This window comes from Chrysemys picta, chromosome 2 (assembly GCF_011386835.1).
Source record: "Chrysemys picta bellii isolate R12L10 chromosome 2, ASM1138683v2, whole genome shotgun sequence".
Taxonomy (NCBI): domain Eukaryota; kingdom Metazoa; phylum Chordata; order Testudines; family Emydidae; genus Chrysemys; species Chrysemys picta.
Window position 1 is genome coordinate 5,388,610 of NC_088792.1, and position 144,179 is coordinate 5,532,788.

A 144,179-nucleotide genomic window follows, 5' to 3' on the forward strand; every position below is an offset into this window, starting at 1 on the left:
CTTCTGCTCAAAGGATTAACACTCAGGGAGTAATTTATTTGAAAACAAATGAACCTTTATTTAACACACACATTCCTTAATGCAATGAGTCTAATACATATACTAAAAGAATAAACCATAACCTTATAATAGGCATATATTAGAATACAAACAACATATTTGCATATTCAAATATCCAATACTGAAAGACTATATAATTAACACAGTTTTAAGTGTTCAGTATTGCATTCAGCATGCAATAGCCAGTCACAACCAGAATGCTGACAGGAAGGCATTAAAACATTAAACATATAGTCACTCACACACACAGACATCCAGCTTTATTAACTCAGTCATACCCAGACACATTTCAATGGGAGTCTTCTATTAAAATCATCATGCTTACTTTCTCCAACGTCTTCTCTTCCCTCTGAGCAGTTCTTTTGCTCTGTCTCCTGATGTTGCTCCAAGCTCTGCTCCTTTCTTCTGCGATTTCAGCTCTTATGATGTTCTCCTTCTTGGTCTTGATCTTCTTAATAGTTCTGCTGCTGCTCCCACTCACGGTGGTGCCGCCTTCTCAGGCCGACAAACTCTCACATACGTTCGAACATGGGATGACTGAGGCCTGTCAGCTCTCTGCCTTAGGCCTTTCAGCTCTTTGCCTTATATGCAGTTAAGTTCCAACACAGCTTGCCAATGTAGAATTTCTGAATTTAGTAGATATTGCTGTACCGCATTGATTGTTGTACCGGAACGTAATCTGTTTGACAGCTCAATCCAATTTGTCAACGAGTGTAAATGATTTTTTGATGTTTCATGTTCTTTCAAATGCTGATGCAAATTTCGCCAGTTATTAAAACCTGCAGTTACCAGAAGAATGTCCAAGTTACAGAACGGTTTGCAGCAAAAACAAAAAACCCTACATCTTTGGTCTGTGAATACACTAACCACGATCTATTAATTTATTCCCCATTTTTCATTTTTTTTCTTCATAGTGGATGGCATAAATCGACGATTCAACTCATTAAATGAATATTTCAAATGTAGGATCTAGTTTTGAAGGACTTTTTTTCACAATAATCATTAGCTTTGCATCAGTAATTATTGTCGGCCATGTACTTAGATCCGATTCTATGTCAGTCTCTCCACCTTCCAATAATTGTTCTTCAGTTTTCGATTTGGATAACAGTTCTTCGTTTCTGGACACTTTTTAGCTGAAGAAGTAAATCTTTGGATGGATTGTGATTGTCCGTCTTTATCAGTTAGCGAAGATAATCTTTGGTCGGATTGTTTATCTTTATCAACTGATAAAGATAATCTTTGGTTCGATTGGTCTTCATCAGTTGATGAATAATCACTTTCAATGCATTGCTTAGAGCTTTCTCCTTGATTGTCGACTTTTTAAAAATACTTATTTGAAGTACAAGAGAGTTTTTCTTCTTGCCATTTCTCTTTGTTGCCGGTAGGCAGCACCGGAAAGTCATTTTTGTTTTTGTCCTGGCATTTTAGCTCTATAACCACTGACACTGACGTGACACGGAAATTGGCGTGAATGGCGACGATAGAGTGGCACAGTTACACACAAATAATCGCGATTCCTGATTTATTTAATCAACGGTTAACGTTTACACATTTACGCACGTTCACATTATGAGTGACCGTGTCATGACGTGACATGATATTTTTCACGTCACGTTCCTATCGCACGACTGGAGGTTTTTTTTGATCTTCATGTATTTTTTTTCGTACATTGGTGGATATTTCCGAAAAAAAAGGATGACCACAATGCCGCCTCTGGAAATGTGCCGTCCCAAGCACATGCTTGCTTTGCTGGTGCCTAGAGCACCTGGTGGGGGGATGCGGTGGGGAGGTCCTTTTGTTCTGTCAAATGCTCCTCCATCTGCGCTTCTGCTGCTCCTTTGCTCTGATGGTTTGCTCTTCTTCTCCTGCTCTGCTCACACACCCACACCCAAGCCTGTTAGCTCTCTGCCTTATGTACGATTTTTGATCCTTTCTGATTAGTTGCTTTCTCAATATTATCAATTAGTGTATGTTAGGGGGCTTATTTCTTCACCCTCTCACTTTTCTGGTTCTTTTTGCATGAACAGAGAGCAACAATACCCAAAGTCCGAAGGTGCAAACAATTCGATGTTTATTGGGGTGATCTTTCAGCAAGCATGATTCCAGTTTCCTTCCTTAGTGTCTCCCTTCCCAGCTCTGACACCACAGGGCCTTGCCTGTCTCCCTGTTCCCATTTCCCCCCCTTAGCGAAACATGATCCCAATTCCCCCACCCCCAGTCCCTGTTCCCATTCCCCCCTTACTTCCTGATTTACTGCAGACTATATAGTAAAACTTGAGTTCTCCCTATGTGATACCTATTCAGGATATCATTTGAGCCGGACCTGGCTGAGAACCTTCTCCTCATGTAACTGACTGCTTCCTTCAGGTATTTTGGAGTGAAGTTAGCCTCACCCTTTTGAACTTCATTTCACTCCAGGTACCTGTCTGCTATTGGTCAATTCAGCCTGAGTCCTCCATTTTAATTTTTCTAATATAAAATCATTGTGGCTGCCATTTTGGAAAACCTGCTCTACACTATCACTATTTATTACTTATCAAAAGCCTTAAAACTGCATGGTTAGGCATTATGATACTGTCACCACTTTTGTTATGCTAACTGGGGAGGTGAATTTTATGATGATTTCTGTCCCTCTCTGTGTGCTTTCAGTTGTGTGCTGTTCTTGGTGCTGCTTTTCTTACACAGCATAGAGCAGCTAAACGCCTCTTGTATCAACAAGGGCCTTGAAGTTTGGAGAGTTCAGTCAAGACAAGACAGAGGCAATTGTATAGATGATTATCAGTCAAAACGGAGTGATTATGCGATGTGTAAGGGAAAATCCAGTATTATCCAAAACCTTGTAGGCCCAGGCCTCATGTCAAGCTGCCAAGGTCGGCCAGACAAGATAAGCAAAGGAAGGGGGGCAGGCATGGAGAAGACTAGTGGAAAGTACCTAATAGTCCCTCAGCAGAAAAACAATTTTGCAGTATCCCCTACTGTCAACATCTAACTGCAAAGAACAGACAGACAATAACAGGAAGGGCCTAATATGGAAGAAATTTACTTTTGCTCCAATGGGCATTAACCTTGCAATATTTTAATAAGAAATAATAAGGAAATGATGTATGTAACTTGTGTATTAAGTTTGTGATTTTAAGCTTGTCTGTAACCAGCTTTGGGGAGGCCGTTTCGATAACAGTCCTCCCCTGCGCGCTTGTAATCAATAAAAGGCCTCAGGCTGATCTGATTGAAAACACAGCGCGTGGATCGATTTTTCCACCACAGATGTAATGTTCATGTCTGAGAATGCTGACTCACACCTTTCTTCGAGCCAAACCTACTCAAGATGTTAAATGCCACCTTCCTCAAGTGTGACTACTTGGAGTCCAGCACAAGGGCTGTCAAGAAAGTTTCAGATGTAGCTTCAGTGTGTCGCATCCTAAGCCCTTCATCCACTTGTAAATCAGTAAGCTCCAGTATTTTCAGCATCGGGAAAGGATGCTTTTGCTTGATTGCACCAAGTGCCATTTGGTTGTACCATTAATGGGTTCCTTACAAACAGGAAGATGTCTTTAACACTTTTAAATTTTTGGATCCTCTGCTGGAAGTTTTGAAGAAGCCTGTTCAGAGATGATGCTATCTGATTCATGTCTGCAGTGTCCCGACAGCTTAGCAGTATCAGGAAATGGATGGACGATAGCTTTCAACAGTGTAAATGAGCCTATGAGCATACAGTGGAAAAAAGACGGTTACTCACTGTTGTAACTGTTGTTCTTCGAGATGTGTTGCTCATATCCATTCCATTAGGTGTGCGCGCGCCGCGTGCACGATCGTCGGAAAATTTTCTACCCTAGCAACACCGGCGGGTCGGCTGTGGAGCCCCCTAGAGTGGCGCCTTCATGGCGCTGAATATATACCCCAGCCAACCCGGCGCCCCCTCAGTTCCTTCTTGCCGGCTACTCCGACAGTGGGGAAGGGGGGCGGGTTTGGAATGGATATGAGCAACACATCTCGAAGAACAACAGTTACAACGGTGAGTAACCGTCTTTTCTTCTTCGAGTGCTTGCTCATATCCATTCCATTAGGTGACTCCCAAGCCCAACTTAGGTGGTGGGGTCGGAGTGAGACATTGCTGTGTGCAAAACCGCTGATCCGAAGGCAGCATCGTCCCTGGACTGCTGCACTAGTGCATAGTGAGCTGTAAACGTGTGGACTGATGACCAAACCGCAGCTCTACAAATGTCCTGGATCGGAACTTGCGCCAGGAAAGCAGCCGAGGAAGCTTGGGCCCTCGTGGAGTGAGCGGTGAGGTGCGGTGCTGAGACACCTGCCAGGTCATAGCAAGTCCGGATGCAAGACGTAATCCAGGAGGATAGGCGTTGTGAGGAGACCGGTGAGCCTTTCATTCGGTCGGCCACTGCAACGAAGAGTTGCGTCGTCTTTCTAAAGTGCCTTGTGCGGTCAATATAGAAAGCCAGGGCCCTGCGTACGTCCAGAGAATGCAAACGTTGATCCTGGCGAGTAGCATGTGGTTTAGGATGAAAGACCGGGAGAAATATATCCTGGTTGATATGAAAAGGAGAAACCACCTTAGGGAGAAAGGCAGGATGTGGACGAAGCTGCACTTTATCCTTATGGAAAACTGTGTAAGGGGGCTCGGATGTAAGCGCCCTGAGTTCAGAAACGCGCCTTGCTGAGGTGATGGCTACTAGGAAGGCTGTCTTCCAGGATAGGTACAAAAGTGAACAGGTGGCCAGTGGCTCGAATGGAGGACCTGTGAGCTTGGAGAGAACCAGGTTGAGGTCCCACGTCGGAACGGGCTGACGTTGTTGTGGGTACATCCGGTCTAAGCCCTTGAGGAATCTAACGACCATCGGGTTAGAGAATACCGAGGACGCGAGTTCCCCTGGGTGAAAGGCCGATATAGCGGCCAGGTGAACTCTAATTGAAGATATCGCCAACCCCTGCTGTTTTAGGGAGAGGAGATATTCCAAAATGAGAGGAATAGGTGCCTGTAACGGGGACGTGGCTCGTTGTTCGCACCAACAGGAGAACCGTTTCCACTTGGCCAAGTATGTGGTCCGTGTTGAAGGCTTCCTACTGCTCAGCAGAATCTGTTGGACCGAGAGTGAGCATTGTTGCTCTGCATGGGTGAACCATGGAGCAGCCACGCCGTGAGGTGAAGAGATTGCAGGTCGGGGTGACGCAGCCGGCCGTGGTCCTGAGAGGTGAGATCCGGACATAATGGAAGCGGGATCGGTGTCTGAACCGAGAGTTCCAACAGTGTGGTGTACCAATGTTGTCTCGGCCACGCTGGAGCGACCAGAATTACCTGTGCCTGGTCTCTGCGCAATTTGAGCAGTACCTTGTGGACCAGAGGAAACGGAGGGAAGGCATACAACAGGTGGTCTTTCCAGGGAAGGAGAAACGCATCTGAGAGGGAGCCCGGAGCTCGACCTTGCAGGGAGCAGAACACGTGGCACTTCCTGTTGTCTCGAGATGCAAACAGGTCTATCTGGGGAAATCCCCACTTCTGGAAGACGGAATGTATGATGTCCGGACGGATAGACCACTCGTGCGTCTGAAAGGACCTGCTGAGTCGGTCCGCTAAAGTAGGGTTACCATATTTGAACATTGAAAAAAGAGGACACTCCACGGGGCCCCGGCCCCGCCCCAACTCCGCCCCTTCCCCTCCCCCGCCCCACCCCTTTCCCCGGCCCCGGCCCCGCCCAACTCCGCCCCTTCCCTGCCCCCATTCCAACCCCTTCCCCAAAGTCTCCGCCCCTTCCCCTGAGCACCCCACATTCCCCCTCCTCCCTCCGAGCCACACGAAACAACTGCACCAATTCTAAAGTCAGGCACTCCACTAGTATAGACTCCCATGACTTTAATGAAGCTGCTCAGTGGAGGATCTGCCCCAGCGCTCAGTTTTTGGGAGCGGTCAGGACACGCAGCTCACACTGTTCTGTTTCCCAGCTCCCCAGATGCCTTGGAGCACCCAGTTCTCCTCCCTGCCGGGTAAAATCCCGGACATTTTGAGCTATTTAATTCTTTAATTCTAAAACGTAATTCTTTATATGTAGTGAGTCCTTTCCTTTCACCAGTTCTTCAGTTTTCTTTCTCCTCATGTGCCCACGCATACTTCTCTGCAGATCGCATTTTTCTCAGCAGTGGTTGATTGCTCTTTAAGAAGGCATGAAAGTCTTTACAAGAAGTTTGTCTGAAGTTGTACTGTACAAGTAGAATTACTTTCAACGACTCAACATTCAAGTTGGTCCTTTCCTTTGTCCACTGGCTTTGCATCAGTGAAAAAATTCGCTCTACATTTGCATTGTGAGAAGGAATAGCAAAGAAAAACTGTGCAATCTTTAACAGTTCTGAATGACACTCAATGTTTTTGGATTTCTCAAAATATTTGGTCCACTTCTGGTGTGCTAGCAAATTACTGAACTCTTCATCACTGTTGCAACTTTCTGTAAACTTCTTCAGGTTGCTGAACTGATCAAAACACTTCACGTCATCAATTTGCATCCCCTTATCGGTCAGGTACTTGATACAAGGTTCCACATCACTCCAATTCGGTGTCTCACTCAGGGTAATCCACCTGAAACAAGAGAAGTCTTCAAGGGGTCTAAGCCACATCTCCAAATATTCTAAGCATCTGCTGTACATATTATTCACTTCAGCACAGAATTTGTCACACTCTTCATCAATTCCTTCCATGCGCTTTTGTGCCAGTAGTCCCTTAACTTTCAGGGACATAAAGTTGTGAGTCTTGCGTTCAAGAAGGATAGTCTGAACCGAGTTCAAACTGTTCAGCACTTCCACAACAGAATTGCTTTCCCTTTCGATTTCTTGGATGTAAGTTTGGAATACACTCATGAGTGAATGCATGTGCCAGAGGTAAATCTCACTTAATTCATACTCAAAAAATGTCTTAAGCACTATGGGTGGTTTGTCCTGTGACAGAAAGAATGACTTCAAGGCTGGAAACATCTGTATCAGCCTTGTAATGCCCGGAAATAATGACAGCCATCGTGTCTTGCTATGAGAAAGCAGCTTTCTGTATTCAACATCAACAAACTCACAGTACTCCTTCAGTCGCTCAGTTCGGACAGTGTAGATATGAAAGTACTGGTAAATTTTAAAAATAATGTTCTCAATGTCAATGTTCATTCTTTCTGCTGCATGGTGAACACAGTTGTTCAAAATGTGTGCTGGGCAACCCACACCAATTAATGTTCTCTTCTGCAACAACTTCTTTAAGTTTGCAAACACGTTCTTTCCATCTTCATCACGCCGGAGTCCTCCAAACATTGTATTGCAGTTGTCACCTGTAAATGCAATACACTTCTCGAACAAACCATTTTTTTCAAGCGTTTCTTTTACGTAATGAGCAATTGTGTCGGCAGTCTCATTAGGTGTGTTCTGGACCTCAATCAAACTTGACTGCAAACCGCCATTCTTCCAGTTGAAATACTGAATAATTACTGGAAATATTTTCACTGAACCGTGATTGCTTCCATCTGTAGCAACTCCACAGTAAGCTATGTCATTTTCTTCAAATGTTTTCAGAACAACATCAACAGAATGTGGTGCAAGCACGGAGATAACAATTGCTTCTGTCTTGGTTCTAGCACTTGAAAATTTCCGTGCCACTTCAGAATCAGGGAATGTCTTCTTCAACAAGACAGATGTGCAATCCATTGACTTAAAGCTATTATGATGCTTAACAGTGTGAAATGCAAACGCACCCTCTGCTGCAGTAACAGCATCCTCTGATTCGCTGCCTGGTTTTACAAAATAATCTGTCAATTTTGTTGATGAGCTCTCTCCTTGAACTGCTTTTTTGTGCTTGTCTGAGTCCACATGAGTTTGTAAATCATTAGCACCGTTATTTTTCAGAGAGATGTAAGTACCAGGTCTACATACCATGCACTCAGCTTCCCATTCATCTCTACCACTTCGAAAACATGGGAACTTTGTCTTTAGTTCTGCAGTGAATTTACACTTTCGTTTTGGCATTGTGTTTGCTCCTAGGACCAGGGGCAGCCAGGGTCTCCACGTGCTGGGCCCGCCACAAGGCAAGCTCAGTGGCTCCCATTGGCTGGGAAAAGCTCCAATGGGAGCTGTCGGAGCCAGCCCCTGCAAGTCCTGCCCCCACAGCTCTGATTGGGCAGGTATTTCGCAGTGATCCACCACACTGCTGTGTCTCATCACAAATGGGGAGCTGAGTGCCATACAGCACACCCCAGCCCCAGGAGCTCTGATCCACTTGCAGGCAAGGCAGCCCGATGCCCATCGCAGCCAGAGCTCTGATCCCTCTGCACACTCCTGCCTTTTTCACACTGCCCTCCCCTCCTCCCCCACCAGTTAGTGCTTTTTGGCGACTCCCCGGAGCAGCTCCCCCAGCGCTGCCCCCCACCTGTGCAATCAGCGGCGCATGGTACTCCCAGCTTTGCTGGCATCCCTGGCTTACCTTAGAGCAGGCTCTGGCGACTGCTGCTGCTCCCTGACTCTTCGGCTCTGTTTAAGAGCCAAGCTGCCCTAGTGCTACCGGCTTCAAGCACTTCTCCTACCTGGGCTCCAGCTGAGCTGCTCCTCCCAGCTCAGACTGTAAGAGCTGAGCTGCTGGCTTCGGGCAGCCCTCCCCTACCTCAGGACCCAGAGCTGGCTGGACACGTCCCTTCCCCGGCTCCAACTGAGCTGCTCGGCTCCGCCCCCTCAGACTTACAGAGCAGAGCTGCAGGAGCCAGCGTTACCGGCTTCAGGCAGCCTCCCCCCTGCCTCCGGACCCTGCACCGTGGGAGCAGCTCAGCTGGAGCCGGGTAGGAGAAGTGCCTGGCTGGGGGCTCGGGGTCCGGAGGCGGGGGGCGGGGGGGGCTGCCCGAAGCCAGTAGCGCTTGCTCGGGCAGCTTGGCTCTGTAAATCTGAGAGAGGAGGAGTGGAGCAGAGCCACAGGGGGAGAGGAAGTGCCGGCCATTTTCCCGGACATGTGTGGCTTTTCAGCAATTCCCCCCGGATGGGGGTTTGATTGCTGAAAAGCCGGACATGTCCGGGAAAAAGAGGACGTATGGTAACCCTAGCTAAAGTGTTCTGGACTCCAGGGAGGAACGATGCCGTGAGATGGATTGAGTGGGCGATGCAGAAGTCCCACAGGCGAATGGCCTCTTGGCATAGAATTGACGAACGTGCTCCTCCTTGCTTGTTGATGTAAAACATGGCCGTGGTGTTGTCGATGAGAACTAACACACAGTTGCCACGTAGGAGATTGAGAAATGCCTGGCACGCCAGGCGCACCGCCATCAGTTCCCGAACATTGATGTGCAGGGCTAGCTGAGGTGCAGTCCACAGGCCCTGGGTATGGTGTTCGTTGAGATGGGCGCCCCAACCCAGAGATGAAGCGTCTGTGACCAGGTGCAGAGAGGGTTGTGGGGCGTGAAACGGCATCCCCTCGCAAACCACATTGTGATCTAGCCACCAGGTGAGGGAGGTCAGGACCGAGTTCGGGACCGTGACCACCATGTTCAGGCTGTCCCGATGTGGGCGGTATATCGACGACACCCAGGTTTGGAGTGGGCGAAGCCGAAGTCTGGCATGCCTGGTTACGTACGTGCAGGAAGCCATGTGACCCAGCAGGGTGAGGCACGACCTCACAGTGGTAGTTGGGAAGGCCTTGAGCCCTTGAATGAGGCCCGTGATGGTACAAAAGCGGTTGTCTGGCAGGATGGCTTGTGCACGTCTGGAGTCTAGGACTGCGCCGATGAATTCTATTCTCTGGGTAGGTTCTAGAGTGGATTTGTCCTTGTTGAGTAGGATGCCCAACTCGTTGAATGTGTGCACTATTATGTGGATGTGAGCTCGAAATTGCTCTTTGGTGCGACCGCGTACCAGCCAGTCGTCTAGGTACGGGAACACCTGTATCCCTTGCCGACGAAGGTACGCTGCCACGACAGCCATACATTTCGTGAACACTCTTGGGGCCGAGGATAGGCCGAAGGGAAGGACTGCAAATTGATAGTGCACTTTGCTTACTACGAATCGCAGGAAGCGTCTGTGAGGCGGGTAAATTGCGATGTGAAAGTATGCGTCTTTCATGTCGAGGGCGGCGAACCAGTCTCCAGGATCGAGGGAAGGGATAATGGCCCCCAGAGAGACCATGCGGAACTTCAACTTTACTACGAATTTGTTGAGTCCGCGCAAGTCCAAGATGGGTCGCAGACCTCCTTTGGACTTGGGAATGAGGAAGTAACGGGAATAAAATCCCTTGCCCCTTAACTCTACTGGAACCTCCTCTATGGCCCCCATAGCAAGGAGCGTGGAAACCTCCTGTATAAGAAGTTGCTCGTGAGAAGGGTCCCTGAAGAGGGACGGGGAAGGGGGGTGGGGGGGGGATTGAAGAAAACTGGATAGCATATCCCCTCTCCACCGTGCGAAGGACCCAACGGTCCGAAGTTATAAGGGACCAAACACGGTGGAAGTGGGAGAGGCGATCCCGAAAGGAGGGGGCTGGATCCTGGGGGATGACTGGGGCGCCGTCCTCGACCGCACCTTCAAAAGTTCTGCCTGGGGCCTGCGGGTGGCCTTGGTGGCCCTTGGTTCTGACCGGGTTGAGGGCCGGTCCACCTTCGTCTACCACCTCGCCCACGCCTCCGGGCCGAGTCCTGTCTCTGACGAGGTGGGGGGGGGGTAGAAGCGCTGAGGCTGAGGCCTAAATGGCCTGCGCTGAGGACCCGCAACATGCATCCCCAGGGAGCGCATGATTGTCCTGGAGTCCTTGAGGCTCTGCAGGCAAGAGTCCGTCTTCTCCGAGAACAACCCCTGTCCTTCGAAGGGCAAATCCTGCAGGGTTTGTTGCAATTCCGGGGGCAAACCCGAAACTTGGAGCCAGGAGGTTCTTCGCATAGCGATGCCCGAAGCCAGGGTTCTCGCAGCCGAGTCCGCTATGTCCAAGGAGGCCTGTAAGGAGGTCCGAGCCACCTTCTTACCCTCCTCTACCAAGGCCCCAAACTCCTCCCTGGACTCTTGGGGAACCAATTCCTTGAACTTCCCCATAGAGTTCCAGGAGTTAAAGTTGTAGCGGCTCAGGAGCGCCTGCTGGTTAGCCACTCTAAGTTGCAGCCCTCCGGCTGAATAAACTTTACGGCCAAACAAATCGAGGCACTTAGCCTCCTTCGATTTGGGCGCTGCGGCCTGTTGACCTGTTGACCGTGCTCCCTTGCATTCACTGATGACACCACCAGTGAACACGGCTGGGGATGGGTATACAAGTACTCGTAGTCTTTGGAGGGGACAAAGTACTTTCTTTCCACCCCTCTCGCTGTGGGTGGGATAGAGGCAGGAGTTTGCCATATCGTATTTGCATTAGCCTGGATCGTGCGGATCAGGGGTAACGCCACTCTTGATGGGACATCCGCCGTGAGGATATTTACAATGGGGTCCTGCACCTCCACTATCTCCTCCGCCTGCAGGTCCATATTACGGGCCACCCTACGTAGGAGGTCCTGATGAGCCCGAAGATCTATTGGGGCTGGACCTGTGCACGACGTGCCCGCCACTGCCTCATCCGGAGAGGAAGAGGAAGATGCCTCCGGTGGTAAAGGATCCAAGGGAGGTTCCTGGTCTCCCTGCTCCTGGGCCGGAGCATCACCTGCCCTTGGGTCCAGGACGTCAGGTGGTGCGGACACGGAAGCCTCCATGCCCCCTGATAGTGGACTCTGGGGCCCTTCTGTCGGAGTGACCCGAGCGAGAGGTCGAAGTTATTGGAGCCCCTTGCGCCTGATGGTACGCCCACGGGGTCCAGAACGACCAGTGAGATGGGCCATGAGCAGGGTCCTCTGCTACCTCCTGCCAATGGCCTATGTCCTGCTCCTCGGCTTGCCCCTGAGGGGGGTATGCCGATCTCGATAAGTCCTCAGAGGAGCGAGACACTGATCTTGATGGCCATGGCGGTGCCGAGTGCGCCGAGACGAATCCCGCGGGATGCGGTGCCGCACGGTGCCGGTCCGGAGATGTTCTATCTCTACGCGGTGCCGGCGATCGGTGCCGGGATCGCGATCGGTGCCGATGACCTCGCCGGTGCCGGGAGTCGGATCTGGACCTCGACGATGACCTGGAGTAGGCCCGGTGCCGGGAGCGGCCTCTCGACGTCGAGCGTCGATCGTAGCGGTGCCGAGAACTACGTCTCGATGTTGATCGGTGCCGACGATCATAGCGGTGCCGAGACGTAGAGCGGTGCCGCGACGAAGATCTTGGCCGCGAGTACGACCGGTGCCGAGGTGATATCCGGCGCCGGGACTGCGAGCGGCGTGGGGACCTGCTTCGGGACCTGGACCGGTGCCGTGGTTCCAGCCCCTGCGATGGAGGGCGCATCAAGGCAGGTTTCCCCCTAGATTGGACCGGACGAGTCAACAGTGCCGGCGGTGCCGGTGGTTGGGGCGGTGCCGGCTCCGTGAGAGCGATCAAGTCTCTCGCCGTCGCGAAGGTCTCTGGGGTCGACGGGAGGCACTGTATCACCGCCGGTCTCGGTGGTGACCCTGTCTGCACCGGACTCAACGGCCTCGGAGCCGGAGTCGACGGTGCTGGAGGCACCTGTTTCCGGTGCTCCACAGGCGGACGCGGCTCTACCCCTGGCACTGGGGGAGCCGGCGTCTTCGGCACGGAGGTCCCCGTCTTATGGGCTTTTTTATGTCCCGGGGATAATGAACGGCGCCGAGGCACTTGCTGTGATTGCGGTGCCGACGAGGTCCGGTGCCGTGGAGGCTTGTCCGACGCCACTCGCGTGGTCGGAATGGTCGGTGCCGCCGGGGCACTGTGCACCCAGGTGCCAGGTGCCGGGGCCTGACGCGCTGATGGAGCGTCCGGGCTAAGTGCCGCCTCCATAAGGAGTTGCCGGAGCCGAAAGTCCCGCTCCTTCTTGGTCCTCGGTCTGAAGGCCTTACAGATCTTGCACTTATCTGTTTGATGGGACTCTCCCAGGCACTTCAGACACGAGTCGTGCGGGTCGCTCGTTGGCATAGGCTTAGCGCAGGAGGCGCACTGCTTGAAGCCGGGAGCCTTGGGCATGAGCCCAGCCACGTGGCCGGGGGAAAAAGGGGGAGACAACCCCCTTAATCCCCTTGAACTATATAACAACTATTAACAAGTGAAAAAACCAACTATTTAACTATAAACAACTAGAACTATAACTATAACTGTGAATGACTGAATAAGCTAGGGAGAGTGGAGAACAGCTACGCCGCGCTCCACAGTTCCAACGACCGTCAGGGGCGGTAAGAAGGAACTGAGGGGGCGCCGGGTCGGCTGGGGTATATATTCAGCGCCATGAAGGCGCCACTCTAGGGGGCTCCACAGCTGACCCGCCGGTGTTGCTAGGGTAGAAAATTTTCCGACGATCGTGCACGCGGCGCGCGCACACCTAATGGAATGGATATGAGCAAGCACTCGAAGAAGAATGTAATTTTTTTAAAAAAGGAACATACTCTGTTTTTTTTTTAATTGGCAGAAACTGATGCTAGTTCAAATTAAGTGCTTGCTCCTTGACAACCTCTGCAAATCCCTTTTGAAGAGACTCATATAATGTCAATGGTGATTAAATGTGTCAACTTCCTTTGGTCCAACTGAGCACTGTAACACAAAGTTCAAAAGCTTTCTTTCAGAAGTATCTGCCGATTATGATGACCTGTGGGTTCATAATGGCATCGGTTGGCTGAGCAGAGGGCAGGTACTAATAAGGCTGTGGGAAATTTGAGTTCATTTGGAAGAATATCTACATAAAATTCCAGGGAAAAAGGCAGAAGCGCTACACGCTTTTATGAGAGATGCAGCATGCATGAGCATCCCGGCCTTCCTTGTTGATTTGACAGGCCACTTAAAGCTACAGGGGTGAAATGTCAATGTAGTGGATCTCCACAGCAGTGTCACTTCATTTCAAAACAAACTGAGTCTCTTCAAAAGTGGATTAAATGCTAATAAGTGTCATGCAACCAGTGGAACACAGATTATGGGCCATAAAACAAACCTCTGTATGGTGCGGCCATTGGATGGGTAAGGGAGGATCTCACTCAAACCACTGGCATCCAGCTTTATTTACAGGTGAAACCCACACATTCCTTAATAATAGATGGAGACTTATACTTACTTCTGTTATTCTTAACTACCTCTGAACTGGCAAAGGTCCTTCTGTTCTGTCTAGAAATGGAGATGTTATCAGGGATGGTGTCTTCCCTCAGGAAGCTGTGAGAGCTGGTTCTGACGAGCAGCTGAGGCAACAGTGGTTGCCCTCCAGCGGCAGTTACAGAGCCGCTGCTGGCAAAGACTGCTGGCTTGGTTGCAATAGCAGCTGTTGTCAGGGCAACCTTAGGATTCTCTTGCTGCTGCTGCTTGAGGCTTCTTGCAGGCAGTGGCTCTTCAGAACCCCAAAGCAACCCCCACCCTAAGCCTCACAAGACTCCACCCAAAGCCTGGCGAAAACCCTTTTCATTTCAGATGGCTTCTTTTCTTCAGAGGAGTCTTGCAGCTTCTGTTGTTAGGCTGATAAAAATACACAGGTACTTTTCAGGGCACAAGGCAATATGCCACGTTTATTATGAGAACACAATTTGATTTATAACCAATAGCTAATACCTACATACACATACAGCCAATATTCTGCAGCTGCTGTATAGTTACCAGTCCTGGACGTAGCTTGAGTCCGTAGCTTGGGTTCGTAGCTCGTGGCGGCTAACTGGCCAGGAAAGCCGGGCACGAGGAAGAGCCGGGTCTCTGTCGGGCGCGCACCGCTGCCCTTCAATATTGTCAGCAGAACGTTAACCAAAATCTTCCACCTCACTCCTCCTTTTTATAGGCTTTAGTTTGAACAAGCGTCTATGGGTCTTGCTGTGTCACGCTGCCTCTGGGTACTGTGTGATGGATCACCCGTCAATTGCAGACGTGACTTTCAGCCTGGGACCTGACTTTGATCTTGTTTCAATTGCACCTTTGTTCTTTTCTTTTAGGGTGGACTCTTCTCACTTTGTCGGGGCTGTTGTCTGTATCTTCAGCCCTTGGTGTTTGCACTGCACTTTATCAGGACAGGCTGGGGCTGGAGGTTGATTCCATTCTCCATGCATCCCTCATTCAGACATCTGAACTAATTTAATAAGGTTACAGCCGGGTTTTGCAAAATGGAGTAAACATTTCAAAATGGAATTTTAGTTATAATATGAAGTCTTATTAAAACAAGTGTAATGAACAATTTACAATGTTGGGAGGTAAACAGGAGTTACAATGGTAAAACAAAAGGAGTACCTGTGGCACCTTAGAGACTAACACATTTATTTGAGCATAAGCTTTGGTAGGCTACAGCCCACTTCTTCGGATGCATAGACCCAACCAGCAAGGATCAGTGATCCAAGTGGCAATTGGACTGAAACTGCAAGAGCAGCCGGCCAAACAGCTACGGCTCTAACAAGCGGACGGTAATTGAACCGAACAGCTGCGGACTTTTTCAATAAGCGCGAAATGCGGGGACTTAATGAGCAGCTTTATTGCCATTTAGCCGGTTATTGCGATAACTGGTTTTATGAATGAACGCTGTTTCATTCCTAAAACTTTACTCATGATGTCATATTAATAAAGTCTTAATAGTATTAAATAAAAAAAAATCTCATTCTTCAGATTTACAGTTGTGTGCACCAGTCGTCCTCACTGCACATGTGCAAGTGAGTGACAACCAATCACACCCTCTGGCGGGAAATTCTAAAAAACAAAACAAAAAAACAGACACCCCCCCTTACACCTCCCAAACCCTGCAACCCGCTACTATAACACATTAAAGGTAACTTTTAAAAAACCCAACCCAAATCCACTTATTGTAAGCGGACTGGGCAACGTCCTCTTGCAGGTTTTGCAAGTGGACCAATATAATCAACCTGCAAGGACCTTCTGTTCTTTGATGTCCCAAGGGTCCCTTTACTATTTTGGTATGGCACTTGTTTATATATTGCTCCACATACTTGGCCACCATCCTGTCATCTGTAGCCTACTAAGACTTTTATCTATTCCTAAATGTCCATTATTAAGAACTAAGGCAGTGGTTTCCAACCTTTTTAAGCACAAGATCACTTGTTGAATTTAAGTGCAACCCAGGATCTACCTCAAAGAAAATGTAGAAATAACAGTTTGTTATATAAAGCTGAGGTCAATTGCTTAATACTGTATATATAATTATACGTTTCCTTACTTACTGAGTCTGTGTGACACTTGTGACTGCACATTATCTGTCAGTGTCTTGAAATTTGGGTTGTAATTTGAAATAGCTAGTCGGATGCAGTTCTGGTGGAATACTTGGGCTTGATCATCTTCTTTTGTGAGAACGCTGTCTCTCACAGATAGGTGGAACCAAAGTAAACTTTCACTTTTAGGACAATAGAAGGGGATACTTTTCTCGGTTTAGGAGCCCCCCCCCAAATTGCTGTCCCTTGATCTGGCTTTCAGCTCAGTGTCACTTTGCATAGTAATTATCTCCATATCAATTCCACTACTTTGTAAATCAAACACCTGATGGAATGTCGCAGCCAGTCCACCAATGTCTGCTGGAAGGAACGGATTTGAGATCACATGACGATTGGCTCCATCACGTCTAATTCTTGAAATCACCTATTGAGTTCCTCTGCTAATTTGGCCAGCTGTGCACAGAACTTTTCTGGGTGGAACCATTTTTCTTTGTCTTCAATTTTTTCTAGTATTTTCTCCAGACTCGGGAAGTGCTGCAGCATTTTATCCTTTAACTGAGAGGACCACAGACCCAGTTTCAAGTTGAGTGCATTCACCGCACTGATCATATGTCATCAGTCTCTTCCTTTCCCTGCAGTTTGCAGTTCAGCTTGTTCAATCTGGACGTTATGTCAGCAAGGAACCCGAAGTCTAGCAGCCATGCATTGTCTGACAGCTCATTGCACACTTCATTCCTTGATTTTAGAAAAGTGGTGATTTCGGGCATTGGATCCAAAAATCTTTGCAGGGCTTTCCCGCTGCTTAACCACCTCACATCTGCATGGAGGAGCAGCTCACCATAAGCAGCATCCACTTCAAGTAAAGTTTTAAACAGGTGGTGCCGGAGGGCTCTTGCTCAAATCAAGTTTCCAATTCTGACAATGATTTTCATTACATGTGAGACGTCCATAACTTTACTCGCTAGTGTTTGCTGGTGGATTATACAGTGGGAATTCACAAATGAAGGAAAATCTGGATCATTTCTACAAAATCCAACAAAGCCTGCATGTGCGCTAAGCATGGCGGGTGCACCATCCGTTGTGATCAAAACAAGTTTCTTGATTGGAATGATTTTCTCAAGCATGTACTTTTTGAATTCATTGTAGATATCTTCACCTCTTGTTTTCTCTTTAAGGGGCAAAATAGTCAGAAGGTCCTCTTTAGTTGTCGCATCCTTAAAAACCATTCAAACAAAAACAACTACCTAGGCTGTGTCAGTCATGTCGACCGATTCATCGAAGTGCAGTGAAAAGCATTCACAGTCACTCAAATCCTGCTGTAGTTGCTGAAAGACATCTTCAGACAAAGATTCCACCTGTCTTGCTACTGTGGAAGCACCAAGAGATATGTTCGAGATTACCGTCATTATTTCCTCTTTGTTTTTAAGGTCTTTAAATAAGGAGTCCGTTGCCACAGTCATTGCCTCTTTAAATACTTCTCCATCCGCAAATGATTTCTTGTGTTTGCCAGCAGATGGCAAACACGAAACGATGCTTCAGTAGAGGCCTTCTCTTTTGCTGCTGGTTTAGTAAAACATGACTGTTGAGCTTTCAAAACGGCCTTCAATTCATTAACTCTCTGTACAGAGCGTGCTATTCAAGCGGAAACTGTCCTTGAATTTGCTATGCCTTGTTTTGTGGTGCCTTTCTAAATTCCCCTTTTAACTTATTGATATACTTGTGTGACATAGAAGACATACACACTTACCTTTCACTGTTGCAAACAGAAATTCACTTTCCAATTCCGAAGGGAAGTTGTAGGTTTTCAGTTTCTTTTTAGATGGCCCGGGTTCGTCACTCATTGTCAACACTAGCTAGCTAGGCATGGTTTTTTATTATAAAAAGAGAATACTAGATACTAGCTACCACTGTAATCTATAGGAAACACTTCTGAGTGGTAGATATGCGCACCATGCACAATAAGCTTTTTTTCTCTCTTTTTTTTTTTTTTCCAATTCTGCACTTGCAACCAATAATAAGTGCCATTTTAAATGTAATTACGAAGCTGTTTCAAATGTATAACCTGTCACGTTGAGGGGGTCAACTCATCAGGCCTCGCTAGCAACATGATTGGTTTGAACGGGTCTGGTCTGATGCGCTCATGCATGCCACTTTATTTGATTTCTAACTTTAGCTTGAAAAAAAAAAAACAAGATGGGGGAGTGAAATCGACTGTCAGCGGCTCCACGATCGACCAGTCGGTGACCACTGCTCTACTGCAAGTGTCACACAATTTCTCTTTCATGCCCAATAACTCATAATGCAGAAACTGGTCCTTAAGTGCCACTGGATTCTAAAGACCCTACCTACGTACAACTGTTTGTCAGAAAGACATGTTCAATTCAGACTTCAGACCAAAATCCTGCCATGTGAGCTTCTCTAGCCAAATTGTGCAGATCTCACAATTATACAGTTTCATACCTTGAATGCAATTCTGACACTCCCAACATCAAATCACAAGAATTATGGTCAATGGAAAATAAAACACAGGGGGAAGATTCCAGGATTTTGACAAGTATATAACTTTTTGTCCTATCACAGTTTAAAGCTATTATCAAATTCAATTAAAAAAGACAAAATAGAAATATTCCAGTAGCCATTTTCTAAGAACAATCTCTGACCCACAGCTGGATTTCAATGCACTATTCCATAAGCATAACATCTGTTAAAAGTTTCAATAATGAATCTCTCTAAAAATCAGGCTTGCCAAAGAAAATCCTATACAAAGCACGTCGACTTTACTTATGTTACGTTTTTAAACATGTTTGATGGCTAACTGGCTGTGACATTCCCTTGGTGTTATCTGAATCGGTGATCTGCTAGGTCACTCCTATCCTTGACTCTGGGAGCCAGCCTTACCCTGCTCTGCTGTGAGAACGCCCACTCCTGGGTTGTTCATGCACAGCCTCTGGCATGTAAGCTGCTCCTTGGATTGTGCAACCGAATGACACTAGCCAATATCTCCGGTCCCAGACACAACCCAAGGAACCTCTGTCTTACAGTGTCCAGTTATGCCTGCTGGATGCTGCAAGCTTATATGAGTTCGTCAATTTAAGAAAGAAATTGATATGTCCCAGGCTTGTTATCCCAAGGGGAATCTCTGACATGCTTCAAACCAAACGCACTGCTTCAGGTAGAATAAACAAACAGATTTATTAACTATAAAGACAGATTTTAAATGATTATAAGTCAAAGCATAACAAGTCGGATTTGGTCAAATAAAATAAAAGCAAAACGTATTCTACTGATCTTAACACTTATAATGCCCTTACAAACGAAGATGCTTCTCACCACAGGCTGGCTGGTTGCCCTTCAGCCAGGCTCTCCTCTTTGATCAGTGCTTCAGTTGCTTGGTGGTGTCTGTAGATGGAGGTGGAAGAGAGAGAGGAAGAGCCTGGCAAACATGTCTCCCTTTTACCGTGTCCTTTCTTCCCTCTTGGCTTTGCCCCCCCTCTTCAGAGTCAGGTGAATATTACCTCATCACAGTCCCAAACTGACCAAGGGAAGGGGGGTGACTCACTCGAGTGTCCAACAGATCCTTTGTTGTTGCCTAGGCCAGTGTCCTTTGTTCCTGTGAGGCTGGGCTGGGTTTGTCCCATATGTGCCCCGATGAGGTGTGAACTGCCCCTCTGCTCCTGGAGAGTTTTTGCTAGGGCTTGCTTTAAGTCATGAGGACATTTTCAGCCTCATAATTATATATATGAAATTACAACCTATAACATTACTATAACATTACCATAACAACAATGCTCAGTACATCATGAGCCTTCCAAAGACACCGGACATGACAAACTTTGCATTAGATCCCACACAATCCTATTATAAGGATGAACATGGGGGTGTCGGGTGTTCCCACGAGATACAGAACGTCACACTGGGTCTTTATGAAGTCATGTTGTTTTGTTAAAATACTGTCTTACCTTGGTGTGCAAACTGGAAGAAATGTTTGTAACCCCCCTTTCCTCCCTGGGTTACTCGGGAGCAGGCAACACTCACCTTTTTCCTGGGCTCCTGATGATGTTGACATTAAAGAAGATCCTGAGTATCCCAGTGGTGCTGTTGGATAGGTGGGAATCCTCTAGTCACCCCTCTGCTGCGGTCCCTTTACTCCTAAAGGAATTTAAAATTGGAGGTGTCTCCACCTGGCTGGCCCCTGTACACACTCAATGGCCTGCCTTGGGAACCTCCAGGAAAAGACGGTTACTCACCGTTGTAACTGTTGTTCTTCGAGATGTGTTGCTCATATCCATTCCATTAGGTGTGTGCGCGCCGCGTGCACGATCGTCGGAAGATTTTCTACCCTAGCAACACCGGCGGGTCGGCTGTGGAGCCCCCTAGAGTGGCGCCTTCATGGCGCTGAATATATACCCCAGCCGACCCGGCGCCCCCTCAGTTCCTTCTTGCCGGCTACTCCGACAGTGGGGACGGGGGGCGGGTTTGGAATGGATATGAGCAACACATCTCGAAGAACAACAGTTACAACGGTGAGTAACCGTCTTTTCTTCTTCGAGTGCTTGCTCATATCCATTCCATTAGGTGACTCCCAAGCCCAACTTAGGTGGTGGGGTAGGAGTGAGACATTGCTGTGTGCAAAACCGCTGATCCGAAAGCAGCATCGTCTCTGGACTGCTGCACTAGCGCATAGTGAGCTGTAAATGTGTGGACTGATGACCAAACCGCTGCTCTACAAATGTCCTGGATCGGAACTTGCGCCAGGAAAGCCGTCGAGGAAGCTTGGGCCCTCGTGGAGTGAGCGGTGAGGTGCGGTGCTGAGACACCTGCCAGGTCATAGCAAGTCCGGATGCAAGTCGTAATCCAGGAGGATAGGCGTTGTGAGGAGACCGGTGAGCCTTTCATTCGGTCGGCCACTGCAACGAAGAGTTGCGTCGTCTTTCTAAAGTGCCTTGTGCGGTCAATATAGAAGGCCAGGGCCCTGCGTACGTCCAGAGAATGCAAACGTTGATCCTGGCGAGTAGCATGTGGTTTAGGATGAAAGACCGGGAGAAATATGTCCTGGTTGATATGAAATGGAGAGACCACCTTAGGGAGAAAGGCAGGATGTGGGCGAAGCTGCACTTTATCCTTATGAAAAACTGTGTAAGGGGGCTCAGATGTAAGCGCCCTGAGTTCAGAAACGCGCCTTGCTGAGGTGATGGCTACGAGGAAGGCTGTCTTCCAGGATAGGTACAGAAATGAACAGGTGGCCAGTGGCTCGAATGGAGGACCTGTGAGCTTGGAGAGAACCAGGTTGAGGTCCCACGTCGGAACGGGCTGACGTTGTTGTGGGTACATCCGGTCTAAGCCCTTGAGGAATCTAACGACCATCGGGTTAGAGAATACCGAGGGCGTGAGTTCCCCTGGGTGAAAAGCCGATATAGCGGCCAGATGAACTCTAATTGAAGATATCGCCAACCCTTGCTGTTTTAGGGAGAGGAGATATTCCAATATGAGAGGAATAGGTGCCTGTAATGGGGACGTGGCTCTTTGTTCGCACCAACAGGAGAACCGCTTCCACTTGGCCAAGTATGTGGTCCGTGTTGAGGGCTTCCTACTGCTCAGCAGAATCTGTTGGACAGAGTGCGAGCACTGCTGCTCTGCCTGGGTGAACCATGGAGCAGCCACGCCGTGAGGTGGAGTGATTGCAGGTCGGGGTGACGCAGCCGGCCGTGGTCCTGAGAGATGAGATCCGGACATAAGGGAAGCGGGATCGGTGTCTGAACCGAGAGCTCCAACAGCGTGGTGTACCAATGTTGTCTCGGCCACGCTGGGGCGATCAGAATCACCTGTGCCTGGTCTCTGCGCAATTTGAGCAGTACCTTGTGGACCAGAGGAAACGGAGGGAAGGCATAAAACAGGTGGTCTTTCCAGGGAAGGAGAAACGCATCCGAGAGGGAGCCCGGAGCTCGACCTTGTAGGGAGCAGAATACGTGGCACTTCCTGTTGTCTCGAGATGCAAACAGGTCTATCTGGGGAAACCCCCACTTCTGGAAGACGGAATGTATGATGTCCGGACGGATAGACCACTCGTGCGTTTGAAAGGACCTGCTGAGTCGGTCCGCTAAAGTGTTCTGGACTCCAGGGAGGAACGATGCCGTGAGATGGATTGAGTGGGCGATGCAGAAGTCCCACAGACGAATGGCCTCTTGGCATAGAATTGACGAACGTGCTCCTCCTTGCTTGTTGATGTAAAACATGGCCGTGGTGTTGTCGATGAGAACTAACACACAGCGGCCACGTAGGAGATTGAGAAATGCCTGGCACGCCAGGCGCACCGCCATCAGTTCCCGAACATTGATGTGCAGGGCTAGCTGGGGTGCAGTCCACCGGCCCTGGGTATGGTGCTCGTTGAGATGGGCACCCCAACCCAGAGATGAAGCGTCTGTGACCAGGTGCAGAGAGGGTTGTGGGGCGTGAAACGGCATCCCCTCGCAAACCACATTGTGATCTAGCCACCATGTGAGGGAGGTCAGGACCGAGTTCGGGACCGTGACCACCATGTTCAGGCTGTCCCGATGTGGGCGGTATATCGATGACACCCAGGTCTGGAGTGGGCGAAGCCGAAGTCTGGCATGCCTGGTTATGTACGTGCAGGAAGCCATGTGACCCAGCAGGGTAAGGCACGACCTCACCGTGGTAGTTGGGAAGGCCTTGAGTCCTTGAATGAGGCTCGTGATGGTGCAAAAGCGGTTGTCTGGCAGGATGGCTTGTGCACGTCTGGAGTCTAGAACTGCACCGATGAATTCTATTCTCTGGGTAGGTTCTAGAGTAGATTTGTCCTTGTTGAGAAGGATGCCCAACTCGTTGAATGTGTGCACTATTATGTGGACGTGAGCTCGAACTTGCTCTTTGGTGCGACCGCGTACTAGCCAGTCGTCTAGGTACGGGAACACCTGTATCCCTTGCCGACGAAGGTACGCTGCCACGACAGCCATACATTTCGTGAACACCCTTGGGGCCGAGGATAGGCCGAAGGGAAGGACTGCAAATTGGTAGTGCACCTTGTTTACCACGAACCGCAGGAAGCGTCTGTGAGGCGGGTAAATTGCGATGTGAAAGTATGCATCTTTCATGTCGAGGGCGGCGAACCAGTCTCCAGGATCGAGGGAAGGGATAATGGCCCCCAGAGAGACCATGCGGAACTTCAACTTTACTACGAATTTGTTGAGTCCGCGCAAGTCCAAGATGGGTCGCAGACCTCCTTTGGACTTGGAAATGAGGAAGTAACGGGAATAGAATCCCCTGCCCCTTAACTCCACTGGAACCTCCTCTATGGCCCCCATAGCAAGGAGCGTGGAAACTTCCTGTATAAGAAGTTGCTCGTGAGAAGGGTCCCTGAAGAGGGACGGGGAAGGGGGGGAGGAGGGGGGGATTGAAGAAAACTGGATAGCATATCCCCTGTCCACCGTGCGAAGAACCCAACGGTCCGAGGTTATAAGGGACCAGGAACGGTGGAAATGGGAAAGGCGATCCCGAAAGGAGGGGGCTGGATCCTGGGGGATGACTGGGGCGCCGTCCTCGACCGCACCTTCAAAAGTTCTGCCTGGGGCCTGAAGGTGGTCTAGGTGGCCCCTGGTTCTGACCGGGTTGAGGGCCGGTCCACCTTCGTCTACCACCTCGCCCTCGCCTCCGGGCCGAGTCCTGTCTCTGACGAGGTGGGGGGGGGGTAGAAGCGCTGAGGCTGCGGCCTAAATGGCCTGCGCTGAGTGCCCACAACATGCATCCCCAGGGAACGCATGATTGTCCTGGAGTCCTTGAGGCTCTGTAGACGAGAGTCCGTCTTTTCTGAAAACAACCCTTGTCCTTCGAAGGGTAGATCCTGCAGGGTTTGCTGCAGTTCCTGAGGCAGACCCGAAACCTGGAGCCAGGAGATCCTCCGCATAGCGATACCTGAGGCCAGGGTTCTCGCAGCAGAGTCCGCTATGTCTAAGGAGGCCTGTAAGGAGGTCCGAGCCACCTTCTTACCCTCCTCTACCAGGGCTCCAAACTCCTCCCTGGACTCTTGGGGAACCAACTCCTTAAACTTCCCCATAGAGTTCCAGGAGTTAAAGTCAAAGCGGCTCAAGAGCGCCTGCTGGTTAGCCGCTCTAAGTTGGAGCCCTCCGGCTGAGTAAACTTTACGTCCGAACAAATCGAGGCGCTTAGCCTCCTTTGATTTGGGCGCTGCGGCCTGCTGACCGTGGCGCTCCCTTGCGTTCACTGATGCCACCACCAGTGAACACGGTTGGGGGTGGGTATACAAGTACCCGTAGTCTTTGGACGGAACAAAGTATTTCCTTTCCACCCCTCTCGCTGTGGGTGGGATAGAGGCAGGAGTCTGCCATATCGTAGTTGCATTGGCTTGTATCGTGCGGATCAGGGGTAACGCCACCCTCGATGGGGCATCCGCTCCGAGGATATTCACGATGGGATCGTGCACCTCTACTATCTCCTCCGCCTGCAGGTCCATATTACGGGCCATCCTACGCAGGAGATCCTGGTGAGCCCGAAGATCTATTGGAGGTGGACCTGTGCACGATGTGCCCGCCACTGCCTCATCCGGAGAGGAAGAGGAAGATGCCTCCGGTGGTACAGGATCCAAGGGAGGGTCCTGGTCTCCCTGCTCCTGGGCCGGAGCATCACCTGCGCTTGGGTCCAGGGCGTCAGGTGGTGCGGACACGGAAGCCTCCATGCCCCCTGGCGGAGGCCGAGAGATGGTGGACTCCGGGGCCCTTCTAGCGGAGTGACCCGAGCGGGAGGTCGAAGCTATTGGAGCCCCTTGCGCCTGATGGTACGCCCACGGGGTCCAAAACGACCAGTGAGATGGGCCATGAGAATGGTCCTCTGTTATCTCCTGCCAATGGCCCAAGTCCTGTTCCTCGGCTTGCCCCTGAGGGTGGTATGCCGATCTCGATAGGTCCTCCGAGGAGCGAGACACTGATCGCGATGGCCATGGCGGTGCCGAGAGCGTCGAGACGATTCCCGTGGGCTGCGGTGCCGCACGGTGCCGGTCCGGAGATGATCTATCTCTACGCGGTGCCGGCGAACGGTGCCGGGACCGCGATCGGTGCCGATGACCTCGTCGGTGCCGGGAGTCGGATCTGGACCTCGACGAGGACCTGGAGTATGCCCGGTGCCGGGAGCGGCCTCTCGACGTCGAGCGTCGGCCGTAGCGGTGCCGAGAACTACGTCTCGACGTTGATCGGTGCCGACGATCATAGCGGTGCCGAGACGTAGAGCGGTGCCGCGACGAAGATCTTGGCCGCGAGTACGACCGGTGCCGAGGTGATATTCGGCGCCGGGACTGCGAGCGGCGTGGGGACCTGCTTCGGGACCTGGACCGGTGCCGAGGTTCCAGCCCTTGCGATGGAGGGCGCATCAAGGCAGGTTTCCCCCTCGACTGGACCGGGCGAGTCAACGGTGCTGTCGGTGCCGGTGGTTGAGGCGGTGCCGGCTCCGTGAGAGCTATTAAGTCTCTCGCCGCCGCGAAGGTCTCTGGAGTCGACGGGAGGCACTGTATCACCGCCGGCCTCGGTGGAGACTCTATCTGCACCGGACTCAACGGCCTCGGTGCCGGAGTCGACGGTGCTGGAGGCACCTGTTTCCGGTGCTCCACCGGCGGACGCGGCTCTACCCCCGGCACTGGGGGAGCCGGCGTCTTCGGCACGGAGGTCCCCGTCTTATGGGCTTTTTTATGCCCTGGGGATAATGACCGGCGCCGAGGCACTTGCTGTGCTTGCGGTGCCGACGAAGTCCGGTGCCGGGGAGGCTTGTCCGACGCCACTCGCGTGGTCGGCATGGCCGGTGCCGCCGGGGCACTGCGCACCGAGGCGCTAGGTGCCGGGGCCTGGCTTGTAGATGGAGCGTCCGGACTAAGTGCCGCCTCCATCAGGAGTTGCCGGAGCCGAAAGTCCCGCTCCTTCTTGGTCCTTGGTCTGAAGGCCTTACAGATCTTACACTTATCTGTTTGATGGGACTCTCCCAGGCACTTCAGACAGGAGTCGTGCGGGTCGCTCGTGGGCATAGGCTTAGCGCAGGAGGCGCACTGCTTGAAGCCGGGAGCGTTGGGCATGAGCCCGGCCCCACGGCCGGGGGAGAAAGGGGGAGACGACCCCCTTAATCCCCTGAACTACTATAACAACTAGAACAACTTTTAAAAACTCTTTAACTATAAACACTAGAACTATAACTATAACTATAACTGCGAATAACTAACTAAGCTAGGGAGAGTGGAGAACAGCTATGCCGCGCTCCACAGTTCCAACGACCGTCAGGGGCGGTAAGAAGGAACTGAGGGGGCGCCGGGTCGGCTGGGGTATATATTCAGCGCCATGAAGGCGCCACTCTAGGGGGCTCCACAGCCGACCCGCCGGTGTTGCTAGGGTAGAAAATCTTCCGACGATCGTGCACGCGGCGCGCACACACCTAATGGAATGGATATGAGCAAGCACTCGAAGAAGAATAAAGCTATTCTAATAATAATAATATAATCTGTGGCAGGGGTGTAACTAAAAAATACCAATTATAAATAATATACATCCAATATACTTACGTTAGAATTAACACACCTTTACTTAACAACTTAAAAAATCAGGGTATAACCATCTAAGATTGTGTCACTGCTCATTTAAATCCACAGGGGTCAATTGAATAAAATCAATTAACAAATATGATATACAGGAATAAATGGAACTTATCTAACTGGCATTTACACGGCCACCATTCGCCCCACCCCAGAGTGTGCACTCCTCTGGATTGCAGCGTCCTAGGCACTTGCGTGGGTGCGCTGGAAGATCTGCAACTGGAGACAGCGCTCTGTTGGTTCTGTGTATCAGTCCGGCCAAGGCAACAAGCTGCACAACCCCGCTGACGACTGGAGCCGGCTCCACCAAATGTCAGCAGCTCTGGGATCCTGGTTCGGTGGGAAGATCACCTGCCTCTCCTCAGACTCAGTCTCTCTGCTGTGCCCCTTCCATTATGTAAGCAGGGGAATGGTCCCGCTATTGTGGGGAACTTTCCTGGCTTCTGCACTACCCCGGTGAAATGGGCTAGTGGAAGGATCTGAGTCCTCGCTCCCACTTCCTTTACCCAGAGGCCTCCCTGCCCTCGAGGACTCCCCTTGCACTCTCCTGTCTGGCAGAGTCCTCGTAAACCCCGACAAGGCTGGGCCCAGGATTCCTGGGGGGCTCGACCCCCAACCCTGCTGTGGTTACCTAGGTCAGGGGCTAGGGTGTCCCCACTCCGGGGTACTCTCTGCACTGGATGCTTTCCTGACTCACTGATCATTACATACGATTTAAAGCAATACAGTTTATTTAATTAACAATTAGTTTAAAAAGGAATAAGGAAAAATGGGAAAGGTTGAAGGAAACACGTCACCCCGCTCTGTGGCAGGGAACATCACAAACAGTGTCTCTGGAACGTCAGGGCAGTTCAGTCTGTTCTTGTAAATACCAGGCCTCTTCTCAGACCCTGGCCGTGCTGCAGAGACGCTGCGGGTCGGACACTTGCTCTGGCGGTGGCCACACGCTCTCAGGCTGTAGGTGGCAGGACCCTTCTTCCCAGCGTCGCCCCTGCCCGGTCGGGGTTATGATCCCCCCTCCAAGTCTGGCCTGCAGAGCCTCTTGGCTGAGGTGTCTCCCTGCGCTGGGCCCTCTGCCCAGGGTCCCCCTCCTCTCCCGAGCTGCTCACCGCACCCGGCTCCGGACGGCTCCAGCCCGGCTGCTGCTGCTGCTCTGCCTCCAGCTCCCTGGGCTGCTTGTCTGGCCCCCCTGGCTCTGGTTGCTGCAGCTCTGCCCCCAGGACAGCTCTGCTCTCTCTGGGCCGTGCTCTGGCTTTGGGGCTGCAGCTCTGCTCCCAGCAGCTCAGCTCGGGCCCCTGCTCTCTCCTTAGCTCGGCCCCACTCTGTCTGACCCAGGCCATTCCAGCTCACACCAGGACAGGACCCCCCTGGCCTCCTGACTCCCTGATTAGCTGCCCGCCCTGTCAATCAGGCTGACTTGGAGCATTGGCCTCTCTCCATTGCCCCCAGGGACTGTCAGTCTCAGCTCCTGATTTCCCATCGACCCTTCCCCTTTTGGTACTGGGAGCTAGAAACCCAAACACCCCCACTGAATGCTAGTGAGGGGATAACAGTCCCCTTAGCCTGGCAAGTACTTTCCCAAACCAGAGTGAGGCTTACTCACAGTTCCTTCACTGCAGGCCCACCTCAGTCAGCTCTAGGCACAGCAGCTGTCTCTGCCCTGGCTCCAGTGAAGCCACCAACAGCCTCTGAGGCTCCCTGCTCCATCAAAGCCCCTGCAGCAGCTCCTGGTATGGACAGAGCTCCACAGCAGCAATCTCACTCGTTTTCCCAAAATGGAGTCCACCGCCTGCTCCCCCTGCACGAGGAAGTCTCCCCCTCTTTCCCCAAGGCGTCATGGGAGTTGTAGTCTCTCAGGGTAGATTACAGGACACAGGCTTTTCCCCTGGAACACTCCCAATAAAGTTCAGAGGCCCCTCTAGTAAAGGGTGCCTACATGTTATTTGACCCAGGTACTTGATTTGCTTTTGTTTCCCCTTGCACTGGGAATCCATTTTAGCAAAGGAGTTACAGTACCAATCTTTAACATTAGTTCCTCGCCAGGGAATCTTCTTCTCATCCCGCATGTTCAGAACCATCCAGCAACTGGATGATTTAGCTGGGAATTGGTCCTGCTTTGAGCAGGGGGTTGGACTAGATGACCTCTTGAGGTCCCTTCCAACTCTGATATTCTATGATTCTATGATTCTATGAACTGGAGGAGCCAATGGGGGCCGGGCCTGCCTGCCTGTCCGGCTGGGGAGGCAGAGGGCATACGGGAGGAAGAAGAAGATCACTGAGGCTGGGAAGGCATTGCAGTGGGATTTGGCATGTTCAGAAATTCAAGTTTTCCTGAATGACCAACTAATGGCCATTTGGAGTGATCTCTAGCACCAGGCGTGGCGCACTACCCTTACAGGAATACCATCTGATCTGTGGCTATAGAGACATACTTGGAGATTTTCTGGGTGGAAGTGCGGACGTTCACAGTGCTCCTTCCAAGCATACGGACTGGTTGGAGGGGTGTGGGCTCCCACATACCGAATCCTGCCGGGTCCGTAGGGAGGATGCATGTGGGATTGGGTAATTCACCAAGACATTTGGGAAATTAGACTACCTGGTATGCCTAATCGATTTTTAGTCAGTGCTCCTGGAATAACACCCAGCATTTGGATGGGGATAGGGAGTCAATGGACATTTTGGCCGTTAGAACCTCCACAGCCATGTAAACTGAAGCCAGGAGAAGTTGTCACTGTTCATGACAATGTTTGCTGGGAGGGTAGGGGACAAGGAACTAGCCAGACAGGACACCTACTTTTTCAAGCTAATGATAGCTGTGTGTATGTTGAAGCCACCACATTGCGAGATATACATTTTAATCTTACTACTGCTGCAGGCAATCATATTATTTACTGGCCTGCAGATAGAGTTTTACAAGTAGCCCTTAGGTTTCAGATATCCTTTAATTGGACTAGTTTAGTATCTGATCGGTTTCAAAATTTGCTTTCACTATTACCAGACGTTCAAAGAATCTCTGAATTACAAGGGCAAATTCACATGCTTCAAAATATATATCAAGTTGAGAAGTATGCCTTTCCTACAGCTTATAGGGTGTCTACTGTATGTACTAAGTATGATGTATTGTGCTTTGTGACTAAAACTGTACAACAACCCCATCATATTATTATTATGGGAATGTTACTGCTTTTATTGTTGCTGTTTAGTTTAGGATTATGTTGTTGTTGTTGTAAAGGACATAATAATAGTAATACTTTTCATGTCCATGCTAATCATGCATTGTCATTGCATCCAATCAAAACCCCTAATGTTGAAGCATTTGATGTAGAATCTGAAATCCAGGGCTTGATGCAAATGGAGGTTTAAGAATGTTAGTTGTGCTAGAAGCACAAAAGAGGGGTGTGTGGAAGTAGAGAAAGAATTGACGGGGATTCAAATTCAAACAGTCCCCTTATGTGAGCAAGAATCAGGCTAGCTGTAACCCTAATAACGCGAGATTTGTAGAAGCGAGGATTGTGTGAGGCGAGTGGGAAAGAACTGTATGAGAAGTTGTTGTGACCTTGTGTTAGACTATAGTCAAAATTGTTGAGGAAAATAAGATATCAGGTGTTGTCAGTAGCTATCGGTGTGGTGCTCTGCTCTTGTTTGATGATGCTAACAGGCGGCTGCGTGAGTGTTCCCTCTGTGTGCTGCCCTGCTCTGCTCAGATCGCTGACACAGCAAACCCCGAGAGAACCCCCAAAGCCCACAGACTCTAGTAAGGTACGAAGGAACCCGAGCCAGGTTTATTGTCAAACGAAGCACAGGAATAGTTTCCCGTAGACTCTACAAGACACACTACGAATGTGTGCCCCCTGGCAATGGACCGGCTCAGTCAGTGGCAGGACTTTCCACTGCCCCCTAGGCTGGACAAAGATGTGCACTCCGGGACCTATATTTATACAGTTACAGGATAGATTACTCATCCCTACTGACGTGTTGAAGTACAGCCCCTTGACTCATTAGGGTGCTATCTCCTCCTTTGATCATGTTTTTTCAAACAGATCTATCCATCATGCTGTCCTTTTGACCCCGTCTTTAAGATGCACCTGCCTCTGTGGAGCATTCTGATGTCATCTTGGCACAAGTTCCTCTTATTAGCACTTATGTGTGGATGTACCTGCTTCTAGCAACCCTCTTCTCGCCAGCTTCTGTGAGTGGGGCCTGCCTCTGGCTCACAGCCCAGCTTTTGCTTAGCAATGCCTGGAAGTACTTTGGTTCAGGCTTCAGGCCTCAGACTGGGCCTCTGACACAAGAAGTTATGTTTCAGGGCCTCATCTTACTACATCAGGATGCTTGCTGTAATTGTTTACCTGGTGAGTGACCTGTTTTGCTCTCTCCCTCCATGCAATTCTCTTGTAAATCTGTTCAACAACCTCAGAGTTCAAGCAGTTCCTTTCTCTTTTTTTATTTCACTGATAGTCCTGTGCTTCACCGCTCCGTGGCACACGCAAGCTAGATAGGGCAAAAGCATCTGAGGCGCGACCAGGCGACCGTCTGGAGAATGCCAAAGATGAGCAGTATGTAGAATACATCCAGCAGCACTCCAAGAACATTTCTCGGCTTCTGGCGTCGCCTCCTGGATCTTGGCCAGATCCTCAAGGGAGGCTAGCGAAGGCTGCTCAATTAAGGCACAAGTATATGCAGCCTGAGGGGTAGAAAGGGTCGCCGTCTTGGCTGTTGAATCAACCAAAGCATTTCCACGGGTAACTTCATCATGAGGGGTCTGGTGAGCTGTACATTTAACAACCGCAATAGCTTTGGGCAATAATAGGGCATCCAAAAGAGCAGATACATACAGACTGTTCTTAATAGGAGAACCCGTGGATGTAAGAAAACCTCTGTACTTCCAAAGCAAACCATAATCATGTCCCACTCCAAAAGCATAATGAGAGTCTGTATAAATAGTAACTGCTTGATCTTGAGCTAGAATGCAGACCCGGGTCAAGGCCACAAGCTCAGCCACCTGGGCGGAAAACACAGAAGGAAGAAAAGCACTTTCAGGAACAGCATATGAAGAGCACCCAGCATATCCAGCAACCAATCTTCCCTTGGAATCTCGCAAGCATGAATCGTCCACACAGTAAATGAGATCAAGGTTTTGCAAAGACACATCTAGAAGATCATCTCTTGGACGGGTAAGGACAGACGTCACAGACTCACCGTCAGGTGATTCTCCATCCTCTGGCCCAGGCAACAAGGAGGCAGGATTTAGAACGGGGCAGCGAGCCAAAGTAATATGAGACGAAGACAACAATACAAGCTCATATTTTGTGAGACGAGAAGTGGACAGATGCTGTGTCTTAGATTTTAACAAAAGTGCTGCTACAGCATGAGGGACAGCAACAGTCAAGGGTGATCCTACGACTATAGATTTGGATAATTGAACAGCAAGGGCTGTTGCAGCCACAGCACAAAGGCAGGGAGGAAATCCCGCTGCCACAGCGTCTAGGGCAGTACTGTAATGAGCAATGGGATGGTGTTTATCTCCGTGCTTTTGCGTTAGTCCAGTCAAAGCAAACCCATTACGCTCGTGACAGAAAAGAGTGAATGGTTTAGCATAATCAGGAAGTCCTAAGGCCGGTGCACGGGACAGGCCCTGCTTGATAGCAACAAAAGCTTGTTCAGCCTCTGGGGACCAAGGAAGTGGCTCAGGGGTACCTGACTTAGTCAGATCTTGCAGGGGCTTAATCATTGTTGCATAACCCAAAATCCACTGTCTGCAGTACCCAGTCATGCCAAGGAAAGTGCACATTTGAGAAATAGTACCAGGCCTAGGCATATTTAAAATAGCTGAAATACGAGAATCTGATAAATGACGAGTGCCGGGGGAAATATCATGACCGAGGTAATGAACCCTGGTTGACACAGCTGGAGTTTTTCTTGGGATGCCTTGTGATCCTTAGCAGCAAAAGAACCAAAGTATCAGCTTTATAGGATTCAAAAGAAAGGGATGCCAGCAAAAGATCATCGACATATTGTATGAGCACGGATTTACCTGGGAAAAACCACATTGTCCAGATCCCTTTTTAAGATCTGGGAAAACAGGGATGGGGACTCGGTATACCCTTGGGGTAAACGGGTCCAGGTGTACCAACGTCCTTTATAGGTAAAGGCAAACAAATATTGGCTGTCAGGGTGAATGGGAATGGAAAAGAAAGCTGAATAAAGGTCCACAACATAAAGTGAGTGGCTGAAGGGGGAATACAAGAAAGAATCGTAGCTGGATTGGGAACCACAGGAAAAGAGGGCAAAACAACTGCATTAACCCCACGGAGATCTTGCACAAAGCGATAAGTATTTTTTCCTGGTTTCTTTACAGGAAAAATAGGAGTATTACAAGAACTAGTAGTGGGAACAACAATACCCTGCTGTAATAAAGAATCCATTACTGGAGCTATTCCTTCTTCTGCTTCAGGACGCAGTGGGTATTGTGGGTATTCATTGGCATGCCGAGACCAGAGATGAGGGGGAACTTGTGATGACAAATGCACAAGGTCAGGGCTGAGAGCTGCCGGTAATGTAGCTGATTCCGCTATGTGGAGTGTAGCCAACACTAGGTTGGTATTCTCATTGGGAACTTGTAAGAATACGCCATCTGGTGTGCAGTAGATAGTACAGCCTAATTTGCACAAAAGATCCCTTCCCAGCAAATTCATAGGAGAGGAGGGGCTGAGTAAGAACGTGTGTTGGTCAGAAAGAGGCCCCAGTGAAATAGAAAGGGGTATTGTGACAGGATGTGGAACAGGTTGGTTTGAAATGCCAACGGCATTAATAGACGAGGATGACAAAGGAACAGAGGGGAACTCTAAGGATCTTAAAGCAGATCTACTAGCTCCAGTATCCACAAGACAAGTAACAGATTGTCCTGCAATTTCACAATTTACATAGGGGACTTCTTGATTAATAGGAATTAAAGGATTCATGATGCAATTACGTTCCCTCAGGCTGTCCTAGTAAGAGTTGTTTTGTGGGGAAAAAGTAGGCGCTTCAGGATTTGGGAAAGGAGGTGGAGGGTTCTGAGATGGTCGGTTTGGACATTCATTTCTCCAGTGTCCCTCCTGGCCACAAAAGTGGCATGCAGTGTTCCCTGTTGGGGCAGGATATTAGGGACCTCTCCCTCTTCCTCGACCTCGTCCTCCCCTCATTGCCCCACGGCCTCTATTTTGGTAAGTTTGTAACTGCAAGGCCAAGAGTTTTGTTTCAGTACTCTCCTTCTTCTGCTCTATGCAAGCTGTACAATGATTGGCGACTGTCACCAATTCAGAAAGGGGTTTAGTTTGCCAGCCAATGCAGATAGTCCTTAACTGCTGCTGAACCTTTGGTAAGAGTCCCTGAACGAAAGCAGCCCCTACTGCCTCTCTGGCATTTTCAACTGGCTGAGCAATTCCCGAATGTTGTTCAAAGACCTGAGTCAGTCTGTCTAGACAATCAGCCAGGGGACTCTCCTTTGTTGTGTTTACAGTTGGTAATCTTTGTCCAATCCATTTTCTTAGGGCAAACCTCCGTAATGGAGTTCAAGAGACGGTCCCTAGCCTCTCTCAAGTCACGCTCAATTCCAGGGTCAGCATCGGGCCAATCAGCCTGCCTGCCTGGAAAGCCATTGGCGAAACTCGGCTGGCAGAACTACCCGCAAGAGTTGGTTAATATCCGCCCACGACGGATTACAACACTGAGTCACTGTTTGGAGCTCTTCTCTAAACTTCTCTGGCTCCTCCCTAACATTAGGAAATTCCTTTACCAAGTGTCTAAGGTCCCCTGGTGTCCAAAGGGCATGCACTGTAACAAAATCCCCCCCAGCACCAGGCAATTCTCTTAAAGGAGCCTGAAGCGCTGATATCTGGCTTCTAGTATGATAACAGGCAACTACATCAGAAGGAACAGGGTCGGGCGAGCTACCGGAAGGATCAGAATCACTCCTTTGTGGTGAAGAGAAGGATTCTCCCCCCGGAGAAGACAGAACAATTTGTGAAGTTGATAAATGCTGCGGTGAAACTGATGCTGCCAGGTGGAGCTCATTAGCAGGAACGGCCTGCGAAAGGGTGGGGAGGAGAAGGCAAGGGCTGCAGCCATGGAACATTGCCGAAAAAACCCACAATGTCCTCAGCGGTGTCTTCCTCGCTCTCAATCTTGACTAATTGGGGATAGCGAGGGGCGGAGGGAATTGCTCGAGCGGGGAGACCTCCGGATGCCTGACATTTCATTTTCAAATCTTGTACTTGAGTTTTTAATTTTTCCTGGGAATCCTTTAAACGGCACCCTCAGGACTCGTGGAGTCTCTTTGTCGCCTCCTCCCACCAATAAACAAATGTCTCCCACTGTGTGTCAGAGGCTTTTGGTGATGTAAGGGTTCCTCTGAGGTATGTAAGTTTATTATCTAAATCGAAGGTACCGTCTAGTGGACATTGTTAAGATGGATTTTCACGTGTATAAAGATTCCAATTGTCTAAATACCTGCAGGTTCTAGGACCATAATGTATGTACATGTAATATGCTGGGGTACCCTTAGGGGGTGCAGGGAAATGCTAGACCCTGCGTCTAGGTGTAGCTGAAGGCAGAATTTGGGCCAGCCCAGGTTCCACCTTCACATATTACCAGCCCAGCTAACATAGCCCCCTTCCCTGCACACAGTCCTTCCCCTCCACACCTCTACCTGCTTCTCACTACTCCTTCACAGCCCCACGCTGCCCCCACCACAGTCCTTGACTTTCCCCTACCCTTCAGCTCCTGACACCAGACCTAAAGGATGAGCAGAAATGTGAGGGGGCATGGAAAGGTTACAGCATATGTGGGGGTTGAGGGGTAGAGAGTGGGGATAGAGGAAAAAATAAGGGGATTGGGAGGGCCTGGAAAGGGGGCCAGGATGCCTCTCCGGATAGATTTCTCCTAGGGTGGGAGAGGATACAAAGCAGACAGGGCTACTGGAAGTGAAGGAGAAGAGAGCAAGGGACTTGGCAAAGGTGTCTGGTGCATCCAACCAGCTGAGAGCAGAAGATGCCCAGAGGTACACTTAGTCACACCCATTAGGCCCCATGTCTCAGAGAACGCGGAAGCGCAATACACTCCCGTGCAGTATTGGGACGCAGAGCTGCGTTGAGGACTGTGCAGTCAGTGCATTGCCTGCATAGCCCTAGTCTCTGCAGCAGCAAGTAAAGGCCTCCCTGTAAGCTTCTGCCCCCTCCCGACAGCATGGTCCCTTGGGGAGCCCAGTCTGGGGAGTGCTGTGGAAACAAGGGCTTCCATTTACCTTCAAATGAAGGACCCTGAGGCCTTTTCAGGGTTGTGTAAATGATCAGTGAGGCTGCTTCGCTGAATGGGTATTCCTTGTGCTGCTCAGAAATGTTTTCCTGAGACTCGATGCTCTCCAGCATCATTTCCACGGCGTGGCGGTGAAATGAAATGAAGTCCCCTTCTCCGCAGCGTCTGCATTTGTGAGCCTGCCCTTCTAGATAGCTCACACACTTGAGATGTAAGGCTTTCTTCTGGCTCTTCAGCCAGCCCTCGTAGGCCGCTTCCTACAGCATTGGCATGCAAAACGCCATGACGCCGCATTGTATCACCAGCGGCTCTTGCTTGATTCGGTTATAAACAGAAGAGCAGATATCTGAAAGATAACGTGGATTTATCCATCCCCTCTCAGCAAGGCCAGCATTTGAGCACACAAGGCTCTGTTTCTGCTGCAGCCACTGATGCAACTGTCCACACTAAAGGTGTAACACGGCCCTGGGGGGTGGGTCATTGGTGGGCGGGATCAAACCTAGGACCACCAGATCTGAAAGCATGAGACATTACTGCCTGAGCTAAAAAATTCAGTCCTTAGCCATGGATGTAGCAGGCTCCTCAACCACCAAATTTGGGCCAGAGTTCCACACTGTATGAATGATCACCACTTGGCTATACACCAGCGGACGACAAAATAACCTCATCCACTTTAATTCACGCCTGTTGCTATTGTTGGTGCCAGACTTGCACCGAAATAACAAAAGATGTGTGGTGATTTCTGTGCCAATCTGTGTGTAGACAAGCTCTTAGACACTGTAGGGAGAGTTTGGTGGAATCTAGGTGAGGTAGAAGGAGAATAGAACAAAATAAAAAATTCAGGTAAGACATATTAGCTCATACCAGCCCGTTTTGACCTCTGTTCGTCCTCACAGTATGTTAGGGGTTTTTGAATGACTATATTTTAGTGCTTTAATGTATATGCTGCCACATCATGGTTATTATTGTTTGTATTAAAGTAATTCAACAGATCTCAACTGAAATGAGGGTTACATTATCCTGGGACTGCATAAATGCGTAATAAAAGAAAATCCCTGCCCCAATGAGTTTATAATCTACATCTGAGTCAGAAAAGTGGGGGACGGGAAACTGAAACACAGAGAGATGAAATGACTTGCAGGTCAGTGGCAGAGCCAGAAGTAGAACTTAGGTTTCCTGTATGTGTCAGGCCAGTTCCCTATCCTCTGGACCCAACTGTCTCTCTCTAGATACCGCAGGAGTGACTTGAATGCATTTACAATAGCATTCCTAATGCTGCAACAGCTGAGTTTTTTGTACAGAATTTTCCTTTATTTTTTTTAAAGAAAAAAGGCATTGATGATTACCCTGAAACAGATGCTTCTCAGGAGTTTATTTCAAAGTGTGATGCGAGATTCCATTGTGTAGGCTGTGACTGTCAATAGATACATTTAAGATGTAAGAAAGTACTAAAAACTACAGGCAAAAAAAATCTAATGATCTGTACAGTTCCTTCCTACTAGAGACAGCCCCTGCACTTTATGCATGTTAACAAGAAGGATTCACAGAGCACTCTGGAAAGATCACCAAGAACACAGACAAGGAGCAGTGGGATTTCAGCACACTCTGATGCCCCCAGTCTCTGGCCAGCTCCACGTACCTGAGTCTTGTCCAATTGGTCTCACCGTCCCGGGGCAAACAAGTAACTCTGTGGAGGGCATATCCTGTGATTGTGCTTTCTGGGAGTTCTTTCTTTTATTAAAACACTTGAAGATGTGGGAATCCACCAGGGCTGCAAGAGTCTGATTCATCTTCCTCTTGGTCCATTCGGGAAGGATGTGGAGTAGCAGCTCAGTCGTGAAAGTCAGCCCGGTGATAGCCGCACATTTCACTACCAGCTGCTCCGAAGAGCTCATGTTGTCTAACTCAGCCAGTGCGATGCCTACCGAAAACAAGTCATTCAGTAAATCATCACTTCTCCATGCTGGGTGCTCCCGAGAGACCAAGACAGTAAGATTACAGTGGTTAGCTTTAGCGTTGGGAGTGAGAGGAGGATGGATGTCCTGTCTGGATCCTGTCCTTTTTACCCTACAAATGAACTGACCTGAGGAAGCTAACACGTCAATTATCTCTTCTGAAAGCTGCCTTCACCAGCAACTACTGATAAAGGGCAGTCACAGGGAATTCACACACTGGATTTTTGTACTGACCATGAGTTGATCCAGGAGCCACCATAACTGCTCAGTACCTTGATTTGACTGTAGAATTTATTAGGAGGGCTGTGTTTATATTAATTCTTAATAGTTTGTCATTTAAATGAGACTTAAAGCGGCTTCCCAGAACAGCATCAGAACTCTGCTGCACCGAGCTAGAGTGCCAACTACTGGACTCGAGGCCTGGCATGACTCCAAGAGCAGACCAGCGTATTCAGGGATTAGATTGGGGCAAAAAGAGGGGAGAACCTTTTACAGTACAAACGCCAGAAGAATGCCTGTTAAGCAGACTGTAGTGAGACTGAGTGGCCTCCCTCAAAGCTGGAGAGCAAGGGACCACTACACTCCCCCTAGTGGGCAGGGCTAAATCTGCCACTCCCCCCTCACCAGAAGTCCTGGGGCGGGACAGAAAGTATAAAAGGAGAACCCCAGAGCTCAGTTGGGGCTGGAACACTGGAGGGAGCAGCAGATGTATTTTAAAGAATCCTTATTGAGGTTGCAGGAAAAAAAATCCCGATGTGTAGAAAGAATAGTAAATATAGCAGGAGACCAGCTTGGCTTAACAGTGAAATCCTTGCTGATCTTAAATGCAAAAAAGAAGCATACAAGTAGTGGAAGATTGGACAAATGACCAGGGAGAAGTATAAAAATATTGGCATGCAGGAATGAAATCAGGAAGGCCAAATCACACTTGCAGTTGCAGCTAGCAAGAGATGTTAAGAGTACTAAGAAGGGTTTCTTCAGGTATGTTAGCAACAAGAAGAAAGTCAAGGAAAGTGTGGGCCCCTTACTTAATGAGGGAGGCAACCTAGTGACAGAGGATGTGGAAAAAGCTAATGTACTCAATGCTTTTTTTGCCTCTGTCTTCACGAACAAGGTGAGCTCCCAGACTGCTGCACTGGGCAGCACAGTATGGGGAGGAGGTGACCAGCCTCAGTGGAGAAAGAAGTGGTTTGGTTCAGGACTATTTAGAAAAACTGGACGAGCACAAGTCCACAGGGCCGGATGCACTGCATCCCAGGATGCTAAAGGAGTTGGCGGATGTGATTGCAGAGCCATTGGCCATTATCTTTAAAAATCCATGGTGATCGGTGACCTAATTGCCTTCTATGAGGAGATAACTGGATCTGTGGATGAGGGGAAAGCAGTGGATGTGTTATTCCTTGACTTTAGCAAAGCTTTTGATACGGTCTCCCACAGTATTCTTGCCGGCAAGTTAAAGAAGTATGGGCTAGATGAATGGACTATAAGGTGGATAGAAATCTGGCTAGATCATCGGGTTCAATGGGTAGTGATCAATGGCTCCATGTCTAGTTGGCAGCTGGTTTCCAGCAGAGTGACCCAAGGTTGGTCCTGGGGCCGGTTTTGTTCAATATCTTCATTAATGATCTGGAGGATGGCTTGGACTGCACTCTCAGCAAGTTTGCAGATGACACTAAACTGGGAGGAGTGGTAGATACGCTGGAGGGTAGGGATAGGATATAAGAGGGATCTAGACAAATTAGAGGATCGGGCCAAAAGAAACCTGATGAGGTTCAACAAGGACAAGTGCAGAGTCCTGCACTTAGGATGGAAGAATCCCATTCACTGTTTCAGACTATGGACCGAATGGCTAGGAAGCAGTTCTGCAGAAAAGGACCTAGGGGTTACAGTGGACGAGAAGCTGGATATGAGTCAACAGTGTGCCCTTGTTGCCAGGAAGGCTAACGGCATTTTGGGCTGTATAAGTAGGGGCATTGCCAGCAGATCGAGGGACGTGATCATTCCTCTCTATTCGACATTGGTGAGGCCTCATCTGGAGTACTGCGTCCAGTTTTGGGCCCCACACTACAAGAAGGATGTGAAAAAATTGGAAAGAGTCCAGCAGAAGGCAACAAAAATTATTAGGGGGCTGGAGCCCATGACTTATGAGGAAAGGCTGAGGGAACTGGAATTGCTTAGTCTGCAAAAGAGAAGAATGAGGGGGGATTTGATAGCTGCTTTCAACTACCAACCTGAAAGGGGGTTCCAAAGAGGATGGATCTAGACTGTTCTCAGTGGTATCAGATGAGAGAACAAGGAATGATGGTCTCAAGTTGCAGTGGGGGAGGTTTAGGTTGGATATTAGGAAAAACTTTTTCACTAGGAGGGTGGTGAAGCACTGGAATGCGTTACCTAGGGAAGTGGTGGAATCTCCTTCCTTAGAGGTTTTTAAGGTCAGGCTTGACAAAGCCCTGGCTGGGATGATTTAGTTGGAAATTGGTCCTGCTTTGAGCAGGGGGTTGGACTAGATGACCTCCTGAGGTCCCTTCGAACCCTGGTATTCTATGATTCTATTTCTCTTCTAGGGAGCTGAAATCTCAACATGATCCCAGACTAGCAGGGCCGTCCTTAGGCATAGGAGGCTACTTAGGGCACCTGAAAATTTAGGGCACCACTGGGTCTTAGTGTCCCTCTCCTGTCTCTTCCTATCCCTGTTCTGACCCTTCCTGCAGGCTCCCATAGCTGGCTGCTGCAGCCTGGTGACTCTTACTCCGGAAGGGATCTAGTAACTTAAAAGTGAAAAAGTCTTCCACCCTACCAGACCTATTAGCACAACACTGAAACTGTTAAAGAGACATTCAAGTGGTAATGAACCCATTTAACAGGCATTTGGCAACCCCTACGTATATATTGTCAGTTTCTGAATTTGCTGACAAAACCAGTTGTGCATTACTGTAATATTTACTCAGAACATGTTAGTCTACAGGACCTTAATTTAAAATTTGCTTTAAAAATATTTCATTAGTGAGTTGGTGAAGATTCATAGATTCTAGGACCTGAAGGGACCTCGAGAGGTCATCGAGTCCAGTCCCCTGCCCTCATGGAAGGACCAAATACCGTCTAGACTAGGGTTACCATACGTCCGGATTTCCCCGGACATGTCCGGCTTTTTGGTCCCCAAATCCCCATCCGGGGGGAATTGCCAAAAAGCCGAACATGTCTGGGGAAATAGGGAGGCTAGGATCTCCGAATTTGTGTGTGTGGGTCGCCTGCTGTGACATCATCTCGGTGCGACACGCGGCTCCTGCCCAGGGCATGCTGGGGGCTGTAGTCCGGCCGGGCCTCATGCTCCAGGGAGAGCTGGGAGAGGGGAGCGGCCGAGAACTACAACTTCCAGCGGCCCCTGTGACGCGACCAACCTGCCCCTGTGAGGCAGCAAGCCGTTGGGGGAGGGGGGGCGCGGGCCCCTGTCCTTTGGGTGGTGGGTGTCTCTGGGCGCCGCTCGGCAGCCAGCGCCAGGCTGGGGGGCGTCCCCAGGGGGGTTGTGGACGCCAGCGCGTTGCAGGGAGCCGGCACTGTCTGGATTTGCGTCCCCCTGGGGCTGGAGCTGCGCCCCCGGCCCCAGGCACCAGTCACGGGGCAAGCTGGAGGGGCCGGGGCGGCTGGCGAGCCTGGGGCATGAGAGGAGCCGCTAGTCGGGTTGAGCTGCCTGGAGGATGTTGTTGGGGTGTGTCTGCGGGGCAGGATCCCGCCCTTCCCCTCCCCTCCCCGTGTCTCCGTTTACTTTCCTGAATGGAACTGGTGAAAATCAATCGGGCTGCTGCGTGCCCTGTGAGTCCTGTCCGTAAACCATGACCCAGGGGAAACGTTACCCAGGTCTTGCACCTCCATATCTTGTGAGGCGAGGCAAAGGTCAGGCTCCTAGCCACGCACCCCACTCGTGATACACAGCCATAAAAATACTTTATGCTTGTAGAGCTCCTGCAGTGTGAGCATCACAAAGCGGCAATTGGAAAATCATAAATAGGTGGAAACAGATCGAGTGTAAGGCCTTGGTGGCGCAGGAAAATTCTCTCATTTTAACAGTACCCGTATAATGAAAGTGGGACAACTTCCTGGCATGGACTTGGTATCAAAGTGCTTGTACCAGTATAGAATTACATCCACACTTGGGGTTGTACTGGGATAACTAAATTGGTTTAAAAAAAACTATACCCCTAACCAAAATAGTTACCCTGGCACAAAATCTGTGTGTAGAGCAGGCCTTAGTGACTTGCCCAGGGTCACCGAATGAGACAGTGGTATAGTCAGAAATGCAGTGCCAGAAGTCCTGTACACTAACAGCTGTCCTTAATTTTTAGCAAAATAGCTATTTTTTCCATCCTGTCCATCCAAAAATCTGCAATTCAGTGTATTTCAACTATATTAAGGCTCTCCGAATTTTTTGGGGGGGGGGTCGCCCGCTGTGACATCATCTCGGTGCGAGTTGTTAGTTTTGCTGCAGCCACTCGCACTCGGGGTCCCCGAGCGTCTTTTGGCGGAGCGCTACTGGCTTCACGGTTTGCAAGTTACTGTACCAAATAACTAAACCAGAGAAAAGACGGTTACTCACCGTTGTAACTGTTGTTCTTCGAGATGTGTTGCTCATATCGGGACCGTGACCACCATGTTCAGGCTGTCCCGATGTGGGCGGTATATTGATGACACCCAGGTCTGGAGTGGGCGAAGCCGAAGTCTGGCATGCCTGGTTACGTACGTGCAGGAAGCCATGTGACCCAGCAGGGTAAGGCACGACCTCACCGTGGTAGTTGGGAAGGCCTTGAGCCCTTGAATGAGGCTCGTGATGGTGCAAAAGCGGTTGTCTGGCAGGATGGGGCATCCGCTGCGAGGATATTCACGATGGGGTCCTGCACCTCCACTATCTCCTCCGCCTGCAGGTCCATATTACGGGCCACCCTACGCAGGAGATCCTGGTGAGCCCGAAGATCTATTGGAGGTGGACCTGTGCACGATGTGCCCGCCACTGCCTCATCCGGAGAGGAAGAGGAAGATGCCTCCGGTGGTACAGGATCCAAGGGAGGGTCCTGGTCTCCCTGCTCCTGGGCCGGAGCATCACCTGCGCTTGGGTCCAGGACGTCAGGTGGTGCGGACACGGAAGCCTCCATGCCCTCTGGCGGAGGCCGAGAGATGGTGGACTCCGGGGCCCTTCTAACGGAGTGGCCCGAGCGAGAGGTCGAAGCTATTGGAGCCCCTTGCGCCTGATGGTACGCCCACGGGGTCCAGAACGACCAGTGAGATGGGCCATGAGTATGGTCCTCTGTTATCTCCTGCCAATGGCCCAAGTCCTGTTGCTCGGCTTGCCCCTGAGGGGGGTATGCCGATCTCGATAGGTCCTCAGAGGAGCGAGACACCGATCTCGATGGCCATGGCGGTGCCGAGAGCGTCGAGACGAATCCCGTGGGCTGCGGTGCCGCACGGTGCCGGTCCGGAGATGTTCTATCTCTACGCGGTGCCGGCGATCGGTGCCGGGACCGCGACTGGTGCCGATGACCTCGTCGGTGCCGGGAGTCGGATCTGGACCTCGACGATGACCTGGAGTAGGCCCGGTGCCGGGAGCGGCCTCTCGACGTCGAGCGTCGATCGTAGCGGTGCCGAGAGCTATGTCTCGATGTTGATCGGTGCCGACGATCATAGCGGTGCCGAGACGTAGAGCGGTGCCGCGACGAAGATCTTGGCCGCGAGTACGACCGGTGCCGAGGTGATATTCGGCGCCGGGACTGCGAGCGGCGTGGGGACCTGCTTCGGGACCTGGACCGGTGCCGTGGTTCCAGCCCTTGCGATGGAGGGCGCATCAAGGCAGGTTTCCCCCTAGACTGGACCGGACGAGTCAACGGTGCCTGCGGTGCCGGTGGTTGAGGCGGTGCCGGCTCCGTGAGAGCTATTAAGTCTCTCGCCGCCGCGAAGGTCTCTGGAGTCAACGGGAGGCATTGTATCACCGCCGGTCTCGGTGGAGACGCTATCTGCACCGGACTCAACGGCCTCGGCGCCGGAGTCGACGGTGCTGGAGGCACCTGTTTCCGGTGCTCCACAGGCGGACGCGGCTCTACCCCCGGCACTGGGGGAGCCGGCGTCTTCGGCACGGAGGTCCCCGTCTTATGGGCTTTTTTATGCCCCGGGGATAATGACCGGCGCCGAGGCACTTGTTGTGCTTGCGGTGCCGACGAGGTCCGGTGCCGGGGAGGCTTGTCCGACGCCACTCGCGTGGTCGGCATGGCCGGTGCCGCCGGGGCACTGCGCACCGAGGTGCTAGGTGCCGGGGCCTGACTCGTTGATGGAGCGTCCGGACTAAGTGCCGCCTCCATCAGGAGTTGCCGGAGCCGAAAGTCCCGCTCCTTCTTGGTCCTTGGTCTGAAGGCCTTACAGATCTTGCACTTATCTGTTTGATGGGACTCTCCCAGGCACTTCAGACAGGAGTCGTGCGGGTCGCTCGTGGGCATAGGCTTAGCGCAGGAGGCGCACTGCTTGAAGCCGGGAGCGTTGGGCATGAGCCCGGCCCCGCGGCCGGGGGAGAAAGGGGGAGACAACCCCCTTAATCCCCTTGAACTATTATAACAACTAGTAACAAATGAACAATTTTTAAAAACTATTTAACTATAAACAACTAGAACTATAACTATAACTGTGAATAACTAACTAAGCTAGGGAGAGTGGAGAACAGCTATGCCGCGCTCCACAGTTCCAACGACCGTCAGGGGCGGTAAGAAGGAACTGAGGGGGCGCCGGGTCGGCTGGGGTATATATTCAGCGCCATGAAGGCGCCACTCTAGGGGGCTCCACAGCCGACCCGCCGGTGTTGCTAGGGTAGAAAATTTTCCGACGATCGTGCACGCGGCGCGCGCACACCTAATGGAATGGATATGAGCAAGCACTCGAAGAAGAACTGTATTTAAGCGGTGAATGTGCTTTGACACAAATACTAAATAGAACCATGGTTACTACCTGGCCCTAGCAGAATCCCTTCTCCTTGACCATCATGATGCTATTTCTACCTCACCATTATTCCTAATAATCAATATTAATTTTCACTGCATTCTCCATGGTTTAGATTTATTTTCTTGTTTAGAATAAGGTCCCAATCTTAACTGCTTATTTGTAGCATTACCACCATCATCATCATTACTATTTGTATTACCATGGATTCTTAAATAAAAACATCTCATATAGATAACCAAGTCTCCCTCACTAGCAGCTTGTTTTGCTCACAGACTTTTCTCTGTTTCACCCTCACTTTGTAGGTTTTACAAACGTTTTACAGTTTATGAAGCACTTAGGAACCCCCAACCAAGAACAGAGCGGGAGGGAGAAGGGGGAATGCGGGGTGCTCAGAGGAGGGGGCAGAGTTGGGGTGGGGACTTTGGGGAAGGGGTTGGAATGGGGGTGGGGAGGGGGCGGAGGCAGGGATGGGGAAGAGGCGGAGTTGGGGCGGGGCCAGAGCCCCCGTGGAGTGTCCTCTTTTTTCAGTGTTGAAATATGGTAACCCTAGTCTAGACTATCCCTGATAGACATTTATCTAACCTACTCTTAAATATCTCCAGAGATGGAGATTCCACAACCTCCCTAGGCAATTTATTCCAGTGTTTAACCATCCTGACAGTTAGGAACTTTTTCCTAATGTCCAACCTAAATTTCCCTTGCTGCAGTTTAAGCCCATTGTTTCTGGTTCTATCCTTAGAGGCTAAGGTGAACAAGTTTTCTCCCTCCTCCTTATGACACCCTATTAGATACCTGAAAACTGCTATCATGTCCTCTCTCAGTCTTTTCTTTTCCAAACTAAACAAACCCAATTCTTTCAGCCTTCCTTCATAGGTCATGTTCTCAAGACCTTTAAGCATTCTTGTTGCTCTTCTCTTGACCCTCTCCAATTTCTCCACATCTTTCTTGAAATGCGATGCCCAGAACTGGACACAATACTCCAGTTGAGGCCTAACCAGCGCAGAGTAGAGCGGAAGAATGACTTCTCGTGTCTTGCTCACAACACACCTGTTAATACATCCCAGAATCATGTTTGCTTTTTTTGCAACAGCATCACACTGTTGACTCATATTTAGCTTGTGGTCCACTATAACCCCTAGATCCCTTTCTGCCGTACTCCTTCCTAGACAGTCTCTTTCCATTCTGTATGTGTGAAACTGATTTTTCCTTCCTAAGTGGAGCACTTTGCATTTGTCTTTGTTAAACTTCATCCTGTTTACCTCAGACCATTTCTCCAATTTGTCCAGATCATTTTGAATTATGACCCTGTCCTCCAAAGCAGTTGCAATCCCTCCCAGTTTGGTATCATCTGCAAACTTAATAAGCATACTTTCTATGCCAATAACTAAGTCGTTAATGAAGATATTGAACAGAGCCAGTCCCAAAACAGACCCCTGCGGAACCCCACTCGTTATGCCTTTCCAGCAGGATTGGGAACCATTAATAACAACTCTGAGTACGGTTATCCAGCCAGTTATGCACCCACCTTATAGTAGCCCCATCTAAATTGTATTTGCCTAGTTTATCGATAAGAATATCATGCAAGACCATATCAAATGCCTTACTAAAGTCTAGGCATACCACATCCACAGCTTCTCCCTTATCCACAAGACTCATTATCCTATCAAAGAAAGCTATCAGATTGCTTTGACACGATTTGTTCTTTACAAATCCATGCTGGCTATTCCCTATCACCTTACCACCTTCCAAGTGTTTGCAGATGATTTCCTTAAGATTATAAAATCACATCTCTAAAAAATCCTTGCATAGATTTTTAGATACACAATCATCTTCAGCCTTAAATGCTTGGATCTTCAGACATAGTTTTTTAAATAAATCCTTCAAAAGACCATCCTTATCTAAAATACACATTTTAATTTTAATTACTATAGTAAAAAAACTTGCTTCCAAAATCTTCCTGTACATCCCTTTCTCCCTTCATATGCCCCCCCCCCATTGAAGAGAGCCCTTAAAGGGACAACACCCCTTTCCTTCCAGATAGCTGGACAAAGAGTTTCCCTTTCTTTACTTCTGACTATATGATGAACTAGTTTTAAGAGAACCCTTCAGCAAAATCAGTACTTAGTAAGATATAACATCCTTTGTAATGCCTAAAATCTTTGGAAACATATATTTTAAAGTTGGTGAAATTTCATAAGCATGTCTATTGTTATGGAGATCACACAAAGTAAATTAGTGTTCCCTTTTTCTAAAAGCAATGAACATTGTTATGAACACACTAAACCTCTGTGACTGATTAATTTAAAATAATATTTTTGTTTCAGTGAGTTAAATATGTAGTAATCTGGAATGGTTACTTTATGAAGGCTTAAGAGTACATTTAAAATATAAAATCAGCTTAGAAATACTAATTAAGAAAATGTAAAACAGAGAAGAGTTGCATCATGTATTCCATTCTTATTGTTGTATTCAGCAAGACAGCCGACTCGCCCTTACTGCAAAGTTTTTGCAAATAAATCTCTGACAAACTTCAGGGCATATCAAAAAACCTGTGACTGACATTTTTTTATTTCCAGGTTTAGTGCTTTTAATTAGGTACCTTCTGCATGTCCAGTCTTCACCATCTGGCATGCAGTGGAAAACATGCCCCATTTTCTTTAGAAAGAAATTGCAGAAGAGTGTTTTTTTCAAATATCATTTGCTTCATTTGGGTTCAGGGATTTGGCTGGAAGGGGGTGAGCACGATGGGGGAGGGAAGAGAGGAGGGAGACAATGGGGAGAGGGTAGGGCCTGGGTGGAGTGGGGCGGGGCCTGGAGCAGAGCAGGAGTGGAGTATGGGTGAGGCCACAGGCAGAAGAGGTGGGCTGGGGAGCTAGCCTCCCCAAGGGACAGCTTCACCCACTGCCCATGACAGGAGGTAAGAGCGGGTTGGCTCCTGCACACCCAGTGCGCACTGCAGTCTCCTTAGGCAGGGGCTGTATTCACAGAGCCGAATGTGCCAGCACCACGCATTCTGTGTGAGGGAGAGGGCAAGGGGGTCTCTGCGGGGAACTGTGACTCTCCACCACCATGAGGCAGGCCGGGGGGGCCGGTATCTTTTGCTGCCTCGTCCCTAACCTCCCCCCCACCCCCAGGCTGCCGTCGGGCATAGGGGCACCAGTTTAATAATACTGCATAGGGCCCCTTAAATCCTAAGGACGGCCCTGAAGACTAGGCCCTGAGTGGAGCTGTGCCCTGCGGTCGGAGGAGACAGACGAGAATCCCCAAGGATTCCCCGCCACCAGGGCCAGCTTTAGGTCAATTCCCCGGAATCGGGCCCCGCGGGTAAGAGGGCCCCGCACCCGTGCCTAAGAGGGCCCCGCGCTTTAGGCTCACATGGTGGTGGTTTGCTCCGGCGGCATTTCGGCGGCAGGGGGTCCTTCAGTGCCGCAGAAGATGCGGAGCGGACCCCTCCGCCACCGAAGACCCGGACCGCAGAATCGGGCCCCGCAGGTCCTAAAGCTGGCCCTTACTGCCACCGTTAGGGCCCTGGGCTGGGACCCAGTGGAGTAGGGTGGGCCCAGGTCTCCCTATCCACTGCTGCCAACCCCACCCCTGGTAGGGTGACCAGACAGCAAGTGTGAAAAACGGGGACAGGGGGTGGGGGGGTAATAGGAGCTTATATAAGAAAAAGCCTCAAAAATCGGGACTGTCCCTATAAAATTGGGACATCTGGTCATCCTAACCCCTGGGGTGCCAGTCTACCCACCTTAGCAGTGGCGGCTCCAGACAGCAGCGCACCAAGCACGTGCCTGGGGCGGCAAGCCACGGGGGGCGCCCTGCCGGTCCCTGCCAGGGCGGCAGTCAGGCCGCCTTCGGCGGCTTGCCTGCGGGAGGGCCGCCAGTCCCGTGGATTCGGCGACAATTCGGCGGCGGGTATGCCAAAGCCACGGGACTGGCGGACCTCCCGCAGGCAAGCCGCCGAAGGCAGCCTGCCTGCCGTGCTTGGGGCGGCAAAAAAGCTAGAGCCGCCCCTGCACCTTAAGCCGGATGGTCTGCGCTTGCCTGCTTTTGCTCTGCCCCAGCCAGGAGGTTGTGGGCCATAGACTGTTAATTGCTGTCTGCTCCAGTCAGGAGGTTGTGGGCCATAGACTGGTAATTGCTGTCTGCTCCAGTCAGGAGGTTGTGGGCCATAGACTGCCTGTGCTCTACCCTCCCCCTCTCCCGGGCCAGAACTTCCGCATAGACTATTGATTACTACCTGCCTGTAGTGAGGCCGGGTGTCCTCCATCCCCACTTGAGAGTGAGGAACCACTACACATACTTCTTGCCTAATTGTAAGGTCTGGCCTATTCTGCAGAGCTCAGACTCGTGCTTCTCCGCTTTGCTCCAAAGTTCAGACCTGCACTGTCTGCCGCATTCAAGCTCCCAGGCCCTCTTTAACTGCTGCCCTTAAGGAACAGAAACATTGTGTCCCCACTGGCGGGAGACATCAGGATCAGATCCTCACCTTTTAAGGTAGGGGGCAGCATAATATTTTGCAACTTAACATTCTGGCGAATGGTGCAAATGTACCATTCATTGTCTGAGCTGGAAGGCGATTCCGTTTTGGAGGGGATGACCTTGATGGCATTGGCTGCACGGAGAGAAAGAGGAGAAAAAACCATTACAAGAACTCACATTTTAATTTGTTTGCTTTTTAAATCTATCCAAAGCAAAACAATACTTGACAAGATCTAATGGGAACAGCCATTATAACCATTTGGGTGTGAGAATAAACTCTGTCACCCAGAATGCAAAACAGGTTCCATTGCATTTCTACTTAATCACAACATTCCGAGGCTGGCTCTTCTGGGGGCCAACTCTTCGGTGTCGCCTAGATTTTCCAGACTAAATCACATCAATGGCCTATCTTAGGAGGAAACCGTAACTCTTCTTCCCTTATGGAAATTTGGCACTAATACTAAGTACTAGCCTAATCCCAGGAAGTCAGTGGCTGGTTTATGGCCTGCAGGAGCTGGGCTGCTATTTTTCTCTTCCCCCTTATTTATTTAGGAAGTTTTAAAAGGCTTACAGAATCATTGCCATGGACTTATTATCATTTTGTTTTTGATATTTACAACAGCTTTTATTTAAAGAAACATTATACAATATAATCATAAAATCTCTCTGTTTAACAGGGTTGTTACCTTTGCACTATGCAAGACGTTTTGTTTCTGGTGATTGTATTTTTCTGATTACCCATTTATCAAGCCAGGCATGTCCATCAAATGTTAATAATCAAAAACATGGACAGATGTGCTGGGTTTGTTTTTGCTTTCAGGCAAATTTATTTTGTCTGAATATTGAACAACATATCTAAGAATCTATCCGCTACATTTCTCATATCTTAGCTAGTATAACTGCAAGTGATACCATTCCCATAAATATCAACATCTTTTGGTTGGAAGATATTTGTCACCATAATATCTTGTATCAATTAGTCCACAGATTAACTGTGTGGTGAGTTGGAAAGTGTTTCCTTTAATGTTTTAAATACGTTGCTTTTTCATTTCACTGGGTGGCAGCATATTCTATTATGGAAACCTATAACTATTCACTATTAGAGGGGTAGCACATAGAGGAAACCTGTTAAGGTTGCTAACAAATTGCATTATAACCTTTTTTCAGTGACTTATAACTTTGTTAGGCATTAAGCTTTGGGACTGAAATTTTCCATGCTTGGTCTCTGCCTCAGATTTGGTTTTTTGAAAAGTCAAGACTTAAAATGGTTCAGCAGTTTTGTCAATGTTAAAAAAATGCATATTTTCCACCTGCCCGCTTTTTGAGCAGCTTTAGTGTCCCAAAGATTTGGAGCAGGAATAGAAATTTCTCAGGGACAAATAGCATCCAAGAGTTCTAAGTCAGTCCCATGCTTTAATCACTCAACCTCACTCCCCTCCCAGAGACAGGAATGGAACCCTGCAACCCAGCATTCTACTGCTGAACGGCCACCACTTACCCTCTCTGCTGCCTCCCCTGGCCCCAGTCTTGCCTCCTTTCCTAGCCTGTTCAGCTACTCTTTCCATTCCCCTCAGCACATCTCCTCTTTGCCCCTGGCACCCTCCTTCCTTCCCTGAATTCCAGCAGCCAGTGCCAGGCTGACAGACATTCCCAGAAAGATGAGAACTGCCTGGGAGGGTGAGTCACTGTACACTATACAGTGGGCTGTGGCATTTAAGAACATAAGAACCTGTCTTGCAACAGTGGCCAATGCCAGGTGCTTCAGAGGGAATGAACAGACCAGGTTACCAAGTGATGATGAGTTAATGACAAGTAGCTTACTGAAAAGGCCTTCCCACTCATCATCTACTTCCTCCTCCTCCTCCCAAAGATGGAAGATGAGCATGTTCTTTAAATGGAGGTTCCGCAGCAACTCCTCGCAGTAAAATGGGATTCCATGGCTTCTCTGGATCAAGAACGTAAAGAGAGACAAAACTATCACTGACCATTAAAATAAGGGACTGTTATTCTCCTGGGGCGATGTTGGGGATGGTAGCTACGTAGATACCATGGTGACAGGTGCCTTAACAACATCTAAGGTTGCAGTTGAAATGGACGAGGCTGCATCAAGTGTCCTGTATGCCTCCTACGTGGTAGATTGCGGGGCTGTACTGAAGACACAGAGTGTGTCGTGGGGTGAATGAGCAGCAGGGCAGGGGATCAGGCTCATATTCAAATGACAGTCAGCTTACTTAACGTAGCTATGGTCGTTTACAACAGCTGAGGATCTGGCCCCATGTTTGTTTTTAAATGTTACTAATAGCAACTAGGTTACTAAAACTGGACCCATGTCAAGCCTAAATATTCTCTGCTAACTCATCACATAGGTGTCACCACCTTCCTGCAGAGTTCCAACCTGTCACAGCCAGCCTCTTCCTTAAACACCTTCCTCCTTTCTCCCATAAAGCCCTATCAGTCGCAGAAAAGCTCTCTGGCAAAGTCCATCTAGTCCCCACCTTTTCCTTCTTCAAATCCCTCCTTAAAAGTCACCTCTGCCTTTATGCCTGCAAGACACTGTCAGTTGACATTGGCAAGGCAGATGGCAAGCCATAAGCACTGTTCATTGTGCTAAAATGTACTTGTTTGACTAAGGTAAGCCCGGAGGTAAGCAATCGATCTTCTGGGATCGATTTATCGCGGCTTGTCTAGACGTGATAAATCGATCCCGGAAGTGCTCCCCGTCGACGCTGGTACTCCAGCTCGGCGAGAGGAGTACGCGGCATCGACGGGGGAGCCTCCCTGCCGCGTCTGGACCCGCGGTAAGTTCGAACTAAGGTACTTCGAATTCAGCTACGTTATTAACGTAGCTGAATTTGCGTACCTTAGTTTGAAGTTGGGGGTTAGTGTGGACCAGGCCTAACTCTCCCCCTCCCATTCCCACCACCACCACCACCCTCTTTGGCTACCTGTTGTAACATACAGTCTCAGTGTTTTTAGGGCAGGGACACTGGAGCCCTCATCCTGACTGGCACCCTTAGGTGTTACTATAATATAAATAAATGCCAAGATTTTCAAAAATGGGAGCCTAAAGTCAGACTCTTAAATCCATATTTGGGCACTTAAATAAATTGCCTGATTATTTCAAAAGTGCTGAGTACCCAGCAGCTCCCATTGGCATCACCCATACAACTTTAACTGTGCATACACACTATGATTCAATCTTTAATTAATTACTGTCCTCCTCCCCCCACGGGACTTCTTGCTTCAGTCAATGCACACAATGGAATCTAGGACCCTATGGTTACACCAGTGTGGGGGTCACATAGGAGTCCTTGGAGTTATTTTAAGGGTCCCTTCTACAGTACTTATACAAAACCAGGAGGAGGATAAGGAGATTCGCTTAGGCACATACAGCAGTTAGGCATCTAACTTCCGGTTGCTCTTTTGAAAATCTCTCCATTTTATACCAGGCTTTTGATTTGCAATGTTTTAAACAGGCTCGGCCAATCTCTGTTGACCAGTTGCTATGACATTTGCGGCCTCTCAGCCACTTGAATTGCAAAGACTCACAATGTCAGTAAAGCTTCCTTTGGCAAAATATCCCCCAAGTCCGCTCATTACCTGATGTTTCATCGATTCACAGATTCTAAGGCCAGAAGAAACCACTGTGATCAGCTAGTCTCACCACCAGTATAATACAGCCCATAGAATTTCCCTGAAATAATTCCTGTTGAAACTAGAGCATATCTTTTAGAAAAAACATCCAGTGTTTTCGTACCATGCTTAGCTTTAGTATCTTAGCAAATATGAAAACAGCACTGGCATGGCCATCTGCATTACAGTAGTAAAATGGAAAAACCAATAAGGATAACATTTTAAAATGCACGGTGCAGGGTTTTTTTTTAGTTGATTGCTTTTAGCTGAAAGCAGGTATCAAATAAGGTTTAATGAATTTTTAGCCTTGCAATTTGAATGGGTGAAAGGGCAACCTGGAGCTAGACGTTCGCTAAGTCTGTTTATAAAACTGGAGATGGAAGCCTAGTACAGACTGGGTTTTACCTAAGCAAAAAGGGAACTGCTGATACAACGCTGAGGACTCTCAGCAGGTCACAAATGGATATAGAAATAGGTATAAAGAGTCTAGAACTGGAAGGAGTTGCCCAAACTTGAAGTACTGGCAGCTGTGTTCAGCTGGCTGGAATAATGAAGATAGATGGGTGGGTAAGTCACCACCTGCCCCCTGTGGGACATGTTGAGAAGAGCTGTAGGAGCCACTGGCACTTGATGGCTGGGGGCGTTACTCCAGAAAGCTTATGCTTTACTTTGATGATTTTACCTTTGTTTGTGGGCTCTGGGAATTACTCTGAGGACATCCAGGCTTCACCCAGACTTTGGGCCCCATCACTGGACCAACTGGATCCCAGACTGCCTAGGGGATGGGAGACTGAAGATTTCTGTTGGTTTCTTCTCCCTCACCTGTCCCCGCTGCCTGATTCTGTGCTCCTCCTCAGCTTCCATCCAACCAACTCTGAGGCTGACTGAACCACATTGCACCATCATGACAGGCCGAGACACCCTCTCAAGCTCTGCAAGCCAGACATGCCACCACTGAACCTGTCTGGAGCTGCCCTGCCTGCATTGATTCCTGGGACAACCCCAGACAGAAAACCGCATTTCCCCAAACTTTGCTGCCTCACCTTCCCTCCCCCTCCTGTGCCAACCCCTTTGCCTAAAGAGCTGGAATAATCTCTGACCAGGTTGACCTGAAACCCAGCAGCAAACGTAGCTTTCTTTCCTTTCCCCAAAGGGGTAGGCCCTTTAATATCAGCAAAGAATTCTGACCACCTTCCATCTAAAGGACTCTGATAAACACTCCAGTCAGACTAGTTCCAACGCAGAGCCACTTCCCTGTCAGAGCTCAAACAGCTCAGACTGTATTTTCCCTCTTTGCGTTGAGTGAGTAGTTGAAGGAATTTGGACAGGGCAGGTGCTGTACTAAGGTGCACTCACACCTGACTGCTGAATGGTGGGGCAGGAAACAAAGGTCAGGTTAACATCTTAGCCTTCTGCGCTCACCACTCTTCACCACAACAGAGGGGATGGATGGTACCACCTTAACTCTCTGCCTAGGAGCAAACTGATTGAGAGATCCCCCAAGCAACTGCCCTGGGATGTATTTGCAAACCAGAACATTAGAAGGCAGTGACAAGCCAAGAGCGATATGTTAATAACAATAATATCTGGACTTTCTATAGTGCTTTTCATCAGTGTTTTTTCAGAGGCAGTATAATCAGCTTCATTATACAGATGGGGAAACTGAGGGACAGAGAAACAACGTGATCTGCCCAAGGTCACCCAGTAAGACAGTGATAGAGCCAGGAATAAACCTCAGTCCCAGTCCAGTGCTCTATCCACTAGGCTACAGTGACTCTTTGCCAAGGCCTAGATGGAACTGCATACAGTTAGGACCAACCATGTTTTTCATAGATTCATAGATTATAGGACTGGAAGGGACCTCGAGAGGTCATCGAGTCCAGTCCCCTGCCCGCATGGCAGGACCAAATACTGTCTAGACCATCCCTGATAGACATTTAGTTACCTACTCTTAAATATCTCCAGAGATGGAGATTCCACAACCTCCCTAGGCAATTTGTTCCAGTGTTTAACCACCCTGACAGTTAGGAACTTTTTCCTAATGTCCAACCTAAACCTCCCTTGCTGCAGTTTAAACCCATTGTTTCTGGTTCTATCCTTAGAGGCTAAGGTGAACAAGTTCTCTCCCTCCTCCTTATGACACCCTTTTAGATACCTGAAAACTGCTATCATGTCCCCTCTCAGTCTTCTCTTCTCCAAACTAAACAAACCCAGTTCTTTCAGCCTTCCTTCATAGGTCATGTTCTCAAGACCTTTAATCATTCTTGTTGCTCTTCTCTGGACCCTTTCCAATTTCTCCACATCTTTCTTGAAATGCGGTGCCCAGAACTGGACACAATACTCCAGCTGAGGCCTAACCAGAGCAGAGTAGAGCGGAAGAATGACTTCTCGTGTCTTGCTCACAACACACCTGTTAATACATCCCAGAATCATGTTTGCTTTTTTTGCAACAGCATCACACTGTTGACTCATATTTAGCTTGTGGTCCCCTATAACCCCTAGATCCCTTTCTGCCATACTCCTTCCTAGACAGTCTTTTCCCATTCTATATATACTAGGTGTTAGGCTATTGGGCTGTTTTGACCCTGCTTTCATGGACCCTACAGAGTCAGTCACTTGACCATGAGCCATTTGGTTCCTCCTTTATGGACCTGCTCCCCTCTGTTTTGCGGAGAGAGGTTGGTTTGCAGCTAAGAGCACAGATCAGGTGCCTATCACTTACATTTCTAACTCCCGGGAGATGCTGACCACCCCAAGGTCCTGGCAGGCTTTTTGCAGGATCACAGAGGGTTTTAGCTCCCGCAGCTGAACGTAGGTGGTCTTTGTGCTGTTAATGATGTTTGCAGCAGAGACACAAGGCGGCCGTGCTTGGCGGCCGGGAGGAGATAGAGACATGGCCATAAACACTGGGATGCTGGAGAGCAAGTTGTCCAGAAATTCCCATGATGCAGGATCAATGAAGTGGGCTTCATCAATGACAAAAATGAGAGTGTTTTTCTCCACTACCTAAAAAAGGGCAAAAAATCGCCTGAATAAGATGTTGCTTCAGTTACGTATATCTTGCCTTCAGGCCAGGGCCAGGGGTGTCATACCCCCACCCCCGTGACTGCTACTCCAACCTATGGGGTGGAAGAGCAGCTGCAGCTCCTTTGTGTTGGTTAGATAGGATATGGGGATCTGCACAGTAGCGTAGCTAGGGGGGGTGCAGGGGAAGCAGCCACTTCCCCTCAGCACATTTTTCAAAAGTGGCGCCTGCCGGGCCGGCGCTGGGCTCCTGCAGGCAAGGGAGGGCAGCATGGCCGGAGGAGCCATTGGGGGGGCGGGCGCGGCCGGAGGAGCGAAGGGGCCGGCTCCTCGGCCATTGCGCCCCATGCTCAGTGCGGCCCCAACATCGCCGTAGCCACCGCCTGCGGCGGCTCAGGGCTCAGCAGCCGAGCGCGCCCCGCCCCTGGATGCGGCAGCATCAGCATCTCCTAGCAGCGGCTCGCAGCCCATTATACAGTGCAAAGAGAGGCAGGGATGGGAGAGGGGACGAGACGCCCCAACACGTCTAATGTCCCAAGCGCCTCCCGGAAGCGATTGGGGGACAAATATCAGGAAGCAGCAACAGGCTTCTTCTCCGGGTCCAGTGCTGGGCTGCCAAGCACACCCGCCTGGGCCAAGGGAAGCAGGAAGCTGCCGGAGAGAGGTGGGGATCTGCCCGCCTGCCAGCTGCTGCCCACCCCATTGCTCCGCTCCCCCACAGCCCCCGGGAGAAGCGAGCAGCACCCGGCACCCCTTCCCCGTGCCCGCAGCCTCCAGCCCGGCCTCAGGGCAGGGGGGCAGCCCGCACCGCCTGGAGTTTCCCACGAGCCTCTTCCCTCCCCCTCCCGCGGCGGCCGCCCAGCGCGGTGTCATGTTTTCTTCCGAGTCCGAGGTCGCTCGGCAGCTGGTGAGTCCTGCCCGGGGGCACGTGAAACTTTCTCGCCTCTTCTCCCCCCCTTCTCCGACCGCACCCTAAAAACTTCCTCGGCCAGGCCAGGCAGTGCCATGCCCAGCCCCCTCCCCCTGGACTGAGCCCCTCCGAGGGGGGGCGCAGCATGGCCGCAGCGTGGCCAGAGGAGCCAAGGTGGGGGAGATGCGGTACGGCTGGAGGAGCCAGCTAAGGGGGGGGGCGCAGAGCGGCCGGAGGAGGAGCCAAGGGGGGCGCCTTTTTTATGTTTGCTCCCCCTGCACTTAGAACCTGGCTACGCCACTGGGTCTGCATACACATGGATCCATGGCCTGACCCCCCGACCACCAAATTGGTGTGAAGCCAGGTAAATAACAACCCAATTCCACAGACATGCTTTTCCCCCAGAGACTGAGGGCTTTCTCCATTACCTTAACAAGAAAGATGTTATTCAGGAGGCAATAGTAGGACTCTCCTACCACACCTCGGAGTTTGCCTTGGAGGATTTTCTGTCTTTCAGCGTAAGATTTACAGGCCTCAATCCCCAGAAACATGGCCATGAGTGTCCGGATGACAAAAAAAATTCTGCTGCACATTTACCTTCGTCAGCTCCATAGCAACAACCCTGCATGGTTAAAATGAAGAGAAATTATAAGGAAGTTCTAATGGGGAGTCAGGGAGAGCCAGGACATTCTGAGAAAGAATTACAGAAACACAAACCTACCACTTACCACATGGACATCTAGACACATAGAAAAAGCTTCCAAATGGAGGAGAAATAATGGAACCAGGGTTCTTCAGCACTTTCTGATCGACCTCCAAGTCAACTACAAGATATTTCAGCCCCTGATTTTCTTTATGGATAAATGGCTGAGGATCAGCAAAGGATTTGAGCAATGTCTCCTGGTCTCTGTTTCCTCCATGGCTGGTACAAAGCAACCTAACCCCAGAGCTCAGCCTCTCCATTTTTCGCTTTTGTTTGTGGGACACAAAAGATTAACAGCCTTGAACTGATCTCCAACCACCTTTTCTAACCACACCCCTTTGGGTTACTGTCAGAGTCCAGACTGATCAGTCTGTTTATTGTCTTCTGGAGAACACACCCTTGTCAAAAGCACCTGGCTGCTTTCAGTTCAGTTCCATGCATTCCCCTGGACTCTAAAGTCATCCTGCATTGAAAGACATGCAACCAGACATACCCGTGAGCATCCATCCCATTAGAGCTGCTCTCATTGCCATATCGCATGCATCCAAAAATGCCTTTTCTTAGACCATCTCCCAGCCCTTCACTAATGACATTTTTAACGTTTGTCCATTTCTCTTGGGGAAAAAAACCCAACACACTTATGAGCTTTCATCCACAGTTCAAAAGTTGCATTAGCCCACGAAAAGCTGAACAAAACCTTTTGAATTTTGAAATTTCAACATTTTTAATGTTGAAATTTGAAAGGTAAAAAGGACTTTTTTTTGTTAATATTGACAATTTTCATGGAAATCTTTCCCCAGCTTTCAACCAAGTATTGAGCTGATCAAAATATTTCAAATTTTGAATTTTCAAATTAAAGGGGGGAAAAATGAGGGGAGACTTAATAAAACAGATTTGCAAAATGCCCCCAATTTATTTTTTAGCAGCTCTCCCATATACACTGTCTTGCTAGACATGTTTCCTCTTTAGCATCTCAGTCGAATAGCACTGAAACATGAATCTGACTTGATCTGGGTCATGACAGCCACAACCAAGGAATCTCTCATAGGATGGATGGGAGAGCCATCTCTCTTTGATGCGTTTTCATGCCCTGCTAGTTTTGAGGTTCCCAGAAATCACACTTCCCATATGTTGCCAGAAAACAGATGGATGGCTATTCCTCCTGATTCATGGGAGGTGGATAGCTCAACAACTCAACTGGACAAGATGCCACAGTTAATCAAAGAGCAGGTGAGGTTAATCCTTTGCATCACGAAAGGACCCATCCAACCGTAAGTGAATCTTTCAGATTGCCTCATTTATTAAACGACGAATCAGAGCAGCAGGCTGGCATTGATAGGTGCGATTGGACCACTGGTTGTTTCATCGCCCCTGTGACTGTGCTGGCTATTTCTGTACGTGAAATAATAGTTGTACTAAAGGAGGAAGTTACTAAAAGCTCCTCTCCCCCAGGCAGGGCTCATTTAAGCCATTAGAGGTCAGCTTTCAGCCAATTAGACAGGCATTTGGCCATCTCAATCTGTGCCAGCCTCACACAGCCTCCATACCATTTGGCATTATTGCAATCTCTGGAGGAATGTTGCAGCGCAGGATCACGATGCAAGGGCAGAGGTGTGTGGGGCACAGGGGGGCAGGGGTATCAAAGTGAAGTTAAAGACACTTACTTGTGGCCAGCCTCCTGGCCTAAGTAGGCAATTTCAGCAAGTAACTGGCTCTTTCCATAGCCCATAAGGCCTTCATACATTATGACGCGGCCTTCTGTAGACCCCACAAATCCTTTCAATAAAGTGTCATAGATTTCAAGCTCTTTTTCCCGACCTAAGAAACATGGAGTGACTTTAAGAAAGCAAAGACCAATGCACGTCCCTTTCCCTCTTTGCTTAGCAGTGGCAGCATGTCTCCACCCATATCGGAAATGCATACGTAAGTCACTGGTTCATTTCCACCTCTGCTGCAATCCTTATCTATCCCTTTCTCCCCACTCATTTTGATAATTGCAGCTCCCCTCTCTAGCATATTCCCAAACCCGACTGTCCAGATTCCAGCACACCGCTGCTACCCTCCCCACCACACACACAAAGAAGTGTGACCACATTATTCCTATCGCCACACAACCACTTGTTCATTCCAATACCCGGTGTCACTCTTCAGATTTGTATCCAGTCTCCTTTACACACCCTGAGCCACATTCACTGGAGCTGGCACAGGGAAGTATAATTTACATCTCTCCTTACCAGCCTGCCAACCAGGAGATTCATCAGCTCCTACAGGGCAACAGGATTCAAATTTAGAGATGAGGTGGGGCTCACCTGGTATTTATCTCATAGAAATGGAAGGGACCTTGAAGGTCATCAAGTCCAGTCCCCTGCCTTCACTAGCAGGACAAAGTACTGTCCCTGGTTGTTTTTCCCCCAGATCCCTAAATGGCCCCCTCAAGGATTGAGCTCACAACCCTGGGTTTAGCAAGCCAATGCTCAAACCACTGAGCTATCCCACCCCCCATTGGAAGTATTGGGGTGCTGGAATCTAGCATTTTGTTTCAACCCCATTTGTCAGTAAAGTGAAAAGATGCTAATCAAAGACACAAAGGGAGTGAATATGAGGGGTAAGAATGTGCATGTATTCCTTCGAGACAAGGTGGTGAGTATGAGGAATATCTTTATTGGATCAACTTTGGCTAGTGGAAGAGACAAGCTTTCAAGTCTCACAGAGCTACTCGTCAGGTCTGGGGAAGGTAACCAGAGTGTCACAGCTACACACAGATGGTTAAGCGTAAGGAGATCACACATGTTGCCTGAGACCACTTAAAATGAAGTGGGCAGTTAACACCTCTGCTGGAAAGTTTGTTTCTTCCACCAACAGGAACTAGTCCAATAAAAGCTATTCTCTCACCCACCTTGTCTCTCTCCTCTCCTGGGAGCAATACGGCTACAACAACACTGCAAACATGTATTCCACACTCTTGTCTGACCATGGATAGATCCTGCGGTCCATAGCACCATATAAGACCTGCAGGATCAGGCACCACAATGTCAGTGTAAAGGCCCTGTATCTTTAAGAGCATCCCGAGCACATCTCAGAGCTTTACATTTCTGAATGATCCCAATGGTCAGTCACTTGATATCCTCAAGTAGTGGGTCCCCCTCAGACATTTCCCCCCACATCCGTCTCTTCCTTGGGCATCCTCTTCCCAGCAGCAACAACTGCTCCACAGGTTCCTAATGACAAACCAACTGGAGTTCCGAAGAGCTCTGTCCACCTACCCAGGAAGTGGTAATACTCAGACCTCTCCTTGGTGAGATGCGCTTGGCCAATCGTTCTGCAAGGAGGAAGAGAAAGGAAAGCTGCAGTTAAAGAGTGAAAATACTCCTGGTCAGACTGAGTGGGGACGCAGCTGGGCTGCCCACTCTCTCTGAATCCAAGCACTGTTTCCAAGAAAGGGTTCATTATTCTTAGCCTCCTGCCCCCAGACGCTCAAGTTGAGATGGAGTGAAGTAGTGTCATGGGGTTTCCCTTCAGAAGAGCACTAAAGGAACATGAATAATTAAGGAGTCTAATGCGCCCGGTGTAATGGGAGGGTGTATTAATATCCATCGGTGAGAATTGGAGAGCTAAGAAGGAAATGAGGCACAGCAGTCTATGATTTCTCTAGTAAAGAACAATGCAATGCAATGCCTATTAGCCTGGCTTCCTGAAGCTGCTCAAGGATCTGAAGGGATGATTTAGTTGGAAATTGGTCCTGCTTTGAGCAGGGGGTTGGACTAGATACCTCCTGAGGTCCCTTCCAACCCTGCTATTCTATGATTCTATGAAGGTAACAAACAATTCTGTATTGTAAATGGGTGAGAGATGAGAGACAAGTAGGAATAGACAGATTCAATAAAGCTTGCAGAGGAAAAGATAAGGAAAGCAAAAAAAGCAGAATGAGTTAATACTAGGCAAAGGCTGTAAGGGGAATAAGAGTTTCTATACACATGTCATGGGAAAAAGAAAGTAAAGCCATTAATAAGTGAGAAGGTGAATGAAATCGATGGTTACTCTGAGCTCTTGCGCTGCTTTTTAAAATCTCTCTTTAGCAAGCTATACATTAACCATGGCCCAACTCCTGCAAATTGCTCCCCACATACAGACTCCCATTGACTTTAATGGGGCTCCCTCCACATAGAAGAACTTGTAGGAATGGAGCCTTGGATTTGGACAATGAGAGCAAGGCAGATATTGTATAAACAGTTGTTGATGAAAGGAGGTATCAAGATATATGAAAAAACAGAACACATGCAAACTTGGTCTCTGAACTCAATACTAGCTAGCTACACCACAATTGCTATGAATTTCTTTTGGGGGGGGATTGTACTGCACCTTTAAATTTCTGACAGCACAGCTGATGCAGCATGTTCCAAAGAAGGGACCCAAACTGCTCCCTCATGGAGACTTTACTTTTGTTCTTTCTTAGTTTGTTGTGCCCCTTAATCTGAACTGAAAGTCATTTGGACTGAGTCTAGAGGGCTGTCTAGGTGAATGGAGAAACATTGAATGCTTCTACATTTCCATGGTGCAGTTCCCAGTCTCCTAGTAGCTGGAGCTGATGTGGAAGTGGGAGAGAGATGCAAATGAGACACTATAGTTACCCATTCTCTCAAACATGAGGATTGATTAAAGATATGCCAGTTGAAGGTATTTTTACACTGAGCTATTTGCTGTCCAAGCAGCTGTTTGTCTCCTTGACTAAGTTGTCTTGAGTTGATCTTGTGTGGGGAAGTACAGGACTTTGGAGATGAAATTCCCTAGGCCAGCTGTGAGACGATGCTCTGGATTCAGGCAAGGTTGATGCACATTGTGGCTTTGAACAGACAGGACAGCACACACCCCCTTTGTGCTGATCAAAGGAAATTTGCCCTTTCATCACCTCTTCCCCCTCCACCGTTGTAAAATGGGGGTGTGACTCTTGGAGCCCCTCAGTGCCAACTAGCAGAGGGCCCCCCTACTGTAACTCACATCAGGTCTGACACACTCATTGTCCCAACACACTGTTGTCATGATATATATCTCAAAGGTGTCAAGAAAGATATCGTATGTAAACTGGTACCATGCTGGTCCCAAAAATCATTGTGTGATCTATGTACAGGTTGGGTACAAAGAGTTATAGATGTGTGCTGGAAATATATTCATGAAAAGTGTTTGAGAAGTAGAGCATAAAATCCAGCCTGCCCTAGGCAAAGGCATGTGTATTTACCTGTCTGACCAGCTGGGCTACCAGCAGAGGACATTGGAAGTATATTTACATATAAGACATCAAGCTAAACAAACGGGGGAGAAGACTCTGGACTTTGAGTAATATAAGGGGAACAAAAAGACCTTTTAGTTCTCTATCACTGCAGGGAGAGTAGAGTACAGCACCTTTTGAGCCTATGAAAGCTGGATTCTCTTGGCCTTAAAGGCAAGAGCTGCTGGAAACATGATGTAAGTGAGAAACTGCTTAGGCAAAGATTGCAACTTGCTAAGATTCAATTTTTGTCATTAGAAAGTGTGTTTTGTTTTGTTTGTGGCCTTGCCTGTCTCTTTTCCCCTTGCTTAGCATCACTTAAACCCAAGGGCTTTGTGAATAACCTTTGTCTTATTTTATTACAAAACCATCTCAGTGCTGTGTATTAAAGTGAAGTGTGAGGCTTCAGCTAACCTAACAGGCGGGTGTACGCTCTGTCTCTTTGGAGGCCGTGAGCGTAAAGTGAGAGGGACTGGATGCTGCAGGGAGACGTTTCTGGGGAACTTGGCAGCTGGGACTCACTGATTGTTACTGGCAAGCCAACATTTAGACTGGCAGAGTCTTGAGGAGTTTGCTGGCAAGGCAGACAGACTGGTGTGTCAGGGACCTGCCATACAGCTTAGCAGCACCAAAGCTCTTGCTAAGGCAGCGTGGTAACAGTGGCTCACAGTTCTGAGTGTTCTGAGCATGACGTCCCAGGGGACACTTACGGTTTCTCACTGATGCCAAGATAATGATAGACCACGCCGGGATTCACAACTCCTTTCATCTCAGTCCGGGGGAGCTCTTCAAAGAAGTAATGAGGCAGCCTGGAGTTGGCATAGGTCACTGCATCACAGGATACTAACCCCGGATAATACATCATCATCCGGGCAGCGAGATTCACCTTCTGGCCAATGACTGTGTGGTGGAGAGAGCAAGAAAATGGGCACTGAAAAGTTAAGTGAGCTTCCGCTCATCCTCCTGTGAACAGCTCCATATGTATCCATGCATACATACCCCTCCACCAGCAAAAATACGCAGCCTCCACACACACTCTGTGGGTACCCAGGGGATACCAAACATGCACAGGACCAGAGAAACAGACTGTACCTGTGTATTCGTGCCTTACATGATGGCCAACTACTCCGCAGAACACTGGCCCGCTGGTAACCCCGATGGAAACTAGCCTAGCAAGCAATGAGAGCAACATGGAGTCAGCAATCCCAAATGTCCAGTCCCTCTTGCCACATCTGCTCATGCACCCTCTCCCCACCCCCACTCCTGTAGTGCTAATTTGTATTGACTATCCCCACATCAGCCAGCTAGGTCTCCCAACAGCCTGTGTGCAGCTCTGTGTGTGCGAAAGGGATGGAGAAGAGGGCAAGGAGCTTCCCTCACGCACGTCCCCATGTAATGACAGTTCTTGTGCTTCCCGGAGTGCAGAATGCCATGAGCTGGCATTGCTGTTGGAAGTAGCCTCCCCAGAGAGATGGGCCACAGCCCCACCTGCTCTCCACCCCAGCTAGCAGAGCTGACTCCAGGCCAAAGGGAGCCCATGTCCATTCTTTGCAAGTGTGCCACAGAGGCTGCATTCCTTAGGCCACTCCACAGGCACAATGTCTCTTTGACCTCCCCATGGGTGGTGAGTCCCTGTTCTCCCTGTAATGCAAAGCCACAACTGAACCCTCATTTCCTGGTGTGGAACTGGAGGTGAAGCCTTGGCTGAAAGTTCAGGGAAGTATTCACATTTTCTGAACACATTCATCTGCCCACAGTAGAAATCCTGCGTGCTTAAAATGCTTCCATGGATGGGGGAGTGGTGAGATGGGTGTAGAGTTTCAGCCCTCCCACCTTGCGTCATCCAGCTGTCCAGTCTGTTATACCACACCCACTGCTATGGTATGCGTATGCCTCCCGTATTTATAATGGGTGCACACAGCAAAAAACTGCTTAACTGTAATTGTCCCTGGACACTGATCTCACAGGGTTCTCATACCTGGAATTTAATTCTCTCACGTGTGACTGGTTGAATTTCCCTGGCTCTTCATGGTTTGCATGCCCCTTAAAAGGAGTGGCTACTGGGCAAAGCACAAGACACACACATCCCTTACTGGCTATCACGCACTATTCCCGGCTGAATATAAATGCTGCCCTCTGAGTGTGCCAGTCTGAATTCTCCTTGCTGGAGAGTCAGGAGCTGGAGGAACGTCCCAGCAGAAAAAGGGAGTCAGGTTACACAAAAACTTAACAAGGTTAGTGCCAGTGGTGTAAAAAGGGAGTGGAGTTTGGATTGGTTTTGACATTTATAGACACAAAAGGGGACAAGGCTCTGGTCCCACAAACATGCAGGAGTTTTATTTGAAGCCTCGGTGAAGTCAGCAGTGCCTGCGTGCCAAGCCACAGGCCTCAAAAATTCAGCAACCGGACCAGAGCATGCTGGAAGATAGCAGAGGGTGAAGGGCTCTCCCCAAGCCCTGCTGGAGTCCTGCTGGCTGACAGGCCTCGGGGTCCCCTTCAGCAGGGAGCTCCTCCACCGACTGCAGTCAAGAAGGACTTGATGGGTCCTTCAGAGGCCAGTGGGATGGGGGGTGACAGTCAATAGGGGTTTGGCTCATGCTCTTTGTCCTGTTACCAATGCTCTCAAGGGGAAAAATGCCTTTAGAGATCAAAGAATTGGCCATTCTCACGCCAATGGAGCTGAGAATCCTGCCCAGCTGGCGTCGTTAGTCTTTTACTCTCTCTTTTCTGCAGGGACTGGACCTGTGGGTTGGAGTTTCTTGGGCTGTTGTGGGAGAGGTCAGTGAAGGTGGTTGGCTTTGCATTTTGCTCTGAATGATGCTGAGGTTCACGGTCATCCTGAGCAGGTTCCAGATTCGTGGCCAGTCACCACAAAAGCGCCATCAGCCGCACCCACCAGTATCACCTCTGAGGCTGAGGTTCTACTGCTCCAGTGGCACATAGCTGTCTTAGGAGGTCTGGGTCATGTAGAGTGAGGGGGAGCCCAGGTAAACTGGGCTAATCCCAAATTTTGTCTCCCAGCTGTCATGTCACTGCCTCCTGCCCACTAGGGGGGCCCTCCTGTTGGGACGAGGGAGTTTCGATGACAAACAAGCCCATTAGCACTCCTGTAGGCAACATGGAGAACTGCACCTTCCTGCTTACTTTATTTTCATGAGCATCTCAGAACAGAAGTTGAAGATTTTAAATGCGCTGTCCAAGGCGTGGGCGCTCTCGTCAGCCTGCTTATCCCCAGGGAGCCCGAACACACACAGGAATGTGCAGCCCTGCCAAGGAGGGGAAAGAAAACGCCAGAGGGGTGAGGGTTTTTTCCAAAGAGCAAATCAGAATCAATGTCTGTGGCAAACAGTTCCACTGTGCTCCAGCTCTCCCACCCACCCTGTTAGAGTAGTGCTGTCATACAGTACCCCCAAAATGCTCTGGGAGACCCCACCACCGCCTCAGACTCAGTCTCTTCAGCACCAAGCTTTTTATCATTCCTCCTGATCCCTGCCCTCCTCCTCCCTTCTCTATCCCTAATGACAGTGCCACTGTCCCTCCTGCCTCCTACTAGTCCCGGAGTCTCAGGGGAATGTTTGCCAGCTCCAGCTGCAACTGGAATGGCCTTGAAGCTCTGACCCACTGGTTGCTCGAAGGTAGTTTTTAATTAATTTGAGCTTACTGAAGCTTCTTTCGCAAGAAGCCACAGTTACTGGCAAGCAGAGAAATATTCTTAATGCAATTTCTAAATTTGGATAAGATTCGGCCAAATTATATTCATGAATTAACCGGAGAAGGTCCAAACTAGAGGCGCATGAAACCTTTGGAAACAATGCTGTCCGAGACCAATACAGGTTCGAATGAGGATTCGAGTGGAAGAGAAAAATGGAGACAGAGGCAGGTTGTAATTCAAAACCAGGTGGCCGTTAAATGGGGAATGAATTACAACTTGGGCTGGGGAGGAGCACCTTTACCAACTAACAGTACAGATTCAATTGAAATAGGAACAAGTAGCCAACCAAAAATATCACCAGAGCAGTAATATAAAACAGTCTATGTACACTTAGCAACAAGGAATCAGATAATTTACAACCAACTATTTACTGAAAAGCCAGAACAAACATACAAAACTGAGTAAACTGTAACAATTCTTCCTCTGTACACTATACATGAGATTTGGTACCAAGTAATAAAGAAAAAAGGCCCAACACACAGAATATCTACAAAAATTAATATGTACATACCACACTCCAGGCGCAGCTGACCAGCAGTACAGACACCAGGGACATGACGAGATGTAACCCGAGATGACATGACACGAGCCGGCTAAATCCGGAGGAGATCCTGGCTGAAAGAGTGATCAGGCCTTCCAGCTAACACGCGGACACTCCTGCTGATTTAGGCGAGGGACATAGTTTTGTTCGAAGACCCTTGCACGTGCTAGCATCTGATAGGTTCCCCGCTCCTACACCAACCAGGCTCCGAGCTGGTGCCCTCTACGTAAACAGATACTGCACCCGGCACGCTAAGCTTATGCACCCGGCACGCCGGAATTGTAGCACACGGTACCAATGTGACCCACAATTGACCAGGTGGAAGGTTCAAGAATGGTCACACAGCCCCAATGTGTTGCACACGACACCAAGGTGCTGCACACGACACCAAGGTGCTGCACACGGCACCGATGTGACCTTCTGACCGACAGTTGGCCATCCAGATGCCATGACAGAGCATAGGGCTGCGACATGCCCCCGTGGCCGATTGGCAGTCCATTACGAGAGGGACAGCTCACACTCAGGAAGGGGGGGCGAGCCTGGGGAAGGAACCAAATTTAGACTGGGGTCTCGATGTCCGATTGGTTGTCAGCTGACTGGAAAGCGGAGTACGTGGCTTGAATAGGTAGTGCAGATACAGCTCTAGTCACCAAAGCTTTGGTACATGCAAGACTTAAACAAAAAACCACAATAACAACTGCTGCAGCAATTAACCAGTACTTGAAAGATCATGCCCATTGTCCAAGTCCCCAGCCTGACAAAGTAGTTTGACACCAGTCCCACAATTGACGTTCCTCACAGATCCGAACAGCCAGAGATGATAACTGCTGGGTGATGGCAGAGATGTTGTTCCATCCAGGACGTAAACGAAGGCAACATTGTCCTTTGAAGCGAGAATCAAGATTCTCTAAGGCTTCACAAAAGTCCTGATGCAACGAAGTCTGTATCATCAGGCGATTCTGTTCGGTGTATTCAACTAGCACAGTGAGGGAGTCATCAACCTGTTGACATCCAAGAGCTGTAAGATTAGTGAGCGTCTCTAAGTTTGTTGAAAGGCTGCGAAGCTGATTAAGGGTGAAAGCATAACTAAGGGGATTGAACTGTACATAGCCCCAAAAAAAGGGTCTCAGTAGCAGATTTTAGATGGGTCCACCACGTGAGTTCATGCTTTTGTGGACCAAACGTAGGGGGAGGTCTGTGAAAGACGCCTCCTCCTTTGATAAAAACCTGTCCGAGAGCACAGATGCCCTTGGGTAAATGGAGATGACTGTGGGCAACGCCATAACCACACAGCCAATAAATTCCTGAAGGGGAATACAGGCCAGAAGTATTGCCCCATTTAAGAAGCAAGTTCTTTTTGTTTATAGCTGTGGGATCGTATGCAACTGTAATCCAATAGCGATGTGCCCAATCAACGGCCCTAAGGCCAACTGTTTGCCTTCTAGTGGAAAATATGAGGCCAAAAGGAAGATAACCATGAGGTGGCATTGAAAACGGTAACAGGGACATTAGACTGATTAAGAATGGCTAAGGTAGACTCAAATGCCTGGCAATACCAATTAGGGGAAGTTGAACGCTACCAATTATGCTGATCACTACAATTATATTGTTTACCACACCACTGACAAGGGGGTGGGGGCATATAGTAATGGGAGCAGTTGGGATATTTCCCCCAAGATCGGAGGGAGTCAGGGCCCAGAAACACAAAACAGGGACTGGCTGTAGACATGGAGTTATACATGGAAATGGAGGTGCTAGGGGTCTCAAATCGATCCGATTGGGAAGAATTACAGGTAAACAAGTGTCTCCAGGGCCAACTGGGTACATTACACCGTGAGGCAGGTTCCTCGCGAGACACATTTTCGATAGGGATAAAATCAAGGAAAAAGGGAATCTCCCCGAGGGTGGAAAGGGGGTTAGAGCATACTACACAATAATGATTCGAGGGAATAGAAGAAACATCGCCTGAATTAGCAGCCAAGAGTTCCTGACGGACGTAGGCCAGAATCCAGTTCACCGGAGGGTTTGGGTGTGGATGATGTGGTTGTAGGTAAACCTGAAATGAGAAAAAGAAAAATAGGACGAGCCCCTAGGGCGGGTCCTGTTATGATCGCCAGCTGAGCCAGTTATGATGGACTAGCCGGGCTTCTGACTGACCAGTGCACACAACGTGATATGTATTGGGAAAATGACCGGGCTTGGATTTAAAGTGATGAGGGCCTGTGGGAGTGCCAGGTGCCAGCCTTTGTAATCTGGTTTCCCAGTAATAGCACGGAGTTGTGTCTTAAGAATTCCAATGCGACGCTCCACAACACCATTGCTATGGGGTTGATAGGGGAGGTGGACATGGAGCTGGGCTCCCCACTTGGTAACTAAGGCCTCAAAGCTATGACTGGTAAATGGGGGGCCTCCATCAGTTTGGATTTCAGAGGGAACACCCCAGGCTGCAAAAACTTGAAGCAGTACCTTGTTGACAGCTGGAGCTGTGGACCATTTTAAAGGTGAACGGTGGACTTGGCGGGAACCTAGATCCACAACCACTAGCCCCTTTGGGAACAGTTTAGCCCCAGCTAAAGGGCCAATTAAATCTAACTGCCAATGACATCCAGGTTTGAAAAGTTGGGCGTGTAAAGCTCCATGGGCTACAGCAAGTCGGGACGTATGACGGGTCGCTTGGCACTGCTGGCAAGCGCGTATAACTTCATTGCAGTGCTTTCGGGTCATATCTGATTTGCGGCGCTCATGAGCTGTGAAAATTTGGTAAAGAGCTTGCCCAGGTAAGTGTCCCCATTCCTCGTGCATCCATGTCAGAAAAGAATCCGGGAAAGTAACAGAAGACATCTCAGGACTGCTAAGAGTCTCGGCCTTAAAGGTACAGAGGCGTTGATCGAGGGTAGTGTGGAGTGGATTGCTATCTGGTCGGTGGGAGGGACAATGAGTAACAAACCAGGGTAACTTAGTCTTATGCATGAGGGTGAAAATTTGCTCCCACAAGTCCTCGTGAGCTCGTGGTTGTCCCTCACGAGTAAGGATGGATACCCCGTAAGCAGAATCAACACCAAGGACAACCCGGGTACGAGGATGAGCACAAGCAAGATGGGAAGCAGCCAGGAATATTCCCTGAACTTCAGCTAGCTGGGCTGAAGCATGGCTTGGGAGAAGTTCAGCTTGAAACATCTTGCATCGCGGACATAGAATACCAGCACGGGGGGAGGGGGCCATGCCCCCGTCAGACACGATCCATGGGTTAAACACACTAAGCTCATCTAGACTGGGATATTCCTTAACTACAGAGCTTGAACATAATACCCACTGACCAAAGGCTTCCTGTGCTAGAAACACTAACTTTTCCCAAGTGGCTGATGAACCATGGAACTGTGGGGCTGGAGTGAAGGACAACCAGAGAATGAGCTGTACATGATGTCCTTGGAGTTTGCCATGAGCCAATTTGGCCCAGGGGGCAGCTAGTTTAACTCCAAGGAGCATCAGAGGGTCCGGTGGCACCTTTGAGACTAACAGAAGTACTGGGAGCATAAGCTTTCGTGAGAATGTCATCTACATAATGAACGATCTCGACCCCAGGCTGGGGTGAAACAGCTTGAAGGGTTCGATTTAGAGCCTCAGTGGCACAGGCGGGTGAATTTCGGTACCCCTGGGGACAAACCCGCCACTGATATTGCGCACCCTCATATGCTCCCAGTACTTCTGTTAGTCTCAAAGGTGCCACAGGACCCTCTGTTGCTTTTTACAGATTCAGACTAACACGGCTACCCCTCTGATACTTGACTCCAAGGAGCATGTGTCCCACCGATCCGTACCGATATTCTGGACCATTAAAAGTGTGAGCACTATGGTACACTGGGTGGCTTTCTTGGGTGATGGTGGCGCTTACGCCGTGAGTCATAACTGATAGCCTGATAAGAATTGGTTTTTGGGGTTCCCATTGATATAGAATCGGGCTAGAATGGAGCCATGCTGCTAGGTCATTTACGGCCTGATCAACCTCCTCAGTCCAGAGCAATCTTTTGCTCTTTGCAAACTGCTGAGTGATGGAGAGGGCATTAAGCAAGCTCGCTGGGAGGAAGGCCCGGTGATAATTAACAATCCCAAGCACCCTTTGAATCTGCTTTCGAGGGGGGTGAATCCCCACCCTAAACTGGGGATGTAATGAATGATACAAGGAGTGCTGAAGTACCCCTTCTTCAACATTAAATCCCCAAAACTGAAATGAAGTTGATGGTGATACACCACTTTTTGCCTCGTTAACCTCCCATCCGTCATTGTCTAGGGTCTGGAGGACCTGATCCGTGACGGTCTGAACAGGGCCAGGATCGGGACCGCAAATGAGAATGTCATCTACATAATGAACGATCTCGACCCCAGGCTGGGGTGAAACAGCTTGAAGGGTTCGATTTAGAGCCTCAGTGGCACAGGTGGGTGAATTTTGGTACCCCTGGGGACAAACCCGCCACTGATATTGCGCACCCTCATATGCAAAATTGAGAAACCCCTGTGGATCATAAAGGGGGATTTGGTAAAACATGTCTTTAAGGTCAAGGGTACATGCCCACCTGGTCTGTCGGTTTAGTAAAACACGTTCAATTGTGGGTAAATCCTACTGGCTTGTAAATGCAATAGCCTCAATATGTTGGTTGGCTGAATGGTAATCAATAACCATGCGATATTCATTGGGCTTGTGGGGCTTTGGGATACCCCATGCACTGGACAAATATCGACTAGTAGTGACACGGCAGATACGCTGGGCATTTTCAAGCTGAATTAGAAGTTGACTAATGGAGGCCTTTCCCTGGGGAGGAGTGGGGATAGGCTGATGTTTCCACCGTGTCGGGTTACCAGCACGAGGCTCGTGGGGTTAGCAATTAAGGCAGCTGACAAAACGGAAGTGATAAATGGGGCCAACTTAAAAGCCTTTAACTCACCCACCCCAAGGATAGCCTGATCTCCCAGAAGAGCGGTAAACTGAATGGGGGTGCCCCGAAGGGTAGCTTTAACTTTAACTTCGGGCCCTTGGATGTAAATGATGTGACCCGTGCGCTTGTGGGGCATGGATGGAGGAATAATGGAGACTTGGGCACCTGCGTCCAGTAAAAACTGGACCTCCTGATTACCAAGAGTAACTAAGGGAAAATACGGCCTGGAGTCACTAGACCGAGCGTTGGCCGCCATTACACACTCGGTCTTGTGCCGTTTCCCGGGTGTGGGCCCTCTGAACGGTCCTCCCACCCCAAGGTTATAGCCAGCTCTCTTTGTTGTGTGGGGCTTAATTTACGAGCAGTATCCTTGCTAAGCCCCCCTTTGTTGAGTAAAAACCCGAAGCTCTTTCGTTCTATATAAGAACGTTCGGGATACTTGGATCTGATCCCGGGGGTCACTGTACCCGCGGCCACTACAGATAGTCGGGGAGTAGGCCACTTTAAGCTGTCCATGGCCTGGAATAGAGAAGTGACCGGCCGTCCCTGGAACCCCCGGCTCCATAGCAGCGTACTTGTGTCCCCTAAGGCTACTGTCAAGTGTCATGTCTATCCCTTGCTCATGTATGGGGATGGCAGCTGGGTCGGTGACATAACAGTAGGCCTGAAACGGACGAAGTTGCTGCTGTGCTAATGTCAAATTTAAGGGGGTTTGTGTAGGGTCCCACCAGATGAGGGATGCCCCTGCAATGGTAAAAATTAAATCGTGAGGGGTAGAGATCCCGCCCGAGGGAAGCTGAAACGCTGCGGGGCTATTCTGTATCTGTAGGTAAGCAGCTGCTGGTACTGAGATTGGCCAGTGAGGAGCCGTTAAAAGTAATCCGCGGCCTGTTCCCCCGGACCAGGGAGCGCTCCGGGCTATAAGGGTCGCCTCCTCCTGGTCGACTAATTCCTGGCTATATTCTAGGATGAGCCATCCTAGCCAGGTGAATACCGGCTCGTTTGGCTCTCGCCCCGTATAGTTAATAAGTTCTTTCATCTCAGCCTTGCTACAAGTGCGACACTCATAAGTGATATTTTGCGCCCCAGTTTGGTCCACTCATAGCCTCAACGGGACCGGGAGCTATTACCTCGGGGGTTGGTGATGGTAAAGCTGGGTACAAGCTGGTTGCTGACGGATATGGTGGAGGGGAGGATTCGGGGATTTTAAGATCTGGTAGAAGAGGGGGAGTGGGATCTCAGGTAACGATTGAGCCACACTGGGAGTTTTGGGGATTTCAATCATCTGTTGAGCGGTGGAAGTTAGGGCCCCCATAACAATGGTCAATTTATCTAGGGCCAGGCCTAGGATTTTGTGATAGGCACTGGCTACAACTTCTGATTTGTACTGGTCGGGGCGAAGTTTCTTAGATTTTTTCCCGCCCTCTAATTCCTGAATGAGCTGAATCACTAGCTCATGTGCGGGGCTCCCGCTTGGGAGGCTTGGGGGTTTAATAGTGAGTGGACAGGTGCCTCCAGCCGCCTTCAAAATCTTTTGGGCATCCTTCCACAAACGTATTGGATCAGTCCCAGCACCGGCTTCCCCTGACTTGGTACAAGTCGGCCGATAGCTAGCTTCTGCAGGGGTTAGCCGAAGACCCATATGGCCTGTCAAAAGACAGCCTGCAGCACCAACAGACAAACTGACAGTATAAGTCTGGCTTGAGTAACCGACTCCAATAATACAATTCCAGCTAATTGCCTCAGAATGCCCCCGATCAGACAAAACATGATGCTGGAGATGGTTAAACTCATCATCAGGGGTTTTGTCAGTAACCCTGGATCTCCAGGGACAATTAAAGTGCACTGGTGACAGGGGACAAAAGAATGAAACCACAGTAGAATTTATGGAAGCCGCACGTACTCTGACTAAATTTAGACAGTGGGCTGAACATGGTACAAAATTCGCTAATCTATTTTTTTGCAAAATGACAGCTTTGACGCCTTTGTACCCACCTGACATATTTGCGCCATTATCATAGCCCTGGCCTCTCGTGTTTTGTAGATCAAGCCCATCATTTTCAAGCTTCTTTATTACCGTATTTTCCGGCGTATAAGACGACTGGGCGTATAAGACGACCCCCAACTTTTCCAGTTAAAATATAGAGTTTGGGATATACTCGCCGTATAAGACTACCCCTCTTCCAACGCACACCAAATAAAAATTAAAAAAACATCAGATTTGATTTCAATATGGTAATTTTAATTCAAATGCTTATGACATGCAGGTACTTAGCAGGAAAACTGTCACTTATAAACATAAGGCTGTTTGTCATCAAACATGTAAACATAAAACAGTGCAAGTGGATTAAACTTTTCCTAATTCACTCTAAAGCTGAAAGGAAGGATAAGACAATAAACCCATGGGAGCTGCCATGCTGTTTGTTTTCTAAGCTGTCAACCAAACTGGAACTGATGATGAGAGGAGGAAGATAACAAACAATAGAGAGAGAGCAAGTGCCGGGCAAGTCCCTGGCGAGTTAGCAACGCCCATCATAACTGCAAGCTACGGTATTTTTACAGGTTTTGCTGGCGTGACAGTTTCCCTTTAAAAGCCTTCAAAATCCTCCTGTTCGTCATCTGATATCATAAGTACATCAATGACATCTTGTGATACATTTGTAAGGCAGTCATCGTATGGATCGAATTCCGTATCAGATGGTGTGGTCTCAGCTTCGGCTTCCTCTTCATCTTGCCACAAGTAGTCGTCCTCCATACCATCTAATGAATTTGATATGCCACACTTCTTGAAAGACTTGATTACTATTTCTGCATCAATATCATTCCAGGCTTTTATGACAAACTTGCACAAAACATCCAACTGTGGAGCACGCATGTTTCCTCCTTTTGTGAATGACTTTTCGACGCTAACCATCCATTCACTCCACTGTTCTCGAATGTGATCTTTAAATGGCTTGTTTAGGCACACATCCAGTGGCTGTACCAACGATGTCAATCCTGCAGGAATAACTGCCGCATCTGTGTTTAGTCTTGCAAGCCTTTGCTTGGTGCTGGGAGTTAAATGAGCCCTGAACATATCCCACACCAGTAGACTACATTTTTTAATAAGTCCACCTGGTCGCCTGCTCCATACATTATCAAGCCATAGCTTTACCCCTTCTTCATCCATCCAGCCTTTTTCATTCACATGTACAAAACAACCAACAGGGAACTTGAGTTTCAGCATTGTTTTTCTTTTAAAAATAATCATTGGTCTCAGTTTGGCGCCATCAGCTGTGCATCCTAGTACCACTGTAAAACTGGACTTCTCATGTCCTGTTGTTTTAATTAAAATTGTTTTTTCACCTTTTTGATGGACAGTTTTATTTCCAACCATATCAAAATTCATTGGAGTTTCATCCATATTTCCAATACTACTTAACGCATAGCCATGTTTAGTGCGCTGTTGTATTACGTATCGATGGAAACTATTTACTTTGCTATCAAGATCTGCAGGTAATTTTTGGGCAATTTTCGTCTTTTGCCTCAGTACCATATTATGCCTTCCCATGAATCTAGTACACCAGGATACAGTGGCCTTAAATCTGTTGCTGTGATCTGGGTTAGATTTGGCCCACTGAAGTGCAAACAAACGTATTTTATTTCGTTTCACTACATAACCGTTTTGGCGATGCTCATTCACCATGTCTGCTACATGTTTTTTGAGTTCTGGCCAATGTGGGGTGCCTCTTCTTAATGCACACTTACCCCTTGGCATACTCTTTAATGCTTTTTCATTTGCTTTCCAGTCCCGAACCATCTTTTCTGTTACTCCATATTGTCTTGCAGCAGCGCAGTTATTATGTTCCATGGCAAAGTTTACAACTTTAAGTTTGAAACTGGCTTCATATTTCTTTCTTCTTGCTGGTGGAGCCATGATGGGGTTTTGACTGTTGGACATTTGTATACTGTACTGTATGTACTGGTGCTATACTGTATGAACAGGTACAGATACTGGTGCTGTACTATATGTGGTACTCAGTATACAACAACCAGCCAATCACGGCAAGCGATGTACCTTACCGGTGATTGGCTGGTTGTTGTATACAAAGCCTGCTTGGATTGGTCAGCTCTCCCTGCCTGCCCAGCCCTCCCTGTCTCCAAGACTATCAGAGCGGTAGCGCAAACACGCCTCTTTCACCCGTCTGGCCCACCCTTGTATCCTATTACCTCCTTCTCTGCCTCTCAGATCTCGCACATGCGCGCCTGCGCTGCTTCACTGCAGTCCTCAGGAGCGAGATCTGAGAGGCAGAGAGGAGGTATGGTAATAGGATACAAGGGTGGGCCAGACGGGTGAAAGAGGCGTGTTTTTCTGGGCACAGCGCCGCTCTATCTCTTTTTTCCATACCCCGGGCGTCCCGGACGCCTGCAGCTTGCTCCGCCCTTCACTTACACCTTCCCGGTGAGGCGCCCCCTCACCTCGTCATCGGGACCGCGTTAAGTCACTTCTTTCCACGAATCCTGGTGAGTGGATTTTCTTCTACCGTACTTGTACAGCGCCGCCCTTGCTGCTTTCATACGGTCGCCGCATATGGCAGGGATGCGGCTGCGGCCGTTTTTGAGCTCCCCCCACCATATGCGGCGACCGCAGATTCTCCAGTCCGGCTCGGAAGTTTCAGCACCCGCCCTATAAGACGACACCCGGCGTATAAGACGACCCCCGACTTTTGAGAAGATTTTCCTGGGTTAAAAAGTCATCTTATACGCCGGAAAATACGGTATTTCTTCAGCTAATCCACTTCCCATTTTTTCTTTGGTTTCAATGAAGTCTATGAAACTTTCTTCTATAGATACAATTCTGTTATCAATTCTCACGTATCTCACAATCTGGGACATTTGCTCTCGATCAGATATGTCTGATGTGCAGTCCAGAAGGATAGAATAATATTTAGCCTTTTTTTATTTTGGATATAATTTCATTATGAACTTGGTTTGCTAGTAAACCAATAAATTCATTTTGTATAGCTGGTGAAAAATAACTCACTGAACCTTTTTTGTAAGTTATGATATGCTGTCTTAGTTGAACATCATAATGACTTATAAATTCCAATAGATTAAGAACTATTCCTGAATTAGGGTTTTCTATACTGCTACACAATCCTCTAGGTCAGGGGTAGGCAACCTATGGCACGCGTGCCGCCTTCGGCACGCGAGCTGATTTTCAGTGGCACTCACTCTGCCTGGGTCCTGGCCACTGGTTTGGGGGGCTCTGCATTTTAATTTAATTTTAAATGAAGCTTCTTAAACATTTTAAAAACCTTATTTACTTTACATACAACAATAGTTTAGTTATATATTATAGACTTATAGAAAGAGACCTTCTAAAAACTTTAAAATGTATTAGTGGCACACGAAACCTTAAATTAGAGTGAATAAATGAAGACTCGGCACATCGCTTCTGAAAGGTTGCTGACCCCTGCTCTAGGTGGTAAATTGTTTTTGGCGCAAAACATCATGGCATCAAGAATTATTTTTAGAATTTGTCTCCATTTTTGTTTATCAGTTTCAATAGCTTTTTGTAGTGCATCATCGACACATTCTCCGCTTAGTAATCTCTTTTGTAAGGATTTCCATTTACAGAAATTTTCACGATGATTGGTTGAATTTTCATGTTCCACAACACGGTTTAAATTGTTCCAATCATTAAATCCTACTTTCTGATTTGCAATATTAGGTTTGGTAAAGCGCTGATCGAATAACATGCATGGAAAACAAAAAACGGACTTACTGGTTTCCAAGTAAATAAGCCAATTACGTTCTACGGTTTCACCATTAAAAAGCTTTTTACAAAACCAGTCTCCTGAAAATTTTCTTCCATCTTCCAATGTTGATTCATGGAAATCTGCAGATTTTCCCTGGTCAGGTCCATGTTCAATAAGGTGGTATCTTATTTTATCATTTATACAGGGCCAAGATGATGGATCGTTAAAATTAATTTCAATTATTTTCCTTGCAGAGGAATTATGTTGCTGATCGCGGCTGTTCACATTAGTTTTAGTCATGATATTGAACGTGTCGAGTGTCTCATCATTGTCAGTAATCGATACTGAAGGTGAAGTTGTAACCTCACAATCCAATCCAATTGCTGGTCAATTACAACAATAATTTCTGAAGTTGTATAATTCTCATTGTTACTATTAGATAGCGGTGCCGAACTTATGATGTCAGAGACGTCAGCTATTGGCGTATTCCCATAGTTTGATGCATTTTTCACTAGCCATTTCCCCATTGTCATTGACATTTTTCATTTTCTACTGTAGCGTGTTTTTATCGTTTACGGTACTCTGTCCCACTCGGACGTTTAGAATTCATACTATTCATAATGCAGGGTCTTATTCAATAGACTGGAATAAAAATTAAAAATAGATAAATAAATGTATTAAATTCGTCTAAACATTAAACAAAATTAATATATTATAGAGATCGTAGATTCCCAATCTGTGATCTCCATAAGGAAGGATAAACAAAAAGAACAGGAGTACTTATGGCACCTTAGAGAGTAACAAATTTATTTGAGCATAAGCTTTCGTGGGCTACAGCCCACTTCATCGGACGCATAGAATGGAACATATAGTGAGGAGATATATATACATACAGAGAACATGAAAAGGTGGGAGTTGCCCAACCCACTCTAAGAGGCTAATTAATTAAGATGAACTGTTGTCAGCAGGAGAAAAAAAACTTTTGTAGTGATAATTAAGATAGCCCTGTGAGGATACTTAACCTGGGGGAAATAGACTCAGTGTGTGTAATGGCTCAGCCATTCCCAGTCTCTATTCAAGCCTAACTTGATAGTATCTAGTTTGCATATTAATTCAAGTTCAGCAGTTTCTCGTTGGAGTCTGTTTTTGAAGCTTTTCTGTTGCAAAATTGCCACCTTTAAATTTGGTACTGAATGGCCAGAGAGATTGAAGTGTTCTCCTACTGGTTTTTGAATGTTATGATTCCTGATGTCAGATTTGTGTCCATTTATTCTTTTGCGTAGAGACTGTCCGGTTTGGCCAGTGTACATGGCAGAGGGGCATTGCTGGCACATGATGGCATATATCACATTGGTAGATGTGCAGGTGAATGAGCCCCCTGATGGTGTGGCTGATGTGATTAGGTCCTATGATGGTGTCACTTGAATAGATATAGGGACAGAGTTGGCATCAGGCTTTGTTGCAAGGATAGGTTCCTGGGTTAGTGTTTTTGTTGTGTGGTGTGTGGTTGCTGGTGAGTATTTGCTTCAGGTTGGGGGGCTGTCTGTAAGCGAGGACAGGTCTGTCTCCCAAGATCTGTGAGAGTGAGGGATCGTCTTTCAGGATAGGTTGTAGATCTTTGATGATGCGCTGGAGATGACGCATTATTAATTAGATGATAAGGCGTCTGGCTATTTATGTACAGGCGTGACTACCTGGTTACTATAAGCGGCCAGTCCGCATCCAAATTCAGTAGTTAAAAAATAAACTAATAATTTAAAATTGAATTTAATCCATTTATTAAGCATTTATTATATGCATTTAAAACCATTCTATAAAAGGACAGATAGTAAATAGCAATGGATATAAAGGTATTAAAACTTATAATCCAAACTTTAAAACATGGAAACAAAATAGCTAAAATTTAGTTCTAGTAAGATACACGGAATGGGAACTCCAGGATCTTTACCAGTCACTGAACATAGCCATCATGTCGACTGTGGAATATAAAACAAGTCTACAAATACTCTCTTTAAAATTTTTACCTCTATCAATTCCCAAGATTTGTAGCAAATCATTGTTTCCTTCGCTCCACTTGCCACGCGCTCCAAATACGAAGCCAAAGAAGTGGATATTTTTACCTCCCGTTAAATTTTTGATCTCTTCCTCTAACTTGAGGTAGTAAGTCACCTTCTCTCTGTGGGCTAGCTCCAAACTTCCAGCATTGTCCTCCCACCGCACTGTGACATCGACCACCACCACCATATCCTCTTTTGTAAATATAATGTCTGGTTTTCTCAACTCTCCCTTACTGTTTCTTAAATGGGGTTCTACTATTGCCTTCCACCCTAGTTTGACTACCTTATCTATAACTGCAGATACTACTCTATTATGTCTTTTGATCCTTGCATTCTTAGTTTTATAGCATTGGCCAGAAATGTGGGGTATAGTCTCCCGCACCTTACCACACCACCTACAAAAAGCATTTACTCCCCCTCTTCCTCTTGCTAGGGTCTCCCTAGTAGGGTAAATATTTGCTCTAAGTTGTAATGCTGCGATATGTGCAGAAGATTTAATTTTACTAGAATTTTTAAATATCGAATTACTAATTATGTCGTTTTTAAAATACTTTATCCCTACTCCCTGGCACCTCATCTCCGACCATCTCAAAAATTCCTCCTCTCTCCATTTCCTAGGATGAGGTGTTGCTGCACTAAACAACAATATCTTATCAATAAGATTTTCTCCCGCATATAGATAAGATAAATCTATCCAATTATCTCTTGAGACAATATGTCTCCTCCATTTTCAAACTAACGTATTTGGAATTTGTATGCTAAACTTTGTGAGGGCCAGACCTCCGTCCCTCCCTCTTGAATAAAATAGTCCATCAGTGGTACACTGAGGTAAATGTAAAATTTGTTTAAATATTTTTCTAACTAAAATATCCAAATCATTTAAAAGATTAAAAGGGGGTTCTATTAAAAGCAGATTATAAAATAGCCTTGGTAAAATGAATGTTTGTAAAATCAATAGTTTCTGAGCCGGTTTCAAAGGGGCCTTAATTAAACTCTCGCTCCAATCTTTCAATTTCTCCTTAAGTAATAGCCTTCCCACCCCTATCCAGGGATCTATTCTTGCACCTAAATATTTTTCAAAATCCCCTGGTTGGATGTATTCAATTTCCTCAGTCCCTATCTTCCAATTATCTTTAGGATTTACTATATAAGTTTTATACTTAGTTAAAATGTGGAAACCTTTTGTTTTCTTCACATTAATATGAAGATTAGTATTATTACAAAAACCCTCTAAAATACCCAGATTTTTTTATCATCCCTTGATATGAGCTACTTAAAATTGCCATGTAACGGCAAAAGCCAATGACGTGTCACTATTACCCTGAACATAAAAACCACTCCCTTCTAATTCTAATCTAGTTAAAAGGAGATCTATAGCGATATTAAATAAAATAGGGGACAAGGGGTCACCCTGTTTGACCCCACTCCTAATTAAAATAGACTCAGTATATTTGTCACCCACCCACCCCCTCGTGGTACAATTGTCATATAAGTCCCTTATAATTCCAATAAAATGTTAATCTATACCAAATCTTCTAAGGCCAGCTATTATATGTCCATGCCCCACAGAGTCAAATGCTTTAGCCAAATCTACAAATACTATTGCTATTTCATCCCCATTACGTTTGGCTCCTTTTATCCAATTATCTAAAATGGCAATATTCTCCTCAGAACCGGGGGCAGATACAAACCCTTTTTGCCTACTACATATTTTAATTGCCGCCATTAATCTTTTTGCTAAAATCTTACTATAGATTCTTATCCAAACGGACCCAATCCTTAATGGTCTCCAGGAGGTTAACTTCTTCAATTCCTCCTCATCTTGCGTCTTTGGAATTAAAATCGTTCTGTTTTCCTTAAAATTATCAGGGACCTGTCCATTTAAATACCATATATTAAAAATTTGTGTGAGAATTAAGGAGTTTAGGTTAAAAATATCCCATAAATTACTCACTTTTATTCTATCTGGGCCGGGGCACTACCTTTTCGAATTTCCCTTAACGCTTCACTAATTTCATCCACAGAGATCGGACTCATTAATACATCATTATCCGCATTCTCTATGGATGAAGGCCTCCCTACTGTATCTCCATGTCCAGTTCTCCCTAATATAGCTACATAATACTCCTCTATTTCATTCCTGGGGATATCACACTTAGCTTTATCTGGCTCTCCCATTATAATACGAGCTCATCTTCTTCTATCCTTATCAAATAATTGTTGGTAAAACTTATATTTTGCTTTCTTGGTAGCATATTTCCTAATTGCGTTGGACTGTTTCCTTCTCTCACCTTTTGCTATCTTCCCTCTCCCCTTATTCCTCAGCTCTACTTGTTCCTCATTTCTAATATCCTTTCCCTCTACTAATGAATAACATAGTTTTTCTCACATAGCCCATCTAAGAGCTTTAGTTAGATTCTCCTTTAGTAACCCTTCAATTTCCCCGAGGCTATTTACTATTTCCCTTCCTTCCCTACTTTGTTTCCCCCCGCTTACAAATTTTGACCACTTGATCCACATCTGGAAGTCCTTTTAAAGGTAAAATTCTTTCTCTCAGGGGAGGGACTTCTAATATATTTTCTTTAATTTTTCCTACCTCAATAACTCCATCCTTATCTTCCACTATCACCAATTTTTTCTTTGCTAACTCTCGTCTTTTGTCTGATATTTATTAGTTTTAGTTCTCAACTCACTCTCTGTGTATTTATTTATATTCCTTTTCCCTATATATTTCTTCTCTAATTGTATGAGCTGCTCAACCTCATCATCAGTCCATATCCGAGATCGAAACGATCCCTTTCTACTCTTACTTTTAGCAGCCATATCATCTTTTCTTTGTTCATTCCTAACGGTGGGGTGTCTATGTCTACAGCAGGCCTGCACAACTCGTAAAGCGGCGAGGGCCATATTACTCCAAAGAAAATAGCTGAGGGCTGAAATCCCCCCACCAGCGCCGGCCAGCCCTGCTGAAACACCCCCCCGCCCCCAGCACTCGTGTAAGCAAGCAGGACTCACCCCGGCGGCGTTTCCTGCTGGTCTTCTCGGGAATTAGCTCATCCAGCCGTTGGAGCGCCCTCTGCGGGCTAGTGTCCCGCTGCCGCTGGCCCCGTGTCCCTCCCAGACCCCGGTGCCCTTTGATCTGGGGTGCTGCCCCCTGGCAATACCCCCACACTCTGGCTCTTGGTCTCCTCTCTCTGGGGAACCCCCAACCCTCTCCCCCCCTCGCCTCAGTGCTACTGCCAGTCACCAACTAGCCCCTGCACCCTGGGGCAGACTGTAGTATAAGCCACTCATCACAGGCAAGGTTGGGTTTGGACCTGCTGCCTCTCTCTGTAGCTGGGCTGCCCCTCTGCAGCCCTGGTACTGGTCTTAGGCCCTTAGCTAGGGCCGCAGCCTGGGGGGTTTCCAGGCTGGAGTTCCCCAGCTCCTCTAGCCTTCCCCAGCCCTGCTCCATGCCCAGTACCCTGCTCAACTCCCTAGCAGCCAGACCCTTCTCTCTCTACAAGCAGAGGGAGACTTCATCTGGGCCTCTCGCTCACAGCCTTTTTATACAGGCCAGTTGGGGCCTGATTGGAGCATGGCCCAGCTGCAGCGGCTTCCCCAATCAGCTCAGCTTTTCCCCTTCCACAGCCCTCCCCCAAGGCTGTTTTAAGCCCTTCAGGGCAGGAGCGGGGTAACCACCCTGCTACACCCCCCAAAACACATCCCCCGCCCCAGCGCCGCCTGCCCCGTGGAAACAAACCCTCCTTCCCCAGTGCCGCCCTGCCGAAACAGCTGTGGGCCGAAAAGGAAGGTTTTGGGTGTGTGTGTGGTACTTTATTAAGAATTTTTCAATTAAAGCAAACAATTTTTTAAATTATTTTTTTTTTTTTATGAATCATGGGAAAATGAAAAACACCTGTTCCATTGAAAGAAAACATTTGTACTTTTCATAATTATCTTGCAAATTTAATGAGAGACATTACATCTCTTTTCGGCAACAAGCTTGTCATATACGGGGGTCATATTTGAAGTGGATATTTTCATAATGTCTTCCAAATGGTTGTCAGTCAGAGAAGAACGTTGCTTGTTTTTATTCATGTTCATGATGGAAAATGTTTGTTCACATATGTAAGTGCTTCCAAAAATGCTGAACGTTTTCAGTGCAACTTTGATAAAATTATTGTATTTTTCATTGTCCAGACTTTTGTAGAAGTCCCGCAGGCTGCTTTCTCTGTGCTTATTTCGGTAAACTGCCGAACACTGAAGTTCAATAACCTCCAGTGGCACTTCAATCTAGTGGCACTTCCTCTGGATCCACAGAAAAGGGGTCTTCAATCAGCTTCAGATGGATGTCTTCTTCTTTAGACAAAGTAAGTCTTCTGTCAAATTCTTCAATCAAAAGATTAATGTGCTTTGTGTAATTTTTCTCCTAACTCGGCGTGTTTGTGCTGAGGGATACGCTGTGCACAAGTGGGAAAGTGACACACTTCACCTTTTGACAGCTGACTTCTGAAAAGTTTCAGTTTCATTTTGAAAGCTTTCACTGCTGCACACATTTGAAATATAAGTTGATTTTTCCCCCTGAAGTTGAACGTTGAGATCATTCAGGTGTGCTGTGATATCACACACAAAAAAAGAGATCTTGATTCCCGGACTCATTTTCAAGCTCTGGGAATTTTATTGGCCCATTTTCTAGGAATTTTGCTACCTCCTCTTTCAAAGCAACGAAACGCTGGAGCACTCTTCCTCGACTCAACCACCGTATGGTAGATTAAGTCGCTGCATTCGGCGTCTACCTCTTCAAGAAAGGCTCGAAACATCCTATGTTTTAGTCCTCTAGAGCGGACGTAGTTTACAATGGAAACTACCACTATTATTTGCTCAAATTTTAAGACTTTGCTACACAAAACCTGTTGATGTATAATGCAGTGATGTTTGGTTATTTCTCTCCTGATAAATCCTTCAAGAAGAGTAACTGCTTCAACATTTTTTCTGCACGTAGCTAGAGCACCATCAGTACAAATGGCCACCAAGTTTGATAAATCTAATCCCGATTTATCATTCATGCACTTTATCACTTCACTGGAGATTTCTTTTCCGGTTGTGCGACCTGTCATGGAGAACACGCCAACAAGGTCTTCAGTAATTTCAAAGTTTTTATCAATACCTCTAATAAAAATAAAAAGTTGGGCAGTGTCTTTTAAATCAGTGCATTCCTCCATAGCTAGGGAGTAAAAGCAGAATTCACTGACTCTCTGCTTTAACTGATCACTTAGATTGGTAGAAATGTCAGCTGTTCTTCTCTGCACAGTCATGCGTGATAGACTGATATTCTCAAATATTCCCCTCTTTTCTGGACATAACTCAGATATAGCAATTAACATGCACTTTTTTAAAAACTCGCCTTCTGTGAAGCATTTCCCACCAGCAGCAATTTCCTTAGAAATTTAAAAGTTTACTTTAGTAACCGTATCGTTCTCAGTGCTCACTTTCTTGAAAATTTGCTGTTCTCCACTAAGGTTTTTCGCTAAACTGGCTGCTTTCATTCTTTTTTCATTTGGGTTCAATTTGGCGAGATTGGGATGTTTAGTTTCAAAGTGCCGCCAAAGGTTGTATTCTTTCGGAACGGCTAACGTTTCGCGACACACGAGGCACAGTATTTTGTCTTTGGAAACAGTACATAAGTATTTATTCGTCCATTCAGTGTTGAAAACTCTGTGCTCTGATTCTGTTTTTCTCTTTCTCTTTTCACTCTTGGTATCCATTATGAAGCTCAAGATTTTGTTGAATAACACACACACACACAAGGGAAACAGTCACACACAAAGAGAAGAGATATCTCACAGCATATGGCACACTAAGAAAGCACTGACAATGTGTGGAAGCCTGTAGTGTAGAGGGGGAAAGAAACGGCGTACATAGGGTGACCAGATCACAGCAGTAAAATAGGATTCACCCCTTCCCTGCTCGGCCCCACCATCACACCCCTCTTCACCCCCTAGCTCCCCTGCTGGCTTGCTGCGTCCCTCCTGGTCAGTCCCCCACCACCACTCGCCTTTCACCTCCTCCCTCCCCTTCCAGAAACCCCCATGCCCTCCCCTAGAATCCCTGCTGGCTCACTGCTCCCCTCTTTGCCCACCCACCGCTTGCCCACCTGCTCGCCTCCGACTCGCCACTCGCCCCCCCCCCAGTATAAAGCCTCATTCAAAGACCCAGGGGTCACTATATTACTGCATACAGCAGTCAGTCAATGCAGTTGTAGATAAATCTCTGCATTATGCATTTTTGTATAACTATTATATGACTTTGCATTGAACCTTGGTAATATGTTATAGCGGGCACCTGAGGTAGTATAATTAAGGTAAAAGAAAAATGTTTTTTTGCTAGAAGTAGAATAAGATCTTCCCCCCACTTTGTAATCGATTGTCCTGTTGAATGAATGAGGTGTGACTAAGGAAGGCATGGAAGGCAGCACCTCCAGACAGCTGCAACCCTTGAAGAGGGGATGGGAGCCAGATCAGGCCCAATGCTGCTATAGAGATGCTCACCCGGATGTAATGGGCCAGTGGTAGCCACTCCATAGTTCAGACTGATCCTAACTTAAAACTAAGATCCATTTTTAACTTCCCTGTAACTTCTCCAAAAAATTACCAGATCCCCTGAGCTCTCCTAGGCCAGGTAGGATTTGTCTGGGAGGTTTGGTAACCCTTCAGAAAAGGGGTTTTGCAATTCAGATATTTCACAAATATCCATCATTCCCTTTCTGAACATTTTCCTAGCCTCCTACCCCCAAAATGGCTTGGCCCCAAACACCAGGTGCCTGGCTGAGTTGGAGAGCTGGGGGGAGAGCTGGGGGAATCACAAAGCCCTGTGTCATGTTTAGAACACTGACTCTGTGTAAATGATTTAAACTGCCCTTCTGCTGAGACCTGGCTCTGCGGCAAGGGCTGCTCTGCAGAGGAAGAGGTGGGGGCCTGGATCGGGTGGGTTGTGGCTAGGATTCTTGGGGGCAGGGCAGGGGGGCTGGCGAGGAACAGGGAAGAATGATATGGCTGTGGGGGTCGGATCCCTGAACTGTTCATTTCTAGACTGGCCTGCCTTTGGGGTTTTAGGGAAGCTGTCGAGTATTTGTAAGTGACATTTGTTGATGGGCTAATTGGGCTCCTCTAAAATATACAGTTTAACTCTTCAGCTAACGAAGTGGTTCGGATTTATGTGCAGTATGTCATAGTTCTCTCTTCTCTCACGCGGGGATGGACATTTGATTTGGTCCTGTCCTCACTTTGCCTTTGCACTGCTGGGGACAGTCTCGGCTGCACAGGTTCCCAAAGTGTGGTGGGATTGAGTCCAGAGAGCTGGATGTGTGCACGTGGGGCCAGCTGCTTCTGACTGCGAGATAGAAAGAAGCTAAATATACATTTAAGGGTCCTCCTAATGTGGCTTTTCCATGGAAGCAGGTCCTGCAGTGATGACAGGCACATGAACCCCTGATCCAAACACAGCAGCCTGTCTGGTCCTGGGATTAGCAGTGATTCCCCCCAGGGGCTGTCAAGCCTTAATGACCCAGTTTTCTTTACCACCCTGGGGCAGTTACTTGAACATTTGGGACCGTCAGGGCAGTAGTGTAGCTAGCGGGGTGCAGGGGAAGCAGTCGCTTCCCCCGCCTTTCCAAAAGCAGCTGGAGGAGCGGGATGGGGGGGGGCAAGCTGGTGGCCCGCAGCACGGCCAGCAGCCATGGGGGAGAGCGGGGGGGCGAGGCCGGAGGAGCAGGGGAGGGCACGGCATGCAGCTGGCAGCCGCAGCTGGAGGAGCAAGGGGGGGTGCAGGCTGGCGGCCGGAGGAGCGGGGGGGCCCAGCATGGCGGCCGGCAGCTGCAGCCGGAGGAGCGAGGGGGGGGTCAAGGGGGTGGCATGACAGGGCCACCGGAGGAGGAGCCATCGGGAGCGTGGCCAGAGGAGAAGCCAAGGGGGGGCGCCTTTTTTATGTTTGCTCCCCCTCCTCCCCTCCCGCTTGCCTCTTCAGCTGCCCGTGCAACAGAAAAACCTCTCTCCCAATTGCCCCCACCACTGCCCCCCGCTTGCTTGCCTCCTCAGCCACCCCTCCCCCACTTCACCTGCCCCCCCCGCCCACTTGCCTCTTCAGCTGCCCATGTAACAGAAAAACCTCTCTCCCAATTGCTCCCCCACCACTGCCCCCCCACCGCTCGCTTGCCTCCTCAGCCACCCCTCCCCTACCACCAGCTCACTTGCCTGGCCTCTTATCTGCTGCCGCTGCCCCCACCTCCTGCCACTGGCTCACCCTCACTCTCCAGAGTCCTGCCTGACACTGGCCCCTTCACCACCCCGCCCACCTGCCGACCGGCCAGCCAGACAGCCGGCCGTTGGCTTCCCTACTCACCTCATGCGGGCCGCACAGTGTGCCCACCTACTCACCCCCCGCAGGCCGCACAGTGCGCCCCCACGGGCCGCATGTTGTGCAGGCCTGGTCTACAGTGTTGGCTCAATCCGGATTTAGTGTGGAATGCAAGCCCACAGACAGAACGGGTATGGCTCTTCACTGGGGTATCCACCTCCCTGGGTGCGCATTTGGGGTAGTGGCAAGCTATATTGTGATACTGAGAAGATTTTCCACATTTTTTACATAATACTTGTATGGCCTTACTTTTATGAACCACATTAATGTGTTTAGCCCATTTACCAAATACTGGTAAAATCTGAGGGCAAATTGGACAATTACAATTATCAACGGGATATTCTAAATAAAAAACCCCATCTTTCCATGAGCTGCTTTTTGATGTATTTAAATTATTGCCAGTACTATCTTTAAAATCCCTATTCAAACTAAAAGAAATTAATGAATTAATGTTAAAATGTCCAGGTTCTTTAAAATACGGATCAAAGAATGTACTCAAATACTCAAAATCTGCATTAAAATAGTCCATAGATAAATTATGAAAAGTGTCCTTTGCAAAAACCATAGGTAAAATCTCCTCACCTTGGTCCTTATCTATAATCTCCTCTTCCTCCACTCCCTTTTCCACTGGGGGGACTCGATTCTCATTCTCCTGAGACTTCATCTCAGTCCACACAGTCTTATTCATAGGTCCAGGGACCCTAATCACACCCCTAATATATTTGACACTGTCAGCCGGGGCATCGAAGCCGACAGTGGGGGCATTGTTAACCCAGTCCAGCGCCACTCCGGTATAAAAATATAAATTACTTTTTTCCATGATTAAAAGATATACCCTTCTCAGGGGGAAACTAACCCGTACCTCGGGGAAACTAACCCGTACCTGGGGGAGGCTGCCCTTACCAGGGGGCAACTATGTGAGACCATGTGGGGCTGCCCAACCCCATCCCACACCCCAAGGGGATGTGGGCTCGTCCTCCACAATCCGCCAGGCTATCCAAGCTGGTTACCGACTCTTACCAAGAGGAGGTAGCGGTTGGACTTGCCATCCAGAGGCTTTCCTCAAATGAGGGGTCCCAAACAGCATAAAATCGAGCTCTAACGAGCGTGTGAGAAAGGGCTCAGAGCTTGGCAGGGATTGCCCTTGGGGGGGGGGCTGCGTAGGGCACCCAAATGGCTAGGGACTGTCCTGACTGCACCCCGCAGGAACCCAGGAGACGTCCGTCCCCCCACCCATCCCGGTCCAGCTGCCCAGCGGGGGCTGGTACTCTCAGTCTCTCTGTGCTGCGGGGGTCCGGGGGATGTTTTTGGAGATGCCTCTGACTGAGCCCCCTGCCAGATGCAGAGAGCTAGTGTGTGTGTGTCCCCCCTACCATGCAGATGGCCATCCCACCAGCAGCCAGGTGCTGGCTCTCAGCACAGCCACCTGGGAAGGGGTTTCAGCCCCCACTGCCACTCTCACCCCAAGAAGACCCCCTTTGAAATACACTTACCTGCGGCTGCTGCTGCCTTTAGTTGGGTGAGAGGCTGAAGCGAGGCTGGGAGCTGCTCAGCTGCAGAGCCACAGAACGCAGCCGGCTGCCCAGGAGAAGCAGGTAGGAGAAGGCGGCGGGGAGGCACCGGTGAGGGTGGGGTCACTCAGCCCCTGCCCCAGGAGGAGAGTCCCCGTGGCTGATTGGCTGGTGGCCAAAAAACAGCTAAACAGCACTGCCGGAAAGAGCTGTTTTGGCCACGCTGATCCGCGCAGCAGCTCAGAGCCGGAAACAGCTGGTCGGCGGCAGCTCCCGGCTCTGCAAAAAAACTGCTGATCAGCCCCCCTAGACAGCTGATGGGGCCCACGGGCCCCATAAACAGTTAGCTGGTGCCAGTGGGTGCAGAGCACCCACTAATTTTTCCCTGTGGGTGCTCCAGCCCCGGAGCACCCACGGAGTCGGCGCCTGTGCACCACACCACCACAGATGCCCAAAGACTGACTAACGACGGTGGCACGGTGCCATTCCTCTCCCGCCCCCCCAACCCCATGGAGCCACCCTCTCCACAGCCCCCGGCCTGGCCGTGCCACTCCCCAGTCCCCCCTGACTCCCCCACGCTGTGCTGCAGCCCCCAACCGGCTTTGCTCCTCCTGCCCCCTCAAACCCCCACAGCCTGTGTCTCCCTGCCCCTCAGCCCCCCCAGCCCAGCTGCCCCCCCCCAAAAGACTCCCCCTTGGTGGTGCAGGTGCAACTGCCAGGCAAATTGCAGGCTGCTGCTGCGCTGTAGCCTACTGCTACCTACCTCCTCCCCCGCTCCTCTGTAACCCAAATCACAACCCCCCGTACCCCACAAACCAACCAACCAACCCCCCCTCTACCTAGTAGCGAGCCATCCACGTGGTGGAGAAAGTAGCAGGCAGCCAGCAGCCAGGAGGAACCCAAAAGGGAAAGGAAAAATGATGTAGCGAGCAGCCTTTTCAAGCGCTCTCTCTCTCTCTCTTTTTTTTTAGCAGATTGCGCAACCGGGAGCCAATCACGCTATCCGGCGGGAAATTCAACAACCACAAAACAAGCAGAAGTCCCCCATCCCCGGGAAAGCCCCCAAACAAGCAGCACACTACTCAAAGAAATGAATAGGCAATTACATACACAAAGAAGCATACGCTTGCTGGGAGCGGCTTGGCAGCCCATCTTTTGGCCTTTTCTTCTGTTTCCTGTAGTGCAGTAGTTTCGGGGTAATCAGAGACCATAGCCATTCTTAAAACTCAATTGAACCCAAGTAGCTCTTTTAAATTGTACTACATCATATGTTACTCTACCTAATGTAGGGTTACCATATTTGAACATTCAAAAAAGAGGACACTCCACGGTGGGGTGTGTGTGTGTGTATTTGCACCAGTATCTACCAACTTGCAATGTATTAATGTGTTGTTATACTGTACTGTTATATATGCTGTGCGCTACATGTCGTCTATAGTGAGTATATATAAGAAAAAGTGATATGGCCTCAAAAATGAAGTTTAATTATTTAAAGTTTGCTGTACTTCTTTATACGTAGTGAGTCCTTTCCTTTCACCAGTTCTTCAGTTTTCTTTCTTTCACGTACTTCTCTGTAGATCGCATTTTTCTCAGCAGTGGCTGATTGCTCTTTAAGAAGGCATGAAAGTCTTTACAAGAAGTTTGTCTGAAGTTGGCCTGTACAAGTAGAATTCCTTTCAGCGACTCAACATTCAAGTTGTTCCTTTCCTTTGTCCACTGGCTTTGCATCAGTGAAAAAATTTGCTCTATATTTGTATTGTGAGAAGGAATAGCAAAGAAGAACTGTGCAATCTTTAACAGTTCTGAATGACACTCAGTGTTTTTGGATTTCTCAAAATATTTGGTCCACTTCTGGTATGCGAGCAAATAATTACTGAACTCTTCATCACTGTTGCAACTTTCCGTAAACTTCTTCAGGTTGGTGACCTGATCAAAACACTTCACGTCATCAATTTGCACCCCCTTATTGATCAGGTACGTGATACAAGGTCCCACATCACTCCAATTTGGTGTCTCACTCAGGGTAATCCACCTGAAACAAGAGAAGTCTTCCAGGGGTCTAAGCCACTTCTCCAAATATTCTAAGCATCTGCTGTACATATTATCTACTTCAGCACAGAATCTGTCACACTCTTCATCAATTCCTTCCATGCGCTTTTGTGCCAGTAGTTCCTTAACTTTCAGGGACATAAAGTTGTGAGTCTTGCGTTCAAGCACGATAGTGTGAATTGAGTTCAAACTTTTCAGCACTTCCATGACAGAATTGCTTTCTCTTTCAATTTCTTGGATGTAAGTTTGGAATACACTCATGAGTGAATGCATGTGCCAGAGGTAAATCTCACTTAATTCATACTCATCGCTTCTCTCCGGCCAGCTTCCTTTCTCTACCCTTCAAATTGTGCTATTATCCTCAAACGAATTTTCTTCTTTAAAGATTCCTACACTTTAAATTTTTGGAATAAAATCTGCCTCCTGGGGCTTCCTTGCCCTAGGTGTCCAATCCCAGAATCTGCCTTCCTCCGGCCTCCTTTTGCCTCTGATGCCCGATTTTGTTTCCTGTGGGCCTTGTTGCCCTTATTTCTCTTTAATCTACCAACACACTGACCCTTCCACCAGCCCTATTTTAGGCTCCCTGGTCTTATCGGAGTGATTGGCTCCAGCATCAGTTGAACTACTGACCTTTCTACCAGACTAAACACTTACCTAGGCTTCCTAATTTCTCTTAGGATTTCAGCTCCAGCATCAATACAGATAATTCTAATTTTAACTAAATACCTTTAAAACTTACAACAGAACTCTCACTTCCCTTGAACTACTTACCCTCAGCACACAAAACTCATAATACCAATTTTCAAAACAATTTACTAAAATAAGTAAAAATAAAAAATGTACTGCTTGGTATCAATTGTCCTTCTATCCATAGGGGGCACTATACCTTCCTTGAAACTTCAAATAGCACTGTGGGGCCATCTAGGGCTGCCAGACTTGTTACCCCAAAATTCAGACGTAAGGCACCCCACAATGGCCTTTCTACTCTAACAGCCAGGGTCGTCCTTAGGATTTATGGTGCGCTACGCAGTATTACGAGCACTAAACTGGTGCCCCTATGCCTGACTTGCTCTTAGCAACACAAACATAAGCTTACGGTATTGGAAAACTTGCCACAGTTTAAACAAATGAAGCACGCTATAATGCTGATGGATTATACTTGCACTAAAGAAGTAGCGCTATAGAAAAAATTCAGATTTATTGACAGAATGATGCAAATAATATAACTTTTAAATTTGTCAACATTTTATTGGAAATTTCTATGGAGAGGTATTGAAACAAGGATTTGTTTTTAATTAAAAGCAATCTTTCTGGCATTTTTGGCTGCAAAATCAGTAATAATGTCATTGTATGACAAAGACGAAGTGATGTCTTATTCGATTGCAAGAATAGCAAGACCAGTCAAGCATTCCTGACTCATTGTAGAGCAGAGAGAGTTTTTAATGAGCTTTAGTTTTGAGAAACTCCGTTCGCCTGATGCTACTGTTACAGGAATTGTCAGTAGATTACTAGTGGCAATGTACACTTTAGGATATATGTCATCAAGTTTGCTGGTATGAATAAACTGTACAATGTCCATCACTGACTTTGCATGTGGCAACATTGATGACAAAGTACTCAATTCTTCATACAGTTCAAGTCCATTTAAATCAAAACTATCACTGTGCTTCAGGGCGCTCTCTAGGTTCTTGCACTTTCTCATTAGCTGCTCTCGTTTTCCTATTTCATTGAATTTAGTTTTGTCATACAAAAATCCAAACTGTTCATGGTGTGCTCGTAAGGTATTAAACCTTTCATCAACGGCAGATATTGCTTTATCCATCACAACATTAAAAAGTTCAACCTCAAATTTCCTTTCTGGACCTTCTATGGGCTCATCTGCTCCTTTATATTCCACTCGCTGTTTTTTCCTTGAAACTCTTGTCATGTTCAGACATGGAAATTTTGGTTCTACACAAAGTGCCTCTGGAAACTCCCTTGCTGTAACCTGTGCTTCTTTGAATCCAGTTTCTCTGTATTTCACTAAAAAGTCTTGTGTGTTGTTTAGTCAGGTAAGGGTTGAATCAAGCTGCATCGTTAGACTCTGCATTATTTTGCTTACACTTGAGATTTTAACAAGAATGTCATACCACATTACGACAGATGTTAGAAACTTGAAGCTGGATGTTTCAGAGGCCAATGACTGTGCTTCACTTTTAGCTTTTGGATCTCTGGCTTCATCCGAAATAGCAACCAGCGCTTCGTAAACTTCCTCAGATTGATATCTCAATGTGTTTACACTTTCTACTCTGCTTTCCCAGTGTGTCTCAGATAGAGGCTTAACAGTAATACCACTGACATGTGCTTTGAATATTTGCCATCGTTGAGTGGAAACCCAGGGTTGTGAGTTCAATCCTTGAGGAGGCCACTTAGGGATCTGGGGCAAAAATCAGTACTTAGTCCTGCTAGTGAAGGCAGGGGGCTGGACTCAATGACCTTTTGAGGTCCCTTCCAGTTCTAGGAGATAGGTACATCTCAAATTATTATTATTAAGCTGAAAGGAGCACATAAATGCGTTGCAGCAAACCAAAAAAAGGAAATAGTTTCTACAGAAGACATGGCCATATCACACAAAATCAAATTAGGGCTGTGGCATGCACATGGAACAAAAAAGGCTTGTGGATTTTCTGTCAGCAATCGAGCTTGCGTGCCAGAAATGCATTGTGGAAGAAAATTAGGCTAGCCCTAATTAGGCCTTTGCTTGCTTGGCCTAGGCCCGCCTTGTGGCTAGCAGGCCCAAAGCCTGAACCAAACTAAGAGTTGTGTTTCATGACCGCTGTAATGAAGGGAGAAGTTGGGACAGGGGACGGGGAGGAGGCAATGGAAAGCCCCTAAAACGGGAACAATTGCAATATGTGCCTACTGCTTTTGAAATATAATAACCGCTTGTGTGAAACAATAATGTAACCTATAAGTGTGAAGCAATTGTAAATGGAACCCATGCCCTCCCCTATACCAATTGTTAACTACCCCATTGTGTTACTGTATCCCGTGAAGAGCATTGTGTAACCGCACCCCATAAAGAGCATTGTGTAACCGCACCCCATAAAAGGCAAAGTTGCAGCAAGATGCTGGAAAGTACCGTGGAGACCTTAACTCAATTACATCCATACAAGGCAAGGTTGCAAAAGGGTGCTGGAAAGTACCAAAAAGACCCTAACTCTTAACCTGTGTTAATTCCAAGTAAGGTCACTATTAAGCAAGTGTGTGTAATTTGTTTGTGGTTTTAAGCTTTTAAAGCTCCTGCCCCCAACGCGTTGGTGTGTAATCAATAAACGGGCCTCAGGCTGAGTCTTTGATCAAAAATAATGCGTGGGTGACTTTTTCCACGATAGCATCCTCTCATATTGATGCCATTATCATAGCCTTGTCCTCTTATGTTCATTATGGACAATCCCATTTGTTTTAATTCATCAAGGAGAGCTTGAAGAAGTCCAAAACTGTAGTGTCCTCTACTTCTAAAAATGTGATAAATGATTCCTTAACTGTAATTTGTGCTGAATCACTAATGTTGACAAATCGCACTACTAACAACATCTGTTCTCTATGACTTATGTCTGGAGAGCAATCTAGAATTATGGCAAAATATTTTGCCAATGAAACAATTTTGTCTCTCACTTTACTACTCATTAACACGATCAGTTCATTTTGAATTCTTTGTCCCAAATAGTGGTCATGTATTTCATTTTCAGTTACTCTTCAGAGATGACAGGTTTCAGAGTAGCAGCCGTGTTAGTCTGTATCCACAAAAAGAACAGGAGTACTTGTGGCACCTTAGAGACTAACAAATTTATTTGAGCATAAGCTTTTGTGGGCAACAGCCCACTTCTTCGGATGCATGTAGTGGAAAATACAGTAGGAAGATAGATATATACACAGAGAAGATGAAACAATGGGTGTTACCATACACACTATAAGGAGAGTGATCAGTTAAGGTGAGCTTTTATCAGCAGGAGAGAAAACGAACTGTTTGTAGTGGTAATGAAATTGGCCCATTTCCAGCAATTGACAAGGAGATGTGAGGAACTGTAGGGGGGAGGGGGGGATAAGCATGGGGAAATAGTTTTACTTTGTGTAATGGCCCATCCACTCCCAGTCTTTATTCAAGCCTAATTTAATGGTGTCCAATTTGCAAATTACTTCCAATTCAGCAGTCTCTCGTTGGAGTCTGTTTTTGAAGTTTTGTTGTTGTAATAGTGAGACTTTTAGGTCTGTAATTGAGTGACCAGGGAGGTTGAAGTGTTCTCTGACTGGTTTTTGAATGTTATAATTCTTGATGTCTGATTTGTGTCCATTAATTCTTTTGCGGAGAGACTGTCAGGTTTGTCCAATGTACATGGCAGAGGGGCATTGCTGGCACATGATGGCATATATCACATTGGTAGATGTGCAGGTGAACTAGCCTCTGATAGTGTGGCTGATGTGATTAGGTCCTATGATGGTGTCCCCTGAATAGCTATGTGGACAGAGTTGGCAACGGGCTTTGTTGCAAGGATAGGTTCCTGGGTTAGTGTTTTTGTTGTGTGGTTGCTGGTGAGTATTTGCTTCAGGTTTGGGGACTGTCTGTAAGCGAGGACTGGCCTGTCTCCCAAGGGCTGTGAGAGTGATGGATCATTGTAAGAGGTCGGACTCACCCCTGCGGCGCCTCCTGCTGGTCGTCTGGGGAATCAGCTCACTCCAGCCCGGAGCGCCCTCTGCAGGCCGGTGATCCGCCTTGTGCTTCACACTAGCCCCCGTGTCCCTCCCAGGACCCCAGTGCCCCTTGCTCTGGGTGCTGCCCCCTGGCAGTACCCCCACACGCTGGGTCTCCCCTCCCAGGGGAACCCCCACCCACTAACCCCACCTCACTTCAGTGTAAAGCTACTGCCAGTCACCATCTAGCCCCACGCCTGGGGCAGACTGCAGTATCCGCCTACTCATCACTGGCAAGGAGGGTTTGGACTTGCTGCCTTGGGCTGCCCTCTGCAACCCCCAGTACCTGTTGGCCTATGCTAGGCCGCAGGTTGGGGCTTTCCCAGGCTGGGGCTCCCCAGCTCCTCAGCCTTTCCCCAGCCCTGCTCCACTCAGGTACCCTGTCTCTGCTCCCTGCAGCCAGGCCCTTCTCTCTCTCTCTGCACTCAGAGAGAGAGAGACTGTGAGAGCTCCTGGCTCCCTGCCTTTATAGGGCCAGCTGAGTCTGTTTGGGGCGTGGCCCCAGCTGCAGCTACTTCTCAATCAGCCTAGTAGCTGCTTCTCCCTGCAACAGCCTTCTCCCAGGGCTGTTTTAAACCCCTGAGACGGGCAGGCAAGGGGTGGACCATCGACGTGGCGCCCGATGGACCGGCGCCACACGGTCCGCCTCAGACCCCGGCTCAATGAGGGGCGGCGGCAGATGATGATGATGAAGATGTCATCAATGTAGCGCAAGTGGAGTAGGGGCGTTAGGGGACGAGAGCTGAGGAAGCGTTGTTCTAAGTCAGCCATAAAAATGTTGGCCTTCTGTGGGGCCATGCAGGTACCCATAGTAGTGCCGCTGATTTGAAGGTACACATTGTCCCCAAATGTGAAATAGTTGTGGGTGAGGACAAAGTCACAAAGTTCAGCCACCAGGTTTGCTGTGACATTATCGGGGATACTGTTCCTGACGGTTTGTAGTCCATCTTTGTGTGGAATGTTGGTGTAGAGGGCTTCTACATCCATAGTGGCCAGGATGGTGTTTTCAGGAAGATCGCTAATGGATTGTAGTTTCCTCAGGAAGTCAGTGGTGTCTCGAAGATAGCTAGGAGTGCTGATAGCATAGGGCCTGAGGAGGGAGTCTACATAGCCAGACAACCCTGCTGTCAGGGTGCCAATGCCTGAGATGATGAGGCGTCCAGGATTTCCAGGTTTATGGATCTTGGGTAGCAGATAGAATACCCCTGCTCGGGGTTCATGGGGTGTGTCTGTGCAGATTTGCTCTTGTGCTTTTTCAGGCAGTTTCTTGAGTAGATGGTGTAGTTTCTTTTGGTAACCCTCAGTGGGATCAGAGGGTAATGACTTGTAGAATGTGGTGTTGGAGAGCTGCCTAGCAGCCTCTTGTTCATAGTCCGACCTTCAGAGATGTTCATTCATCACCATGTCAAATTTTCCCAGCAGTTGTACAAGGCCCAAAAAATTGCCATTTTTGGGCTGGTATAATTTCTCATCGCTTCCTCTAAAAGCAAGATTGTTTATTGATAGATATTCAACAATAGATAATAGACATTCAGGAACACAACACCAATGCTGCTTTTCTGACTCCAGCAATCTTTGATTTTGGGCATCAAGAGTTGTCTGATTTTTTTTAACCTTACACTCAGCTCATACCACTGGAGCATACTTTCAATGTGGTGGTGTGCCTTTTCATGTTGCGGTAATGTGTGACTAAGATTTTGCCAATCATTAATACCCACGGTTGCTATGTTAAAATTGCAACTGTTGAAAATCTTGCATGGGAAACAAAATACTGCATCCTTGCATTTACAGTACACAAGCCACCATCTGTTGACAATTTCACCATTAGAAAGTCTTTTGTAGTAATTGTTTTCTGTGAATTTCCTACCTCTAATGTCTTTAGGATATTCAAGACCTTCTATTCTCACAGGGCCTTTCTCAAGTATAATGGCGTGTAATTTGTTGTTTAAAGATGGCGCCCCGGAACCATTGTCATCTATATCCCATGCTAGTACAGTTTTAACTGTTGTAATTTCTTGTTTTGTGTCTTCATCTGTTTCAAATGATTGTTCCGTGTTTTGTTGAGTCCCTTGAGCTTCGTCTGCATAAAAATTTTCTTTGGCAGTTACTTGATGATCTTGATCAACTTCATTGTTTTCATGACATACAAACTTAAGTATAGAACCCTTCTGTGCTTGTATAGCTCATTCTATTTCATCTTTCCGTTTTCTTTTTTGTGACCCAGAAAGTTGTTTTCGATACGACATTATAATTTATAAGGGTGTTTTTTTAAAAGAAATAACTATTTAAATTATTGTTTAAAATAACTAATATAGGATAGCCATGAGTCTGTGACCTTGAGCTAGTGTAGACACACCTCACAAGGCCATCCACCCTGACTGAGACACAATAGAGTTGGAAACCCAGGTCATTTTTACAAAATCACTTTTTAGTTTTAAATGTATAGTGGGCATCAGTCTTAATGTTAGTTACAACTCTGTCAACTTTATACTGTAAATAGATCAATGGCATTATCCAGTTTAATAAGCTGGGTTTCCAAGCAGTGGGAAAATAGGACCCTAGTTTTATTCCTAGGTAAAGCACAAAGTGACCAAAATGAAGCCAGCACAGAATCATCTCATCGAGTGTTACCAGAATACCCTTTGCCTCAGTGAGCTGTTTAGGAATACAGTTTTTTTTATCTCACCATCCACAATTCTTTGCAGGGCAATTACTAGTGCTGGTAAATTTTGCAAGACTGCCTCTACTGCTGACTTTCTAGACGCCCATCTGGTATCACAAAGTTTCTTTAGAGTTAATGCGAAAGATTCGATAAGATTGCCTTGTTCTTCTTTTAGTATTGAAAGACGAGGTAAACTGCCAGGAAAAAAAAGTATACCGACTTTCTAGAGTTCCAAAAAACAACCAAGTTTGAATATTGGCACTCAATGCATCAATCAGAATTAAATTAAAATGATGTGCATAGCAGTGCGTAAAGAGTGCATTTCCCGTATCCTAGTTTGGAGACCTGATATTTCACCCAACATGGTGCTTGCTCCATCGTAAGACTGACCGTAACACATAGTTATTGACAGCCCCAAGTTTTTGATTGCTGAAAGAAGAATGTTGAAAAAATCTTCAGCACTTGCTCCAGGTAATTCACTGAATTGTATAAATCATTCCACTGCATCACCGTTTACTGTTACATATCGTAAGGATAAAGAAAATTGATCAGTTGTGCTGATATCAACAGTAGAGTCAACAATTACGACAAAGTACTTAGCTACTTTGATTTCAGCTACTATCTTTGATAGAAGCTTGGCCGATAAGGACTGTATCAGATCATTTGGTATGTCAGGACTGAGATATGTTGCATTTCGATCACTCAATAATAAATGTTGTTCCAGAATTGTATCATTTTTAGCCAACAGCTTAATGAGTTCCAAAAAATTACCTTCATTTGTACTTGGGGAACCTAAACCTCGATACTCACGATGACTGCGGAATGCCAATCCCTGAATTCCCAAAAAGAGAACTGCATCTATAATACGTCGTAAAAGCATCCTATTTTTTTCTCTCTCTTTCCTTTCCGCCGTTAGAAGACCGACCAAGACTGTTCTATCATTGAACAAATGGAATTTGGTAAGGAAAAGTTCTTTCTCTGTTTTTTTGTGACTTTCACTTTTTTCATGTTTTTCAATTTTGTGCATACCTTTAGCAAAATTCTTGCAACCAGTTTTTGGATCACTCCAAGCATCTGACCGATTTGCAAAAAGCCAACAAGCAAAACAAATCATAGTGTTTGCTCTTGGTGAGTAAACCAGCCAGTGCCAGTTGATTGTACAAACACTTTTCACTTGTTTTTGTTTGTACCAAATTGCACTGAAATGACGTCCAGCTTCATCTTTTGGAAAATTGTTAAAATTATCGTTAAGTCCTGGCTGACAAGAGCCAAACTCAAGCAGAGCACATACTAGATCAGGTGTTAACAGGTGTATCACAAAACAAGTGTGGCTCTGTTGGGTATTCCCTATGTGTGTCAGCGATAGCACCAAGTCTTACTGTGTCATTCTTGTCCTCTGCATGATAGTCTGCTGAAAGGACAGTTACCTGTTCCATAACTGGCGTTCTTCGAGATGTGTTGCTCAGGTGTATTCCACAGTAGGTGTGCATGCTCACCACGTGAACTAGTGCCGGAAGTTTTTTCCTTAACAGTACCCGTACTGGGGGACCGCCGCTGCAACCCCTAGAGTGGCACCTCTACCATGCTATAAGGGGAGCTGCGGACTTCCCCCCACCCTTGGTTCCTTCTTGCCGGACAACTCCGACAGAGGGGAAGGAGGGTGGGATGTGGAATACACCTGAGCAACACATCTCGAAGAACGCCAGTTACGGAACAGGTAACTGTCCTTTCTTCTTCGAGTGATTGCTCGTGTATTCCACAGTAGGTGATTCCAAGCTATCCCTGTTAGAGGTGGGTAGGAGTTCACGATAGACCAGGATGGAGTACCGCCCTGCCGAACCTGGCGTCATCCCTAGACTGGGAGATGATCGTGTAATGCGAAGTGAACGTATGAACTGAGGCCCAAATGGCTGCTCTACAAATGTCTTGGATAGGGACATGGACTACAAAGGCAGCTGAAGAGGCCTGAGCCCTCGTTGAGTGTGCCCTAATGATGGGTGGTGGGGGAAGCCCTGCCAGGTCCTGGCACGTGCATATACACGAGGTAATCCAGCGGGACAGACGCTGGGTGGAGATAGGTTGCCCCTTCACCCGCTCAGCCAAGGCAACAAAAAGCTATGAGGATTTCCAGAACGGTTTGGTCCAATCCAGGTAAAATGCCAGCGCTCTACGTATATCGAGCGTGTGGAGGTGGCGTTCCTTGTTGGAGGAATGGGGCTTAGGACAGAGCACGGGGCGAAAGATGCTCTGATCCATATGGAAGGCGGAGACCACCTTCGGGAGGAACGTCAGGTGTGGCCGAAGCTGGACCTTATCCCTGTGGAAGTCCGTATAGGGGGGTTCCAAGGTCAAGGCCCTGAGTTCTGAGACACGGTGGGTTCTGAGACGTGATAGCTACAAGGAAGGCCACCTTCCATGAGAGGTGAGACCAGGAACACGTGGCCAAGGGTTCCAAGGGAGGACCCGTGAGTCGTGACAAAACCAGGTTCAGGTCCCATTGTGGCACGGGGGATCTAGCGTATGGGAATGAACGGTCAAGGCCCTTCAGGAAGCGGGAGGTCATAGAGTAGGAGAAGACAGAGTGCCCTTGCACCGGCGGGTGGAAGGCCGATATGGCCGCCAGGTATACCCTGACCGAGGTGAGTGCCAGTTCTTGCTTTCTAAGGGACAGGAGGTAGTCCAGGATAAGCTGGAGAGGTGTGGAGGAGGGGGAGACTCCCCGCTCACTTGCCCACTTGGAGAACCTGGACCACTTCTCCATGTATGTACGGTGCGTGGATGGTTTCCTGCTTTCCAGGAGGACCCGCCTTACCTGCTCCGAACACCTGCCCTCCTCCTCGTCTAGCCATGGAGCAGCCATGCTGTCAGGTGGAGCGTGGCTAGATTGGGATGGAGGAGGTGGCCCCCATCCTGGGAGAGGAGGTCCGGGCAAAGCGTCAGCCTCCTCGGGGGGGCTGCCAAGAGGTGAAGGAGGGTCCCATGCCAGCGTTGGTGGGCCCACGCCGGGGCTATGAGGATGACTCTCACCTTGTCTGCTTTTACCTTTTGCAGGACTTTGTCGATGGGGGAACGGTGGAAAAGCATAGGGGAGCTGGCCCGACTACCGCAGAGGAACGCATCAGAGATCGCGTCCCTCCCCTGGAGCAGAACCGGGGGCAACGCCGGTTCTGGCGGGTTGCAAAGAGGTCGACCTGGGGAACTCCCCACTCTCAGAAGAGCCGGTGAGCGACCGCCGAGTGGAGCAACCACTCGTACTGGGGGAAGAAGACCCTGCTGAGGCGATCTGCTTGCGTATTGCGGACACCCGGGAGGTGTACGGCCCTCAGGAAGATATCGTGGGCTATACAGAACTCCCATAGGCTCAGGGCTTCCCAGCAGAGGGCTAGGGAGCGAGTCCTGCCTTGCCTGTTGATGTAGTACATGGTGGCGGTGTTGTCCGTGAGGACCCTGACCACCCTGCTGCGAAGGCGTGTGTGAAAGGCCACGCACGCCAACCGTACTGCCCTGAGTTCTTTGACATTTATGTGAAGGGATGAGTCCGGGATCGACCACGTCCCTTGGGTTTGCATGTTTCCTGTGTGGGCTCCTGTCATAACTATAAAGGGAAGGGTGTAACAGCTGTCCTGTGTACAGTACTATAAAATCCCTCCTGGCCAGAGACTCCAAAATCCTTTTCCCTGTAAAGGGTTAAGAAGCTCAGGTAACCTGGCTGGCATCTGACCCAAAGGACCAATAAGGGGACAAGATACTTTCAAATCTTGCGGGGGGGGAAGGCTTTTGTTTGCGCTCTTTGTTTGGGAGTTCGTTCGCTCTTGGGACTGAGAGGGATCAGACATCAATCCAGGTTCTCCCCATCTTTCTAAACAAGTCTCTCATATTTCAAACTTGTAAGTAAATAGCCAGGCAAGGCGTCTTAGTTTTACTTTGTTTTCTCAACTTGTAAATGTACCTTTTACTAGAGTGTTTATCTTTGTTTTCTATACTTTTTGAACCTGAGGCTAGAGGGAGGTCCTCTGAGCTCTTTAAGTTTGATTACCCTGTAAAGTTATTTTCCATACTGATTTTACAGAGATGATTTTTACCTTTTTCTTTAATTAAAAGCCTTCTTTTTAAGAACCTGATTGATTTTTTCCTTGTTTTAGATCCAAGGGGGCTGGATCTGTATTCACCAGGAGTTGGTGGGAGAAAGAAGGGGGGGATGGTTAATTTCTCCTTGTTTTAAGATCCAAGGGGTTTGGATCTGTATTCACCAGGGAATTGGTGAAAGGTTTCTCAAGGCTTCCCAGGGAAGGGAATCCATTTGGGAATGGTGGCAGCGGACCAGAACTAAGCTGGTAGTTAAGCTTAGAAGTTTTCATGTAGGCCCCCACATTTGTACCCTAAAGTTCAAAGTGGGGATACAGCCTTGACAGCTCCCCAACCCAGGTCCGACGCATCGGTCACCAGGTCTACAGATGGGCTAGCATCCCGAAAGGGACCCCTTGCAGCAAATTGCTCGGCTAAGACCACCATTGAAGGGAAGCCATTATCGGGGACGGAACCGTGAGAACCTTATCCAGCCTGGGCCTAGAGAATTGGGAGGCTAGCCAGAGTTGGAGGGGCCTCATTCCGAGTCTGGCATGGTGGACCACGTACATACATGCTGCCATGTGGCCCAGTATTCGAAGGCACACCCTCGCCTTGGTCACGGGGAAGGCCGTGACCGAGGCGCTGAGATCTCTCAGGGCCTCGAACCTGTCTAGGGGGAGAGAGGCTGTGACCCTCGAAGAGTCCAGCAGCGCCCCAATAAACTCTATCCGCTGAACTGGAACTAAGGTTGATTTGGTCTCGTTCACCACTAGGCCGAGACTGGCGCATGTCAAGAGGAGCAGCTCCACGTGGGTCTTTACTTCTGAACGCGAGTCGCCCTTGAGAAGCCAATCGTTCAGGTATGGGAAGATCTGTACCCCCTCCCACCTGAGGTAGGTCGCTACCACAGCCATACACTTCGTGAAAACCCTGGGTGCCGTGGATAGGCCAAACGGAAGGACTGCAAACTGGTAGTGGTCCAGCCCCACTAGGAAGCGGAGGAAGCGCCTGTGCCCCTCGAAAATATGGATGTGAAAGTACGCGTCCTGGAGGTGCAGGGACGCATACCAGTCCCCCAGGTCCAGGGAGGGGATAATAGAGGCCAGGGACACCATGCGGAACTTGGAGTGGGCCAGGAAACTGTTTAGGCCCCAGAGGTCCAGGATGGGCCTGAGGCCCCCTTTGGCCTTCAGGATCAGGAAGTACTGGGAGTAGAACCCTTTGCCCTGGAATTCTACTGGTACTCTTTCCACTGCCCCCAGGTGCAGTAAACGGTCCACCTCCTGCCTTAGGAGGTGGGCATGCTCCGGGTCCACCGGGGAGGGCGGGTGGTTTGGAGGGGATGAGGTGATCTGCAACATGTAGCCCTTGGAAATGGTGCTGAGGACCCACTGGTCCGATGTTATACGGGACCACGCCATGCGGAAGGCAGACAAACGGTTGCAGAACACAAACTTTATTAATTTGGGGGTCTCCCTGGCAACTGGCCCGGTGCCCCCTGCAAATAGTCAAAACCGCCTCTTTCCCTGCCTCTTGCCCTTAGAGGGCCCAGGCTGCGGGGCGGAACGGGACTGACGCTGAGACCGGCGTTTTTGGTCTCTTGGTCTCTTATACGGGGGCTCGTAGCTGCTCCTCGCAGGTTGAGCCGACGGTTGTGATTTGGCCTTGTCCTTAGCTGGAGGGACGTAGAGGCCCAAGGTCTGCAGGGTGGTACAGGAATCCTTCATCCCATACAGCCTGACGTCCGTCTGGTCCGCAAAGAGCGCGTTTCCATCGAACGTAAGGTCCTGCATAAGGGATTGGGCCTCTGTCGACAGTCCAGACAGGAGGACCCACGACCCCCTGCACATGGAAATCGCTGAAGCCATCAAGCGGGCTGCTGTGTCGGCTGTGTCCGACGCCGCTTTCAGGGCCACTTTCGCTGCTGCCCCCCCCCTCTTCCACCAGGGCCTTAAAGTCCTTCCTGTCCCAGTCTGGGAGAAGAGGCTCAAACTTAGGCAGAGATTTCCACAAGTTAAAGTCATATCTGCTCAGCAAGGCCTGATGGTTGGCTACTTGCCGAGGAATAAATTTTTCTACCAAAGGAGTCCAGTCATCTGGCGTCTTTATTTTTTGGGGTAGGCACGGGCTGGCCTTTTCGCTCTCTGTGGTTTACCGACTCTACCACAAGCGAGTTAGGTGCCAGGTGGGAATAGAGGTACTCATGGCCCTTGGCCAGCACAAAGTACTTCCTTTCAGCCTTCTTGGAGATTGGGGCCAAGGAGGCGGGAGTTTGCCACAGGGTGTTTGAAATGTTGGCTACACCCTGGTGCAGGAGCAGAGCCACGCAGCCCAGTGCCGAGGGGGACAACACGTTAAAGAGGGAATCGGAAGGGACCTCCATTTCCTTGGCCTGCAGCTGGAGGCTGGATGCCACCCGCTTTAGCAGGTCTTGGTGCGCCTTAAAGTCTTCCTTATAAATGCTGGAGGACAAAGTGGGGTTTGGGGTGGAGGCTGACAGCTTGTGACCCCCCGTGTAATAACCTCATGACCCCCTGAGGGGTCCCGACCCCCAGTTTGAGAACCCCTGAGGTACCGGGATCTTGGACCATGGGCCTGACCCTGACTCTGGTGGTAAGCCCAGGGTCTCCAGAAAGGCCATTGGGAGGATGGCTGCCACTGCTAAAATATACAATAATAAAACAAGTATTTATATATATATATTTTTTAAATCTGAATGTGGAAGGGGCCCTAAAATGCAACTCTTTGGGATTTTTTTGCAACAAAAACTGATTATATCTTCAAAGTTCAATGACCTGACAAGATCTTGCTCAATAGCAAGAAGAACAAGACCATTAATTCTTTCTTGTCCGATTGTTGATCTTTGTACACTTTTGATTTGTTCATTTTGCTAAAAGATCTTTCGGCTTCAGAAACAGTAACAGGTATGGTGCAGAATATCCGCAGAGCTACGGTGACATTAGGAAAAAGACATTCCAACTTAAGCTCATGAATTTTATTTAATAGCTCTTGTGGTTTGAGAGGTGCACTTCCAAGTTTGCCTTATAAATTGCTTTCATGTGTTTCACCTCATCGAAGATGTCTGTGGATACGTCATTGTCATATTCTCTGCAGAAAGCAGAACATGAGTTTTCAATTTGAGTGTCAGTGAATTCCAAATATAACCACAGAAAGCTGAAATAATTATTGATATCTCTGTCCATAACAACCCGCTGTGTCAACCCGCCTGATTACACAGTCAACAACCTTGTAAAAAATATTCACTTTAAAATCTCTCTCTTCATTCTCTTCTGTGAGGGAAGGGACCCAGAGTTTGCTCCCTAGAGCCAGGGGACGAGGATGGGATCAGAAGGTCAGCCAAGGGGGATGGGTCAGGAACTGCTCCAACAGACGGGGCATAGGGATTGGGTCAGTGCCAGGGACTTGGTACCTCCCTTCAGCAAATGGCTTCCCTCTTGTCATCAGCAGTCTGTATAATATCTGACTCCTTCCTAGTGTCCTCGAGGGGCTCCCTTCGTTCTTCTTGAATGTAATGGATTTGTTGACCCAGGTCAATAGCTGGGAAGTTCGGAGAGGCCATTAGTAGTGTGGCATGAAATCAGTGGGAAATCTAGAGTTAGCAAAACAAAGGTGTCATTGGCCTTTGGAAATTTGGAGCTGATCTGTCCTCTCAGCCGAAGGTACTCGTGCACAGAGGGATGAAGCATGCCATCTTGGTCAGGTGATCTATGAGAGTCAGTTCCATCATGTGGCCATTTGAATGAGTGAAATTCCTGGCAATGGCTGCCATGGATGGAGCAGGGTCTCCAGAGGCCTGAGATGCCAAGAAGTTAGGTGCGTGGTGCCTTGGTGAAAGCGCAGAAGTCACGTGAGTCAAGCTAAGTCTGAATTTCGGCCCACGTCTGGCAACACCAAATAAAGCAGGCCCTGGTACTCAAAGTAGATGTGTCTACTTCCACGATGAATGCTGTGCGTCAGAATAGATGCAGTGGTGAAGGCAATTCTGGGCTGTTTGCGGGCTTATTGGAACTTGGATGACCAAACGAATGCGGCCATTTTGTGGAGGAGAGCTCTCGTGGGGGTTACTGGCTCTGAGAACCCTGGGCCGACGCAGCAGTAAAGCTGGTGAAGTCTAGGAAGCGCTGCTCTTCTTGAGGACTTCAAACTTTGTCCCATTTATGAATGGCTTCCACCTTATTTGCATCAATCGTAACACCTTCTGGGGAGAGGATGTACCCCAAAAACTCTGTGGAGAGTTGGCTGGAGGTACGCTTTTCCAATTCTGTGTTGAGACCACACTGCCGAAACATCTCCAAGTTCGGATGAGGTGTGTGTACTGCTCTGGGTTTTCCAAAAAGAGGAGTAGGTCACCTCAATAGATGACACTGTCCCCAAATACATCACTGATGAAGGGTTGCAAGGTCAGGGGACTCTTAGTTAGCTCCAATGGCATATCAGACAATTAAAATGTCCATAGTGTGTTTTGAAATCTGTCTTCCATTTGTCCCTTGCCCAAATGAGTGTTAGATTGGAAATCCTCGCAGATGAAGTTGGATGAAAAGCTTTGCCGATTTCCTGTGAGCCAACAATTGTGAGATTCACAGCAGGGGGTAATGGCCTGGACTTGGACACTGGCTCTGGTTCTGTTTCTGCTTTGTTTATTCATAGATTCATAGATTCTAGGACTGGAAGGGACCTCGAGAGGTCATCGAGTCCAGTCCCTGCCAGCAATTTATTCCAGTGTTTAACCACCCTGACAGTTAGGAACTCTTTCCTAATGTCCAACTTAGACCTCGCTTGCTGCAGTTTAAACCCATTGCTTCTTGTTCTATCCTTAGAGGCTAAGGTGAACAAGTTTTCTCCCTGCTCCTTATGACACCCTTTTAAATACCTGAAAACTGCTATCATGTCCCCTCTCAGTCTTCTCTTTTCCAAACTAAACAAACCCAATTCTTTCAGCCTTCCTTCATAGGTCATGTTCTCAAGACCTTTAATCATTCTTGTTGCTCTTCTCTGGACCCTTTCCAATTTCTCCACATCTTTTTTAAAATGCGGTGCCCAGAACTGGACACAATACTCCAGCAGAGGCCTAACCAGAGCAGAGTAGAGCGGAAGAATGACTTCTCGTGTCTTGCTCACAACACACCTGTTAATACATCCCAGAATCATGTTTGCTTTTTTTGCAACAGCATCACACTATTGACTCATATTTAGCTTGTGGTCCACTATAACCCCTAGAACCCTTTCTGCCGTACTCCTTCCTAGACAGTCTCTTCCCATTCTGTATGTGTGAAACTGATATTTTCTTCTTAAGTGGAGCACTTTGCATTTGTCTTTGTTAAACTTCATCCTGTTTAACTCAGACCATTTCTCCAATTTGTCCAGATCATTTTGAATTATGACCCTGTACTCCAAAGCAGTTGCAATCCCTCCCAGTTTGGTATCATCCGCAAACTAAATAACCGTACTTTCTATGCCAATATCTAAGTCGTTGATGAAGATATTGAGCGGAGCCGGTCCCAAAACAGACCCCTGCGGTACTCCACTCGTTTTGCCTTTCCAGCAGGATTGGGAACCATTAATAACAACTCTCTGAGTACGGTTATCCAGCCAGTTATACACCCACCTTATAGTAGCCCCATCTAAATTGTATTTGCCTAGTTTATCCATAAGAATATCATGCGAGACCGTATCAAATGACTTACTAAAGTCTAGGTATACCACATCCACAGCTTCACCCTTCTCCACAAGGCTCGTTATCCTATCAAAGAAAGCTATCAGATTGGTTTGACACGATTTGTTCTTTACAAATCCATGCTGGCTGTTCCCTATCACCTTACCACCTTCCAAGTGTTTGCAGATGATTTCTTTAATTACTTGCTCCATTATCTTCCCTGGCACAGAAGTTAAACTAACTGGTCTGTAGTTTCCTGGGTTGTTTTTATTTCCCTTTTTATAGATGGGCACTATATTTGCTCTTTTCCAGTCTTCTGGAATCTCTCCCGTCTCCCATGATTTTCCAAAGATAATAGCTAGAGGCTCAGATACCTCCTCTATTAGCTCCTTGAGTATTCTAGGATGCATTTCATCAGGCCCTGCTGACTTGCAGGCATCTAACTTTTCTAAGTGATTTTTAACTTGTTCTTTTTTTATTTTATCTGCTAAACCTACCCCCTTCCCATTAGCATTCACTATGTTAGGCATTCCTTCAGACTTCTCGGTGAAGACCGAAACAAAGAAGTCATTTAGCATCTCTGCCATTTCCAAGTTTCCTGTTACTGTTTCTCCCTCTTCACTGAGCAGTGGGCCTACCCTGTCTTTGGTCTTCCTCTTGTTTTTAATGTATCGATAAAAAGTCTTCTTGTTTCCCTTTATTCTTGTAGCTAGTTTGAGCTAATTTTGTGCCTTTGCCTTTCTAATCTTGCCCCTGCATTCCTGTGTTGTTTGCCTATATTCATCCTTTGTAATCTGGCCTAGTTTCCATTTTTCATATGACTCCTTTTTATTTTTTAGATCATGCAAGATCTCGTGGTTAAGCCAAGGTGGTCTTTTGCCACATTTTCTATCTTTCCTAACCAGCGGAATAGCTTACTTTTGGGCCCTTAATAGTGTCCCTTTGAAAAACTGCCAACTCTCCTCAGTTGTTTTTACCCTCAGTCTTGATTCCCATGGGACCTTACCTATCAGCTCTCTGAGCTTACCAAAATCTGCCTTCCTGAAATCCATTGTCTCTATTTTGCTGTTCTCCCTTCTAGCCTTCCTTAGAATTGCAAACTCTATGATTTCATGATCACTTTCACCCAGGCTGCCTTCTACTTTCAAATTCTCAATGAGTTCCTCCCTATTTGTTAAAATCAAGTCTAGAACAGCTTCCCCCCAGTAGCTTTTTCAACCTTCTGAAATAAAAAGTTGTCTGCAATGCAGTCCAAGAATTTGTTGGATAGTCTGTGCCCCACTGTGTTATTTTCCCAACATATATCCGGATAGTTGAAGTCCCCCATCACCACCAAATCTTGGGCTTTGGATGATTTTGTTAGTTGCTTAAAAAAAAAAATTGTTGATACACTCTGATCTCGGTTTTGATCCTGGTGTGTCCCTGGACCTAGATTCTAGCACCACTCTTAACCATTAGAAAATGTAGGGGTTCCTTTAATCAACCTCCGTCCCTGGACCTACTCCACCATTCTTGACTCGGACACCCATCAGTACTATAAGGGCCCTACCGCCAATCAAACCCCAACCACCACCCCTTGACTCCTTAAGCCCCACGCCTTGACCCGTAGTCTCTCCCACCTGTCACTGGAAGTCTTGCCCCATGGGGGTGTTACTTCTGGGGTCAAGGTGGCCACATGACCAGAAGCAAGGTGTGTCATGTGACCCCTCTAAGAGCTGCTCCCACCACTCTCTACCAATCAGGATGGGTTTCATCCCAAAAGGACAGCCCTGAGGGGAGATTTGACCAATCAGGGTGCCTTCTGGGGTGGGGTGACCTCTCTGGAAGTGGGCCGTGTGACCCCTCTAAGTACTCCTCCCACCACTCTCTACCAATCAGGATGGGTTTCATCCCGAAAGGACCATCCCGAGAGGAGATTTGACCAATCAGGGTGAGTTCCGGGGCAGGGCGACCCATCCGGAAGTGGGCCGTATGACCCCACTAAGAACTCCTCCCAAGGCCCTCTGCCAATCAAAGTGCAGCACCATTACCCCATAAGTCCCAGTGCCAGACAGAGAAGGCCATCTCTTACCAAGGACATGTATTTTAGAAATCGTGGAAAGGCTGATGAGTGGAAACGTGGACTCCTTCACTACCCCCAGGAGAACTTTGGACTTTGTTTTAGCCCCGAGGTCTCTCTTTGTCCACCTCCTTAGTGGTGGAATACGATCACGGCTTGGGGAATCACCGGCGGACAAGGTGAACGGAAAAGACGTCTCACAGGTAAATGAATGATTAAGAAGCGACGGTCGAGGAGGATGTGTAATGGGTTAGGAACTGGGGGTTGTGTAAATCTAAAAACAAGCAGTGGGGTGCTTACACTGAATCTTTTCTGAAAATCTCTCAACAGCTCGACGATGCCTTTCTAGAAGTCCTGGAGGCCCTGGAACAGTGTTGCATCAAGCAGCGAAGATGAACCGGGCCCACCTTGTCTTTGCTCAACGCCGATACAAATTGTTGAAGAGGACTCTGAGGATGACGGCTATGAGTAGTTTAGGAGGAGGCTTGGCATAGTATTAACTGAGCCAGTGCCTCCCCGTGAGCATAAAAAAGTCATGCAAACTATTGTACGCATTGCTGTTTATGCTGTCCTTAAACACTGCCTTAGGGAAAAGCCCCGTGGAGGGTCCTCTTTTTTTATTTGTTAAATATGGTAACCCTAGCAATTGGCTTTTAAATGCATGGGGGGAGGGGGGTTATTGAAAAGTATATGGCTGTAAACTTGGTTTGGTGTGTTTATAAAGCTGCTGGTTTGTGTGTGAGAGGGGTCTGTGCAAGGCATAGGTGTAGGTTTTTTAAAAGTACTTGGTTTGTTTCAAACTAACAGGTTTTTTTTACTGTGCATAATGTGATGTGTTTTTAAAATGGGTTTGAGGCAACTGGGGGAATAATACTAACTAACCCAAAGGCCCAAGCACACGTGGCTGGGGGACAGAACAAGCATGGGCCTTTTAAATGCATGCGGGGGTTATTGAAAAGTATATGGCTGCATACTTGGTTTGGTGTGTTTTCTAAAGCTGCTGGTTTGTGTGTGAGAGGGGTCTGTGCAAGGCATAGGTGTAGGTTATTAAAAAGGACTTCATTTGTTTCAAACTAACAAGGTTTTTTACTGTGCAAAATATGTTTTTAAATGGATTTTAAAAGCAGTTTAGTTTTTTATTCTGCAAAATGAGATGTATTTTTAAAAAAAAATAGTTTTGGGCTTTTTGTGGCTTGTGTGTTTTTGTTTGTTAAGTGGGAGAAATAAACTCAAAACCTGTGTTTGTTGTACAGCCTGAAATGGATTATTTGTTTTAAAGCTGTGACTTTTTAAATAGAAAAACACCTTAATGAATATTTTATTTTTTAAGTTTACAAGACGGTTTCATGAGTTTTATAATAATGTTGTTTGCCCCGTAGTACGGTCAAAACATGAGAGATCCTTACACCAGAGGAGAAACAAGTTCAAAAGAAAAAGGAAAGAGAGAGCTGCAAAGGAAAATTCATCAGCATCAGTGATTGATGGATGGATGAAGCCCAGTAAATACATTTTGCTTATTGGTTTGGTTCTTCTGTGAGATTTTGTATTTTAAGTAAATACATAGATGTGGGTGAGAAAGATGGTAAAGTTCAGTTTTGTAAAATGTTTTTTTTTTTTGTCCTCCCCGAGGTATTGCAACAACACAATCACAACACCAGTTCCTTAGCGGCCACCGCCACACCAAACCCTGAGGAAACTGAGAGTGAAAACGCCCACATTCACAAACCCAGAGCACGCACCCTAGGGGCTCTGAATGTGCGCAGAACCACACACATTCACAAACCCAGAGCACACACTCTAGGGGCTCTGAATGTGCGCAGAACCACCCACATTCACAAACCCAGAGCATGCACTCTAGGGGCTCTGAATGTGCCCAGAACCACACACATTCACAAACCCAGAGCATGCGCTCTAGGGGCTCTGAATGTGCCCAGAACCACATACATTCAGAAACCCAGAGCACACACTCTAGGGGCTCTGAATGTGCGCAGAACCACCCACATTCACAAACCCAGAGCACACACTCTAGGGGCTCTGAATGTTCGCAGAACCACCCACATTCACAAACCCAGAGCACGCACTCTAGGGGCTCTGAATGTGCGCAGAACCACCCACATTCACAAACCCAGAGCACACACCCTAGGGGCTCTGAATGTGCGCAGAACCACCCACATTCACAAACCCAGAGCACGCACTCTAGGGGATCTGAATGTGCCCAGAACCACATACATTCACAAACCCAGAGCATGCGCTCTAGAGGCTCTGAATATGCGCAGAACCACCCACATTCACAAACCCAGAGCACGCACTCTACGGGGTGTGAATAAAAAACGAAGGACTGAAAACTCCTGCGATACTGGAGTTTGTCAGGGAAAAAAGAGTCGCACTATTAACCTAAACACAAAGTACCTGGTTCTGTTCAAAAACCCCAGGGATAAATTACAAATCGCTACGCTCGCTTGGCAAATGTACCCCGGCAAAGCTCAATTCTTTCTAGAAGCTTTTGAGGATGCTACCAAAAGACCTTATGGCTACCCGGTGGTGGATTTCAATGCTTCCACACCAGAAGCTTATATACTAAGAACTGGTCTTTTCCGTCCAGACTGGCCGGCAGTTTATACTTTGAAAAGAACAACAGCCGGGTATATAAAGAGATGAATTATTGGCAGGCCCCTTTTTAACAGCCGGGGCTGCTGACCGAAAACATGTCTAGCTGCGTGAAGAGAAACCCGGGCCTGCTAAAATGACTTAGCAAATCGTCCCCGCAGCAAAGGAGGGCTCTACTGTGTTAGGCCTCTGACGATCTAGTAGTGGCCATCTCAGAAACGGCGCTCATCACCTTCAAAGGAAACGCACCTTTAACACAGAATCAAGTGCGTGTGCTGAAAAAGAGACGCATGCTTATAAAAACTTTATGTAATAAAAGGGCTTCACTTCAAAGAAAGAAGCATCTGGTGAAGCAGTCTGGGGGGTTTATCAGCCCTCTGTTAAGTTTTGCTATCCCTCTGATAACGGGGCTTTTAACTAATTGATAATGGAGTATGCGGAAAAAACGTACCTGGTGCCCAGCCGCCAGTGGGAGCAATTAAGGGCTCCCCCTGTGGCAGAGGAAAATAGGAGAATGACCGCAACTCGCTTATTGGATGCTGAAATGAAGTCTGTTCTTCTAAGAACTGACTGAGCCGATTACGAAAAGGCTCAACTTTACAGTGCCGTGCTTCAAAGGTACCGAATGTACGTGAAGCAGAGTGATGCGGATCAGGGAAAATAGGTCTGTTTCTACCAGAACAGGAACAGAGTGTAACTGCCAAACCCCCAGAAACACCAAAGACCTCAGACTCTGTTGCTCAGGAGATGTTGGAGAACGTCAATAAGCGTTATAAGAAAAAGGCATTAGTATTGCTAACTAAGCTGGGCCAGGATACAAATCTCTCTTCGTTGAATGATAAAGGGGCTTTTGTGTACAAAGGCTCTGTGGCTAATGGTTCTAACATGCTCGACTTAGGCAGGGCCGTCACCCAGACGTGCTCTGTTCCTAGCAGACATGGACCTAACCGATGGGGTGTGTTTCTGAATGCCATGGCAGAACTGAACATACCCTCTTCCCTCATGGGCAATGAGACGTTCCAAAAGATCTCTGTTGGCCACAAGACCTCGAAAGTCTCTTCTTAATCATTCATTTACCTGAGCGCTGTCTTTTCCGTTCACCTTGTCCACCGGTGACTCCCGCAATCCGTGATCGCATTCCAGCTCTAAGGGGGTGGACAAAGAGAGGCCACCATGCTCATCGGGGTGTCTCACAAGCACTTTGGTTTTGGTTTTGGGTTCGGGTTCCAACGTATCCATCAATGGCTGGGCCAAAGGGCTCCCCTCGGTCGCTCCCTCCTCCTCCTCGGAACTGTTGCTGATGTAGCACTTTCTCTGCAGATGGTCAAAGACACTCGGGGCTAAAACAAAGTCGGAAGTTTTCACGGGGGTGGTGAAGGAGTCCAACTTTCCTCTCAGCAGCCTTTCCACAATTTCTAAAACACGTGTCGTTGGTAAGAGATGGCCTCCTCTGTCCAGCACTGGGACTGATGGGGTAATGGTGCTGCACTCTGATTGATAGAGGGCCTTGGGAGGAGTTCTTAGTGGGGTCATATGGCCCACTTCCAGAAGGGTCACCCTGCCCCGGAACTCGCCCTGATTGGTCAAATCTCCTCTTGGGATGGTCCTTTCAGGACGAAACCCATCCTGATTCGTAGAGGGTGGTGGGAGGAGTTCTTAGAGGGGTCACATGACCTCTTCCAGACAGGTCACCCCACCCTGGAAGGCACCCTGAATGGTCAAATCTCCTCTTGGGGCGGTCCTTTCAGGACAAAACCCATCCTGATTGGTAGAGGGTGGTGGGAGGAGTTCTTAGAGTGGTCAGATGACACACCTTGCATCTGGTCATGTGGCCACCTTGACCCCGGAAGTAATACCTCCATGGGGCGGGACTTCCGGTGACAGGTGGGAGAGACTAACGGGTCAAGAGATTAGGTTTAAGGAATCAAGGGGGGAGGTTAGGATTTGATTGATGGTAGGGCCATTATACTACGGCCGGGTGCCAAGTCAAGAATGGTGCCGGAGGTTGTTTAAAGGAACCCCTGCATTTTCAGTCATTTCCATTGCCCAACTGCAGTAGGGGCAGCACCGGGCCAGGCTCATGTAGTGAGGCCATGGTTCACACCTGGTGTGATGGGTCCCCTTTTGCCTATGGATGGCACCTAGGCTAAGAGTGGTGCTAGAATCAAGGGCCAGGGACACACCAGGATCAAAACTGAGATCAGAGTCCATCAACAAAGCAGAAGCAGAACCAGAACCAGTCTCCAAGTCCAGGCCAGAGGTCGAAGCCGGGTGGTCAGACCAAAGATCATCCAAGTCCATGCCCAAGCCAAAGTCCATAGACACGCCGAAGGTCAAATCCGGGTAGTCAAAATCCGAGGGGTTGGGGAAGATCAGGATGAGGAGGTAATGCTGGCGCGGGTGGGTGGAGGGCCTGGAGCGAGGCTAGAGAAAGGCAAGGAGAAAACTTAGCCGGGGTTCATAACCAAAATCTGGAGCCAAAAAGGGTCATGCCAAAGTCATAGCCAGAGACCGGAGTCAAGAGTCAAGCCAGAGTCAACAGCAAGGAAACCGGAGGGCAGGGCTGGGCAGGGGGGTACATGCGGACGGGAATGAGGATGACTTACTGGAGCCCTAGAAACCCCTCATCGGTGGACTCCCTTCTGAGCAATAAAAGAAGGACAGCAGGATGACCAAGATGTCTCTGCCCCTGGGGTCCAAGCCAAGGGGAGCTCCCATCCAGGCTATGTGTCAGGACCCCATCATCCCCCTGTTCATTTCACACTCACAGACCCCCTAGCCGGAGGGGAGAATAAAGGGCAGAAAGTGAAAGTGCCCCTGGGGGAAAAGCTCTAGGCTGGGACCCAGTCCACTTTCCAGATCTCCACCCAGGATTGTGTGACCAGGCCCACAGCCCTTCCTCTACGTCTCAGTTTCCACCTGCCAGATGGGGAGGATCCTTCCCTGCCCCAGACTGTTAGGGGGGAGTTTCATTCCTGGTTGGGAAGGGTTCAGATACCAGGTGGGTGGATTGGGCCCCAGGTGGGGGATGGTCAGACATTCGCTGCGGCAGGGGTGACACGGGCCATGGGAAGGTCTGAGCAGTGACGACAGGGGAGGGGCTCCATGTCAGGCCACCCCTCCCAGACTGCAATGGCTATAGAGCATATTTCCGGGTTCTGCGGATGCTCTCATTTCTGGGCCAGCCCCACAGCCCGATTCTTCCGAACCAGTATCTGGCCTGGCCCCAGCTCCAGGGGTCGGGGTGGGGCAGGGTGTTGAGAGTGAGGTGCTCAGCCTTGGTTTCTCTCAGTGCTGTGGGCTCTATGGCCGCTTCCCCCAGCCAGGGCCAGCCCTGCCCCCAGCCCTTCCCCCCCAGGCACAGTGAGACAGAGCAGTACCTGATCATGTGAAGGGGGGTGGGTCATCAAGGCTGCCCTGCAGAGCACAGCCCCTGCAGCGCTTTGGGGACCTGGCGCAAGCTCCTGATAGTAAAGAGCTCGGCCATCACCTTTGCTGTAATGTCCCCCTGTTGCAAGGGAACAAGGATCAATCAGAGACTTGGACACCCACGAGAACGAACGGGATTAACCGCACAGGGAGTCAGCAAAATTTCCTCCCCGCCCCTCCCCATGTCTGAGGGACGGATTCCCCCACCCAACCCCCGAGCCGAAATCTTGTCTCTTCTCTAGTGACTCCCATCCCCTCTCCCACCATTGGGGAATGAACTCCTGCCCCCACTCCTCTCAGTTCCCCACTGAGAGCTGTTCTACCGCCCAACCCAGCTGGGAATTAAGCTCCGCTCCCCAGAATCCCCTCAGCCGCCCTTGCCCCCTCCAGCTGAGGGGCTGGGAACCTCTGGGCAGTAGTGTCGGGGGGTGAGAGGAAGTGGACATCTTTCCCCAAGGGATCCCCCAGTCCTTAACATGATGCCATGGACAGTAGCTCTGAGGAATGGGGCACTTAAGCAGGCTCTGCTGACTGACTCGTCCAGTTCTCCCAGAGCAGGTGGTGGCTGAGATAACATGATCCCAGAGCACTAGGAATCGGCCTGAGCTGCTTTTTGGAGAGCTGGGTCTGTCCTGCCTTGAGCTGCTCAGGGGACAAGCTGGCACCTACCAATGGCACCTGCCTGGGTTCCTCCTCTCCTTGCTCCCAGGTCAGCGCATGGGGATGGGATGGGAGTGATTTTCAATGGCCTGGAGGTGAAAGGCCCTGGGGTTCCCTCCCCAGCTGAGCCCTCTTTGGTTACCTCGTCCCCTAGCAGCTGGCCGGCTTCCCCCAGAATGGAATACGTCAGCATCAGCCCAGCCTGGCTGACACGGAGCAGCGGGTGGTGTATGGCCTGCAGCGCCGCCTGGAGGAAAGTCCTTTTCTGATCTTCAGTAAATAGATCTCCAAAGACCTAAAACCAACAGAACCAGAGCCCTTGCAATGGCTCAGAACCAGGCCCCAAATCCCTCTAGTGGATCACAAGGTGGAGAAGAGTCCTGAGGCAGCCAACCTTTGGGGTCCCATGGACCAAGAAACCCCCTTCAGTAAGAGGTTGCAGGCACTGAGGCCTCAAATAGCTCTTTCTGGAGCAGGTGCCATGAGATGCTGGACATATGTCTCCGCACTCTGAAACCCAGCTCACACAGACAACACAGGACACTACTGCTCCCAGCAGCGATATCAACTGCAGCTCAACCGCTAGAGGTTAGGGGTCTTTTAGGTCTGCTTCATTCCCACGCCTCATCCCACTGACATTCCCAGGAGCCTCACATACTCTGGTGGAAATAAGTAGCAGGCTCTTGCCCTGTGTCCATGACACACTCACTGCAGGGGGAGACAACTCCACCCCGGAGCTGCTGCAATGCACCGGCAGACAGTCCTTACCTCTCCCACCCTGGCCAGGTTTTTGTACCCCACACGCTCGGTGTCTTGGAGCCCGTCCCGGCACCACAGCTCTCTCTCCTCTGTGATGTTGAGCCCTGGGGGAGAAAGACACACCCATTGGGGAGATTTGGCATTCCGCTTTCACTGCCGGTTTCCTTCTGGGTGCACGCTGGCCAGGGTCCTGGTGGCATCCACGGCCCAATGGAATCGCAAGGTCCATAGCAGGCGGTTTAGTAGCAGAAGGGGGATTTGTTTCAGTCATCACAGTAATCCTGTGACCCTAACGGTCATTGTGCTCTGGGAGTGGGTGCCTGTCAATGGTGGTGTCTAATACTGAGAACCCCCCACACCCACTGAAGTCAGGATCTGGCCCTGACTACCCAACTGGTGACATCCTACAAGCTTTGTGTCCTTCCCATTGGTCCCTGCTCCTCCCCCTCCCCTGATGATGGGCTCTTTCCCGCCATGTGTCTCAATAGCTCCCTTCCTGTCCCCTCACAAGCTGGCTGCCCTGTGGGTGGGCTATTTCTCTGGGCTGGGGGACAGAGCCGGGCTCTGACATAATGCAGCCAATTTCCCTGGCACTTTCACACTCATCTCCCTAATTCAGAGAGAGGGGAAGAGAAAGAGTCATCATCTAAGGTGGGATCGGTCTCAGAGGAGGGGGCTTCTTTCTGTAGGGTCCCATTGCCCAGCAGAGGGAGTCTCTAAGGAGGGGCCTTGTTTCTATTGGGGTTCCGCTTCCCCGCTACAGTGGGTCTAAACAGAGAGGCCTTAGTTCTCTAGGCGTCCCAATGGCCAGCTGGAACTAGTCTCCGAGAGGCTTGTTTCCATGGGGTCCCATTGTCCAGCTGGCTTTCTTACCCCTCTTCTGCACCAGGAGCCTGTGCAGCCAATATATCCCACCCCTGGCTTGCGGACCGATGTTGTTGGCTGGGTGGGATACATGGAGACCCAGCTGCAGCACGAAGTCGCCTGCCTTGGAGAAGTCGGAGGAGGTCTGGTGGAAGGAGGAGAAGAGGGGAATCCATCAACATTCTCCCTTCAGCTCTCAAGCGCCCCTGGGCCAGAGCTCTGCTCCCACCCCTCCGTAGGAGGGGCTGGGGGAGAGAAGCGAGAGCCCTCTTCCTCTCTGCCCCCAAGGGAGCTTGGAGCAAAGGGACCAGGGCAAGGGCGCTCTATGAGCATTCGCTGCCTAGCTGCTCCAGAATAACAAGGGCCCTGAGGCCAGGCACAAATCTGCCAGCCAGTGGCCTATGGAACGCAGTCCCTTACAGACCCAGGGGGGACCAATTAATCAGGGGATGAGGACCTTGACTCAAGCCCTGACTCTGCAGGATGCTGGGGTCAAAGGTCACTTACGTCAAATCCAGGCAGGCAGCTGGCAAATTCTAGCAGGGCAGCGCTGCTTTGTATGGCCCTAGCTCTCTCCTGGGCCTTTTTTGAATGGAGCCAGACATGGACATGCTGCAGGAGAAGGAGGCAGGGGAGGGTCAGCGGGCAGACGTACATGCTCTACAAATGATCCTCTCCCCCTCCCCAAGGGGCTGAGACTTTGTGCTCAGGGTGGAATAGCTGAGCCCTGGTCACAGAGCTTGAAAAGGCAGTCCATGACACTGCCCACGTCTTGCTGCGCACAAGCTCATTGTCTCTCCAGGCTGGGACAATGGTCAGTCTTGGGGCTGGTCTATTTGCCCTGAACCCCTGATCCATGTACAGCACGACAGGATCAAGGCACATGCCCTGGACCCCAGACCCCAGCTACACAGGCCTTGGTAGGATGGATGGAACGGCCGTGAGAACAATCCCTCCGGGAACTGCAGTGTCCCTAGGACAGAAGAGCTGATTCCCTGAGGCTCCTCCTGCATCTCAGGGTCTCCCTAGAGAGGAGCCAGTGACTTTTCTCAGAGGCCCATGTTCTGCATCTCACAGGGGTTTGTCTCTCAGTTCCCGGCCAGGCCTGGTGCTCACTGTTAGTGCTTGATGCAACCGGGCAGAGCTCTGGCTGACAGTCCCAGCTCCTTCCCCCTGCACTGGCAGCTCTGGGAAAGTGTGGCCGCCTGGGTCCAAGCTGGAAGGACACAATGGAAATGTGGCTCTTCTAATCTCTCCTTCGCTGCCCTCCCCCAGGGTTCAGGGGCAATTCCGCCCCAGACCGTCCCATTCTACTCACCTCCAAGAGGTGCTGCAGCTTCTCCAAGGTGGGGGTCTCGCTCAGCAGGCCCCTGAGCATGCTGTCCAGGCTCTGTAAATAGCTCTTGTGGAGAGCCTGCAAGAGGAGGGAGCACCCGCCAGTCAAGGGACATGGGGCTACACCAGTCAAGGGACAATTAGGAGGATTCTCCAGGAGCCCTGGCAAGACTCAAAAGGCACAACCTGGCCTCTCCCATTCACATCACTCCAGGGACACTAAGCAAAAGTTCATGGCCGGATGCCTGCTGCCTCTTCAATCCTTGCTCTAGCAGTTCTCTGCGCAGGGGCTGGTACCCAGCAGACTATGGAACAGGCAAACTGCAATGGGTGGGAGGCAGGATCCCCGGGAGAGTCCATGCAGCAGAGCACAGAATGAGGAGAGGAGGAAAGTCTGGGATCAGCCACGGAGGGGTAATGCAATCTCCCCTGGAGGGAATGGGGCCCCCTGCCAGTTTGTCACGGGCCTGTTCCCAGCTCTGCTCACCCCTCCCCTATTCTCAGCAGCTCTATCAAAGCAAGGGAGCAGGGACCGGAGCCTGCTTCTGCTCCTGGGACAGAGAAGTAGGATCAGGACCTACCCGGAACTGGGGGGTGTCGTTCCCAGTGCCCATGGTAACGATCCTGTGGAGAAGAGCACGCAGGAGGCGAGATTCCAGCTCCAGGGCCAGTGGCGGCTTCAGTTTGCTGGCAGGAGAGAGGAACCTGTCATACACTTTGCAGCACCAGCGTGGCGTTGGAACTGCCATGGACATGACCCCCTCCCCCGCAGTGATCCCCTCCCTACGGCCACTGTAACGTTCCTGGAGTGAAATCAACCCCCCAGCCAGGAAAGAGGGGACTGGGGGATGGGAACAGCCTCAGCTGGGGGTAACCTAGCCAGAGGAGGATCTGTGACTCCCGGCTCTGGGCCCGATCAGCACTAGGGTTAGGGCAGCTGGACGGGAGGGTCCTGGTACCTGAGATTGTAAACTGCGGCCATGGAGCTGGAAATGATGGAGCTCGGCTCTGACACCTCCGGGAGATTTTCAATCAGCTCCTGGGAGACCCCAACGAAACAAAACCGCGTGTGAGACTCTGGCCCCGCAGACCCACAGGCGCTTCCCAGGGAGGAGCCCAAAGTGCTCTGCAGAAACAGCCAGTGTCACCCCCACCCCCAACCAGCTGGGCCCCCCCATTCCTCCCATCCATCAAACTTCCTTCCCCGTCTCCCACCCAATTCCTCCTTCCCCTTCCCTCCGCTCTCCTCCCCCTCACCCCCAACCAGCTGGGGCCCCCATTCCTCCCATCCATCAAACTTCCTTCCCCGTCTCCCACCCAATTCCTCCCTCCTCTTCCCTCCCCTCCCCTCCGGGCTTACAATTCCCCCACTGCCAGCTCCTGATCAGTGTCACCATTATCCCCACCCCTGCTCCCCAGCCCTCAGCCCCAGGAACCCCTGTCCTCTGCTTCCCCCTTCGGCCCCACTAACGCTTCCTCCCATGTCTGGCTCCCTCGCCCCAGGGCCGGACACGGGGTCCCACTCACCGCAATGCTCTCCACAAGGGCTGCTTTGGAAACGTTGGGCTCCAGGGTGTCCCGCCCCTGCCGCTGTGCTGAGGAACACAGACTCGGCACAGCGTGGAGGAAGCGGAGCTGATTGGCCCTGTCCTTCACCAGCTAGGAGTGGGGTGAGGGGAGAGAGAGAGAGCCTGTTACATAGGGACCTCCCCGCCCAACCCAAACCAGCTCCAGGGCTCAGGACCTCCATGGGGTTGGACAGGGAAAGCTGCCCCTTCCTGAAACCTGTGTTGCCCGGCACAGACCGGGTTTGTACCTTGGACAGTGTCTGCGGGGAGCGGAAACCTTGGCCTGTGTGGGACAAATGTCCCCACTTTGGGGTGCCAGATCACAGAGGAGATGTGTCCCCCCATTGGGGGTGAGGGATTGTCTGGGACAAGACCCCCCTGCCTGGGCGGGGATGGAACAAGGAGCAGGACAGACCCGGTGGCAGCGCAGTAACAATTGGGGGATTTTTGTACCTCATCTCTGCCCTGGAGGTGCTTCTGAATCATCATGATGGTGTCTTGTTCAGGGGACACCTCCTCCTCCTCCTCCTCCTCATGGGCACTGGGGGGCTCTGCACCGGGGAGAGAAGGAGAAAGTATAATCCCTTCTGCTGCTGGGGGGATGCAGTAGACAGAGAAGGCTCCATGTTTCCCCCTTCTCTGTAAGGAGCCCCATGGCAGCGAGGGCCCCACCCTACCCCTGCGAGAGACGCCCTCAGCACCTTGAGCCTCAGGGCCCCATGGCAGTCAGCCCCCCCCACATGATCAGTGGAGGCTGGAGCTCCCCCGACTCCACCCAGCATCCCCTGCCACGGGGCGTGGCTGTGCCCCCCCCCCCACTGGTGTTAGTGGGGCTCACATGGGTCAGTCCCGGCACCTTGGTGAGCCAATGGGAACAGGGTATTACTAGTCCCCCACCGCCCCAGTCCTCCTCCCTTTCCCCTGGGTCTCCCCTCACCTGCAAAGAGGGAGCCTTCATCTGCAGACCAGTCAGACCCCACGGAGGAGCTGCTGGCCCCTCGGGAGTAGGCGGAGCTGCTGGTGTATGTCCCACAGTCGCTCATCTCCTGCTCTGGGCTGGCAGGAGACTCCTCAGTGGCCAGGGTGGGCTCCTCAGTGGCCAGGGTGGGGCTGGCGCAGGGCTCCTCAGTGGCCAGGGTGGGGCTGGCGCAGGACTCCTCAATTGCCAGGGTGGGGCTGGCGCAAGGCTCCTCAGTGGCCAGGGTGGGGCTGGCGCAGGGCTCCACAGTTGCCATGGTGCTGGATGGCTCCTGCTGGGCCCTGGGGCGCAGCTCCTGGCTCCTTGGCTTCCTCTGAAGGAAGCCCCAGAGCTGCCTTGCCTGGCTCCTGCCCTCTCCTGGTTCCCTCCTCCATAGCTGTACCCGAGGCCACCTCCATTTGGGCCCAGAAGGTGCCTCAGGGTCAGCTAGGGGAGCTGTCTTCCTCCTCCTAAAGCATGCCAGGCAACTCCTCTTTTTAGCCTGTCCACAAGCCTCTTCCCCGCCCGTGGGGACAGAGGGGCCGCTCTCTTCCTGGGAAAGCCGGATGCTCCTTCCCTCTGGCTCTGGAGCCACCTGCCTGGCCTTCCTCCTGAGCATCTGCCTCAGCCGCTCCATCCTGGAACTGAGTGGGGAGTAGCCGTGAGTCTGGCTTCAAAGCAGCCTCTCATTAATGGGGCCTGCCTGCTCCCCGGCCCACCTCCCCTCTGCTGAGGCAATTCCTCCTCCCCACACATCCCACCCCAGGGCACAGGAACCCTCAACCTGGGGAACAAACTCTGCCAAGGGACGGGCTGGGAGCCCTATTGGTGGGATATTTCCACCACACTGGGGATGGCTCTGGAGAACTCCACTTACTTACTCTAGATGGGATGGAGCTGGATGGCAGATGCTCGGTGTTGGTCCTTCCTTTCCCCTCCTCCTCGATCTCCTGCACCCAGGTGGCCTGTAAGGGGTGCTGCAGAATCCCCTGCCAGCAGGGCAGGGGGTAGAAGTCGGGAGATCGAAACTGACTGTGAAAACAAGACAATGTTTTATTGCCAGGGGATGGATAAACTCAGGCCAGCAGCCAGGGGTTCACAACACTGACCGACGGCCAGCAGGACACCTCCCATCTGAAGGTCTCCTAGTACCTCACGCACATTCCTGAAGCGTGATGGCCCAAGGGCTGTAGGGGAGTGTCCCCAGCCCCACTGATGGAAACAGAGGCCTTGGCAGGAGAAGCCGCTGCCTCAGGGTTGCACTGGGAGTCAGGGATAGAGCCGGGGATGGAGCCCAGGAGTCCTTTGTCCAGGCTCCCGCACTAACCGCTAGAGGAACACTCCCTTCCAGAGCTGGGAAGTGCCAGTCTCCCTGGCTCCCAGTGTGACCTGTTGTAGTGACTGACGCATTTGCTACTTGTCCCCCATTCAAGCCAATAACACATCTCTGTGTTGGCAATCATGAGTTAGACCTTCTCAGCACCCCTCCATCTCCCGCAGCTGTCAGGTATTCCTTGGATTATGGAGGCTTGGATGCTGACAGGACTGGAATTTGTTACTGGCTCACTGGGTGTTTCTAGCCAATGAGGGTCTCAGTCTATCCTCAGAGGCCCACACCCCCAGACACTGAAGATCAGGGTGGATTGATTTCATTCCAAATGTTTTGTATTTGTATTTTTGAGTTATTTTCCTAATGAAAGATTGATTCTCATGAAATTCTTAGTGGTGGCTGATGACAGAACACAGAGCAATGGTCTCAAGTTGCAGTGGGGGAGGTCTAAGTTGGATATTAGGAAACACTTTTTCACTAGGAGGGTGGTGACGCCTTTGAATCTGCTACGATAGAGTCCCTTATCTTGTACTTAGAGCCTACATTTTTTCTTACCTTCTACACAGATGACGATTTCTTTCAAAAAAATCCACACAGATATGAAAAAAAACCGCACAGAATGTCCTCCACACCGACTGTCTCTTGGTCCTCTGAGAGAGACCGCGAGATGGAGACTTGCTGCAGCAAGGCTACAGGGGGTCTCCGAGGTTCCCCCTGCCCAGCATCCCTGTCCTGCCTGGCTGTTGTCAAGGGAGCTCTGTGAGGTCACAGACGCCTCATCATCTTTGCCCAATAGGCTGAGTTCCTGCCAAAGGCCTTTGTGAAGTCACTGCACACCCACCTTTCCCTTGCAGGCCTGATGTCTGCCCATAGCCAGCCCAGTTGGATGTTTGAGCTGCACCCCGGATCACCCCACTTGCTCATTATTGATTCTGGGGAGCAAGCAGGCTACCCAGTAAAACAGCAGAGTCTGTTCCTCACCCCACACTGAGTTTTTCATAGAGGCATCACTTATGAAACAATTAGATCTCCTAAGGTGGCCTCTATTTTACGGGCTATGAAATTTCATACTCTTAGCACCCTACTGAGCCCAATTGCTTGTAATTCTCTAAAAGACACCTTCCTAACCAGTTATGATGGTAGGACACCAGGAAACAGAAACGCCACCTCTCCCCTGGGTAATTTGTTCCAGTAGCTAGACTCTCTCACTGTCATAATTAAATTTGAAATTGACAACCTTTGATAAGGGCAAAATTCATGACAATCTTTTAAATAATTTAAATAGAAGAGAAAAAATAACATTAAGTGGAATATTTTCAATGCCAAGTTTCTCAGACAGTCGCACCACTGATGTGATAGCTAAGGCCCTGGAAGCAAAGTTAGCTGAAATGCTAATTCAACTTTGGACAGCAGGAGCTTCCTTGAAAGGTGCAGAAAATATTGTTTTCATTTCAGTTTATTCAAATAGTTCAGTTCAATTGACCAGTTTGTTGAAATTCAAGAAAGCCATTGGGAATTCACAAAACAGGCAAACTTGTTTTCCTCCCTCAATCTATGGATAAAAACTAGGTGTGAGGGGATAGATCTACTGGTTCATCAATCTAGAAACACGTGGATACAAGAATGTATCATTTCAGTTCACTAACCACACATCAAAGTTCCTTTGTTTAAGAAATCAGTTAGTTTTAAATGCAAAACATTTTGATCCAACTTTTTTCTTATGCTTCTCTTTCTAGCTCTGGCATGACCTTGATGTGTGACCAAAGAGAGGTCACTTCTTTTTTCTTTCCCTCTGTACCATGGGGATGGAGACAATTCTCTAAGTCCTAGCAGGAGAGAGATTTGAGCACATCAGGCGTGTTAGGGCCCTTGTGTTCTGAAAGTCAATGAGTGATTGTTGTTTGGGGCAAGAATCCCAATGGATTTGCTACTTGTCCCCCAACCAAAGCCAATAACACATCTCTGTATTTTCAATCATGTGTTAGAAATTCTCAGCACCCGTCTGTCTCCCGCAGCCCCCAGGTGTTCCTTGGATTATGGAGGTTTGGTTGCTAAGAGAACTGCCATTTTTTTTATTGGCATCCTGGGTGTTACTAGCCAATGAGGGTCTCAGTCTGACCCCCGAGGCCCACCCCCCAGACACTAAAGATCAGGATGGATTGATTTCACTCAAAGTTTTTTGTATTTGTATTTTTGAATTATTTTCCTAATGAAAGGTTGATTCTCATGAAATTCTTAAAGCTGGCCGATGACAGAACAAGGATCAATGATCTCAAGTTGCAGTGTGGAAGGCTTGGATATTAGGAAACACTTTTTCACTAGGAGGGTGGTGACGCCTTTGAATCTGCTACGATAGAGTCCCTTATCTTGTACTTAGAGCCTATATTTTTTCTTACCTTCTACACAGATGACGATTTCTTTCCAAAAAAATCCACACAGATATGAAAAAAAACCCGCACAGAATGTCCTCCACACCGACTGTCTCTTGGTCCTCTGAGAGAGACCACGAGATGGAGACTTGCTGCAGCAAGGCTACAGGGGTTCTCCGAGGTTCCCCCTGCCCTGCAACCCTGTCCTGCCTGGCTGTTGTCAAGGGAGCTCTGTGAGGTCACAGACGCCTCATCATCTTTGCCCAATAGGCTGAGTTCCTGCCGGAGGCCTTTGTGAAGTCACTGCACACCCACCTTTCCCTTGCAGACCTGATGTCTGCCCCTGGCCAGCCCAGTTGGATGTTTGAGCTGCACCCCGGATCACCCCACTGGGTCATTATTGATTCTGGGGAGCAAGCAGGATACCCAGTAAAACAGCAGAGTCTGTTCCTCACCAGGTGTCAAGTTTCAGAGGGGTAGCCGTGTTAGTCTGAATCTGTAAAGAGCAACAGAGGGTCCTGTGGCACCTTTAAGACTAACAGAAGTTTTGGGAGCATAAGCTTTCGTGGGTAAGAACCTCACTTCTTCACATGCAAGTAATCACTTGCATGTGAAGAAGTGAGGTTCTTACCCACGAAAGCCTATGCTCCCAATACTTCTGTTAGTCCTAAAGGTGCCAGAGGACCCTCTGTTCCTCACCCCACACTGAGTTTTTCATAGAGGCATCGGTTGTGAAACAATTCAATCTCCTAATGTGGCCTCCATTTCACGGGCCATGAAATTTCACACACTTTGCACCATATTAAGGCCAATTGCTTGTAATTCACTAAAAGGCACCTTCCAGAATGACAACCATATATTGGCGTCTAACTACCTGCTGCTGCCGGGAGACGCTGTGATATGAGGACACCAGGAAACAGAGAATCCACCTTTTCCTTGGGTAATTTGTTGCAGTGCTTAGTCTCCCTCACTGTCAAAAAAGTGTGTCTTCTCCTTTGAATTTCTCTGGCTTCAGCTGACAGCCCTTGGTTCTTGTTGTGCCTTTCTTGGCTAGATCGAATTAGCCCTGCCCCATGAAATCCCATCTCCCTGTCCTGGTGGGAGCCCCCCAGCCAGGAGAAACCAGTAGGGGCCTCCTAGCTGTTTCTCTGCCAGGCTGGTGACAGGATTTCCTCTCCGTGGGGATATCAGATGCACCTGCAGAGGCAATGCAGAAGTGAGTGCGCTGCATCAGCCCGGCCTTGGGCTCAGGGCTTTGGCCATGGCAGCTTCTGCTCCAGTCACGTCTCTGGGTGCCTGGACTTAGAGCTTCTGGCCCCCCTGTGGCTGTAGCCAGGGCTGGGGCACTGGGCTCAGGACTTTCATGCCTCTCCCCACTCCTGTCGGCTCTCAGGGTACCTGGGCTTGGGGCTTCTGCCCGGCATCTGCAGCTAGGGCTCAGAGTTTCCCTTGCAGTTCCTTCGGGGGCTCAGGTGTCCATTTTTCTGGATGCCCCAAAAATGATAGGAGCCGAGGTGCTCCCAAGTAGTAGGTAGGAGCTGAGGTTCTCCCAAGAGCAGGGACCCACCTGCACATCTGGGAATCTCCTCTAGCTTCAGAAAGGTTGCTGGCTGCTGCCCTTGGAGCCCAGGTCTGAAGGCAGCACGGAAGTGAGGGTGACAATGCTGTGACCCTCCTACAACAACCTCTGAACTCCCCCATTCTCCCATTTTGGTCGGGACCCCCATGGTTATAATACCATGACATTTCAGAGTGAAACATTGAAATGGTGACATTGTTCAATTTCAAGGCCAGAGGGGTTTTAAATTAGTCAAAGTGAGCCCTGAATTTGGTAGGGACCTGGCTATTATGGAAGTCCTAGCAGGTTTGCACTCCCAGTTCTCCTGAAAGGCCATTGAGAATCATGCTGCCTTAGAAGCTTCCCAGAATAAGCTACCAGGACTGGGGGCAATTGAAAGAAACCAACCAAAGCCTGAGCTGGGATGGAGAGCATTGATCCAAGCGGTGTTTGAACCCCTCCACCCCCACCTGCCTGCCTGCGGAGAAATGGACAGAGGGGCACTGATTTCTATTTGTGAACTTACTAAAGACCATGGGCTTCAGTATGAGCCGTATAGCCCATACTCTGAATTCTTGGATAAACAGCAAAGTTGGGTTTTTAGAAACCTTTCCCCCCAGTGCTCTGTATCCACTTTGGATTGTGCCCAGCAGAGGCTGGTGGAGGGGAGGGGAAGGTAGAGGAGGCCATGCAAATGTTGTGGTATCTGCACTACCCCACAGACACACACACACGGGACCCTCTGTTGCTTCTGAAACAGCAATGCACGGCATATTAGCCAGGACAGTAAATTATTTGTCCATAACCTACAAAATCCTCAGTGTTGAAAGTACAATTTATCTAGAAAACAATGGGAGGGAGGGGTTAGAGAGTTGCAGTAAACACCTGGATTTCCAGTCTCTGGACAGGCACATCCCCCTCTCCACAGTTTTCACTGATATCTTCTCCAAACTGGTCCTCCTGATATAATCTGAGGTCACATCCTGGCCTTTAGGGACATTGGCAGGATCTTCACTGTTCCCAGCTGCAGCATCACCCTCGTTTCTTCCTTGTGTCAGGATCCTGAACTCGACCATCTCCTGGTCACTGCCTCCCAGGTTCCCATCCACTTTTGCTTCCCCTACTAATTCTTAACGGTTTGTGAGCAGCAGGTCAAGAAGAGCTCTGCCCCTAGTTGGTTCCTCCAGCACTTGCACCAGGAAATTGTCCCCTACACTTTCCAAAAACTTCCTGGATTGTCTGTGCACCACTGTATTGTTCTCTCAGCAGATATCAGGGTGATTAAAGTCTCCCATGAGAACCAGGGCCTGCGATCTAGTAACTTCTGCTAGTTGCCGGAAGAAAGCCTGGTCTACTTCGTCCCCCTGGTCTGGTGGTCTATAGCAGACTCCCATCACAGTTCTAAACTTAATCCAGAGACTCTCAGGTTTTTCTGCAGTCTCATACCAGAGCTCTGAGCAATCATACTGCTCTCTTACATACAATGCAAGTCCCCCACCTTTTCTGCCCTGTCTGTCTTTCCTGAACAGTTTATATCCATCCATGACAGTACTCCACTCATGTGAGTTATCCCACCAAGTCTCTGTTATTCCAATGCTTCATTCCAATATTCCAATATGTCATTTTTTACTAATCAGTATTTTCCAGTGTAGAAAGCACTGGGCTTCAATTGCAGCAAGGGAAGTTTAGGTGGGACATTAGGAAAAATTTCCTAACTGTCCTGGTGGTTAACCACCGGAATAAATTGCTTAGGGAGGTTGCAGAATCTCCATCATTGGAGATTTTTAAGAGCAGGTTAGACAAACACCTGTCAGGGATGTTCTAGATGGTGCTTTGTCCTGCCGTGAGTGCAGGGGACTGGACTTCTGACCTCTTGAGGTCCCTTCCAGTGCTATGATTCGATGATTGATCCAATATTGTGCTCTAATATTTTTCATTGAAGCTTTATTAATGCAAGATAACCCCCCCCCCCCCATGAATGGGGTTGGGTAGCGGGTCAACTCTTGAATCCCGGAGGAAGTTGCGTCTGAGTGTGCTTCAGTGGATTTATGTCCTCTCACCATTAATCACAATGGGCTAAACTCTATTATCACTTGGCTCAAGTCTACCTAGCAGAGTTTAAGTGTAAGGCATTTCCATGGGGTAGAAAGTGTCCTAACTACTGCTGGCCAAAATTCTTTGGCTGAAATTTTTTTTCAGAGAAAAGTGCATATTCAGCTACACCAGAATGTTTGCCCAATTGTATTGGGTTCTTCGGGATGGAAAAACATCAAATAAATTCATTTCCCCACCGCTAAACCTTGCTGTTCAGTGTCCCACCTCTGCATGGAGGGGTGAAAGTAAAACTCTAAATCAGTGTTAGTGAGAACAGGCTTGTTTGCATTGGGAAGTTATTCCTGGGCAAGATAATATGTGAATTTAAGGCACTAGAGCTGTCCAGGTATGGACATTCTTAATTTACTGGATTAAACTAAACCAGAAAATGGCATTCTTATTTGGCTACGGCTGCACTACGGGGGGGCGATCGATTTCAGATACACAAATTCAGCTACGGGGATAGCATAGCTGAATTCGACGTATCTGATCCAACTTACACCGCTGTGAAGATGGCGGCTCCCCTGTCGACGGCGCTTACTCCTACCTGGGCTGGTGGAGTACGCGCGTCGATTCCGGGATCGATTGTCGCGTCCCGACGAGACACGATAAATCGATCCCCGAGAGATCGATTTCTACCCGCCGATCCGGGCGGTAGTGAAGACAAGCCCAAAGGCCATATAGGGAGTTACATTACAGGGGAAAAAGGGAGGAGGTGTTGCCTTATATATTAAAAATGTACACACTTGGACGGAGGTAGAGATGGACATAGGAGACGGAAGTGTTGAGAGTCTCTGGGTTAGGCTAAAAGGGGTAAAAAACAAGGGAGATGTCATGCTAGGAGTCTACTACAGGCCACCTAACCAGGTGGAAGAGGTGGATGAGGCTTTTTTCAAGCAACTAACAAAATCATCCAAAGCCCAAGATTTGGTGGTGATGGGGGACTTCAACTATCCGGATATATGTTGGGAAAATAACACAGCGGGGCACAGACTATCCAACAAATTCTTGGACTGCATTGGAGACAACTTTTTATTTCAGAAGGTTGAAAAAGCTACTAGGGGGGAAGCTGTTCTAGACTTGATTTTAACAAATAGGGAGGAACTCGTTGAGAATGTGAAAGTAGAAGGCAGCCTGGGTGAAAGTGATCATGAAATCATAGAGTTTGCAATTCTAACGAAGGGTAGAAGGGAGAACAGCAAAATAGAGACAATGGATTTCAGGAAGGCAGATTTTGGGAAGCTCAGAGAGCTGATAGGTAAGGTCCCATGGGAATCAAGACTGAGGGGAAAAACAACTGAGGAGAGTTGGCAGTTTTTCAAAGGGACACTATTAAGGGCCCAAAAGCAAGCTATTCCGCTGGTTAGGAAAGATAGAAAATGTGGCAAAAGACCACCTTGGCTTAACCACGAGATCTTGCACGATCTAAAAAATAAAAAGGAGTCATATAAAAAATGGAAACTAGGACAGATTACAAAGGATGAATATAGGCAAACAACACAGGAATGCAGGGGCAAGATTAGAAAGGCAAAGGCACAAAATGAGCTCAAACTAGCTACGGGAATAAAAGGAAACAAGAAGACTTTTTATCAATACATTAGAAGCAAGAGGAAGACCAAAGACAGGGTAGGCCCACTGCTTAGTGAAGAGGGAGAAACAGTAACAGGAAACTTGGAAATGGCAGAGATGCTTAATGACTTCTTTGTTTCGGTCTTCACCGAGAAGTCTGAAGCAATGCATAACAAAGTGAATGCAAATGGGAAGGGGGTAGGTTTAGCGGATAAAATAAAAAAAGAACAAGTTAAAAATCACTTAGAAAAGTTAGATGCCTGCAAGTCACCCGGGCCTGATGAAATGCATGCTAGAATACTCAAGGAGCTAATAGAGGGGGTATCTGAGCCTCTAGCTATTATCTTTGGAAAGTCATGGGAGACGGGAGAGATTCCAGAAGACTGGAAAAGGGCAAATATAGTGCCCATCTATAAAAAGGGAAATAAAAACAACCCAGGTAACTACAGACCAGTTAGTTTAACTTCTGTGCCAGGGAAGATAATGGAGCAAGTAATTAAGGAAATCATCTGCAAACACTTGGAAGGTGGTAAGGTGATAGGGAACAGCCAGCATGGATTTGTGAAGAACAAATCATGTCAAACCAATCTGATAGCTTTCTTTGATAGAATAACGAGCCTTGTGGATAAGGGTGAAGCGGTGGATGTGGTATACCTAGACTTTAGTAAGGCATTTGATACGGTCTCGCATGATATTCTTATCGATAAACTAGGCAAATACAAATTAGATGGGGCTACTATAAGGTGGGTGCATAACTGGCTGGATAACCGTACTCAGAGAGTTGTTATTAATGGTTCCCAATCCTGCTGGAAAGGCGTAACGAGTGGGGTTCCGCGGGGGTCTGTTTTGGGACCGGCTCTGTTCAATATCTTCATCAACGACTTAGATATTGGCATAGAAAGTACGCTTATTAAGTTTGCGGATGATACCAAACTGGGAGGGATTGCAACTACTTTGGAGGACAGGGTCATAATTCAAAATGATCTGGACAAATTGGAGAAATGGTCTGAGTTAAACAGGATGAAGTTTAACAAAGAGAAATGCAAAGTGCTCCACTTAGGAAGGAAAAATCAATTTCACACATACAGAATGGGAAAAGACTGTCTAGGAAGGAGTACGGCAGAAAGGGATCTAGGGGTTATAGGGGACCACAAGCTAAATATGAGTCAACAGTGTGATGCTGTTGCAAAAAAAGCAAACATGATTCTGGGATGCATTAGCAGTTGTGTTGTGAGCAAGACACGAGAAGTCATTCTTCCGCTCTACTCTGCTCTGGTTAGGCCTCAGCTGGAGTATTGTGTCCAGTTCTGGGCGCCGCATTTTAAAAAAGATGTGGAGAAATTGGAAAGGGTCCAAAGAAGAGCAACAAGAATGATTAAAGGTCTTGAGAACATGACCTATGAAGGAAGGCTGAAAGAACTGGGTTTGTTTAGTTTGGAGAAGAGAAGACTGAGAGGGGACATGATAGCAGTTTTCAGGTATCTAAAAGGGTGTCATGAGGAGGAGGGAGAGAACTTGTTCACCTTAGCCTCTAAGGATAGAACCAGAAACAATGGGTTTAAACTGCAGCAAGGGAGGTCTAGGTTGGACATTAGGAAAAAGTTCCTAACTGTCAGGGTGCTTAAACACTGGAACAAATTGCCTAGGGAGGTTGTGGAATCTCCATCTCTGGAGATATTTAAGAGTAGGTTAGATAAATGTCTATCAGGGATGGTCTAGACAGTATTTGGTCCTGCCATGCGGGCAGGGGACTGGACTCGATGACCTCTCGAGGTCCCTTCCAGTCCTATAATCTATGATTCTACGATTAAATAGCCGTAGAGTCAGTTTCCGTGTCGACCAGCCCTAAAGCAATAGAATTGTGTCAGTGGTGAGAATAGGGCTAATCAGTATATAGCAATGATGAGGAAAAAAAAGTGTATGATCAAAAGAACTCTGTGAATAACTGATTTCTTTGTTTGCTGGCTAGTCTGAAACATAAATGAAAAACTTTAGTTTCTGGTTGACCCAACATTTTTTTTTTAATTTCCATTTTTTTGGCTGACTGACAAGTTGAATGAAATGTTTTGTTTGATCCGTTGCAGTTTTTGCAATTGTGATATTTTTTAATAAAATTGAAGTAAATTTTGAAACAAAAAGTCTTTTAAATGGGAAACTTAAAATATTTAGACCTTTTAGATTTTTCTGAGGTTTTAGATCAAAGCAAAACAATCCAGCTCATTTGACACAGATTCATAAAATATTTCAGTTAACCCAAATCTGCGTTGCTCAGAAAAAAAGGATTTTGGTCCAACTCCCCTCTCCCCCCAGTTCTAATGAACACTGTATCGTGATACTCAGAGTAAAACTAGTCCAATTCAGATTAGTCATGAGGCTCACATTTTCAACAGGGAGGGTGGTTAACGGCTGGAATGAACGACCATGGGAAGTGACCGTTTATCCAGCTAGAGCGGCTGTGAAATCAAGACCCGATGGCTCTCCGGAAGATACACTTAATAAAATGGGCTTAATACCGAGGATAACTGTATAGGTCTGTGACCTGAGTTATACAGTCAGACTAAATGATCTCATTGTCCTTTCTAGCCCTTAAAATATATGATAAATGTATAGCATTGCTGTAAGTAAACCTATAAAATCACTATATGGCATTGACAATGAGGAGTCCTGTGGCACCTTAAAGACTAACAAATGTATCACGATAGTTTATGCCCAGATACATTTGTTAGTCTTTAAGATGCCACAGGACTCCGCGTTGTCCTTGCTGAAACAGACTAACATGACTACCACTCTGAAATATATGGCATTGGTGGGAGTAACATTACATGAGCATTATTATTGATACTACTTCATTAATTCATTAGTATTGGGCTTAATCCCAACCCCATTCTGTTAGGTGCTGTACCAACATCTAACAAAACAAAACAAAAAAACCCAACCTCTGGCCAAAGGAGCTTGTAATGTAAGCTTAAAATAAGAGACAATGATACAGATGACAAACAGATGGGGACCAGCACAAGGTGACAACAAGATGATTGAGAATAAAGCTATATAACAAGTATATAGAGCCTTGTCAGAATTTGATTTTTATTTTTTTTATCATTTTAATTGATAATATCGATGTTTATTTTTAAGCCTTTTTTATTTTAAATGTTTAAACCTTTACAATAGCGGGAAATTATGGGGATCAGACAATGGGAGGTCAGACATTTTTTTTAATGACAGTCGACACTGAGATTCAAAAAGCTTTATAACTGTTAAAACACAAATGGTCAACATCACTTGTCAAAATAGATAAAATAAATATCCTTAAATCAAACTCGAATACATTCTGAAGCTGCAATTTTTCTTACTTTGCCTATCTGTAAATTTCAATTATTATTGATGGCAACATAGGTTGTATAAGCCACATAGAACATGGTGACAGCTGTCAGATGAGAGGCACAGATGGAGAAGGCTTTGCGCCTGCCCTTGGTGGAGCAGATCCTCAGGATAGAGAAGAGGATGTACAGATAAGAGATTATGACAATCAGGAAGGTGGACATGGCAATAACCCCAGAGAACGCTACAAGCAAAATCTCACTGATGTGGTTATCAGAGCAAGCGAGCTTCAGCAATGGGTTAGTGTCACAAAAGTAAGGATTGATGACATTGGGTCCACAGAATGACAACCTCAGCAAGCCACATGTGTGGGTCAGTGAGTTCATGAGCCTCCCTACATGTGAGCTGGCCACTAGATGAATACAGACTCTCTTAGACATAACAGCGGTGTAGAGCAGAGGGTTGCAGATGGTACATAGCTGTCATACGCCATCACGGCCAGCAGGAACCCTTCTGTGGTCACAAACACAACAAAAGAGAAGTGTTGAGCAATACAGGCAGAGTAAGAAATGCTTTTACTCCCCACTAAGAAATTCACCAGCATCCTTGGAGCCAAGACTGAGGAGTAGCAGAGGTCAACAACGGACAGGTTACTGAGGAAGAAGTACATGGGGGGTGGAGTCGGGGATCAACCCAGATCAACACAATCATCCCAAGATTCCCCACCAGCATAAGAACATAGATCACCAGGAACGCCGCGAAGAAGGGTATCTGCAACTCCTGATGATCCGTCAGCCCCAGGAGGATGAACTGGGTCACCATGCTGTCATTGCCCTCAGCCATTTATACAGGGGTGCATGAAACCAGACCTGCTGGGATAACAAGAGTGAGCAGCATGGAAGAAGGAAATTTCATGGCATGAATTAAATCTGAATGACACCACCAGGCTTGAATGTGGGTAGTGAATATCTTACAGGAAACCAGCCGCCGTGATATCTGGGAAAAGCTGGGATGGACCTTTAAATTTACACTCTCTTTTTAACAGGGCTGAGATTTTCAAGGCTGTCTAGGAGATTTAGACATCCAAGTCTCCATAAAATTGACTGGAATTAGGCATCCAGTTCCCGATAGGGCATTTCCCGATTCATGTACATTATCACAAATTTTCTCCAATGAAATATACCTGGCATGGGTTTGAGTTTGAGCTAGCTCCTTTATATTGTCTGCTCACTGAGGGTAAGTTAGAAAGCACTCATACTTTAAATCCTTTCAGATTAGGGTGACCAGACAGTAAATGTGAAAAATCGGGATGGGGGTGGGAGGTAATTGGAGCCTATATAAGAAAAAAGACCCAGAAATCGGGAATGTCCCTATAAAATCGGGACATCTGGTCACCCTATTCCAGATAATCCTTTTAGATGACTACAAAGTCTGTTATGTCCCAGTCACTTGGTTACTGCTGCTTCATAACACATCCCCCGGCAGTGCTGCTAATCCCAAGCATTTGAAAACCATTATCAGGCTTCCAAAAAATCATGCAATTGGCTTAAAATCTTGAGATTTTTTAAAACTAATACACAAAGGGTTTAGAGAGGGGGCAGGGAAGTGTAATTCTGTTTTGTGCAAGATTTTTATATTTCAGAATTTGGTTTAGGAAGAAACCCACAGGTTTTGAAAAGTCTCTGGAAAAGGGAATGGATCCCTGGAGTCATGGACACTGACAATTTTGGATGTTCCCAGCCCCCAGGGCAATCTGCATGTGTATCTGCTCCAAGGCATGGACTCTGGAAGCTCTGAGGTTGCTAGCAGGCCACTGGGCAGGTTGCAAAGGAGCTGGGCAGGTGAACTAGCGGAAACCAGGCAGGATTCTGATGTAGGCAGAGTTTCCTCCATTCCGTGGTGCTGCAGTGAAATTGGCCCTTCTTGACGAAATGTTCCAATTTCACTCAGTCAGCAATTGGCAATGGAACAATGTTTCTGGGCCCTGGAGACAGTCACGTTTTCAAGCTTTTCTTAGCAACCCTGAGGGCTAGAAACATACTTAAAATAAAATCTGAGATTCTTAACTGATCACATGACTGAAGGAGCTGAGGCTTTAAGAGACGCACCAAATACCATGAGAATTGGTAACTATGCCTTCAATCTATGCTAGCCTTGCTCTAGGAGATTTCTGGCCCCTTGTCTCCAGTCCCAGTTTCTTACGCCTCCTAGTGGTGCGCACTGCCAGGTCCTTCATCTCTCTAGGTCATTCGCCATGACACAGGAATATGATACAGGCGGGAAATGGCGAAGGAATAACATTGGCACAGAAGCAACAATGGAAGGCTGTGTGCAAGGCTCTGAAGGAGGGAGGGAGGATGCTTAGAAGAGGGAGCATAGGGGGATTACATGAAGCCACAGGTGAGAGAATGAGATAAAAGGAGAAAATGCTGTATCAGAGAGGAGTGTGAGGAGAGTAGAGAGAGAAAGAAGGAAGAAAGAAGGCTGAAGAGACACGAAGGCAAAACTATGTAACACCTCAAAAGTGAGGCTTTCTCCATTTGCTTCCTTCTTCTGGCTCCCCCCGTCCACGTTTAATCGAACACAAACAGCTTGTTTTCAATCCAAGCCCCTTCACAGTCTATCAACACCATGAGGCTCATCTGCTATTGCAATGTCATCTATCGCCTCTGCCCTCCCACTGCTTCCCATTGGTTACAGTTTTCAAACAAACACGACCTTGACTGGGGCTGCCGCAGTGCAAATCATTCCTGTTATTTCCCCCTTATGGTTAGAGATCGGCCACACCAGAACCCACTGGATCCAAGTGTCTGTCCTCCCCCTCCCCCTCCCCCACTCACACACATACACAACACTGGATAATGGTCAGACTGGCAGTAGGGGCACTAGACTGAGATAGTCCTTTAATTCCTGGCTCTGCTTCACACTCCCTCCCTTACTATGTTTTTCCAGAGAACCTAGTACAGTGGGGCATTGACCTCTAATTGATAACACGACAACCATAAATACAAATTTTATAACCCTGATTTAGCTCTATAATTGGCTGAAAGGCCCAGAATCTGAAAATCCTCAAAGGTTGAAGAAGTCGGATCTGAATCTGATTCCAGATCTGAAGTGTGTAACTCAGATTCATCTCTATGTATAATCCTGGATTCTTACCTAAGATCCATCTGGACCTTTCAGGGTCTTCCATGAACCATGTCCATTGCCACTGCAATTTACCCTGAGACAGAAAAATGAACAAACGAACAATGTCTGTCTCAAGTTGCAATGTTGACTGCGCTAACGTCACATTTCCAAGTAAATGGAGAAAATGGAAAGTTATGTCCAGGAATCAGAACTGAAGGAAAATAGCTATCCCACCTCCACTGAAGGAAAGAAGTATTGTATCTTCATGGTGGAAGAGAGTGTTCAATCACACTTTATCCCTAAGGGATCATGTTAGGACACCAAAAACCTCATATATTCATTTCTGTGGCATTTAAGGATCAAGTCTCTGAAGTCACACCTACAATTATAGTCTCAAACCAGGCACAGAGGGGCTCATTACAATGCCCTCCTTGGTGCTCTAACATGCTCAGTAGATTTGTTTATTTGTCTTTGCTCAGTTTTACGGAAAGCTCTCGCTGTTTTGCTAAGTCACAGGAAGAAGTCTCAAGAGCAGTGTAACTGGAAAGGAATGGCTCAGTCTTTCTTTCCGTCGGGAGCACTCAGTGAATTCAGCGTCAAAGTTAGGCTTAAAAGAAATCCAGATGTGTTAAACTATGGAAAAAGCACAGTTACAGCAAAGAAACAACTGTAACTTTGTTCGTGTAGATGCCAAGCAATCACCCTACCCTTACAATTAGTGCCTAATAGTGCCTTACCATTTACTGCCCCTGATTGGGTCAAACTGATTTTTCATACAGTTTAAGACCAGAAGAGGTCAATGTGATCATCTAATCTGATCTCCTGCATAACAAAACCTTGCCCAATAATTTATGTATCGAGCCTATTATTATTATTTTTTCTAGCTCTCACACATCTTTTAGCTAGATATCCACTTGGAATGACTTCAAGTGACAGACAATCTACCATTAGCAGGAGTGTTGTGAGCAAGACAAGAGAAGTAATTCTTCCATTCTACACAGCTCTGATAAGGCCTCAACTGCAGTATCGTGTCCAGTTCTGGGCGCCACATTTCAGGAAACATGGGGACAAATTGGAGAGAGTCCTGAGAAGAGCAACAAAAATGATTAAAGGTCTAGAAAACAAGACTTATGAGGGAAGATTGAAAGAATTAGGTTTGTTTAGTCTGGAAAAGAGAGGACTGAGAGGGGACATAACTGTTTTCAAATACCTAACAGGTTGTTACAAGGCGGATGGAGAAGAATTATTCTCCTTAACCTCTGATGATAGGACAAGAAGCAATGGGCTTAAATTGCAGCAAGGGAGGTTTAGGTTGGACATGAGGAAAAAATTCCTCATCGTCAGGGAGGTTAGGCACTGGAATAAATTGCCTAGGGAGGTTGTGGAATCTCCATAACAACGGGGTTCCATAAAGAACTGTATTAAACATATTCATAAATTATCTGGGAAAAGGGGTAAACAGTGAGGTTTCAAAGCTTGCAGATGATACAAAACTACTCAAGATAGTTAAGTCCAAACCCGACTGCAAAGAGTGACAGAGGGATCTCACAAAACTGGGGCGATCACCCAAGGAAATGACAGATGAAATTCAGTGTTGATAATGCAAAGTAATGCACATTAGAAAACATAATCCTAACTAGACATACAAAATGATGGGTCTAAATTAGCTGTTACCAGTCAAGAAAGAGATCTTAGGAGTCATTGTGGATAGTTCTCTGAAAACTAGGTGAAGTGGTGGTTCAAAAAGCTAACTTAATGTTAGGAACCATTAGGAAAGGGATAAATAATAAGAAAGAAAATATGATAATGCCTATATGTAATCAGAGTCAGGATGAGCTCCACCCTGACATCTGGTGGTGAATTATGGCGAGTGTGGAAAAGAACTCCAGGGGCTGATCTTGTTTGCATAGGCACACCCACTCGCCTGGCATGAAACAACAGCAACTCAACAACAACTGTGGGATCCCCAGTCTTCTCTGTTATTGGGGCAGGAAGAATAAAGTTTTGTTATCCTGTGAATCAAGGCCAGTGGAACTGTTGTATGACAGCAGGACTGAGTGAGTCCTTCACCATTACCTAAGTAGCACTTGCTTGACAAGGGGCATGGGTTACAAACCCCTGTGAATAGAGAGAGGATGGGGACAGGTATTTGTACTGCATGGTATGGGCCCTCTCTAAGGGTCTGAAACACCAATTGCATTACCTCCTCTCTCCACTGTTGAATGTCAGAGCTAACTTTGATTCCATTAGGAGTCTAGCTACAGGCTGCTGTGCTGAATTCACTTTGGGCCAATGGTGCACTAGCACTGGGGCTCCCCTACTATGAGCTGAAATCACAAAAGAGCTAAAGTTATTAAGAGCTGAGATCACTGAGGCTGTGTTAACTAGTGGGGGAGCCTGAAGCTATATTGCTAAGCGGCTGGCGGAGCAGCTAGCAGAGTGGAGCCTTGCGGGGACGGTTGGAGCGGAGCTGAGCGACTCACAGGTTGGTGAATGGAGCAGCTGCCAGAGCAGTTCGTGGGATGGCGGGAGCGACTCACGGGACAGCTGGTGGAGTGGAGCGGCTCGTGGTGCAGGCTGCGGCGGAACCCCACTGAGAGGCAGCCGGTCGGCCTCGGATCACGTAAGGTGCCCCTTAACACCCTGCGTGCCCCCCCCTTGAACTCTGGGGCTGCACTGACCAGGGAGAGAGACTTTGGAGGGTTGTTGGACTTTTGGGACTTTGGGTGATCCTTGGGTTGCTGGACCCAAGAGACTTTGGGGTTGTTGGACTTTTGGGACCTTGGTGATTCTTGGGTTGCTGGTTTCAGAACCAATGGGAAAGGACACAGCCCAATTTGCTAGGGTGGGTTTTTTGCTCATGGTTTGTGTTATGAATCCTGTTTGTGGTGTTTTTCCAATTTAATGCTGATGTCGTTTAACTCATTTTATTAAACATTTTCTGTTACATTCAGACTCCGTGCTTGCGAGAGGGGAAGTATTGCCTCTTAGAGGCGCCCAGGGGGTGGTATGTAATTGTCCCAGGTCACTGGGTGGGGGCTCGAGCCGGTTTTGCATTGCGTTATTAAAATGGAACCCCTAGATACAGAACCCGGCCCTTGTTGCTGCCAACTTAGATGGGCAGAAGGGTTACATATATATAAATACATTGTATCCTCAGTCCCTGAATACTTTGTGCAGTTCTGGTTGCCCTATCTAAAAAAAAAAAAAAAAGATGTATTAGAACTGAAAAAGTCCAGAGAAGAGAAATAAAAATGTCCAGAGTTCGATCTTTATTTTTTTTTTAGAAAAAGCTGAAGTTTTCTGCTAAAATGGTTGATACATAAGAATTTATGTGTATGTGTGTAAAAACTCCATAAGGGGAACATTTTCCGAAAGTTTTAATGGTGAATCGTTCTTCTTCAGAGAATTGCAACTTTTCAAAATCGCCACCAGCTCTCCTAATTGTCGACAGGAATAAGGCTAAAGCTGCCTTTAAGCAAAGAGGTCCTCTTTCAATAGGACCACCACCTGCCATTATTTACCAACAGCAGTAAAGTCAAGCTGCCCTCAGAGAAGCTAGTGGTCCGCGTCAGCACAGAGAGCAATTCTCTTTCAAAGGTCATATGCAGCTTGCTGTCCTTGAGAATAGAAGATGCAAGCTGTTTTGAAAGAGGGCAGTTCCTCTTGGTATCTTCTGAAGAAGAACTTTTACTCGGGAAATATTTTGATTCAAATTGGGAGCTAGGGACAGGGCATCTTTTGGGGAGAGAGAGTCACCATCTTTCACACTCATTTCTACTTTGGTCCACAATCCTTTGGGTATGTTACCATTCTGGGAATGTGGTCAAGCACATCTTCTTTCCCAGGCTAGATTTGGGATGATGTGTGGATGGGCTGATGCCTCCAGCATGTCTGTGGTAGAAGCTTGTAGGTTACTTTGATAGTTACAAAAGACAATTCTCTAACCTAGGACTTGTCTTTCAGATCTTCAGCTTTGATGTACGTGTTTCAAATTAGGAAGAGCACCTACAGCCTGTAATACAAGGGAGCGGGGGCGAGAAAGGAGAAATCTAATTGGAAAGTTAATGTGAAGAACTGGTTGAAAAATTGTTGACTTCAGTATTTTCTGTTGAAAAATGCCAGTCAGTCTAAATTGAAATTTTTCTTGGAAACATATTGGTTTGACAAACTTTTTTTGTCATATGTGACTCAAAGATGGATGTTCCCATTGTCTAACCATTCCTGCTTCTTTTTGAAAAATGCCCCCTGAGGTCACATTTAACTGAGGTATCATTTTATGGGTCTGTTTTATAAAGAGGAACTGCACATCTTGAATTACATTCATACCATCTATCTCTGAATGGCCTCCCAAGCTTTCCTTCTGCACAGACGTGAGCGAGGTCTCCATATTTCACTCTGTGAGCAGTGATCTCTGGTGAGATGCTAATGCCTATAGTAACACTCTCTTTATTGTGTTTCTAGGGGAGGGGAAATTGGTGGGAAATGGTGCCTCTGATCAAAAAGTAGACACGCTTAGCTCAGAGAGCGCAGACCACAGTTCTTTAGGAAAAGGGGACAGGGAAGGACTCAGTGCTGGGAGAGGGAAACACAGGGTTACAACCCCAAAACGGGATTGCATAGGTGCAGTCCTGGGGTTGGGAGACAGCTCCCCAGAGGACCAGCAACATGCAGAGTCATTGGTGAGCAAATGCAGCCTGAATCAAAAAGTAACAAGAGGTTGCCCTGGAGAGGCAGTTTAACACATATCCCAGGAGAAATGAGAGAATATTCATGCACATACACCTCTACTCTGATGTAATGTGACCTGATATAACACGAATTTGGATATAACGTGGTAAAGCAGTGCTCTGGGGGGGCAGGGATGTGCCCTCTGCCGGATCAAAGCAAGTTCGATATAATGCGGTTTCACCTATAACGCAGTAAGATTTTTTGGCTCCCGAGGACAGTGTTATATCGGGGTAGAGGTGTATATTGTTCAGCATGTATTTTTTTTATTTGTTAAAGACTTAAAACAAAATAGACACTCGAAGTATTAAAGTGCTTGATTTACAGATCCTCAAGCTAGTCCAGTTTATACCATCTCAGGATCTAGCTCCACCAGTCCTGATTACAAGAGATGTACATGCTTTGCAGGAGACCAGGTGAGGGTACGTTTGTGTCCAGATGTGTTTTATGTTGGCTGAGTTGGCCACTGCACTTGCTTTTGCTGTTTTGTTGTGGATTGTGTTTCTACTCATCTGTAGATCTGTGTTTCTACTCATCTAAAGCTGGCACAGATGTCTTTTAGGTCTTCAAAGTCTAAAGACAATGAATAACGTATGGGAGGCACAGGAAACTGCAGTGGAAGAAACCTAAACTAGGATGGGGATATACAGAGGAGGGTAAGGGAGTCAGGCATAAGGATGTTCCCATG

General features: G+C 48.3%; 2 protein-coding genes and 2 pseudogenes across 2 annotated transcripts; all 4 read right to left on the bottom strand.

The window, feature by feature from the left end:
• Positions 1-6,147: 6,147 nt before the first annotated feature.
• On the bottom strand, positions 6,148-28,631 carry LOC122172922 (serine/arginine repetitive matrix protein 2-like). The gene is made up of 4 exons (XM_065582387.1): positions 28,454-28,631; positions 20,289-20,402; positions 11,756-19,652; positions 6,148-6,643 (listed from the first exon to the last, which is right to left on the bottom strand). Exons 3-4 carry the CDS (start codon positions 13,102-13,104, stop codon positions 6,148-6,150), a joined length of 1,845 nt encoding a protein of 614 aa, XP_065438459.1. The 5' UTR covers positions 13,105-19,652; positions 20,289-20,402; positions 28,454-28,631.
• LOC135981904 (serine/arginine repetitive matrix protein 2-like) lies at positions 23,888-40,119 on the bottom strand. The gene is made up of 3 exons (XM_065586718.1): positions 36,118-40,119; positions 26,459-26,735; positions 23,888-26,383 (listed from the first exon to the last, which is right to left on the bottom strand). The coding sequence occupies exon 3, from the start codon at positions 26,338-26,340 to the stop codon at positions 23,899-23,901; it is 2,442 nt and encodes an 813-aa protein (XP_065442790.1). The 5' UTR covers positions 26,341-26,383; positions 26,459-26,735; positions 36,118-40,119; the 3' UTR covers positions 23,888-23,898.
• Positions 31,845-80,255, bottom strand: LOC122172786 (adenylate cyclase type 10-like; annotated as a pseudogene).
• A 55,429-nt stretch (positions 80,256-135,684) lies between these two features.
• On the bottom strand, positions 135,685-136,477 carry LOC135981069 (olfactory receptor 5J3-like; annotated as a pseudogene).
• Between the last annotated feature and the right edge of the window lie 7,702 nt (positions 136,478-144,179).

Bases quoted from the DNA above. Each gene is read 5' to 3' on its own strand.
- LOC122172922 (XM_065582387.1), bottom strand. From the start codon at position 13,104: ATGCCCAAGGCTCCCGGCTTCAAGCAGTGCGCCTCCTGCGCTAAGCCT. The intron at 6,644-11,755 runs GTCCACTATCAG...CTCTTGTTTCAG, and splicing joins TCCGACAGAAGGGCCCCAGA to GTGGATTACCCTGAGTGAGA.
- LOC135981904 (XM_065586718.1), bottom strand. From the start codon at position 26,340: ATGCCCAACGCTCCCGGCTTCAAGCAGTGCGCCTCCTGCGCTAAGCCT.